Source organism: Sciurus vulgaris, assembly GCF_902686455.1.
Source record: "Sciurus vulgaris genome assembly, chromosome: 8".
Lineage (NCBI taxonomy): Eukaryota > Metazoa > Chordata > Mammalia > Rodentia > Sciuridae > Sciurus > Sciurus vulgaris.
In genome coordinates this window covers 152,548,043-152,689,467 of record NC_136468.1, presented here as the reverse complement: position 1 = coordinate 152,689,467, position 141,425 = coordinate 152,548,043, and the positions used below count along the sequence as shown (strand labels likewise).

At 57.7% G+C, this 141,425-nt stretch overlaps 1 protein-coding gene across 2 annotated transcripts; it reads right to left on the bottom strand.

The window, feature by feature from the left end:
• Nucleotides 1-32,879: 32,879 nt before the first annotated feature.
• On the bottom strand, nt 32,880-135,461 carry ADGRD1 (adhesion G protein-coupled receptor D1). 2 transcript variants are annotated; one of them, XM_079152483.1, is made up of 26 exons: nt 134,959-135,461; nt 134,842-134,878; nt 126,526-126,609; nt 124,373-124,468; nt 122,718-122,840; nt 114,516-114,695; nt 111,573-111,827; nt 108,496-108,557; nt 107,661-107,816; nt 104,394-104,453; nt 101,933-102,050; nt 101,280-101,390; nt 98,113-98,188; nt 95,292-95,433; nt 67,064-67,137; nt 61,033-61,156; nt 54,677-54,780; nt 53,695-53,806; nt 53,252-53,405; nt 47,629-47,695; nt 45,374-45,440; nt 39,438-39,529; nt 35,996-36,122; nt 34,930-34,971; nt 34,555-34,641; nt 32,880-33,852 (listed from the first exon to the last, which is right to left on the bottom strand). In XM_079152483.1, exons 1-26 carry the CDS (start codon nt 135,007-135,009, stop codon nt 33,757-33,759), a joined length of 2,697 nt encoding a protein of 898 aa, XP_079008609.1. In that variant the 5' UTR covers nt 135,010-135,461; the 3' UTR covers nt 32,880-33,756. The 2 variants fall into 2 exon arrangements, with proteins under 2 accessions (XP_079008609.1, XP_079008610.1); XM_079152484.1 differs by lacking the exon at nt 124,373-124,468 and having other exon boundaries at nt 134,959-135,460.
• Nucleotides 135,462-141,425: the final 5,964 nt, after the last annotated feature.

The following is a 141,425-nucleotide window of genomic DNA, read 5'->3' as shown; positions in this document are numbered from 1 at the left end:
ATCCCTCACGCACGGGACGGCAAGCTGCTCCTAAGATGCAGAGGGCACAGTGACAGAGGCTGTGTGCTGTGGTCTAGTGAGACGTCCAGGCACCAACTGGCCTGGTCAGCCTGTGGGGCCCCCTGTCTCTCCTGCTCCTTTGAGGCAGAGTCCACCTGCTCCGTGCCTGACCTCCCCGTCTCCAGGGCTGCTGAGCTCCTTGGCTTGCAGAGCAGATCTGTCCGCAGCTTCTGTCCTGGAACAGCAGCCATGGCGGGCGCCCTGACCCCACGCAGGTGAGTTCCCCACCTGCGCCGCGGGAGGTGGGTGGACCCGGCCTGGGGACCGCCCGAGGGCACAGCATGCCTCCTGCAGGGGACTCTTCCTCAGTGGCGGGAAACCTCTGAAAGGATCACGGGGGAGAGAGTTGGGTGTAAGAAAATCCAGGACAACATGATTACATTTGTTGTTAAAGAGAAACTCGCCTGTCTGCTCTGTGAAGCTCAGTAAGACGTGGTGCGTGGCGAGGGACATTCTCCTCGCTTCTGAGCATCCTGCCAGGAAGGAGCTTTATGTCCAGACTCAGAAGTGCCCTGGAGGTCACTTGAAAAGAAGGGGACCTGCTGCAATCCTGGGTGAGTGGGATTCTGCTGTGGGAGGGCTGGGCGCCCTGCTGGGGCCTCCTGATCCAGAGGGAGGCTGTTGGGTGCTTTGGGGACCGGAGGGACAGAGGGGGGACCTTCCAGAGATGGTTCCCAGGACTGGAATGGACTGAGCAGTTCCTCATGAGGGAGGGGAAGAAAGCAGACTCCCAGGATGCCAGAATCAGGTGCTGGAAATGTGCTGGGGAGGGAGGGAGGGGAAGGGACAGGAGGAGGGGAAGGGAGGAAGGGGGAGGGGGAGAGGGAGGGGAGGGGGAGGGAGGAGGGGAAGGGAGGAAGGGGGAGGGGGAGAGGGAGGGGAGGGGGAGGGAGGAGGGAGGGAGGAGCAGGGTGGACAACTCCACTGGAAGCCACTACTGTCCCTCCCTGGCCACTGCCCCTGCCGCCCTCACTCCCCTGAATGAGACCCTCCTGCTTTCCTCCCACCTACCAGGGCCTCTGGGGCTGCATGGTGGTCCCAAGGACAAGCCTCCGAGTGCCCTCTGTCCCTGCGGAGGTGCCCCTGGCGCCCTCAGCTCATCTGTAGGGGCCCACGTGGGCCACGCAGACCTGCCCTGGCCCTGCCCCAGCCTCTCTGCCCAGCTCTGCCTCGTAGCCCGTCTGCCCACCTTGTGCTTTGGTCGTTTGCTTTGGAAGAAATGATGCTTTAAAAAGAAGACAAAGAACAGGCCCAGTAAGATCAGAATGGCCTGGAATAATGGCCTGGATCGGAATGGCTCAGCCCTGGTAGGAATTGAACCCAGTGCAGGCTGCGGAGAACCCTGCAGGTTCCAGAAGCCCATGGAGAGGTGGGCGAGGCCCTGGCTGCCCAGCACAGAAGCTCAGGGGAGCGACTGGGAGGCTCCCGAGGAAATCTGCAAATCCAGGGGTCAGAACCGCTGGGGCCTCCCGCCTTCCCAGGCCCAGCTGAGGGAGGGACGCAAAGGTGAGCAGTGCCCACCTCAGGCAGGACAAGGACAGACGGGGCACCAGGATGTCTGAAGGTCTCAGGGGAGAGCCAGGTCAGTGGGGCTGGGCTGGGGCTCGAGAGAGGCAGGAGCCGTCCCTGGGGTCTGCAGGTGAGCAAGGTGAAGCAAAGGGTGGATGTCCCCGCGCTGGACCCTGACCAGGCAACGTGCCCTGCTGGGCTGTGACCCTGGCCTGCAGGCATCTGTCCCACCGAGGGGCCAGGAGGTTCTGTGGGGACCACAGAGCCCTGCACAGCCCCCAGGATGCTGGGACACCCCAAGGCCATCCTGGAAATGAAGGTGCTCTCCCTGGTGACCCTGGGCACAGCACTGGGCCACCTCGTCCTCATCGGTCTTCTCATCCACGTCTCTGGGGCGCGAACGCTGGAGGTCTTCCCTGGTCCCTGCGCTGGGATCCTGTCCTGGCCTGGCCACAGGACCTTCAGACGGCTGCCCCTCGGGCTCCAGGGAGGACGGAGGTCCAGCGATAACTGGAGGCCGTGTGGACCTGCAAGCATGTCCCCATTGCCTCCTCCACCAGCCTCCACCCCGCCTGGGCCTGTCGCCCTGGCACCACCAAACCCATGTCCTGACTGCTGCCACTCTGCTGAGTTACAGGCGGGGAGCAGAGCCCTGGGCTGGGCTTCCCAAGACCCTGGGCAGCCGGCCTCAGGCTGGGCTTGGGTGCCAGGCCTGGGAGACATGGGTTGAGGGGGTGAGGACCCCCTCTGTCTCCTGTCTTCCTACGGGAAGGAGGCCTGGCCCCCGGCACAGGAACCGGGCCCTCCGCACCCCTGGGGGAGGCGGGTGCACTGCCTGCCTCGGGGATGCCTGGCCCCGCTCCTTCCTGCAGAGCCCCAGGCCCACAGCTCCTACCCTACTGAGCCTGCGTGTTTCCTGGAATTGACTAAATTATGTTTTCAGCATCAGTCAGAATATTGGGGTGAGACAGGGACTGTGGAGTTATATGAATGCAATTGCTTTTGGCACAGCCAATTCAGGATTCTGAAATGAGGACACTCCACAGCTGGGGAGGAGGCTGCAGGAGGGGGCCGCCCACCCCGGGCTGAGGGACACGGGCCTCTGCCCAGGAGGGCCTGTTCCTGGAGCTGGGGACACGGAGAAAGGGCCTGGGTGGGAGCCAGGTGAGGATGCCTCTCACTGTCCACTGCCCTGCCCATTGATATGGACGCAGATCTCTGCCACCTGTCACGCCCTCCATCCCCTAGGTCACCGCCCCTCTGCTCCAGTGCTGACAGCAGGCGTCATGGACTCCACCCGGACAGGACGCAGGGGCCGCCACCACCACACAGCCACAGGGGCCTCAGAGAGGGAGCAGTGGCAGGCGGACAGAGCTGACCCGTCCTGCTGGACACAAACTCCAGCTCTAAGGACCCGGCTGGTTTTCAAGAGCTGCGTGGTCAGTGCCGGGTGCCCACTTCCCCCCAGGCCCCCGCTCCACACGCTGGCTCCTGCCTCCCTCTGCTGGGGACAGTGGCCCTCCAGTGTATGGGGCCAGGTGAAGCTGCAGTGCACCTGGACACCAGGGTCCAGGGGCCCAAAGGTGAAGAGGACACACGCTGCTCTCAGGAACTCAGAGCCTTTCAAGTCCACAGGAAGGTCCTGTCCCCAGGGTCACTCGGGCCAGGCTGAGCAGCTGTCCATCAGTCAGGTGTCCTTTCTAGGGCCAGTTGGGGCCACACCCCAGTCAGCAGGGGCCCAGGGAGGACAGTTAGGGTCTCTCTGGAGGGTTCAGGGTCCAGCCCTGGGCATGATCCCCACCCCTTCTGTGGCCTCCACTGGACCCTCAAGGTCACAGGCTTGGTCAGCAGCAAGGCAGCCTGGGAAATGGAGCCCAGCCCTGCACCCTGGAGGGAGGATGGACAGGGCAGCCTTGGCCCAGCCCTGGCTCTGCTCAAACTCTGCCGAGTGTCCCTCAGACCTCCCAGGCATCCCTGCTGGCTTCCTGGGAGCCACACACATCCCCTGGGCCAGTGAGTCCTGTGTTCCTGCCTCTGGCAGAAGCCCAGAGTTCAGGGAGCTGCTGGCCAGGAGCCAAGCGCCCAGGCCGTGTGCTGTGGCCCCTGCACAGCTCAGTGCGGACCTCCCAGCTGAGACCTCCATGACAGCGCAGGAGCCCGAGCCCGTTCTCCTGAGCGGCATGGATGGAGGCTCAGGGTCGTCCTCCACATCTGAGTCACGGGGGCTGGGGGTGCTTTGTGGTACAGAGGCCTCGGGGTGAGAATCGGCTGGAGGGAAGCAGTGCCAGGGAGCAGGCAGAATCCTGCTCCGACGTGGAGGGCGGAGGCGAGACACAGGGGCTCCTGGAAGCAGACCTGCAGGAGTCGCCCCTCAAATCAGTTTTTAACACCGCATGTCCTTCCCCAGTGCCCTGGTCAGGGGGAGGCCCGGGCCGGCAACCACGGCTTGGCAAGGTGAGCCCATCTGCAGAGTGCCCACTCGGGCGGAGCCCACTGGGCCTGCAGCTGGTCCAAGCAGGAGGAGAGGCCTGTGCCCGGGTCCAGATGCCGAGGCCTCCCTCGGAGGCCAGGTGAGCAGGGCTTTGTCAGCCCTCCAGTCCCACCGCAGATGCCCCCAGGCCAGGCCTCTGAGTCGGGGCTGTGGAGAGTCGGAACTCTTCCCTGGAGGGGCGACCACCCACACCAGGACTGCTGCCGGCCAGGCAGGCCCCTCCTCCAGGACGATGGCGCCGAGTGCTGCACAGAGAGCTCGGGGTCTGGCTGCCCACCCTGAATGACTGCTGCGGCGTCCCTGGCAGGAGTGGGTGAGCGGCCTCCTTCCTCACCATCTTCTAACGAAGGACTTACGTCCACACTGTGGCCACGGGACACCCACCTGCAGCTAGGCCGTTGATCACGAGTGCGGATCACCTGCTAAGAGCCTCAGGCTGCAGCCCCGGAGCCTGGCTGCTGCAGGGCCCACCCGAGGCCCGTCTCCTGCTCCAGGACCTGCTCTCATGCGACCAGGAGCCTGTGGCTCAGCATCGCCACAGCCTGCTGACCAGGGCCACTCAGGCTCCTCCAACTCAGGAAAGAGGGTGGGGACACAGAGAGGGCAGGACCCGGGAGCTGGTCCACCCAGCCCTCACAGTCACGTGACCCACAAGGAGGCAGGGCCAGACTCCGCAGGGACACAGGAGAGGACAGGGGCTCTGGGTGGCCCCACCTGGCCCTCGAGGATGCAGGTCTAGCCAGGGGCTGCTCAGTGTGGCTCAAGAGGTTCCCGGACATGGAGGAAATGAGGGTGGCGTCACAGGGTGCAGAGCCAGGACTTCCAGGACTTGTGTTTAAGACACAGAGAGACTGAGTCCTGGACCCCTGGCTACCAGGACACCCACAAAGAGGAGCCTATCGCTGGGAAGCAAGCGGAAAGGCGCCGAGCCACCCTGAGTGCAGGAAGGAGGCGCCGGGGCAAAGCTAAGGGGTCCCTGGTACTGACACAGCACCGGGTTTAAAACAGCTCGACATGGGCAGACCCACGGCCTCTCCATATGGGACAAGGACTGGAACCAGTCCCTGTGAGTCAGAGGGAGGGAGCTACCAACTGAGCCACAGGCTGAATGTGCCCGGGGGCGCCCATCGGTGCTGTGTGGCCACTGAAGACACACGCGTGGTCCTGCGAGTGCTGGAAGCATCTCTGGGTCACAAGGAGCAGGGCCCCTGGGAATTCACAGCCGACGGACGACCCTAGAGGGGATGACAGGCGTCAAAGTCTCAGCACATCCTTCCCAGCAAAAGCAAATCCCACTTTAAGGCCATACAATAGTCCCCGGTAGCTGCGAACTGGAGGAGGAACGAAGGACGCGCTGGAGAGAGGATGGCCTGGGGCGGCTGTCCTTCCTGGGTCTGAGTCCAGGAGCACAGAACAGAGGACACTCAGAGAGGGCGGGGCCACCCCTGCAGCTGGGGCCACTCGGGGGTGTCAGGGCGCCCCCTTTATGTCAGTGTCCTTTAAGTATCTCCCTCAGGAAGGGAGGAAAGGACCCAGAGTCCTGGGGTCTGACAGCCTGGAGACACAGACGCAGGGTAGATACGTGGAGATGCAGCTCAGAGGCCCTGACCAGGTGCTCAGGGGGTCCAGGCCATGGTGAGCACAGTCGGGGCCTGAGCACAGGAGGAGAGCGCGTCCTGGGTGGGCGGAGTGTGGACCAGGGGGCCACAGAGCACCCTCCTGTGACGGCAGGGGACTTGGGCAGGGACATCCACTGTGACGGGTCACCTGCTGGTGGAGTTCTTCCTCCCACCCCAGATGGCCCCTTCCAGCCCTGCTCGTCTCCCACCGTCAGGGAAAACCCCTAATGCAGCCAGCAGAGCCCTGGGCTCCCAGCCCGGGGACGCCAGTCAGCTGCTGGAGGTGGTCACAGCGGCTCTCCGCTCCTCCAGACACCCAGAGCAATTCCAGCAGGGAAGGCAGCAGCCACCAGAGGGGACTGGGATGTGACAGGTGTGATTTATAGCTCAGATAATCTACGTAAACAGAGAATCAGACCTGCAGAGCAATTTGGCACCTGTCTCCAAGTCAAAAGTCTCCTGTCACTAGGAATCATCCTTTGCCACCACCTGTCCACAAACAGGTCCCCTTCCACATGGGGACGTCAACTCCCCCAGCCCTCCTCAAGAGCTGGACACAGGGGGCTCTCGGGCTGCTTCCACCCCTCACAGGTCAGACTCTGGTGCCACCTGTGTTGACACTTGGGATCCATGGGCTCTGGTTACCTCTCAGCCACGTGGCCCTTTCAAAGTCACGTGGCACCTTTCAGTGGATGGTGGTGGTAGTGAGCCCCAGGGTGCCAGCCCCTCCCCATGCCCTCAGCCACTGTGGCCACTGGCATCATTCCCCAGTGGACCCAGCATGAAGGCTGAGGCTGGCCTCCCCCAGGCAGCCCTGAGCTCTGCTGTGCTGCAGGCTCACACAGCTGCTCTAGGGACGAGGACACTGACCTGCAGCCTCTATGTCTGGGGAGCCTCTGGTCCAGCAGAAGAGGCAGGGACTTAGGAGGAGCCTGGCAGCAGGGGAGGCTGGTGTGGGTGACCGCAGCATCAGGGCCAGAGCTGCGAGCAGCAGAGAGGGACCAGCCCTTTCACAAAGGGGACTCTCTCTGACCTCTGCTCATAGAACAGTGACCACAGTGCTTGGGCCGGGCTGATTCAGAGACAAATGGCCACAATTGCAAATTGAGATGTGGGGCTCTCGGGACCCCTGGTGTCTGTAAGTGTGGGCCAGAACATGGTGGCCCAGAGACCAGCAGCCAGGCCATAGGACCTACTTGTTCAGCCCCAGTGCTGGCCTGGGACTGCCCCCAGCTGCCCCTTCCGTGGAGTCTCAGTGCTCCTGCTCAAGCCCTGCCTTCCCAGCCATGGTCACCTGTCCAACAGTGTCTGGACCACAGAACCCCATGGGGAGGCCTGGGTGGGATATGGGAAATGGGGACTGCCCCAAGCCACCATGATGGAACCCCCAGGAGCAGACGCCAGCTAAGGACAAACCTCCCTGTGCAGGGCATCAGTGGGAAGCGCAGGTGGGGCAGCGGCCATAGGGGTAGGGGTGGCGGTGAGGATGGGCCCTGTGGACACAGGGCTCCTGGGTGCTGTGCCCCGGCTTCATGCAGGGGCAGCAGGCTTCCTGATGATTGTGGATTAGGGAAAGAATCTCACTCCCCCTGCAGCTCCATGGGGCTGTGAGCGCCAGTCCTCCCAGAGCAGGCCCAGCCTCAGGGGAGGGGAGCAGGAGGGGCAGAGGTGGCCGCCCGAGCACCTCTGGGGCACCCGCCTGTCTGAGCCTGGGAGCTCCTCAGGGTCCCTCCTCAGCTGCTCCCTCCTGTGGAGTGAGGGGTGACAGAGTGGGACACGGTCCAGAGCTGCTGGGTCCACGTGCTTGCAGCTGGGCAGATGCCGAATGGAGAGAACCTTCTGGCAGCCAGCGCTGCAGCGTCCTGAATGGCGGAGGAGAACAAAGTCAAAACAGCAACAGGCACGGTTTCCTCTTGTGCGTCCCGAGGAGCGTGCTCCTACCTCCAGCTCCTCTGCTGGGGCAGGAAGTCACTGCCCGCAAGCCTAGTAGCCTGAGGAGTACTAAGGCCAACCGGGCTCATTGCCACGGTCCAGAGGCTGAGCCAGAGCCTGTCCCAGCCCCCGACCAGCTGCCAGGTCCTCTGGGCACCGTGGCAGGAGCGAGGAGGACAGGAAGGGGATCAGAGGAACAGGACCCTGGCCAGGACCAGGCCTGCAGGGGTGGCCGCACCCTGGGCAGGCGGGGTCTGTGGGCTGGGTTACTGCAGAGCGACTCTACGGGAACTCAGGACACAAGGAGGCGCCTGGAGGAGTCTGGAGGGCCGTCCTCCGGGTTGCAGGCCATGCTGCAGGGCAGGTGGCCCCAGACCTGGGGAGCTTGCTGCTGTGGAGGCTGACTCCTCATCACCTTCACGTTCTGCCATCCCCATGGCAGAGGGAACAGAGGGACGGTGACAAATGACAGCCTGAGTGCCAAGGCTTCTGCCCAGAAGTCCACCCACCACTTCTTCTCACCTTCCCTTGACCCAGGTCGGTGGGTCGTCCCCCCAGAGGGCAGCAGGCGCCCTGAGCAACCCCTCTGCACATGGGCAGTGGCACTGAGGCCTCCTCTCTGGGCAGCCCACCCTGCTGAACTTGAAAAAGACTCCCTGTTCTTCGGGCAAGACCCTGGGTCCCGCCTAAGCCCAGAGGCTTCCTGACTGGTCTGGTGCCTGATTGGCTGGGAGACAGGCATGTGACCTAGTCCCATCCAATGAGATGCAAGGGGGTGCCTGCGGGAACATTGGAACCAGGGCAGGTGAGCTCCCACCAGGCTGGAGGCTGGAGAGGGTGAGGCCTGGGGTGCTGCAGCCAGCAGCCTCCACCAAGCAGGGCTCACCTGAGAAGGAGTCACCTGGAAGAAGAAATGAAACGATGGTACAGTCACTGGGCCTGGAAGTGCTAGAGGGCCCAACTCTGGCCTGCCGCAGCACTCACTAGGCTGAACCAATGTGGCTGTGTGGGTTGGGAGGGGCACAGGCACACAGGCATGGGGGCTGAGCCTGGCTTCCGCCTTGAGGAGTGGGGACCGTTTTCACGTCTGTGCCCTGGGGCGAAGTGACCACTGCCTCAGGAGGTGCACGGCATACTTGGTCAGCATTGCACGCAGGAAGGGCTGCATAAACGGTGCTTGTTTCCTTCCCTCCTGCCGCTGTGCTGTCATTAATACGGGGCTAGGAAGAGTGCAGCCCTCAGGCAGGGCCTCTGCTGGGGCATGCTGTGCATCTGCTCCCTTCCCCCTCTGCCCCTGGAAGAGTGTCCTTGGTTTCCACTCTCCGAGGACAGGCAGAGCAACCAGGATCTGGAGAAATGACCACCCTCTGAGGACAGCTCCACCCCTCTGAAGCCAAGGACGCATCCCCACCAACCTTCAACAGGAGAGGGGCTGTTTTAAGACTGCAAGAGCATGCAGATTATATCATCAATAGGGAGCCGCAATCACAGAGCTGAATGATAAAGAGGCTCTTGACCTCGTTGCGTGGAACACTTTTCCCAGTGGTGTCTGAAGACACCAGATAAAATCATACGACAAACAGCTCACTAGACAAGGGCGTCATTCCTGCAGACAAATGGACGTTAGTTACTTTTCTGTTTCCTTCTTTAATCACCTTTACACTGCGATGCATGAACTCAGTCCTAGCCCACCATCTCGGGGGATTGATTTCAGCTCCTCGTCCCTGTGGGTCCGCTCCCTCACACAGCTGCAGCCTGGCTAGAGGGTCCGAGCACATCCCTGTGGGTCGGCGCCTTGGGTGACCCTTGTCACCTGTAACGCCCGTGGGAACCCTTCACAGGCTTGTGCGGCTGCTCACACAGGTAATGCAGCCACGGGACATGGCACCTGGGAAAGCACAAGCAGAACCTTGCGGTCAGGCACAGGCCTGTCCCCCGGACGAGGCTCAGTGTCGATTCTCTGCCTGCCTTGGTTTCGCCCCGTATCAGCACTGGGGAAACCGGCCGGGTGCAACCCTCACCGCGGCTCAGGACTCGGCAGCTGTCCACATGCACCTTCAGGCGCCTCAACCCAGCAAGTCTGGCTGAGCTCCATGCATACTTGATGAGCCGGCGTGGCGCACGTTTGATCCAGCATTTCCTGTTGAGACGGTGGTGGCTCCGTGTGGTACTGCTGCATGGAACCTCGAGAGCATGCCTCGGCTCCTGGGGCCCTTCCTCAGGCAGTCGGGACGGCAGGGCCCTGGAGCCGCTACCGGGACAGAGGGACATGTGCCCAACTCAGTCTGGGAACTTCAGTGGGAAGGACTGGAGAAGCCAAGCTCTCCCACGTCCAGCAGGGCTCCTGAGAGGCTGAGGCAAGTCTCGCAACTTCTGGAAGACGTCTGGGCACCTCGACAAGGGACGCGTCTGAGAAAGCAGCTGACACAGAGGAAAGCATGTGGGAGGTGGAAAGAGAGCTCTCCTGGATCCAGGCCTGCCTGAAGCTAATGACCCCTGGGTGGTTAAGCTACTCCCATCAATGAACACTTCTGCGTTCCAGCCAGCTCTAGTGTGGATCTGTCACTCATAACTGAAACTGAATTCGCATTACACCGTCGTATCTTCAGCACCTGCATGGGGAGAGTAGAGCCAAGAGTCGGAAGAGATAGCATTCACATGACTCAGTCAATCTCCCAGATCCAGCCATGCCTGAAGCTAACAGACCTAAGATTGTCGTGCTTGAGTCCACAAACTTTCCTTCTTAGGCCAGCTTGAGCTGGGGTTTCTGTGGGCTGAAAAGAGAGTCCTGATCATCTCGCTGTATCTCAGTGGGTGTTAATCACATCCGGTTGTTCAGGTGAAGGGTGACCCATTGCTGGTGAATGGAGGAATGGCTGGAAGTGATGTGGGTGAAGCCCACCATGCCCTCTTGTTCACCTCCCAGGAGGGGACAGACGAGGGCTCTGGGAGGGTCCCGCAAATCCCACCTGCTGGGGAGACTGAGGCCTGGTGACTGCCGAGGGCACAGGTGAGCTGGGACTTCATGGTGGTCTGGTGTGTGGTGAGGACCCCACGCAGCAGGCAGCAGGGTCCAAGGCCCCGGGGCTGGTGCAGAGGATGGGAGGGACTCTGGGTGCTGGGGCAGAGGACCCGCAGGGATGACGGGGAGTTGAGGGGCAGAACCAGAAGCCTGGGAATCAGGGTGAGGAGTAGCGCCACCAGGGTCCACCAGGACGGGCGTCCCTGTAGGGCTTCCAGCAGGAAGGGGCAGCCCAGGGACCCACATGGAAAAGCTGAGATGGCCAATGGGGGCTGGCCAGGGAATAGGAACCTGCACGGCAACCCAGCACTGACCCTGGTGGAGGGTCTGGTGGGAGCCTGGGATCGCAGGCCACAGAGGGATCTCTGCAGAACACACAGCCATGCAGAGCCAGGGTCCAGGCAGAGCAGGGCCTGGGTTCTCCCCCCGCCCTCCCACGACCACTCCAGCAAGTCCAGGCAGAGACCAGCCAGTCAGAGCCTGCAAATGCAGCCCCTCATGGGCTCAGGGACACAGGAAGGGAAAGAAGGGGCCTGGGAGAAACAGGTGAGGACAGGCAGATGCCCTCCTGCCGACCCCCAGGACAAGCCCTGGAGTCCAGGGACCCCAGGAGCCCTGCGTGGGCGGCTCTGAATGCCACTCTCACTGAGTGGCCTCAGCCCAGAGAAAAACAGCGTCCTCAGGAGAGCAACGTGAGGGCAGTAAGTAGCCAAACAGTCTTCGGCCGAGACGTAAGCAATGGATCCCGTGGTAGTATGATTTCAAGTGCAGTTACGGATGCGACTGTCTCTCAATGTGATTTCCTCCCTTGACATGGATGAGTGCACTGGCTTGGCCTGAGCACAGATCAGCATTTGCAGCTGGATCCTGGCAGATGCTGATGTCCCCACTGTCTCCGAGCCCAGTCCCTCTGTTGGGTACAAATGGCACCAACCCAGGGTCAGAACGTGGGGCCTGCCAAGTGTTCTTGGAGGGCACGGGTGCCCACTGCTAAGAACACACTGTCCGGGGGCCCCTGCTGGTCACTAGCAGCCCCGCTAAAAGTCATCAGCCATCGATCCATATTGACCTGAAGCCGTGGGTTGCTGAGCCCAGAGACCCTCCCAGACAGAGGCCAAACGCCTGCGTGTCATCTGCCCTGGGCCCCGACTGTCACTACGGAGTCCATTCCCCTGAACACTGTCATGCCTGTGGCTGTCCAGGGTCAGCAGCATGGTCTGGTGGGGGCTCACAGCTCTGTCCTGCAGCTCTCAGGACAGGAGGAAGGGGAAGCTCTGGGTGCCACGTCCGCCCTCTGTTGGTCTTGGTGGCCGTGCTCGGGTCCTTGGAGCACCTCTGGGTTTCTCTGTGGTGAGTGTGTGCACGTGTGTCCAGGTCTCCCCCACAGGTGGGGGCCTGGTCTTTCTTGGGTGGGCGCGTCTCTGTGCACCTGCCCTGCCCCTCTCCATCCTCCCGAGTCCTGCGCAGGACAGATATTGAAGGGTGAACCAGGCCACGTCGCTCCCTGGTCCAGTCCCTCCTGCAGGGTCTCACCTGTGACCATGACCCCCAGCTGGATCAGAAAGGTGAAGTCACGTGCAGCCACTGCCCGACCACAACATGAGCACGATCGCCAGGCCTGGTCATGTGCAGCTCACTCCTGGCCCTGCGGCCTCGGCCCCAGGAGACCATGCTGCTGGGCTGGGCTCTAAGACTGCACGTCCCACAAGACCCCAGTGGGGCTGACCTGTGGTGGCCATGTGGACACCAGGAAGCAGGCACTGCAAGGCCACTCAGCCTGACCCACAGCTCGTCCCACTAGCCCTGGGAGCTGGACATCAGTCCCCATCCTGGCTCCCTGGACACCAGGGTCTCCTCCAGTGCCACCACCCTGTTCTTCCTGGGCCCTGACCTCGAGTGGAGTCTCAAGGGGGGCTTCTGTCTGCTGGGCCTGGGTCCCATGACCAGGCTTCACGGGGAGACAGGCTGCGAGGGAAGCTGGGAATGGAGGTCTGGCCTCCTCCTCTGAGCAGCGAGACGCACAGGAGGGAAATGTGCAGGTCAGATGGCGTCCTCAAGGACCGCCACGGCCTGGGCACGGCCAAGAGGCCCCGCAGGCCCTGCCCTGCACCTCGTTGCTGCCCCTCCTGCCCTGGCCACATGGCCAGCTTCTGTCCACACCAGCCCCACCCCACTTTGATTCTAGAACTTCCTCCCACATGTCCATCTAGGATTGGCCCAAGAACCACCTCCTCCCTCTGACCACAGGGAGTTGGCACTCCCAGCCCGTCCCTCCAGAGCATCCACCCAAGTCTGAGCCCCTGAGTGCTGAGCCTGCAAGGGGCCACCACTGCCCTGGCCTCCCGCGAGATCCTCCAGGTCTTCCTGCTCGGCTGACCCAACAGGCGCCTTTGTCACAGACGCTGGGCTCCCCAGAAGCCACGTCTGGGAGGAAGCTGGCCCTCTCTGTCTTGTGGCCACGCATGGCTCCTGAGCAGTCTGGCCCCAGGCCCTCCTCTGCCAGCCGGGCAGAGTCCCCCAGGCCCGCCTCTCCCACCCACGCTGTCAAGGGGCCCTGCTGAGCCCTCTCAGCCCTGGCTCCTCTGGCTCTTGCCTCTCCTGCTGGGATGCTGGACTCACTGCCGATGCCCAGGGTGGGAGGCGGCCCAGGACTGGGACCATCTGCCCGTCTGCCTGCAGCAGGGCGAGGGACCCCCGTTCTGTCTTCACAGACCTCACTTCCCCAGGCTCAAGAAACAAGCCCAGCAGTTCAGGGAAGGGACGTGGATCTGACCGTCCAGCGGGGCCTGGGCCTCTGGGCTGTAGCCAGTCCTCAGGGCAGCTGTGATCACTGTCCATGGTCACTGTCCCTGGGTACAGCAAGTGGCCCTCTGATACCTCCTGCCTGACCTGGAGAGGTTAGCTGGCTGGTCTCAGGAAGGACACCGTGGTCAGGCAAGTGGGGTCCAGGGGTGGAGCCTCCTCCTGGGATAAGTGCACCAGGCGTGAGGAGGGTCACCAGATGTGAGGAGGGTGGGGTCTGGGAGGAGGAGACGCCTGGGCCCAGGGCCACTATGGACCCCAGGGGAGCCTGGCACAAGGGGCATCCCGAGTGCCCCTCTCACCTGCCCAGTGGCCTCTTGGCCCCTCACTAGGCATAACCAAGGTGGACAGGGTCTCAAGAATTCAGGGGAGGTCAAGTCAAGCAACCTTTAAAGGGGCCAAATTAAACCCAGTCCCTGCCCCACGTCGGGACTACTGTTACCCACTATTTATTTCTGCATCCTGGCTGTCAAGAACCCAGGCTGGGTTGGGCGACTAGGGGATCCTGGACCCAGCCTGGCCGACGTGTGGCCAGTGGTGCCTCGTTTCCTCACCACTGACACAGATGGCCGTGGTGCCCACCTTCCTGGGTGAGGCAGAAGCACATCCATCAAAGCCCTGGCCACCGGCAGGTGGGAATGGCGTCCACTGCCCACGGTCAACTGCCTGCGCGTGTGAGGCGGGGCGGGATGATGCGATGCAGGTCACATGCTGGTCACGGGGCTGTGGCCAGGCTGTCTCCTGGGCGGGGCAAGGCCAAGTCTTCATGGAGCCCGAGAGTCTCTCCTAACGGACACGACGCTCACGGGCGTTTCTGCTCCTCATCCCGCGCCCTGGGCTGGGCCCTGCTCTGCAGAGGAGCCACAGGCCCAGGCTACTGTCCCTGTCGAGGCCGCTGCGGACTCCGGCTTCCTGCCCACCTTACCCGCGGGTCTCCAGCACTTGGTCAGAGCGTCCGTCCCCGCCTCCTCTTGTTTCCCTGCTCGCCCCGGGAGTCTCCGGAGTCTCCAATGCTGTGGGTCGTTCTGGACTCACACCTGGCAGAAGGCTGAGACCGCAGGACTCCACGCCCCTCGGGCGTCTCCCAGGGCTCTGCTGCTGTTTCCTGGGGAGGAGCAGCGTCAGTGAGCGACTCTGCCCTTCCGCGTGCGCCTGGCTTTTCCAGCGGTGGGTGAGGCTGTCAGCGTCAGGGGTCTCTCGCCTGCGCGTCAGGCTCATCCCGAGTGTGCCATCCTCTCTCCTGCCACGAGTCGCTTCCTTCCTTTCTTTTTGGATTGGGCTTTGCTGATCGATTCGATCAGGACGTACCCTCACACCTGGCAGCTTCACTGAGTTTATGGACTGTTGCAGCGTGTGTGTGCGCATGAAAGTGTGTATGCCGGTGTGTGCGTGTGCATGAGAGTGTGCTGGTGTGTGTGCAGGGGTGTGTGCTCTTGTGTGTGCATGAGAGTGTGCATGCTTGTGTGTGTGCTGATGTGTGTGCATGAATGTGTGTATGCATGAGTGTGTGTGCCCACGTGTGTATGCATGAGAGTGCATGAGAGTGTGTGCTGGTGTTCTGTGCATGAGAGTGCATGTGCCCGTGAGTGTGCGTGAGAGTGTGTATATTCAGTGTGTGCATGAGTGTGTGCAGGGGTGTATGCTCTTGTGTGTGCATGAGAGTGTGCATGCTTGTGTGTGTGCTGGTGTTGTGTGTGCTGGTGTTGTGTGTGAGAGAGTGTGTGTGCATGCATGAGTGTGTCCGCCCATGTGTGTCCATGAGAGTGTGTGTGTGTGCACGAGCATGTATGCTTGTGTGTGTGCTGATGTGTGTGCATGAGTGTGTGTATGCATGAGTGTGTGTGCACACGTGTGTATGCGTGAGAGTGTGCATGAGAGTGTGTATATTCATGTGTGTGCTGGTGTGTGTGCATGAGAGTGTGTACATTCATGTGTGTGCATGAGTGCATGAGTGTGTGTGCATGCGTGAGAGTGTGTGTGCCAGTGTGTGTTCATGCGTGTGTGTGTTCTCTATGGTTTTTGCAGACAGGGCCAGGTCATCTCTGAGCAGAGCCGGTTTGGCTCCGTCCTTTCTCACGGGGTTTCTTTACCTCTCTCTGCTTGCCGACCTGCTGTGGCCGGAACTTCCGGAACAGGGTTGAAGAGGCGTGCTGACAGGGAGCTGACCTGCTTTGCTCCAGATCTTGGAGGAAGCTGCTGCGGGGGCGGGTTTTTCTCAAGTGCCCTTCATTATGTCGAGGACACTCCCCTCTGCTCCTGCTTCCGAGTGTCTCGTCAGGAAAGGGTGCCGGCTTTGTGCAGTGCTCCTTGGGCACCGCCGAGGCCACCCCGCGGTGCCCACTCTGTCATGCGAGGTCGGGTGGACTGCTCTCTCGTGTGGCCCCTCCTCCCGTCTTGGGGTGGCGTGCCTCGTCGTGGCGTCTGGTCTATTCACCCTGTTCTGGGGTTTTGTCAGCCAGGGCTTCATTGAAGGGCTTTGGTCTGCGGTGTCCCTTCCTCTGGTGTGGTTTGTTGAGATCTGGTGTCACAGTGACGCTTCTATTCAGTCCCCCTCTGAGCTACAGGTCTGCTTGTCAGGGGACGGAGGAGCGGCGTCTCTGGAGAAGGTCTGAGCGGCCCCAGAGGGCAGGGGAGTCACACCAGGCCCTGCAGCTTCTCTGCACACGTGAGGGAAAAGGACTTCAGCAGGAGCTGCACAAAGGCACAGGCAGAGCTTCCCCAGGAAGCAGACGCAGGATCAGGGAGCCCGTGGCCTCCTGGAGAGTGGGACGCCCGGGCTGAGGTCCACTGCGCAGAAGGGCTGCAGGTAGGGGCGGGGCGGGGCGGGGGCCCGGCGACTTCCGCCAGCTCTCCCTGCCTGTGCCCCTCAGTTTTCAAGAGCAGGGCCGAGGGTGTCCCTCAGGCTTCCCCGCTGTGCCCTCTGCTCTCAGGGCTCCTGGGCGTTTCCTGTAGGGTGCAGGGTCTCTCTGTGTCCTACATCCCGTCCCGTCTTCTGCAGTCAGTCTTGGTCTTTAACTGTTTCTAGGAACAGCCATTCTGTGACTACCTAAAATTACTGGCATGTACTCATTCAGTTTTCTCTTAAAGCCCTTTTTATTTCCCTAACTTCCATATTAACAGCCCCACCTTCATTTGTTATTTACTTGCATTTTCTCTCTTTATTTCTCCATCTGGCTAACATCTTTCAATTTCGGGGGCTACTTTATAGAACCCGTTTCTGGGCACCGCCATTCTGTGGCTCTTGGGTGGCCTTGGTTGCTGTCCCCTGACTGAGGTCACGTGGCTCTTTCCTGTTGCTCGGGTGTGGAGGTGGACCGGCCTGCACGCGTCCTTCTGCTTTAACGTGGGTGCTTTCTGGCGAGCTCCGGCCTGTTGGGGCTTCTCTCACCGCGGGCCATGAGCTCTGTGCGCTGTCCCTCCATTTTGGATGGTTTCATGATCTTCCCTGTGGCTTCCTCTTCCCCTGGTTGTTGAAGGCATGGGCTGCGATTTCCACACGCTGGTGACATTCGGGTTTCTGTCTCCGATGTCTGTCTGCCTTCATTCCACTGTGGTCAGAGCAGACTGCACGACTGGTCTTCTCAGCTCCCGGGGACTTGTCCTGTGGCCTAACATCAGGTCGTCCTGGCTGCCCACACCCTCGAGAGGGGCCAGTGTGAAGCGTCCGCGCCCAGCATCAGGCCTGCGGGCGTGAGTTGTCTGTCCTCCGCTGCCTCCTTCACTGGTGCTGGTAAAGGTGGGCTCCTCGACTATTTCTGTCCTTTCTCTCGCTTTCGTATAAAGTTGCTACGGTAGCCCAACCTACAATGGAGTGCCCCTCTAGAGGACCACCAGCTGACCACACCAGCCCACACTCCTCTCCTGCCTCCCACCACGCAGCCCCCTGCCCTCTGCGGCCCCTGCTGTCCCTGAAGGCCAGTCTTCTCCAGCCTGGGCTCTCCAGGAAGGCCTGTCTTCTGCAGCTGGCAGCAGGGGCTGCTGCTTCCCTCGACGGATGCCTCCCCGGCTCCAGAGAAGCCAGGGTGGGCTGGACTTGATGAGGTTTGTCACACTTTGGTGAGAGAGCATCAATTACCTCAAAATACACCCCCAAATATTTTTAAGTCAAAATAAACCCCCTCTCTGCCCCCAGGTACAGCCTGGGCAGAGTCCATCTCGCGCCATCTCCATCTCTGCCTGCCTGAATCTCTGGAGCAAGACTCGTGGGCAGAGCACCACCTTCCCCCTGCGCTCTTGCCCAGCACCAGGAGGGCCCAGCCACACGCGTGGTCAGCCAAGATCACCCTGAGAAGGAACCCAGGGAAGACAGGGCGGGACCGAGGCCGGGCCCCTGGGCCAAGCCTCCTCTGCAGACTGGGACCCAGGCTCAGCACTGTGGTGGGAATCCTCGTGGGCTTTGTGGAGGAAGCCGCCCGCCACAGGGTACAGACGGCCTCAGAGCCACACCCGAGCCGTGACACCATGAGGACAGGGAAGCTGGGAAACCCGACTCCTCCAGGACCTCCCGTGGCCCAGACCTGCCAGTGCGAGAGACGACCCAGGCCCAGGGACGGGGGACATGCAGGGCACGTCAAGAGCCGCTTCTTAACAAATCCGTCTGCAGACGCATCATTGCACAGCCAGGACCCCAAAGCACACACGGGACGTCTCCACAGGAAATGCAGACCCTCTGGCGGGTCAGAACCGGCCCTCCAGGAGGCGGCGCTGCTGGCCTGCTCTGCTCAGCCAAGGGCAGTGCCGCCCTCTGGCAGCTCTGGGCAGGCAGCCTGGGCCTGCTGGCCTGCTCTCCCCACCAGGGTGCTGCCCGCTCAGCGGTGCCCCTGGGCGGCAGGACGCTCCTCCGCACAGCAGTCAGTCTGACCTGCATCTCCCAGGCTCAAGTCCAGGGGTCCCAGCTGCGTCCTTCCTGCAGACTCCTGGGGGACACGGCCCTTGCTGACGGGCACGGGCACGGGCACATTGGCAGGAGTCGGCTCCTTGAGGCCATAGGACTGAGATCCCCGTCTGCCCCCGGCCATCAGCTGGGGCCTTTCCCACCTCCAGGGCCATGTGGATGCCCTGGCTCAGCCCCCTGCCCTCGAAGCCAGCAATGGGGCGTCCGCTCTCTGACCCCCTTTCCTCCTCCTGGCGCATCCCCTGGGCCAGCGGGGACAGGCATTCCACTCTCAGGACCACGTGGCTCCTGGGCCAGCCAGCTCCCCAGGCTGCCTCCCTACCTCCAGGCCCCTTTCCCAGGAAGGTGGCACGGTCACAGCCTCTGGTACTGGGGCTGGCGTCCTTGGGGCCATCACTCTGCCAACCCCATGGTCAGGACTCGAGCTGAGGCTCTCCTGACCCTGTTCCCACAGGAGACATGGTCCTGTGACGTTCTGAGGGCCCGTCTGTCCCCCTCCTGTGACGTGAAGGTATCCTCCCCAGGCCAAGGACAGTCCCTCAATTCCCCAAGGTCCATTCAGTGGCCATGAGCGGATGTGAAGTGGCGTCCTCAGGACCCCCTCGTGAGGTTCCAGGACACAGGGGCCTGGCTGGGCTGGGAGACGGCGCCCCTTGAGGGCTGCCCACGGCTTGGCACCAGGCGAAGGCTGCCATGTGGGAAGGGGCCAGTTAGGTCCTGACGGTCCGAGAAAACCAGGAGCCGGGATTTCAGGCAAAGGCTCTCGCGTTTTCAGCATTGGACCTGATCCAGATGTTCTCGGCCCTGGTGAGGTCAAGCAGACCGAGGGGTCCTCCCGGCCTGTGTCCCTGTGTGCAGTCTGTGTCCTGGGAAGCTTCCTATTCACCACACCAGGCCCCTGGGTCCTGACGGGCTGCCCGGTCAGATCGGATCTTGTCCCCTCTCACTTTAAGTGGTTGGAAATTATATGAATAAATACACTAGAACTGAAGAAGTGGGTGTTCCAGATGTGAATGAGGAACAGGCCTAACCCTGCAGAAGAGCTGGGTGCCGGCACGTGGGTTCCAGCTCAGGGCCCTGGAATGCAAGCCAGGGCAACATCCAAGCGGAGCATAACCATGAGGGTAGGTCAGTCCTGATGGCCACAGCTCCTGTTCCAGTGCAGGAGCTGTCCCTGGCTAATGCCACCAGAAAAAAAAAAAAAAAAAAAAGCAAACCATTCCCAACCTCCCTGGTCACAGCCCCATCGGTCTGGCAGCATGCCAACTGCCTGGCATGCACCTTGGGCGACTCTCTGCTCACAGCTGCTGCCACCTCTGTGGCAGGGAGGAGGGACTCTGCAGGAACTCCCCTGGGAAGTCAGACACTCGGATGGAAGTGGCCACGGGGCCTCCACTCAGCAACCCTGTTCCCCCAGGTGAGAGAGGCTGACTCCAGCCACGGGCTGAAACAAGTCCCCGGGGCCACAGCTGGGCAGAGTGGCAGAGCAAGAGCCCCAGGGCTCAGGTGAACGTGAAGGTGAAGGGTGTCCTGAGGGAGGCCGGGGCTCAGATGTTCCCCGGGCACATGGAGGTCGGCGTGCTCCACACTTGAGTGACATGCAGCCAGTGCACACGGACACACTCACGCGGTGCACGTGAGTGACCCCACTGGCATCAGAGCAGGGACACTAAACACACCAGGTGGACACAGGCCCTCTGAGCAAAGGCAGGGGAGCAGCACACACCAGCAGCACACAGGCACAGGTGACACGGGAAGGACACAGACACACAGAGACAGACAGTGGCATAGACAGCAACGTTTGGTCCAGTGACACAGATGTTACACAGTGACATCAGTGCAGCACAGGTGGACAGGGGTCACGTAGTAGGACATGGCCGCACTCAGGTCACGTGGTCACAGTAGAGCACAGAACACAGGTACACGTGGGTGACTGACACAGCATCACACATGGGACACACAGCACCTGTGGGCAGTTCACACAGGAGCCACACAGGTGAAGCCCAGTTGCTCACACAGGTACCGAAACCACCCACAGGAACCTCACCCCTGGACCCCCAACCTGGGTCCCCCACCCGTGCCTCGTCCACCCCAGACCCAGATCCTAGAAGGAGTGGCCATGGGCAGGTGTTCCCCTCTGTTCTCAAGGTCAGATGCTCTGGGAAGCACCACAGTTCTGGAGACCAGGGTGGGTGGGGAGGGCAGTGGGCTCAGCCTGGGGGCTTCAGGTCAGGGCCCTCGGTCTGCCACCTCTCAGCCACCATCCAGGGGTCAGAGTGCCCAGGTTCAGGTGAGGGACCCTCCGCAGGCAACTTCCCCTCCAGTGTCCCTGGCACAGTGAGACTCCGCAGCGAAGTGTTCACTTCTTGGTTTAATACAAAGGAAGTGCTTAAGTGGACGTCCCTCCTGCAGGTGCCTGACCAACCACCCACCGTGTGTCCTGCTGCCGGAGCTGCCATGGGGCCCCCCTTATTGGAAGGGTTTAACTGCGGCGTGGTGACTGATGAGTGAGACGTAAGAGACCCCAGGCCCTGGGAGGCCGCAGGATCCTGTGTGCTGCCGTTGGCCATGGTCTGTCTGCCGCCGCTTCTGTGTTTGACCCCACAGGGGCAGGACGAGGGGGGCCACTCAGGGGATCCTAAAGAAGCCACTCAAGATGACGCCGCTCCTGGGGGCAGTTCAGGTCTGCACCTGGGAGGCGCAGTGGCAGGTTCGCTCCCAGTCGGGAGCCGGGCATCCAGGAGGCCTCGGCACTCACCAAGGGGCCCAGGGGAGCAGCTGCCCCGGGAGGGATGCCCAGGTCCCGGGGGGAACAGCTCCCAGACGTGCCATGGCTGCTGGCCGGAACCCTGCCCTTCCTCCTCCATCAGGCACCAGATCGGGGATGGAGACCGGCGGCCAGGGGAGCCATTTAGTTTCAGGGCTCCAGCTTCCCGGTGCCTGGCACCATGCAGAGGAACATGGAGTCGTTGGCTTGGAGGTATGTAAGCCTGGCCAAGCTCCTCATCTAAAAACCCTGTGGTTGTGAGGATGAAAGGGTATCAAGGGAATGGGGTCCTTCAGGGAAAGCTTTTCATCTGAATTGGCCAGAGTCCGGGTCTGCGGCTCAGGTGGCTTGGACCCAGGAGCCATGGCATCTTCTCAGCAGAGCTGATGGCCTGCGAATGCACCACGGTCTTGGACTCTGGTCCTGGAGGTGAAGTCCCTCCTGCAGATGCCCTGACTGTCCCAGCCCAGCCACAACAGGACTGGCTCCCCTCACCCTTTGCATGTGGACCCCAGACGCCCCATGGCTGCCTGCAAGGGCTGGCTGGGGAGCTGCCACCCACCATGGCAGCTCTGCCTGAGCTCATCCTTGCTCCGCTCCCAGCCTGTCACCTGTCCCCAGTGCTCTCTGCAGAGAACTGAGGGAAAAGACTGTGAAATAAAAATGCATTAAAGCTCAAAAGACATCAAAGTCAACCTCAGCCTTGGAGAACAAAGCACATGTCAGGGAACAGGCTGCAGTCACCTTCATCAGCAGCACCTACCCCTTCAGCACCGTCTCCGAGGCCGCGCCTGCTATGCACGATCCTAATGAAGAGGGACGTCCGCCTGAGCCTGATTACCAGCTCAGAGTGCACCAGCGTGTCTAGAAGGAAGGGACACAGCTCCCCCTGAGGACAGCCCTGTGCTCCTTACAGCTCATTTGCCACGTCTTCCACTACAGCAGGACCTGGGTGGAACTGCGGCACCTGTCGCGTGTTTCCTGAGAGCTGGCCATGAGGAGCAGGGATGGACTGAGAAATCCCCGCTGCCTAGAAGTCAGACCAGTGGCTACTGCCAGGTCCCACAGACAGCAGGAACTGGGAACGTAGGCTGAGGGTTCCGCAGGAAAGTCCCAGGAAGCCCCCTGGGAGCTGAGGATTCCGAACAGCCTATGTTTGCCTGAGCTCACAGACTGTCGGGTGGAAGCGGCATCCCTGGGAAACGGACCTGGCGGCCCCAGCCCCCACCAGACCCCTTGCAGCCTCCCCAGCAGGGGAGCCACTCTTGGCACCCATGTGCTGCCAATCAAGGGCCCAGCAGAGGACACAGTCAGAAATGATAGGCAAGCCAGAGAAAACCACGGCTCTGCAGAAAGCCACCAATCTAGGGACACCATCGTGTGCTTCGTCACCAAGGGTTTGGAGGCACAGCTTGCCCCAGAACTTCTGCCACTTCCACAAATAATACCACTCCTGGCCCAAAATCCCTCCTGGGGAAATGACCACAAGACCCATTGCAAAATGAAAATGCAGAGCCCCTCATTCAAAAGCAAATGGTCAGATGGCCACAGCCTCCCACTGAGCATGCCTGTCTCCCAAGTGCAGCCACCTGAGTGGATGTGTACGCTGTGTACCCCTCACTGCCCTGTCCTCACAAGCAGTTCTGGGATGGCACTGTTGAGAATAGCGTGTGCAAAGGCCCTGCAGGTTCCAACAGTATGGACAGAGCAGGATAAATGAGGAGAAGGGAGACAGGGCCACCAGGAAACAGGAGCAGGGCTGCTTGGCCCTGCAGGCGGTTCCCAGGAGCAGACTGCACTCTGAAGGCAGGAAGCCCTGGGCCTCTGAGCTGTCCGTCAGCTTGTCTGCAGCTCGCATCCAGGTCAGCTATCTACGTGTGCACGAGCAGATCCAGGTCCTTGCAGTCTCTACCCGTGTTCTCCCTGGGCAGCCCGTGTGTTCCTTCCTCTTCCTCCTCCCCGTCTGCTTCTGATTTGCAGACTCTCCTGGGGATGTCAGTCAACAGTACCGTACTGTGCATTTGACTAGAGGGCAGATCTCACGTGTTCTCACAGGAGAGAGAGGAGGGGAGAAGCGAGGGAGGGGGGAGAGAAACAGGTCACCATACCTGGCGGCAGATGTGTAGACCCCTGTGATGGTCGCAGGATGCATACTGACCTCCGTGGGGCTCCCTGAACATGCCAACGCCACGTCTCGGCTGTGTCTCCTAAAGCTGGCGAGCGCCCAGGAAGGAGGGCCACAGGACCGTGTGCACCCACACGCCTGCCCAGGACCACCATGAAGCATCTGCCCACTCCAAGGCCACGACCACAGGGGGTCTTTCTGTCTTGTTGGTTATGAATAATCAACATTTTCCACAGTAGCTGTGTCTTTAATAATAAAAGGAATAAACTCCCAAACACAGTTCTTGGCAGCTGGGGACTTGGGAATGGATGGAAGGTAATACCACTAGAGGAACCAAACCCAGAGGAAGGTTCCAGAACCCGTGGGAGCAACTTCATAGGCTGGTGGGAATTGAGAGTCAGAAATGAGCATGAATTTGTATCCTTGGAGTCTAACAATCACTGACTCTTTTTTTCTTTCTTTTATGATTCTGGGGATAGAAAAACAGTTAAGCCCTTGTCTAATATTTTCCCCAGTAAAGTTGCTTAAGAAACTGCTCTTCAAAAATTAACCAATGCACACTTAAATAAAGAGATGAGCTCCTGGAACACCCCAAAAATTTGATTCCCCATCTGAAACCAAGCTCACCTGGGAAGCAGAAGGCCTTGGGGGTGGGCAGCTTCCTAGAAGAGGTGAGGATCTGAGGTTCTCCATGTGGCCAGGTGCCCAGCTGGCTGCCTGCAGAGCTGCCTAGGATGACACTGAGGATCCCTGGCCAACAGAGTTGCCAGCCTCCAGTCCAGACCTGACGGCCAGGGTCTGAGCAGGATGGAGTTGGGTGGCGGTGGAGGACCCCTTCTGCTTCTGCTCCCACCTGCCGTCTCACAGGGAGCTAAATGTCTGCAGGTGAGACAGGGTTGCTGTTGGCAGCCCCAGTTCCCAACCAGCCTTCAGGAGGCAGAAGGGAGTCAGTCTCAAAGCCCAGCAAGTGGCTGATGGAAGCTACTTCACAGAAAGAAAAGTCTGAGTAGAAACTATGAGCTGGTGCTCGGTATCCTTCCTCGGTATCATCGCAACACCACAGTCTGCTGCTGTGGAGGGAAGCTCACAGGGCAGCCAGGTGAGGACAGGTGAAGGACCAGCTGTCACTCCAGGCCGAAGAGACTGGAGTGGCCCCAGGACCCCATCACACACAGCCCTCGCTCCCCCAGGCCCTCCACTTAAAATTCCAATGCCCGTGGCTTTCCTCGCAGGCTGCTCTTGCAGGCAGGGGCTGGACACGCGTCCTGGGTGGGCGGGTGAGAGGGAGGCCTGTGCACGCCCCTGCCTCCCCCACACACGGAAAGAGCCTGGCCAGTGTCCATCCGGGCACTCAGCAGGCAGAGAGGGACAGTCCCTCCACTTAATGAGGAGACATCCACAGGAACCCAGGAGGTCTGAAGCCAGGAGTAGAGCAGTGACAGGCATTTGCAGGGCAGGTGACAGGGACAGCTTGTTACCTGATGGAAGCAGGAGTCTCCAGCACTGCCAGTCACGGAGCAGGCTGCCCCACACAGGAACCACCATTAGCTCGTTCCCGACAGACGCCCTCTGGCCACTGCTCTTCCCTGATTAGATCTCTGAGTACGTGTCCCAGGAGAGGGCCAGGAAAGTCGCACAGTAGCCCAAGGAGATGCGAGAGCAGCAGGTGGTAGACCTTCAGGACCCTCCCCCAGCTGTAAGCTGGAGGTCGCAGGCACACAGGGTGGGGCCTTCCTACCACGTGTGGGGCCCACCCGAGACTCTGGGAGCCCTGTTGTGGCACAGGAGAGCTGTCAGGCCACCGCTGACCTCTGAGGATGGCGACAGAGTGGAGAGTCAGGGCCCTGCCTGGGCACAGAGCTGCCCACGACCCAGCCCTGGAGCCACCTTGGGGCCATGGCTTGTCCCTTCACTCACGTACCTCCTTCTCAGTCTGTTGTTAATTGCCCTATTTTCTAGTTGCCAGTGACCCTCCTGTGCCTGATTTAGAAAGTGACTGTTACCCTGGACGCACCCAGGTGGGACCAAGTGGAGTCTGGGTTGGACCCACAGAGTCACAGATGCAGGTGTCCCTGGAGGCCTTGGAAAGCATGTCCTAAAGACAAGGTGACCACTGCATCCCATGGACAAGTAAAAGGAAGGGCAGGGACAGAGGGCCGAGAGGGAGGCGCTGGGGGATGTCACAGGGACCTAGGTGCCATGCCACGCTCTGAATGTGGGCAGAGGCACAATCACTAAAAACAGAAACAGGGATTCTTTTCTAAAATATACATTGACTCCGAGTCTGAATTCCACCAGACATTCAACGAAGGAACCACTCAGACCTGGGGTGCACGCCTCCACTGCCAGCTACTCGGGGACGAGGCAGGAGGTCCTGAGCTCAGGCCAGCCTGGGCGACACAGGGCGCCTCACTTCAAAGAGGAGGGCAGGGTGGCGAAGACATGGAGGGCTCATCCCAACCCAAGACCTACGGATGGAGACTCGGTACTGCCAGGAAAGAGCTGCCGCTGCAGGAGGCCCTTCCACTCACCTGCCCGAGAATGCCGCCACGCGTCCTTGCTGAGCACCCGCTCAGCCACCCTGCGCTCTCTGAGGCATCGAGAACAGGGATTCCACTTTACATTTATCACGGATTAACTCAGTCACAGCGATGGCGGGAGGGACAGCGACAGAGCCCGTCGGGAGAAGGCGAGGGGAGGGGCTGGGGTGAGACCCGCAGATCCTGCGCATGCCAGTAACACGGACTCACGAGTCCCACCAGTGTTGGGATTCATGGTTATGATGCACCAAAAACTAAACAAAAACCATAAGGAGGGGGGGATCCAAGATGGCGGACTAGAGGGAGGCTGCATTCCATAACTCGGGTTTCAAGGAGGATATCTGTTTCTTGGTGAGGCAGTCTTTGCTGCTTATCGATCCCCTGTTGTTTACCCCATTTGTCTGCTGTGATCACCTGCAGTCTGCCAGCATATCGATGCATTTTTTGAGTGCAGATTGCTCACTCTCAGGCACCTATCACCCGCCATTTGCCTGCCCCTGGCCAGTCCATCGCCTCCCTTACTCCTATCCATCACCCAACGCACGAGGTTCACCTCTGGATCATCCGACAACAGTCAGCAAACTGATCGCCGACCCCCAGTGGAGCACCAGCCGCCTGCCATTGCCTGGAAGTTCATTGTGACAGTACCTGCAGGTTTGATTACACGTGGCTGCCGCCATTTTGAGACAACAGCCAGGCCCCGTAGGCCCCCTGACCGGACTGACTGAGCCCCGTCTCCAGGAGCCGTCAGCCTGACCGATCACTCCCTGCCTCTGGGGCCCTCACATCGACTAACTGCTCCCTGCCGCCAGGACCCCCAGACCAACTGACTGCACCCTATCACCAGGACCCCAGACTGACTGATTGCAACCGGCCTCCAGGATCCCACAACCACACCAAACACACAGGACCTCCAAGACCCCTGCCTGACCAACCGCAACCCACCTCCAGGACCTCCAGCTGACCACGTCCACCCTGAGCTGCAGCTCCCCATCTGCCAACACGTTTCGAAGCCAGAGCGGCCATCTTGGATAATCCTGGAAGCCATATCTCCCATCTTTAGGTGGGGCAAATCCCATCCTGAGATGCCTGCTGGAGACTTGAAGCTCATTGTCAGGTACAGCTCATGCATCAGGCTACTGAACACTGGGAGGTTTGAATACTATATGACTGCTATAGTGTACAGTTTCTTTTTTCTCCTATTGAAAAATTTTAAGTTTTTATTTCTTTACTTTTCTTGCTCTCTTTTCCTTTTGTTTACCTGTTCCCTCACAGTCTCTTTCTCCCTTTCTTGCATGCTAACATCCTATTTCTTTTGATTACACTCTCACCCTTTCTATTTTCTAGAACTTCTGTATATTCTTTTCTTATCCCATTAACAGCCACATTCTACATCCCTCTGCATCCTCCTTGTCCTCCATTTGAAACTGCAGACCTTATTGCAAATCTGTTTGTTTTACTGAAGATAATATTTGAACTCATTCTGTTTATTATGACAATTTTGTTATTGTCCTCATAGGGGTTATTTGGTCTAGGATTGCATAGTGTCTGAATTGGGCACTGCTAATATTGATCTCCCCTTAAAGAAAAGGTTTTGGAAACCTATAGGGCCACTATAAGCCTATAGGGAGAAATCTGTAATACCCCAGACCTGCAGCTAGAGGGGAAGACACATAAACAACATGAAAAAACAAGGGAAGAAAATGATCCAAACAAATCTAGATTCTATATTAATAAAATCCAATGACAGTATGTTAGAAGAAATGTCAGAAAAGGACTTCAGATTATACATGATTAAGATGATTCACGAAGCAAAGGATGAGATACGAGAGCAATGCAGGCAATGAATGATAATACCAATAAGCTGAAAGAGCACCTGCAGGAAGCAAAAGATCATTTCAACAAAGAGAGAGAGATTCTCAAAAAAAACCACACGGAAATCCTTGAAATGAAGGACAATAAACCAGATAAAAAACTCAATGGAAAGCATCACCAACAGACTAGACCACTTGGAAGACAGAACCTCAGACAATGAAGACAAAATATTTAATCTTGAAAATAAAGTTGCCCAAACAGAGAAGATGGTAAGAAATCATCAACAGAATCTCCAAGAACTATAGGACATCATGAAAAGATCAAATTTAAGAATTATTGGGATTGAGAAAGGCACAGAGATACAAACCAAAGGAATGAACAACCTATTCAATGAAATAATATCAGTAAATTTCCCAAACCTGAAGAATGAAATGGAAAATCAAATACAAGAGGCTTACAGAACACCAAGTGCACAGAATCGCAACAGATCGACACCAAGGCACATTATAATGAAAATGCCTAACATTCAAAATAAAGAAAGGATTTTGAAGGCCGCGAGAGAAAAGCATCAGATTACATATAGGGGGAGACCAATACGGATAGCAGCCGACTTCTCAACCCAGACTCTAAAAGCTAGAAGGGCCTGGAACAACATATTTCAAGCTCTGAAAGAACATGGTTGCCAACCAAGAATCCTATACCCAGCAAAACTAACCTTCAGATTTGAAGATGAAATAAAATCCTTCCATGATAAACAAAAGTTAAAAGAATTTACAAATAGAAAGCCTGCGCTACAGAATGTTCTCAGCAAAATATTTCATGAGGAGGAAATGAAAAACAACAATGTAGGTCAGCAAAGGGAGGAACTACCTTAGAGAAAAACCACTCAAAGGAGAAACCAAGCCAACTTAAAAACCAAAAATAAGCCCAAATGACTGGGAATACAAATCATTTCTCAATAATAACCCTGAACGTTAATGGCCTAAACTCCTCAATCAAAAGACATAGACTGGCAGATTTGATAAAAAAGAAAGACCCAACAGTATGCTGCCTGCAAGAGACTCATCTCATAGAAAAATACATCCACAGACTAAAGGTGAAAGGATGGGAAAAAACCTACCATGCACATGGACTCAGTAAGAAAGCAGGGGTTTCCATCCTTATATCAGATAAAGTGGACTTCAAGCCAAAGTTGGTCAGAAGTGATAAAGAAGGACATTTCATACTGCTTAAGGGAACCATAAATCAGGAAGACATAACAATAGTAAATATTTATGTCCCAAACAATGGTGCATCCCTGTACATCAAACAAATCCTTCTCAATTTAGGAATCACATAGACCACAACACAATAATTCTGGGTGACTCTAACACACCGCTGTCACCACTAGATAGATCTTCCAAACAAAAACCAACCAAAGAAACCATAGAACTCAATAACACAATCAATAACCTAGACTTAATTGACATATATAGAATATTCCATCCATCAACAGCGGATTCACTTTCTTCTCAGCAGCACATGGAACCTTCTCGAAAATAGACCATATGTTATGCCACAAAGCGTCCCTTAGGAAATGCAAAAAAATAGATACTGCCTTGTGTTCTATCAGATCATAATGGACTGAGAATAGAAATCAATGACAATCCTTGGCCTATACCCAAAGGACTTAAAATCAGCATACTACAGAGATACAGCCACATCAATGTTCATAGCTGCTCAATTCACAATAGCCAGACTGTGGAACCAACCTAGATGCCCTTCAATTGATGAATGGATAAAGAAACTGTGGTGTATATATATATATATATATATATATATATATATACATACAGTGGAATATTACTCAGCTATAAAGAATAATAAAATTATGGCATTTGCAAGCAAATGGATGAAATTGGAGAATATCATGCTAAGTGAGATAAGCCAATCTCAAAAATCCAAATGACAAATGATCTCACTGATAAGCAGATGATGACACATAATGGGGGATTGTAGGGGGGCAAGAATGGAGAAAGGAGGGACTGTATAGAGGGAAAAGAGGGGTGGGAGGGGTGGGGGGGAAGGAAAAAAATAACAGAATGAATCAAACCTCATTACCCTATGTGAATGTATGATTTCGCAAATGGTATGCTGTTACTCCATGTACAAACAGAAACATGTATCCCATTTGTTTACAGTAAAAATAAATTAAAAAAACCATAAGGAGCGTCTCAGGACCTGCCCCAGCCCAGAGGGACATAAGACGTGACCACATGCCACAGAGTGGCCGCAACAGGATGCCTTCAAAGAAAACCAACAGTAATGAAGCCCCATCTTTAGTGCCAGATAGAAACCACTGCGTCAGCCAGCAGCATGAGACAAACCCAGGTGGCCTGTGTCATGGTGCAAGGGAGGCACAAGGGGCACTGGGGGCTCAGGCAGCACCAAGGAGACCACCACAGACAGCAACCAGACCTCCCCGAGGGAGCCAGACACAGTGCAGCACACCGCGGAGCCCCAAGGAGGAGCAGAGCCTCAGACAGCCTTTGAAATGACCTAGTGACCCGTGTTCGAGAAGGGAACATCCTGGCACAAAGTGGCACAGAGGCTGAAAACAGAGGGTGGGCGGGAAGAGATCCAATGCAAATTAGCAGGAGCGGGGGAGCAACAGAGACAGATGCACCCTCCACCTCCACTCACGTCCTACCTCCCAGGGCCACACGTGGTGCAGCTCAGACACCCAGGCCTCCGCGGGCCACCCTGGGTACTAGGATTGTGAAGGACAGCGTGAGATGCTGCCAGGGAGGTGCCGGGGTATGGGACCAAGCATGGGTCAGCCTGAGGTCCCCTTCACCTCTGCTCTCCCCATGCATGCCTGGGGCCGTGAAGGAAGAGGCAGACCCAGGATGGGGCCTGGGGGATATGGGGACAGGAGGAGGGCGTGCCCTGGACAGGGGATGGGAGCACGGCCGCAGGGCTGGAGGGGAGCCTGGGCCCAACCCCTGGTCCAACAGGCCGCCTTCCTCCAGCCTTGCAGGCGACAGAGGACAGCGGCAGTGCCAAGGGACGGGCTGGGTCTCCAGGTCAGAGCGGAACCAACCATCGAGGCAGACCCAGATGAGGTCCAGCTGACCTACTGTGCTAGAGGCAAGGGTGCCACTCGCCCCCTCATACCACCAGGTGGTCCTTGGCACTCCCACCCGCTCCCACTGCACACCAACCCAAGAAGAAGACCCAGGCAGACTTGGCTCCGAGTGAGAAAGCACCTCTGGTAAAGGGGAGCCCCACACATTCGGAATCACCAGTTACTCAGCGGGAGCCCACAAGGGACCTCTCACACAGGACAGGGTCACAAAAGCACTGGTGATGCTCTTTGCTGACAAGACCTTTGAGGAAAGGGTCTCCTCCACGGTGAGAATGACCCCAGGGCCCGTCGGCAAACAACACGAAAGCAGCTTCAAGACTCACTGAACGATTCATATAGAGTAGTCCAGTTATATGATTAGGAGCTTATTGTTAAGTGTGGAATTAGGTTATATATGTTTGTTAGGTTAATCCTTCTGATGCAAAAACTCACGTTTTATATTTTGACCTGGAGAATTGATATGCAAAAAAAAAAAAAGGTATAAGAAGAAAAGCCACAAGCACACAGTCACTGAAAACAGCAACGTCTATCCATCCATCACCCGTCCACTATCGTCGACGGCATGAAACGTATTAAAGTACATGTGTGACTTATAAATATGCATCATAACTCTATTTACACAAGCATCTTGCACTCATGCTCCAAGTGTGTAATGCTGACGCACACTAGGAGCCCAGACACTACCTGGTGCAAACAGCACCGGGCATTCCACTCGCCCAGGACGAGCAGTGTGGTCAGCTGGAAACGCCATGAGTGCTGGGTCCTAGAGCAGAGCTGGCATGGTGAGCAACACAGGGCAGTGCCATGGCCCCGTAGCACTCGGCCTGCGTGGGCACAGCCGGTGCCTCTGCTGCTCGCGTCCTTCCCACATCCGCTGCTTGGGGGCATCCAGTCCCGGCCCCTGGACTGAGGCTGTGAGAGCCCTGGGCACCCAGAGGCGCTGAATGCAGGTGAGCGAGCCCCAGGCTGGCATCCCGCCCCTATGCTTCCAGTAGCAGAGACCCCGCTGCCAACAGATCTCCAAGGCCACGCTCCACTTAAGGACACGACGGTTTTATTGCATGAAAATCACAACACATTTCAGTACTGAGAGGCAGCCATCCTCTTCCCTGGGTTAGAACTGCTTTAGATACACCGTGCTTCCCGATGTCTTGAGTGGACCAAACAGAGTACAGATGGCAAGGTGGGTGGAGGCCAAGGCGCCCAGCCCATAAGTGAGGGCCAGAAGCTGCCTGGAAACAAAGACTCACAGGCACAGAGCATGGCGGAGAGCTGGGAGCCGAGAAGCAAGGAGCAGGGAGCAAGCACCCCGTGGACGCCACCGCTCGTCGCTCTATCTGCTACACGGAACCCGATCTGAGTGTGCGCTGAGGGACGCGTTCTCACCGTGGGTGCTCACGGCAGGACATGGTCTGGCCAGGCGTCACCACTGGTCTGGTTGCAGAACTCACAAGAGGCCTGAGCAGTGGCCCCACACACAGGGTCTCATGGTGGCTTCAGCCTGCGTGACCTGGGTTCATGCCATGGCACAGCCAGAGGGTGCGGTCACTATGGGCTCAGCTGGCGGAGGCACCGGGGACTGGCCTGGACAGAACAGAGGCTGGCCCTTGACACACCACTCATGCCTGTCAGGGACTGGTGCCTGCCCCCCAAGAGCAGGCCAGCTGTGTGCAGCTCAGGAGGAGCACTAGCCCAGCGTGTGCGAGGCCGCCAGACAGATCCCCAGTGCCAGGCAAAAACAGTGATCTGTTGTCAAAAACAAGACTCCAGATGGAGACTCCAGACGAAGGTGGAGAAGTCCACAGCACCGCATCAAGACCGACAGCGCGGAGCCTGGGCGTGGGAGAGGGCTAAGGACGCCTGGGTCACAGTTTAAAGTGGAGTATTCCAGTATCAAAACCAGGTCTGACTCGGCTGGACTTCACGCCACGCTCAGGCCTGGGCCACAGTGCGGCCGCTCCCGGCCCGAGTCACGTGTCCTTGGTGTTCACACGGAGTTGCCACCGTGGCCCCGCTCCCCAGGGGCCAAGTCTGAGTCCGCCATTAGTGCTGGGCAGAGGACCGTCAGGTCCGCCAGCCCCCACGGGAGCAGACGGCCTCCAGGCAGCGTGGCTGCTCTTGCAGGGCAGGAGCCAGTGTCTGTGCTGCTGGCGCCAGGCTGCTCCTTAGACGGAGGAAGAAGCATGGATCCTTGCCTTGGGGCAGAGACAGGGACACAGGAGACAGTCGGCTCTGTCAGAGCCATGGCCGGAAAGAAGGCTCCTGCCAGGAAAGGGGCGTTTGAAGGCTGACCTGGGTCCAGAGAGGAAGAACCCACAGGGAGTGGGCTGAGGGGCTCCCTGGGCAATGGTGTCTGACAGCCCAAAGCCCAGGCCTCTGGACTGTGCCTTTTTACAAGGGTTAAGAACCAGTGTAGGCACCTGCCAGGGACAGTCAGCGACTCCATTCTCAAGTCCCCAGCATGAGTGGAGGCCCCAGAACTGGCTACGTGGCAGGGGGTGAGGTGGCATAACCCTGAAGGAGGCCATGCACCCTGGCTGGGGCTGGGGCTGGCTCCGAGCTGCTGTGGGTGGAGTCGCCAGACTGGGAACTCCCACCTGCTCCCCACACTCCACAGCCACCTCGGCTGACCCTCGGGGTGCATGGGGACCTTAGCCACACCGCAGGACTCCCCTGCAGGGGGTCCTAAGCCCCCATGGAGGCAGAGGCGACCTCCTCCTGGAGCTACAGCTGTGCCCCACGTGCCATGGCCTGGCTGGGTCTGATGCTCTGTGCACGTGGAGATGGGAGAGGCTTATCTGGGTTTCCCAGCGAGTCACCATGCCCTGCAGTGTCCTTAGAGGGCAGCCAGCCCTCAGGTGCACCAGGCAGGAGGGCCATGTGGTCTCTGGCCATGCCACCCAGGGTGTCCGGCTGCAGGAGCTGGCAGGTGCTCTTCTGCAGAGTCACAGGTGGGGGCTGTGATCCCAGGTCCAGACAGAAGGGGAGAGTCCCACGGTGGGCAGGGTGCTCCTTTGCTCTGCTCTGGGGAGGCACTCGTCAGCTGCTGCTGCTCACACAGCAGACAGGTCCACGCGGGGGACAGAGTGGCTGCTGTTTTCCCAGGGGCTGAGCTTGGTGGAGCCCGTGCCAGGCCTGGTCCCATTTATCTGCAGACCACAAGCAGTTGCAGAGTGAGGGCTGGGCCCCAGGGCAAATCCAGACCCCACAGAACACAGACACCTTGAGGCAGGGAGCTGCGGAGCCCACTTGTCAGGGGCAGACACCAGGGCCCCTCTTCTCCCGAGAAATGAGGAACTGAACAACAAGAGCACCCAGTCCAGGTGTGTCCGCCCCTCGGCTCCTGTCTGTTCACTCTGTTTTCGTTTGCCCTTTCTCCATGGAGCCCCAGAAACCAGGTCCTGTGGTCAGCGTGGGGTTGAGTGGCCAACAGGAGCAGCTGGCTCCTTACTCTTATAGGGTCTGCATTCCACAGGGGGGCAGACCACAGGCAGAAGGGCCAGCCATCGCCGCAGAGGCAGCAGCATGGAGATGGGGTGGGCAGCCCCCACTCCTGTGCCATCCAGAAAAGAGGCACCTCAGCCAGGATCCACACAGCAGGTGGGAGGAACCCATCCCAGCACCTGCTCCGGGCAGCCCAGAGCACCTAGAGCAGAGTCGGGAAGACAGGATGGGAGGGCTCCGGACTTAGAGGCATCTCTGGTGGGCAGCGTCTGCGTGCCGCTTGGCAAGCTGGCAAGGTAACACCATAAGATCAAGAGCCCAGGTCAGCGAGGGTGACAGGGCCACCATCAGAGCAGGCTTGGTCAGCAGGGAGAGGGGACCCAAGGCAAGGGACCACACGCACTTACGAGGTCTGAGCTGAGGGGCTTTGTGCTGCGGGCGGAGCTGCTGGCAAGGGACCAGACCTTGGTTTTGTGCTTGAAGGCGGCTCTCACCTTGGAGAGAAGAGGGAGAGGCCATTAGGAGCAACTTCAGAGGCTGGAAAAGCAAAGCCAGAGGTGGCCGTCAACAGTGCCCAGACATTTCCCATATGCCCAGCTGGGCGGAGGACAGGACATGGACAGGCAGGCTCAGTTGGTACCAGTGTCAACATCAGTGAGCTGGTCACCAGCTGGCTGGCTCAGGCAGCGTGTCCAGGCTCCAGCCAGCAGGACAAACTGTCCCGTTCTCTGGGCTCCTTCGGAAGGAGACCACCGCGTCGTCAGGAGGAAGGGCAGACGTACCTCTGAGTTCAGCAGGCAGTGAAAGAGGAAGATGAAGAGGCCCTGGAAGGAAGCAGGAGGAGCAGGGTCAGCGCTGCCTGTCCCTCACCCACACTCTCCCAGGGTCCTTCCCTCACACAAGCCCCGGAGCGGCACTACACCTCACCTGGGAACTTGCTGCCACATGACCCCACCCAGAGGAGGCTCCCAGACCCCTCCTGTGACCCAGCCTAGAGCCCAGCAACTGCCGTAGCAGAATCCGGCGGGGGCTGTCCTGCTTGGCAAAGGTGCAGAGACAGGTGGATGCCCAGGAAGTCTTGACTCGGGGACGGCGACGATCCTGGACTTTGCCCTGGCACCCTGACTCCAGACTCCTGTCTCAACTGAGCCTGGGTGCTCGCCCACAGAGCAGGGAGGGCGATAACAGTGCCCGCGAAGGAGGTCGCCAGGCACCTAGGGACTGCTGGCCCGCGCTGCGGAGCTTCACAGGAGAGCCCGCTTGGTGCAGAGGCACCTAAGGCGGTCCTGCTGTGGCCCTGCTTCTCGGGAGGAAACTGAGAGGCCGCAGAGGTGAATGAGCCCCAGTGGGCACGTGGGCTGGCGGGGGACCACCTGCCACCCTGTCCTGGAGCCCAGTAGGAAAACTGCTTAGACACTTGCTGCAGGAAGGAGCCCGAGGCCAGCTGCTGCTGCTGCCCGGCAGGGACGGGAGGAGCTGGGCTGTGTGTGGTGAGGTGAACCTGCAGGCGAGCTTGGGGGCTTAGACTCTGAGCACCCACGTCGTTTTCGAGGATGGGACCCCTCCCTTCCCTTCCCACAGAGGACATAACACTGTCAGCCTCCTCCTGGGAGCTGCCCGCAAACTGACCCTCTTCCCTTCCGGGCCAGACATGACTCCACAGGTGCTGCAGAGGCACAGGCGCCCCACCTTGGGTGGGGTCCCAGCCCTGTGGCTCCGTCTTCTCAGAGCCCAGACTCGCCTCTGTCCTCAGGCCTTGAGGACACCCTACACTGTCGGCTCAGGGGTGTGTGGAGGGACGGAGGACCCTGCTCCCCGCACACCAGCTGGTGGCCCAGAGGCCTTTACCTGCAAGGAGTTGAGTATGGCAAACGTGTACTGGAAGACCAGGGCCCGGTCATTGACGGCAAGCACACCAAACACCCACGAGGTCCCCAGGATGGGCAGTAGAACGGCCACAGCCTTCACGGTCAGCCTGGAAGAGAGCCTCGGTGGAGCGGGCGTGGGCGGGACCTTGGGGACAGGCCTCGGGAGGTGAGGTCCTGCGGGGTGGGAGGACCTGTTCACCTGCTTAGGAGGAACGTGTCCCTGACCTTGTGCCCCAAGAGCTGGTGGGCAGGCGAGAGCGCCGAGTATCGCCCTTGGTGGCCCAGTGGCCCTCCAGGCCTGGCGGATTGACCTCAGGCCGTGAGCAAAGGCAGGAGAGAAACCGGGCAGGAGGGAGGGGATTCGGGACCAGGCGGCAGGGAGGCCTTCGGCAGCACAGCCCCGACTTTGGGGCCTGGAGGTGCGGGCGGGAGCACGAGGCCCCGCCTCCTGACATCCAAGAGCGCGTGACCGAGAGGAGCAGCTTGGGTACGACGTCTCTCCAGGCTCCTCCGTCCGTGGCCACGGGCACTTCTGTGGCACAGACCTTGTGCTCGGAGGGGACGGGGACGGGGCTGCCTGGCCACGCCACGGTTCCCAGATGTGGCTGGAGGAGCCACTAAACTAGAGCTTGCTGAACTGCACTGCTGGTGGACCCGTCCCCTCCCACACAGGGTCCGCTGACGCCCATTTCTGTCTCCTTGGCGCACACAGGCCCCGTGCACAGGTGAGGCAGGGTGTATATTAACCCCAGAGGCCCCACAGCCCTCAGCGATGGCCAAGACGGCACAGGTTTCATCACTGGCAGAACCAGAGGGTATGTAGACGTCCCCACCCCACCCTTACCCCACCCCGCCCAAGACTTAGGAGTAGCTCCGGGCAGCTTTCTACTCCCAGACTCTGCCCTCCCTAAGGGGCAGAGCACCTGATCACCCCTCCTGGCTCAACTCTGCCCTTTCCTCATTGGCTGAAATCTCACCAAGATAGCCAATCATGTTGTCCCACTGTCCTGTATAGGAAGGAACATTCGACTCAGGCCAGCCAACAAAAGCAAGTCTCTGGGTGAAGGCCACAGGGCTCTTGCACAAGCCAGCATCTGACCCTGTCATGGCTGCTTCCTCTCAGCCCTCTCCACCTGTCCAGGTCTGTGGCCTTTCCACAACAGGTCCCACATTCTGTTCTGGGAGCCAGCGGCAATCTCCCAAGACAGGATTTTCTGCTATAGTTAGAGCAGCCCTGTAAAGAAGACCCCTCCCCATGAAGTGACATATGGGGGAGAGGGTGGAGGTCAAGGCACAGACCACACGGGCACAGAGGCCCCCAAGGCCAGCTCTGGTCTGGCTCACAGCACTGTGCCACAGGTTGGCACGGAGCCAGGTGTAATCTGGGCGTGCTCAGAGCGACCACCCACCCAGCCTGTGGTGGTACTGGGTGCAAGCACCAGTCCCAGCCGCTGCACAGGCATGCAGAGAAAGGAGCTGAGCAGAGCGGGACACACACTGGGCCCACAACACTGGCCTCGCCAGGGTACCACAGAATGAAAGTCCCAGGAGCCCGGGTCTTAGTCCCCATGGTGTCTCAGAGCCCAGGACAGAGGTGGCGCTGAGTTGGCTCTCAGCACACACCAGGTGGCTGCGTGAGTCAGTGGCCTGTCTGTGTGGCTCAGAGCCACTTCTGACGTGCTATGGGCCCTTGATACACTAGTGCTGTCTGTCCTGACCTCCAAGATGGCTGGGCTTTCCACAGCGGGGACCTTCTGCATTCCAGCATGGAGAAAAACCCAGAGAATAATGGGGAACAGCTGCCCAGCACAGCAACTGCCACGTGCCTCAGTTTACCCCTCATTCCCATCACAGGGACAGTACTGGTCTCCCTGTCCACACTGCAAGCTCCCTCGAGGCCAACTCTGCCCTTTCAACTCTGCAGCCCGAATGTGCAGCGCTGCAGCAGGACTCAGGGCTCTCAGGAGGTGACCAGTAGGCCATGAGGGAAGGACAGACAGCCCAGCAGGCAGAAGGGCCGCGGGGTGCAGCAGCCCAAGGGGAGGGGACTCACCTGACGAGCACCTATCACCACCCGGGACCCCCGCACCGACAGCTCCCGCGGCGGATCCCCACCATCCAAGGACTCGCCCACACGTCCCATCCCAGGGAAGCCGCAGCCCTGTTCTCATGACGTTGGCACAATAAAAGTAAAGCCCTGTCCCCGAGGACCAGGCACCGGGCACTGTCCAGCTGGGTGGCTGGACCCTGGAAACCGTGGGAGCCAGCAGCCACGAGGAGCAGGCTCAGACGTGCTGCTTCTCCAGGGACAGTCCTTTGCTCCCGAAAGTGGAGCCATTGCAGAAGGGCCCTAGGACAGGCACCGACCTGGGGCTCTTAGCGTGGCCAGGCTGCTGGCGCCACCTCGTGGGTAGGCAGGGCAGGGGCTGCTGGCCGGGAGGGGCCGTGGGGGCCGGAGGCAGCGGATGGCTCTCCTCCCCGTGCCACCCCTCACAGCTGGCCCAGGGCAGCGGCCCGGCATGGGGGCTCAGGCCCCGGCGAGTGTCCACTCCCACGCTGCCTGCCACGGTGTGCCCACGGGCTTGGCCCTCGCCCCACCCAGGGTCCTGGGTCTCACTTGTAAATCAACGCGCTCTGCTCCTTTCCCAAGTTTGGAATTGCAATCCGTCTACGCAGATCTGTGAAAAGCGGAAGCCAGCCCCGTGAAGGGCCCCCAACGAAGCGTCTCAGGCTCCGTCAGAGCGGGAGGGAGGGATCTTCCCCTGGATTGAACTGCTGCAGCCATTCTGCCACCAGGAGCCCAGAGTCACTCTGGGAGGGACACTAGCAGGAGGAGCAAGGCTGCAGGGAGGAGCTGGTCTGGAGACCCTGGCTCGGCAGCTGGCTCTGCACCTTGCCGCCTCCCAGGTCCATACACCCTGGGCCAGCTGGCGTGGGGCCTTCTGGCACTTGCCATCAGCAGGGCCCTCGGGATGTGGCCAGAAGGCCAGGTGGCAGCACGAGGTGTGGACAGTAGCCTCCCAGGAGCCGCTCCTGCTCCAGGTGGCCAGCTCTTCCTCCCGACAGCAGACCATGAGGAGGGTCCTGCTGCCATCCACAGGTCACAGAGGAAAGCCAGGCGCAGAGGCCGAGGGACTTGCTGGTCCAGCAAACTGTGGCCACCTGGTCTAGAAGTGCCCCGCCCCCTCAGCTGCCTCTCACCCTGGTGGGCAGTCCCGGCAACATCTACTCCATCCCTCTGTTCACGTGGGGGCTGCCAGCCAGGGTTAGGACCCTGCCTTGGGTCCCTGCCCGAGGACAGGGACCTGAATGAGGACAGGGGCCAGGACCTGAGGACACTGAGCAAGGTGAGGACTTGGGTGAATGCCATGGCAGCAGTGTGGCTGTCCCCCTGCAGCCTGTGGGCAGCCCGGTCAACTTACTTGGAGGCACTGGGGTCCCCGTGTATTTTGTAGCTGTCGGCACTGATCTGGGAGATGACCCTGGTCACAGCAACGAGGATGCCAAGGTTGACCTGTGTGGGAGGAGTGCCAGGAGGGACGTGAGCCAGCTGCAGCACGCACGGGGCCTCAGCGTCCAGCCCGCAGCCAGCTCTCCCAGGCAAGAAGGCTCTGTCACTGGGACAGGTGTGACCCAAGCCTCTGGGCGTTCCCCAGCAGACAACATGTGGACCTGCCCAGGTGAGCTCGGGAGCATCCAAAGAGGGTAGAGACAGGCTCCAGAATCTAGAGCACAGGGTGGACGGGTGAGTGTGGCCTTCGGCATGGACCCAAGCTCCCACTCGCCTCCTACCTGCCCAGACCTGAGACCCAGCGATGGACCAACGTCCTCAGAACCTCGCTTCCACGAGGTAAGCGAGTAACCCGTCACGGTGCCAACTGACCCGCGAGGGTGAGCAGGCCCCCTGACTAGCCACATGGGGCCTGGCCCGCGCTTCCTGCCCCTCAGCCTGGGCCTGTGGCTGCGTGGTGATTGGAAGCCGTGGCAGTGGGGGCTCCATCTGCCCAGCACCCTGGACCTGCAGGGAGTCCCTCCTGACCCTGGCAGAGGCTGCAGCACACCTCTCCCCTCACCCAGGCAGCTCTCTGGGGTCCAGAGCAGGAGGGGCCAGGCTGGGACAGCAGGGGGAGGAGGCCCCCAATTTATGTCTGCGACAGGACACACAGCTGGGTGGTGGGGCTACCTGTGGCCAGGTCCTGCCCCTCAACTTTGAACATTCCTGAGAGCATGGACAGAGTGAGGGTCAGCTCCAGGCCAAGTCCTCTGTGGGAGCACGCTGCTGCCTGTGGCAAGGACACCTGGCAGTCTTCCCCCCTGGCCCACGTGGAGGCTGCTGGCCTGTGCCAGCCTCCGTGCATGGCCACAGCAGCAGTCCCTGGGGGCTGTGGTCAGGTCACCCCTGACCTAGCCATAAGATACCGCGCATCTCTAGCCCAGGTGGCCACATTCCAGGCCTTTCTAAGCTCCTCCACTGGGCGCATCCTGGGGCCTTGGGGACGCTTTCCTTCTAACTTGGCACACAGTACTTTTGCGTTCCAGTCCCTACCACCTCCTCGGGCTCCAACAAATCAGCAGGAGCCTCGGCTGAGAGCTCTCTTCACAGCAAGAGACAATTCCCAGTATGTGCAGGGTCCCAGGGAAAACAGGACCCTGTCCCTGTCCCATACAGCAACTCTTGTTTATCTCACGGCAGGAAGTAGACAAAGGCTTAACAGTGTCCTTCTGCCAGGCACCCTGTCTTCCTGGGCCACCTCAGTGTGGGCGGCTCAGCTCTCCCCAGCTCAGCCTCCCACAGTCGCACCCCTATTCCCTGATCTTCTCATCTGCAGAATGAGCACAGAAGTCTCCCACAGTCGGGGAGATGGAGGGACCCAGCACGTAACCACCCAGAATGGCACAAAGAGCGTTCCGGCAACACGGCTGCCCAGCCGCCTCCCCACTGGCTGGCTCTTATGATGACAAGAAAGCCACCTACAGCTGGTCATGGAGGGGCAGCATGGGACACAGGCTGCTCTCAGGGCAGTTTCAGCCCATTCAACTGGGACATAGCCAAGTGAGGGCAGCAGGGTTCTAGCTCCAGATGGCCCTGGCCTTGAAGCCAGAGCACCACAGTCTTCTGCAGGTGGTGGGTCCATGTCCACGCTCGGGAAGCCCACAGTGCCTCCAGACTGGACACCATGTGATGGAGGGAGGAGGGAAAGGGAGCCGCCCCCGTCAGAATGCCTCAGCCTGCCGTCCTGAGATTCAGTTTTTCTTGAAGGAAAAATGCTTTTCAGTTCGTATGGCTTTGGTTCATTTCTAGAATTCTTTTTTTTTTTTTTTTTTTTTTTCTTTTCCCAAAATAACTCTTCCAGCAGTTTCCTTATGTGGGGGGATTTTGCAGAGTCCTCACTGCCATCCTGGAAGCCTGCCCGGGCCACTTCAGGCATTCATCCCCTGACATCACACTCACCGGCAAAGGCTGGGGCCTTATTTGTATTCATAAAGATTGGGACAACCTGAATACACCCAGCAGGTTTGGGCTCCTGTGCACGTCCACACTGTGGACTTGGTGTGACTCGGTGAGCCTACAGCCAGAGGCTGTCCACTCCCTGTGAATAACAGGCACGTCGGTCCTTACCTACAGAGACCCCAGGGGTGCACCAGAGAAGGGCTCAGGGTCTCACTGCTACTCTGGACTCCTAAACACGACTCTGCCGCAGCCCTCTCAGGTTGAAGCTGAGGGATGTGCACACAGCCATTCCCGGTGTTCTGAGATAGGGCCACCAAAGATGAGGAACTTGTGGCCTGGTATGTGGCTAACATGAAGATGCCGCAGGCCCAAGCCCTGGGCCTCGTGCTGTTCATGGGCTGCACAAGACCGAGCCTCACACCCCACGCGAAGAGGCTGCAGCCATCAGCTGTTCGGCCAGCTTCCCACTTCTGCAAAGGCTGGGTCAGATCTGATTTCTGCTCCTCTCTCTGACAGCCTGTCAGGCTTCATCAGCAGGCACAGGTCCCCCTCACTATATCATGACAGCCCCACCTCAGGACTTCCCCGGGGCCTCTGATTCCGCCACCATACAGTCAAGGGGAGCCAGCGGCTGCAGGGACATGAGTCTGGTGTCCCCTGGGAACCTGGACCACAGCAGGTCTGGCCCTTCACTCCAGCTGCTTGCTGCAGCCCGTGCCTGGCCTGCAGTTGACATGCCCTGCTGGAAACTAGAAGGCCTGGGAGCAAGGACATGCAATGTGGTCACCAGGAGCACTTCTCAGCTGGAACACTTCAGAGCATGACGCGCTGCTAATGCAGACATTAAGACAATTCACAGCCACCTTCCAGAAGAACTAAAGGAGATGCACCCTTGGGCACACCCGAGAAGAGCAGGCGGAGATCACCAGGGATGATCAGCAGCAGGGCCTCCAGATGGGGTCTGGCCGTTTCTCTGCCGGGCTGGGGGTCACCCGGGAGCTTGAGCTTGTGAAAAACCACTGGGATGTGCACCAGCATTTCATCAGGAATAGGTCACACATGCATGCACTCAAGCACACACACACACAGACACATGCACACACGTGCACACGCACACACGCACACACACAGAGACACATGCACACACATGCACACATGCATACACGTGCACACACATGCATACACATGCACACACACACATGCAATGTCCACAATAGTAAGCTCCTGTGTTTGTAGCTGTATCTGTGTTCTAGCTCGCGTCTGTGCATCTGCAACTGTAACCCTGCCTGTCTCCGTGTGTCTCTGCTGTCTACATCTGTGTCTGTGTCTGTAGCCGTCTCTACGTATCTCCATCTATAGCCACCATCTTGATCTGTACCCACATCAGTAACTGTGTCTACACCCACACATCTACATAGTGTGTATGTGTGCCTGTATATTCCTGCATCCGACTGTCTGTCTCTGTGCCTGTGTCTGAATCTGTATCTATAGCCAACCTGGACTCTTCTCAGGAGAGGAGAGAATTTTGAGTCAAAGAGACTCTTACTGGACACAGGGCTACTCACCCTTTGCTCCTGAGTGCCAGCAGAGCAAGCCACTGTGGGGCACAGCTGAGGTGCCCCTGCTACCCACAGGGGCCCTGCTCTTTCAGGGATGGAGGGTGGTGGCTTCATTAGAATCAGGAGCTATGGACCGAGTTGTGTTCTCCTCAAAGTTCATATGTTAGAGCCCCAGTCTCCAGGACCTCAGAAAGTAACTGCATTTGGAGGTGGGCTCTTTAAAATGAGGTCATCAGGGTGGGCCCTACTCAAATAGGGCTAGTGGTTCCACATGGGATGTTTAGTGAGGACTCAGGGAGAAGATGTCTAGATCTCTTCTGTGGTCATCAACAGGTCAAGGACAGAGGCCTCCAGAGAAGCAACCCACTAGGACATCGACCTTGGACTTGGCTTCCAAAACAGTGAAAGTATTTCACCAATTTAAGCCCTGGTAGGGGCACTTTGTCACGAAGCCTGAGCAAACACCAGGAGCTGCTGGCCCACAGGTATGCCTGCTCTCGAGTCACGTCACTGAACTGCCCAGGGAGAACCCATTCTCCTTCCTCCCATTCATGTTGGGGTAGCTGCCTTGTGTCTGGCAGTGAGATGGTGGCCAATGTCACTGCCAGGGCTCAGCTGTGCCCTCTTCCCCTTGACATGAGGCACAGCAGGCCCACGATGACCCTTTCTTGTCCCCAGCTCCTGGCTCCTTCAGGATGAAACTCACCAGGACACAGGAGGCCTTATGTCCCAACCCGAGTGCACTGCTTTCCAAAGCAGTGTTATTCTAAATCATGCACACAGACACAGACATTGAAGCACACATGCCCCATGCCTGGGCTCGCTAGGGAACCTCTCTCACCAGCAGCATAAACCCATCCTCACTTCCATTACACACTTGCGGGAGAGTGCCCACACACAGCACTGCACACTCACCTTAGAGTACCCACATAGAGCACTGCACACTCGCCTTAGAGTGCCCACACACAGCACTGCACACTCACCTTAGAGTGCCCACACAGAGCACTGCACCCTCGCCTTCGAGTGCCCACACAGAGCACTGCACCCTCGCCTTCGAGTGCCCACACACAGCACTGCACATCACCTTAGAGTGCCCACACACAGCACTGCACACTCACCTTAGAGTGCCCACACACAGCACTGCACACTCACCTTAGAGTACCCACATAGAGCACTGCACACTCGCCTTAGAGTGCCCACACACAGCACTGCACACTCACCTTAGAGTGCCCACACAGAGCACTGCACCCTCGCCTTCGAGTGCCCACACAGAGCACTGCACACTCGCCTTCGAGTGCCCACACAGAGCACTGCACCCTCGCCTTAGAGTGCCCACACAGAGCACTGCACACTCGCCTTAGAGTGCCCACACACAGCACTGCACCCTCGCCTTAGAGTGCCCACACACAGCACTGCACATCACCTTAGAGTGCCCACACACAGCACTGCACACTCACCTTAGAGTGCCCACACACAGCACTGCACACTCACCTTAGAGAGCCCACAGAGAGTACTGCACACTTGCCTTAGAGTGCGCACACACAGCACTGCACACTCGCCTTAGAGTGCACACACAGAGCACTGCACACTCACCTTAGAGTGCCCACACACAGCACTGCACCCTCGCCTTAGAGTGCCCACACAGAGTACTGCACACTCGCCTTAGAGTGCCCACACAGAGCACTGCATACTCGCCTTAGAGTGCCCACACACAGCACTGCACTCTCGCCTTAGAGTGCCCACACACAGCACTGCACATCACATTAGAGTGCCCACATAGAGCACTGCACACTCACCTTAGAGTGCCCACACAGAGCACTGCACACTTGCCTTAGAGTGCCCACACAGAGCACTGCACACTCACCTTAGAGTGCCCACACAGAGCACTGCACACTCACCTTAGAGTGCCCACACAGAGCACTGCACACTCGCCTTACAGTCCCCTCTTCTGGCTTTGGTAAGGGCTGACCAATCATACCTCTCCACCTCAGTGAGGAGTCCATGGTGGGTGAGATCCAAGCTGGACCCTCAGAAAGGATGCCACTCAATCCCAAGCCTCTTGGGGGAATTCAGAACAGCAGCACAGGCACCCCCCATCGATTGTCACAACACTCTCTGTGGGCTTGCTGCTGGAGCACCCCACAGCCTTGGGATGCTGGGCTCTCCGAGTGCAGTGCAGAGCTGTGGCTCACTCTAAGGCCTGGGCAGCCTGCTGGGGAACCCAGGGCCTTCCCAGGGAGAGGTGGGGGACAGAGATGCTGTGCCCTTGGGATGTGTCCTCGGGGAGCCCATCCACAGCCCCTGCTCCCACCACAGCCCAGCTCTGAACCCTTGCGTGGGAACCTACCACAATGACCAGCAGGGCAGGGGCCACGAAGGCCCAGATAGCACCACTCCCCAGGGACAGCCAGCAGCTATGGAGGGAAGCAGAGCAGTTACTTCAGCAGCTGGGCCACCGCCCTGCCATGTACCTCATCCCTGTGGCTCTTGGCCACAGCTCCTGGGCCACAGCCCTAAGTCTTGATTCCCACAATTACTTTTTAATCCACAATGACCTCATGTCTCATTCTTGGAGAGGACTTTCCAGACTGCAGACTGGGTCAGCAACCTCTGAGGAGTCTAGCCACAGCCCAGAGTGGGTTTCCATTTCATCAAGATAGACAAACCTCTGCCAGGGACTGGCCTCCTCCAGAGCACTCCAAACCCCGGCCCAGCAGGCGCCCTCCTGAGGGCTAAGAGAAGGATGGCCACCATGGGGCACCTTTCTCTGCCCGCTTGCTGGGGGCTGCCCGTCAGCTACACTCTCCAGGCCACTGCTCTATTGTCCTGGGAGGTAGGTCCAGTTTGAGGATGTGAAATTCCTCCTTGCCTCCACGATGTGACCCCGGGGCTCAGGCAAGAAAGCCAGCTTCCTTAGAGTCCCAAGTCTTTGCAGACCCTGTGGAGTATCCAGAACCTCAGACTCCTGGGAAGTGTCATCTTTCTGGTCCCCAGAAGCTAGTGTTCCCAGGACACTGAGCACACTGACAGGGGCCTAGCCAGGTGTGTGGCCCAGTCCTCGCTGGCCCATGGTGTGAACGTCTCGGGCTGCCTTTAGTTCACAGCAGGTCCAGCCCACCCACAGCAAAGCCCAGCAACCACATGGTCTGATTCAAGCCTATGGCCCCTTGGCTGGGGCTGTGATCACTGCTATCCCACAGATGAGGAAACTGAGGCCCAGAAAGCCCAGGTGACCCTCAAGACTCAGGGGTGCCCTGTCCCTAGCCGCCCCTGGGACACTAAATCCCCAAACAGCTGAGAGCCCTGTGCGAGGCCCAGGCATGTCTGGACACAGCCTGGGGAGGACAGGCCTTGTCTGGACGCGCCAGTCCCTAGTATTCGAGGCAGTTCCCAGCTCCTGAGAGGGACGGCACCACCCAGGAATTCTGCCCTTTCCAACATTCCACCCAGAATGGTGCATTTGTAGGACCTCCTGACCTCCCCCAACTTGTCCCATCCAGGAACCCAGGGAGACCTGAACCTTGCCGGGCTGCCTCCTGGCTCAGGGTGGGAGAGAGGCCGACGTCAGAGCCGGGTGGGTGAGTGGTCAGCACCTGCGAACTGTAGGCAGCTCAGAGCAGTTCGAGTGCTCGAGGTGGCTGGACAAGGTTGCTCTTCTGCCATTAGTGCCTCTAGAGGCAGCGGATGGAGGCGGGCACCCGTAGCCTGCTGCCTCCTCTAGTCCTCTCCTCTGGCCTCCTCCAAGGCCTTGGAGGCACAGGCTGCACTGGAGCAGAGGCTTCCCGTCCCCACTCACTGACGCTCTGCCTCCCGGGCCCTGGGAACCTTCCCCTGCCTTCTCTCCCCACACGCTCAGGCTGCCTCCAGCCACCTGACCCACTGGCAGCTGGGCCTGGCTGGACAGGCTCAGCCCTGGGACCCTCGAGCCCCAGCCCTCCTCCTCCGAGGAAGGGAAACCCTGTTGCTGGAAGGTGAGTACCTGCCGCCTGGCTCCTCGCTCCTCCTCCTGGCTCAGCTGGACCCAGCAGCAGCAGGGCCGGATGGCCACACAGGCCTGGGCCCAGAGTCCCTCCCTCCTGCTGAGCAGGGGGTGCTCGGACCTCCTGTGCACATCAGCAGGCGCACGCTGCACACGCGTGTATTCACCGTGAATTACTGGGCACTCACTGTATACTGTGGGCTTGCTAACCACCTAAGGGCTCCAGGGCCACAAACTCGGGCCCATGGGGGACCAGAACTGGTAAGACCGCAGTGGTAAAAAAATTCCATCATAACTTCCACTAGCTGTCATCCCACCCAGAGGGCTGGCTGCGACCCCCTGGGGGCTGCTGTGACTCCAGTGGGACTGTGACCCCCCGTCCTACCACAGGGTACTACCCCATCCCACCCCTGAGGTGCTGTGACACTCCCAATCCCACCCCAGGGCACTGTGACACTCAGCACTACTTGTGTCCAGGCCTCTTGCACTGCCAGGGCCTGGGGCCAGCAGACAGTGTGCACCCTAGAGCCAGGCCAGCAGGGCACTGAGGCCCAGGATGCTGGCCAGGCCCTCACCACGGAGGGCCCTCCAACTCAGACACTCCAGGACGGCACCACACTTACTTGTCACGCGTCCCGTAACTGTCCATGGCGGATGCTATGGTGATGATGCAGATGAGAAGCGGGGACCCTGTGAAGAGGCAGAGTGCCTGTCGGCCCGAGTGGCCTCTGTGCTCAGTCACACCCAGGGACTTCAGCTGATGCTGGGCACAGAGCCCCTGCCCTCAAGGGAGGCACGTGCACGTGGAGGCCAGGCACAGTGCTCCCCTTACTCCATTGTGCAGCCTCTAGCCAGAAAGCCCAGGAGGCTGTGCAGGGACAGGTGAGGCCTGGCACTGACAGGAAGGGAAGCCCCACAGGTCTCCTGATCTGAGGCTCTCAGCCCAGGTGCAGCTAGCCCAGAGGGACACGTGGCACTTTTGTTACAACAGGGTGAGCCACTTGGCATCAGGCAGGAAGAAGCCAGAACTTCTGCCCAACCAAACAATGCACTGGTGTCCCCTGGAAGACATTGGCAGAACCCCCACAGTGTACTGCACCTCAGGAGGATCACAGGAAAGACCTCATTATAGTCCACTGCAGCTCAGGAGGATGACGGACAGACACCCTTACAGTGCACTGCAGCTCCAGGGGGATGACGGACACACACCCTTACAGTGCACTGCAGCTCAGGAGGATGACGGACAGACACCCTTTCAGTGCACTGCAGCTCCAGGGGGATGACAGGCACACGCCCTTACAGTGCACTGCAGCTCCAGGGGGATGACGGGCACACGCCCTTACAGTGCACTGGAGCTCCAGGGGGATGACGGGCACACGCCCTTACAGTGCACTGGAGCTCCAGGGGGATGACGGACACACACCCTTATAGTGCACTGCACCTCAGGAGCATCATGGACAGAGCACCTTACAGTGTATAGGATCCTGGGACAGAATCATGGTGCCAGCTGAGACCTGGTGAGGATCCACAGGGTGTGGGGGAGGGAGCAAGCTCAACTGGCCCTGGGAGTCCTGGGTGGCCAACTGCATGTGGCGGGCACAGTGCCCAAGCAGCCAATGTTCCAGTCAGCACTGCTCAGGAAGCCATCCATGTGGCCCAGGGGACTGCTGCTCCCTGGTTCTAGAAGCAGGTGACCCACAAGGGGCCGGCAGGAACATCCAATGCCTGGATCACAGTGACTGGTTCAGGGCATGTGACCCTGATGGACCTATGAGACTCAGCTAGGGACTTCCTTGATACCACCGTGAAAGCTCCCACTGGCTACTGGGAGGCCAAGGACATCAGTGGGACCTGCATCCACCCAGCCACCTTGGCACCACAAGGGTAGAGCTGAGGCACCCACTAGAGAAAGTCAAGGAGGGCAAACCTTTTTTTTTTTTTTTTGTACTGGGCATTTAACCCAGGGGTCCTCTGCCCCTGAGCTATATCCCTAGCCTCCCACCCTTTTAGTTTTGAGGCAGGGCCTCACTAAGTTGCTGAGGCTGACTTGGAACTTGTGATCCTCCTGTCTCAGACTCCTGAGTCACTGGGATTATAGGCGTGTGCCACCATACCTGGCAAGGAGGGCAAATCTTGACTGGATCAAGCCATGCCTGAGGTTCACCACGTTGGACCTCTTTCATTATGTAAGCCATTAGATTCCCCATTTGCCTAAGTCAGTCGAGATTGACTAAGTGTGACTAATTAATTGCTTTTAGTGATTTACAGAGCTATCAGGGTGTTCAGGAAAGGTGGAGGTAGCAGGAAACCTAAGGAAAAACACCTGGATGGGCAATCCCTATAGCTCTCAGTGTTGGACTGCTTTTAGCGGCTCACCCTAAGCCCGGGGGAGTTGGCCTCCCACCTCCCTCGGAAGCTGGGCAGAGTCCCAGGTGAGCATGCCCTATGACTCTCTGGAGAGAACACACGTGGCAGCACTGGCCAAGCTAAGCTGTGGTGCATCTGCTCTGGCAGCCACTTCTGCACTCGGCTAAGCTCTGAGCAGAACCCTCATGTACCTGTTTGAACCGACATAGCTTGGATCTCAGAGCAGAGCGCCGGCCACAGGAGCTGGGCCTGGGATCAGGTGCAGCGGCCCCATCAGGGTGTCCTCTGTCCACCCTCTGTAGGGACCAGCTCCCTGCCCACCTGGGCCTCCCCCAGAGGGTGTGCAAGGTTTCTGATGAGGAAATCACATCTCTCTAGTTCCTGGAGTAAGGAGGGGATGGGACATGGGGGTGTGGCCCCTGGCTGCCTCCTGGCAGGTTCTATGCTGGAGAAGCGGGACAGGCCCTCCGTGTCTCCAGGCTGCAGCAATCCAGCGCCCTCCAGTGGCGAGGGCTCCATGCCCCCTTTTGGGATACAAGGGTTTGGTTTGTTTTTAAATTAAACACCTTGGAAAGAAGTCTTGCCCCTGAAACACTTTGTTTCAAATATCGAATAAATGCATTACTGAATGGCTCAGTCTCACAAGAGAGACTGAGCTGCAATAAAGGAAAATAAGACAGGTGACATTCTTCCCCTGCTGAGCCTGTGATCAGATCCTCTCTTGCTCTAAGGTGCAAACGCTTCGCTGCTCACCCTCACCTCCTCTCCTGGCTTCCCCCAGACTCCCTGGGGACAATTCTATTTCACTCACCTCTGTGCCCCTCACAGTCCCTGCGAGCACCTGGCCCCAGCAAGCCTCAAGGACGGTGGTCGACTTGACAACCCTGTGCCCTGCTTCAGCTCTAGGCTTAGAGCATGGTGCTGCCCCCGGGTTGGCACAGGGCCAGGAACAGTGTGCAGGAAGAAGCCTCTGTCTCCAAGGACTCCGCCTGCAGTGTGGCCTCTCCTGCTCTGGGTCAGCCTCCAGCTCCTTAATTAATGCAGAGGCTGGGAGAGCCCCGCTGCCTGGAGACTGCCTTTACTTAGGCCCAAAGCCAAGGAGCTGGAGTGGGATGAAGGACACAGCTCACGGGCTCCTGATGAAATTAACGAAGGGGAAGTCGACAGGAAGATAGATGGAGGCTGCGGGACCGGGGGAGCACCCGCGCTGTTTGCACACAGCCTGCATCGGGCCACAGACTCACCCTGCAGGGATCGCAGGCGCCAGCGTTAGAAGACGCACAGCTGCAGCCCATGTTGCCTAGCAGGAAGGCAAACTCCGTGTGCGTGGACCTCCTCCTTCCTCAAAAGAAGGTGGTGATTTTATGCAAAGTCCCTCAGTTTTTAAGTATTGGCAAATAACTCACTTTTCTCCAACGGCTTGATAAAACCAAGCACCCCTCTAGGCTGGATTGACTGGATTCTCACACACTCCCACACCCAACACTGGAGCCCCACTCACTGGGCCCCTCTCTCGGGACACATTCTGCAACCCTTCCCTTCCACCCCTCTGTCTTTGATGGGGCTTATGCACATGCGTGCACACGCGTGTGCCTCTAAATGGCATGACTCTGTCCCGAGAGAACCTAGAACACTGCAGATGGTTAGCCAATCACCTTCTGAATCCTTGCTAAGGAGTCAGAGAAGTGATTCTCTCCTGGGGAGTCAGGAAGGACTGCAGGAGCTGGTCACCCTGGAACTGGACTCACTGAGGGTGGAGAGTGCCAGACATTTGGACTTGGGGCCAGTGTGGGCAAACTGCAACCCTTCAGTGGGAGCAGCAAGGTGGGCCTGGGACTCCACACACACCTCAGGGATTCCCTGCAGGGCCGGCAGCTGTCGGGAGGCGGTGCCCGCGTCCCTGCTCCATGTTCCCAGGGGAGGGCATGAGGGATGCATAATTTAACTCCATTTCATCCTCAAATAAATTACATTTGCCAATTCAAAGCACAAAGTAAACAAGCTTAATCTCCTCTTTGCATGATGAGGGCTGCGAAAATTAAATCTATTTGGAGAAAACCAAAATCAGGCACCAGGTCCCCAGTGCTGGGTCCATGCCTCACGGCAACGGCAAGAATGCCAGGCACCAACCCGACCCTCACAGGAAGCAGGCCCTGTGCTTGCCAGGACGCCCCAGGACAGGCAAGTCCAACCCACCGGCTGCATCTGTGATAAGAGGACTCCCAGACCCAGGCACGGACGCTCTGCAGACACACGACCAGCAACACAGCGAGAACTGACTGAGTAGCTTAAACACCTCAGGCTGTGTCTTCTGCTAAGGCACAGGGCACATGAAGGCAAGTTCATCAGGAAAACCCTGCTCTGGGTAAGAAGCACCAGCACCTGCGTCCCCACCAGACCTGCGGGAGGAAGGCACGGCTCCAGAGGTGAGGACACCACAGGCCATAGCCCAGGCCCTGCCCAGGGCAAGACCCCATCTCCTGCTCCCCCAACTCCATGCCTTAGAAGTTCTGAGCTAGGGAGCAGCAGCTTCGGGGGGCTTCCTAGCCTCCAATCAGCTTGCAGCGTGCAGGACCCCAGGTAGGCTGGCTGGGAACACAGGCCCTCGCCCTTCCCACCTCAGCCGGCTCACAGGACAGAGGCGAGCTCTGCAGATCAGAAGCTAAGTCCCCTGCCCCTGGCCCAGAGCAATGCCTCGGGGATTTTTCCAGGAGAGAAGCAGGTGATTAGGGTACAAAATCCTGAGTGCTCTGTGTGGGTTTCAGCTTGTTGGAAGAGTGAGGGGAGTTGGGGCTCAAGGGCACACTCTGGACAGGGATGGGGCCTGTGGGGCACACGAGAAAGAGGAAGCAGGCAGGTCCAAGAGCACCACGCTGAGCCACACTGGGGAGGAGAGGGAGGGACAGTCAGGCAAGGGACACCACTGAGCCTGTGCCTCCAAGACTGGCCTCAGAGCCACCCTGCAAAGGTGGCTTAGTCAGATCTGGCTGTGGAGCGAGGCGTGCCCTAGGCCTTTGCTGGGAATGGCAGAGCCACCTGCTGGCACTTAGGGCAGCCTTGCGATGTCCACACCCACACAGGCAGGGGCTTGGCGGGACCATCGAGGGCAGCCTCCGTTGCCCTGGGGCTGCCGTCCTGCCAAGGCTGTGCCCCTGACCCAGAGCAGAGCCCCAGACATGTGAAGTGAAACCCAACAGAACTGAAGGGAGAAGTTCCAACGCAGCAGGTGGAAACTCCAGTAGCCGCTTTCCCTGGTCAGCGAGGAGACAGACAGGCCTGCGGGGCGTGGAGACCCTCCAACCCCAGCACGTCTCTCACGCCCAGCAGAGGTCATTACCAGCTGCACAACACACTCCCCACGCTCCAAAGTCACACACCATTCCAGGGCAAGAAGAGTAGAAATCCCAGGAAAAGGCGGGAGATTCCCAAGTCTGTGGAGGTCAAACAGCAAGGGGTCAAAGAAGAAATGTTTGAGAATCAGAAAGGACTCAGACGAAAGGAAACAGGACAGGCAGACATGGGTGCAGCCAAAGCAGTGCCCAGAGGGAAAGGCCCTCGGACGCCTGTGGTAGAGGGGCTGGGCCGATGCCCCTCCACTGCACCAGCAAACAGGACGTAGCAGGAGGGAGGAAGGGTGAGGTCAGAGCAGAAATTAACACGAATGACAAAAGAAAACAGCGCAGAAAGGCAGTAAAACCAAACGTGGATTCTCTCAAAGACCTCCAAGCCGACAGCACGCTGGGAACGCTGGGAGTGTTTCAGGAGATGTGGGAGCTCCGCTTTGACCAGCGGGGCTCTTTCCGCCTGGCCGCAGGAGGCACCAGGGAGGAAGTCCCCCCGACCTCCCTCTGGGTCCCCCACACACCCCAGCCCACCTACCCCAACCCAGCCCATAGTAGTAGAGGTGCTTGCTGTCCTCCGAGCCGAAGACCTTGACCACCATGCTGTAGAGGTGCAGCCCTTCCACCAGCATCCACGCAAAGGCGCTCAGGAAGAAGTAGTGCAGGAGCGTGGCCAGCACTTGGCAGGGGATCTGGGGGCAGCGGAGACAGGTGAGACTCGCAGGCGAGTGTGGGCTCTGCTCTCGGCTCGGCCTCCAGCAGCCGCCTCGGGCGCCTTTCCTCCCCGGGGGACCCTTTTCTAGTCCCTGTGGTTTGGCTGTAGTGTGTACCTGGGGCTGCCAATCAGCCTTGAGTCCCTCCCAGGTGCAGGACCTCCCATTTCCCTGCAGAGCCCAGCCCTACTGCCAGGAAGATCCCATGTGCCTACCCAGGAGGTCAGGGCAGCAGGATGCCCCACCATGAGGGCTGCTGCCCACTCACCGTGCCCGGCTCAGCGTGGAAGCTGATGAGCAGCAGGACTTGGGCCACCAGGACAGCAAAGGACAGGTTGGCATGGATGTGGTAGCGCTGGTTCCTGATGGTGCTGACAGAGCTGGGGCAGAGGTGGGGCATGAGGTCCCAGCACCAGCTCACACTCTGCCACCCGTTCCCCAGGTAGGGCTCCCCCTGCTCCCACAGTGGTCCCAGTGTCCATCCTCTGAGAAGACTCGGAGGTCTTTACAAAGTTCAGCCCAGTGTTGTCACTCCCTGCTCCGACACTTAATGTCTGCCTATTGCTCTTAGTTGGGATCCTGGCCCCTTTCACAGCCCATATGGCCCTGTACCATCTGACCCCAGCCTGCCACTGCAAGGGCTCAGTACCCCTTCTCTGTTTATACCCCTCCCTCCAGTCTCAGGGCCTTTGCACCTGCTGTTCCCAAGTAGGGCTCTGCATGGTGGCCCAGATGCCTCCTCTTAGAGTTCCCTGACCACCTATCCTGAGCTGCTTACCTTTCCCGTGTGCCTGACGCAACTGCCTTGTGGGAATGTCTGGTTTCCTCTGCTGTTGACCTCTGCTAATATCCACCCACAATGTGTTCCTGTCTGTCTTGGCACAGTCAGGCCCTCAGAAGCTGACCACATGCCTGGTGTGGCCTGCCGAGGAGCAGGCAGTCCACACAGATGCCCAAGCCTGCTCTTGCCTGGTGGGGATCTCAGTGGCTCTTGCCCGGGTCTGGGCTGGGGGGTCTTTGCCTTCCTGCGTGGCTGAAGCCTGGGATCCCCACTCCACAGCACCCCCTGCACTGCAGATCCAACGGCGCAAGGCATTGGGTAAGGGTCATCAGCCCAGGAAGAGCTGGGCCCCAGCGGGGCCGGGCTGTCCTGTGTGACTGCAAACGCCAGGAGGAAATGCAGTGGGGCTGGGAAATTGGCGCGTCTGTGAAGCTGCCGACCTCCCGTAACTGGGTAAAGGGTGACTCACGACAGTGCAGCGAAGGTGACCAGCGTGGCAGCCAGGCAGAGCACGGACAGAGAGCAGCCGATGTAGCTGATGGACGACAGCGCCACCTGGTGTCCGCGCGTGAGCTGTGGGAACAGAGGCATGGGCAGAGGGCCAAGTCCCAGGAGCCCAACCTGTGAACAGGGTGCTGGCCACGAGTCCTGGTTCCCACCCAGAGCCTGTCCTTGCCCCCATGGGCAGTCTAAAGCGGCAACCCCGGCTGCCCAGCACTTGGGGTGCCACAGGCTGCTCAGCTGCCACTCAGAACCCTGGGCCCCGGGACCTGCAGAACTCCCGCCCTCCTGCCCTGACCTGCACCGCCTGCCTGGGCTGGGACACCCACAGAGGTGAAGAGCAGGTCAGGAGCCAGACCGCCAGGGCTGAAGCCCAGCTCGGCCTGTCCCGGGACCACGCGGGCTGCAGGCCTCTGGCTGTGAAATGAGACAGCCACGCCCCCCTCAGGGCACCAGGGGCTCCAGGGGCACCAGCGGCAGAATGGATTCACATACACTATGGCGCCAAGGGAGCAGACTCACGCCCGGCCAGGTGGGTTTGCTATGACCCCGTCGCGGGCTGGCGCCCACTCTGCACCCTACCCTGACCCCATGAAGAGAGCCAGCTCTGGGCAGTGGCCTGCGTGTTCCTCCTGCTCTGGCACCAGCAGGAGGCACCTGCTTCCTCAGTGGACATCACACCCACCTCCAGGGCACCTGACACCTTTCAGACAACAGGCCGAGCGCAAGTGAAGACAGCACAGGTCACCCCACAGCGCAGCCTCAGGGCAAATGGCCCCGGGCTCTAGGAAGCCCAAGGTCCCTCGGCAGCAGGCCCATCCTGGCTACCCAGCTGCTCCTGAGGCTCCAGGCCAAGACTGCTGCCTGTGGCCTGAACGCCTCATGGATGTCACTTCCAGAGGCCATAGACCGCACACCAAGATCCCTCCCACCCTGGGGCCAGGACACCGGGGGTCCCCACCTCCATCTCCCACCTGTGACATTGCTGGGGGCTCTGGAGGCCTTCCCCCGACCATGGCTCATGATGAGGGCAAGGGGACCTCACGGAGGGCCGCGTTGCTAGCCATGGGAGGAAAGTGCTGCGGGCCCCAAGGCCCAACTCCAGGGGCAGGTCAGGCAATGACATGGGTCACAAGGAACATGTGGGAGGCAGCAGAATAGTGCCAGAGGACTGGACCCCACGAGATTCACAACCTTAAAGTGTGCGATTCACAACTGAGCCATCAGGAAGCAGGGTACACACCTGGCCTCCCCAGGGTCCAGTCCGTGAGTGCTGCGGGGTGCGTCCCCAGGGCACCTGCAGGCTGAGCGGGGTGCATTTAAACTCACAGCTGTGCAGAGCTGCCAGTCACAGGTCCCAGCCATGGATGAGGGGCGGCTCTATGTGCCCTGCCTCAGGGCCTCAGCGGCCCAGCCAGGGCAGGGTCCTCCTCTCCCAGCTGGTACATGGGGGCACTTTGTCCTGAGCACCCGTCATGTCCTGGACCTTGAGTTCTTGGGTCCAACCCCTGCCCAGTTCTGCACCATAGGCTGACCACTGCTGGCTGGGTGCCAGGTCCCTGTCAGCCGGGACGGGCATCATGGTGATGAGGTCAATGGCTCTTTTCTCACTGGGCTGTAGGTGGCTTTGGGGCAGTGGTCACGTGTGTTAAGGCTCCACCTCCTGCTGGATTCGCAGCCCCCACGCAGAGCTGCAGCTTTCCACCAGGAGCCCTGACCCTGGGCTCTGCCCTCCGGCGGGGCCCGCGGCTCCAGCTGTAGCTGTCCCGGCGCCCCTGCGCCCACAGAGCTTCAGGGGCTTCTCCCTTGAAGCAGCTCCTGATTTACCTCTCCACTCCGAGAGGCCAGCTTCCCAGCTTCCCCTGGCTGAACTGCACACAGGGCGGCTGAGGGGAGACTGAGAGATGCCCAAGTGCAGGTGGGCAGCAGGGGTGAAGTGGTCAGTCCTGGGTCCCTCCATGGCCCTGTAGAGAGGCCACTGTCTCTGAGGAGGGCAAGTGGCCAAGGGAAGAGTCTCCCCCAGATACCCAGCCTGCCCCGCGGCACCCCAGGCTGCAGGTAGTTTGTTGTCCCTGTCCTGGGGCATCAGTCCACCTCCTCAGGAGACACACCGGGAGGCTCTGTTGGAGCTGGAAATGCTTTTGCTCTTAAGACCCAGGATGGTCACCAAGCCAAGGCTACCCAGGGGCAGCAGAAGCAGCTTGTTAAGAAGTGGAGGGGAGAGAAGGGCAGCACAGGGCAGGGCAGGCCAGGAAGGGGATGGGCGTGCCCTGCCTGCCGGGACTGCTCTCTGGCCTTTGTCCACTGGTCCTGCCCTCTGCTCCATGCTTAGGGTCCCTGCACAGCCTGTGGGAGATGGACAGTGAGGGATGGGGCCAGACTCCCTGCCAGGTGCTCTTGCTGGCCGGCATGTCCCTCTGTGGTCCCAGCTCACAAGGCCCCCGTGGAGGCACACATGGTGGCTCTCCTGGGCCTGGTGGGTCTGTGCCATCAAGACGCCTGGACACATTTTTAAGAAGCGAGCCATCTTCATGCTGCACTATGCTTTGTTCAAAGAACAGAGGGGCTGTGGAACAAGCCCCAGGCCCCTGAGGGACCTACGCCGGTGGCCCAGAGGTGGCCCCACTGCTGCCGTCCAGCTTCTGAGACAAGGCAGGCTGCTGGTGCTCACCCAGCACAGGTGTCTCCAGAGCCAGTCAGCACTTCCAGCCTCTCAGCCTCCCAGCCCTGAGCGACCCACCCTGCCGAGGCCTGGCCCTTGGCCTGCTTTGGGCCCTCCAGGACGGGGATACCCCTCCCAGCCTGGCCTGTCTCCACACCTGGCCACCAAGCCTTGCGGAGTGAGACCCTGATTCTGAGGGCAGCTCCTTCCTGAGATGGATGCCCAGGTGGGGTCATCCTGGAGGAGGTGGTGACTCTCCTCTGCAGAAGGCTCAAGCCCCCACAGCTCCAGAGCACTCTTGTTTCTGAAGGTTCTAGAATAAACCAAGCAATGGTTGCCTTTCCCCCAACAGTAGCAGCAGGAGGGGGCTGGTTTGGAGCCCCAGAGGTTGGGAGATGGGTGCTTGGGCTGGGTACTCAGTCTGGGCTGTGCCCACTCCTCCTGCCTGGGAGACCCGAGATAGCCCACAGGGAAAGCCCTGCTGCCCTATGGACGGGGAAACCGAGGCTCAGCAGGCCCCTGCCAGGGCCTCAGCCCAGGGTGGGACGGAACCCAGGTCTGTGGCTGGCTAGCAGTGGAGGGGGCGGCTGTTGCTTCAGCCCCAGAGGGGACAGAGCAGCAGCAGAGGGGCTCACCAGAGTCCTGACACAGGCTGAGACACCCCACCCCGAGCGCCAGGGCACACTGCCGTGGACCTGGGCAGTCGCCGTGCAGCCCGGCCGCGCTGGACGAGAGTGGCTCTCATAGTGGCCCCAGCCCCAGCACCACTTTGCAGCCTGGCACACTCCCAGGTCACTGCCCACCCTGCAGGCCGAGCGCTCCCAGTCAGCACCTGCTGGTGACCCTGAGTACAGCTCCCCCGCCCGCCGGGGTGTGGACGGGCCTGACTGGAGGGCTCTGTGGCGCTGTCCCACCCCAATGCCCAGCTGCCCTTCCTCTCCCACCCGCAGGCAGATTTAGAAATGCCAAGAAAAGCCTGGGGTTTGTTTGAGGACGCAGATCCCTCTGAGTCAGAGACCACAAACCCAGGGCCTCCAGAGAGGCTCTAGATAAAATCCCACTGCAAAGGGAGCTCTGTCTCCTGTTCCACCCCAGCCCTGGGAGCATGCAGGTCCCCAGGTGGAAGCCGGCGTGTCACTGTCTCTGACGAGCAGGTGATGAGGCAAACCACTGATGGGCCGGGGCTCGCCCACATGCACCTGCAGGGCTGTGGCTGGGTGGCTCCAGCTGTTCCCATCGGAGCAGAAGCTCAGGGCGACCAGGCCTTCTGTCCTTTAAAATCAGAAGTCCAAACTTCTAGATAACATATCTGGGTTTTGAAATATTGACAAACAATTTTTTAAATTTTAATTAGGGACTAAAGGAAACCTGTCCCCTAGTGGAAGTCAGCCTGTGGACTGGCCAGACTGTCCTGGTGAGGCACGCTTTCTGTGGCTGCCCTTGGGGGGCTTGCTGGGACAGCTTCCCAGGTGACCCTGTGCTGGTGCAGGGCCACAGAGCAGCTGCCTGTGCCCACATGGTTCCTAAGGAAACTGGGGGGGAGCCCAGGGTGAGACTGGGGCTGGGGCTGCCTGAGAGAACGGGCACTGGGCATTGGCCTCTGGGGCTCCTGCAACCCAGGGGTGGGCCAGATAACCTGGGGGACTTCTGTTCTGTGAACCCTGGGGGCACACGGGGCAACGCAGACTGGGCTGTCATTCCCTGAGGTGAGCCAGTGGTTTCCAGGGGTCAACGCCAGCCCCCCACCCTCCGGCCTCCTTCCCTCTCCTTCCCACAGAGTCCTTCTCTAAGTTAGCTGCAGCCCCTGCTTCCAACTGGAGCACTGGGCGGTGTACCCCCCGGGCCCTGTGGGGGGTCCCTCCCTGCTGGCCCCTCTCGGGACAGGGCAAACGCAGCTCAACATGCCTGCCTGTGCCCAGCAGATGTGACGGGCATAGTCAGCTGTTCAGGCCATGCCAGTGTGTGGGGGCATACCAGCCCCTCCTGGTGGTGCTGACTTGCTCACACCTGGCTCACAAAGCAGATGGGGCAGGTGCCGTGCACCAGGCAAGAAGGAGCAGTGGGCACCAGGTGCTCTCAACCGCCACACCTGGGAGCTGATCCTGGGGACAGCTCACAGTGCTGCGGATTTGCTCTTCCAGGCCTATCATGGGCTCCTCACAGACACACAGGAGACCCAGGTCCCAAGTCTGCCTGCACTGCCAGCCCCTGTGCCCACAGCCCCTGCCCTGTGCTAACAGCCGCAGGCAGCTTCCTTATCTTTCTTGCAATCATACGGCAGGATTCACCTTCACATATTTCACACACCCAAACCCGGGGAGCTCCCGGGGCACCATCCCGGGTCTCCTTCTAGACAGCAGCCTGGAGCACCACTCCCAGCCCCAGCCCCCCGTCTAAGGAACCACGCAGGTGAACCTGCTGTCTGCCAGGATTGCTCAAAGGGGCTCAAGAAGCCTCTGAAACAAGCTGAGGGAGGAAAGTGGCTGTGGAGAGGCCCCGGAGAGCCCGGGAGAGGGAGGCCGCGAGATGGGACACGGGCCCCTGCATGGGACCCGCACCATGAACCCGGAAGCCGACAGAGCGCGCTGGGGCACAGAGGAAGACGTGGCTCAGCACGGAGGAGGCAGGGCCACGTAGGCTGCTGTGTGACTTCTGTCAGCGAGCCTTGCGTTTGCTATCTGCTCATGACGTCTGCCTTGATTTCTTCAATGTTGGAGGGAGTGTTCATCTTTAGCAAGGATAATTTTAAACCATTTTCAAGTCAACCCTTCCTGGCAATGAATAGATGGATTTGCTCCCACAAAGACACCCACAGACTCTAAACCTGCTGTCACTGATATTGAGAAGTGGCAGATCCATGACCATAAATGCACTGGATTCCAGGCCGCTGCTTCTTGAACTGAGCCCCTCCCTCCCTCTGGACGAGCCGGGCATCACAGCACAGGGCCTTGCTGGCCGTGCCCTCTCACACTGCTACCACCCAGCAGACCCTGACAGCCCCAGAGAAGGCACACTCTTCTTGGTTTGCAGTGTGAGGACCTGGAGGAGGAGGCTCTGCCTGGTTAGGAGGGACTTGGGAAGTCCCCAAACCCTCCCCTTTGATAGCCAGGATGACGGCTCCTCACCAGGGGCCATAGGACCAAAAGGAGGGTAGCCCCTGATGCACTGCCCCCTACAGGCTTTGCCTCCACTGCCAGTGGCCTGTGTGACACTGCGGTTCCCAGCCGGTGCTCCGCCAGTGCCTCCCAGCAGCCAGTGAGCTCAGCACCCACCCACAGGACTGCCACTCAGACAGGCGCCCGGAAGCAGTGCCTGCTGGCAGAATGCCTGCCGGCTGGTTGGCTCTGGCCCCTTGCGAGCCAGGGCTCATGTCCTCATCCCAGGAACATCTCCCTGGAGGCAGCCCCTGGGCTCCCACAGCACTCACCTCCAGGCAGGTGACCCGTCTCTCCATGTCCCTTTTAGCCCCCGACACAGTGAATTTTCCACTTATGAGGGGCTCAGCCTGGAAACGTGCAGTGTGTGCGCCGTTTCACAGGACGGGGACTAGGACCTCACAGGCTGGTCTGTTGGCAGGGCGCCTGCGGCCTGCAGTACCTGGTGACCAATAGGAGGGAGGCCCTGTGTTTGCAGGACCCCAGGGTTCCTGAGCCAGCTCTTACCTGCAGCGGAACCACCTGCATAAGGATGGCGAAGTTGGTGAGGTGTGTGCAGTGGCAGACTGAGTAGGTGAGGTTCCCCTCCGTGCGCACACAGCCCTGGCTCGACCAGACGCCTTCGCCGGAGCTGAGGAGGACACAGCAGCTGTGGTCAGTGGAGGCAGCACTGCACCCTCATCAGGGCCCAGAGGGCAACAGCACTCTGCACACTGGCCTGTGGTCTTGCTGCACTCGCCCTGCCCACCAGGAATGCAGAGCACAAAGCACGTATCAGTGGGCTCCCAGGGCCAGGCCGCAGGGCTTGGAGCGCTGGGCTGCCAAGGTCGCGGGGAGCACGGGCCTCTCCCAGGATGGGAGGGGAGCACTGTGCCTGACCATGCCCGGGGCAAAATGGAATGTGCACAGCCTACCATCCAAATGCAGGAGATGGCCGAACTATCTGCAGAGGGCATGTGCCCAGCTGCCAATCAGGATGACACCACACACGTGGACAGGAACTTCAGCATGGATATCAAATGAGCACATGAGGATGGGACACCGTACAGCGTGAGCAGGAATGTCGGCGTGGCTCACTGCAGACACCTGTGCCACAGCCGCACAGGCAGCATGGAAGCAGACAGTGCGGCTGCTCCCACAGACCAGGTAATACCCACGGACAAATCACAGAGGGCGGACTCAGCACCTCCACAGCCCAGGATGAGAGGCAAAGGGCAGGCGGGACATCTGCATTTCCACAATGACTCAGCATGGGACACAGTACAGTCCAGTCAGAAGCTCCTAGACCAAAGCCTCTTGAAGCGAATGTGCTCCCAGGTCAGCTGGTTCCTTCTCAGGTGACAGTACTGATGATCTGATGATCTCTCTGCACTGGTTTTCAGATTCCAAGCAGGACTCTGAAATGGTTCTCTTGGTAGTTGTGACCTCGTAACCAGCAGAGACCAACCTGCAGCCAAGGCAGGGGCTCAAGCCTGGCTCTGTGTCCCACTCAGCTGCAACTGCAGTGCCACCGTGGTTGCAGCAGGGCATGTGGCAGCAGAGTGGGGCAGCGGGAGCTGTGCCCACCTCCCCTGCCATGTTCCCGCACAAGGCACACGCCAACAGCATCGACACTTCCCAAAGAAGCCTGTGGTCGCTGCACTTGTGACCCGTGTGTGGAACCTGAGAGGTGGGAAAGGGCGTTCAAGGTGGCTCAGAGGTGGTACTGAGGCTGGCGACTGAGAGGCAGGGACGGTGGCTTCTGATTAGTGAGCTGCCCTCCTGAGGAGTGGGAGGTACTGAGCAGAGAGCAGGGACAGAGCTCCCCCCGCCAGTGAGAGGAGCCAAACCCCGTTGACGTTTGGGAAGCAGGGACGGAAGAGGGCCCTGTGCCCCTCCGCTCAGGCTGGGTCTGATTTTCCCAGTGCCCACTGTGTTCTGCGAGGCCCTCTGTCTGTCTATGGGAGATGGGAGGTGGCCCGACCACCCGACCATGAACAAGCACTGAGCGGGCGGCCAGGCATGGCCAGGGGTGAACACTGGCCTCTGCGGAGGGAAGCAGACCACAAAAGCTGCCCCTCCCAAACGAAGCCGAAAATGCACGACGTGACTTCATCAGCCCAAGCGACCTCGCCTCCGCACGGGGTGAGGACCCACTCCCGAGGGAGGCGTGGGAACAGGAAGACGGCTCTGGTTGGGCAGAAGTAAATCTGCCACGGAAGCGGGCAAGCAATCCTGGAGCCCACTAAGAACATGCCAGACCCTGCGGCCCAGGAAGGCGGCACCCAGGCAGAGCGCACTCACGTAGGTGCATGAATAAAATGTGACGCATATAAAGACAGAGAAAGAAATACGAGCCAACAGAGGCAGGACCCAAGCCAAGACGAGGCGGGGCGAGGCGCGGAATGTCAGGCTGAACCACCCCACTAAGTCCTATGAACACAAAGAAGGCACACCCCAAAACTTCCCCAGTCGTAACCACTGCAGGGAGAGGCAGTCGGGACCAGACGTGAAGGTAAAGGGGACGTTGCTTTTTTAAAATAATGTTTCACTTTTTTAAGGAATAATGTATTCATATATTACTTATAAATTTCTTAGAGTACAAGTCTAAAAAACGTGGCTCAGAATTCTAAGCCCAGTGAAAATATCTTTCAAAAATAAAAGAGAATAGTTTCCCAGACAAATAATCCCCAAACGCACTGCCAGCAGCCCTGTGCTACAAGAGAGGCTTAGGTAACACGCTGCTGGACAGAGCCTGGGTCTGCAGGAGACACAGCGGCTGGACGCTGAGGCCCGCGCTGTCACCACGGTCTCATCTGTACTTGCTGTGCAGAAGAAGATTGTCTGGGGTGGAAATGCCTGCCGTGCTCGGTGCCCTCAGGACACCTGTAGGATGCCATGAGGAGGAGGAGCGCTCAGGCCCAGCAGGAGGGACTGAGGGACTGTCCCAACACCTTAGGAGGCATCTGAATGCTGGGACTCGACACGATCGTTCTCCGTGCCAGCCGAAGCGCAGGGCATCAAAGGAGATGTGAGAGAAGTGCAGAGAGGAAGTAAAATGCACCTCAGAGCCCATGCACGTCAGGTCAGAAAGAGATGCGGAAGGCAGACAGGAGACGGGGAAGGCCCCGGGAAGTGGCAGCTCATGCTACAAGCACATGGGTGATCACAGGGAAATGGCAGCTCGGGATACAACCACATGGGTGATCACAGTAAATGCAAACCATCTAAATACACCACTGGAAAGAGAATGTGGACTGGATTAAAAAGCAAGACCCAGTGATGTGCAATCTAAACACCCATGTTAAGTCTACTACATGAATAGCATAAAGGTAAAAGGGCAGATATGGGAGAGATGTGACTCGGCACCCTTAGGACACGTGTGACACAGCACATAGGAGAAACATGACACAGCACCCATAGGACACTAATCAAAAAGTCGGAACAGCTGTCTGGACCAGCCTGAGTAGCCTTCAGTACAGCACATGTCCTAGGAGGAAGAAAGACCCTGGGTTGGGATGGGACTCAGGGCAGAGCACTTGCCTAGCATGTGAGAGGCCCTGGGTCCCATCTCCAAATCAAGGACATTACATAACGACAAGAGGTCAGTACCAAGATGTAACAATACCAAACTTGTGTTCCTACCAACAGAGCTTCGAAATATAACAAAGGAAATTGCACAAATCTAACAGAAATGGTACCTTGAGCCATAACATTGAAGATCCACACCCCCTTCACTCCTCTGCACCCCCTCCTGGATCAGGAGACCAGTGTCTGGATGCTCAAGAACCTTGTACAAAGTGGTGTTGTATCTGCAGGTGGCCTAGACACATCTCCTGAGTCATTTAAACAGTCTCTTGATTACTTCTCCAGTCTTACATGTAAACACGATGTGAATTATTTTTATACTGCATTGTTCAGGAAATAATAACAAGGAAAAATCTGTATATATTTGATACAGATGCAATTTTTCCCAAATATTTTTGATCCACAGTAGGTTGATTGCACAGATCCAGAGCCGACGGGCACAGAGGGCCACCTGTGACTGACAGAATGAGCTGACGGTAGCATAACAAGGGTTAGAAGAACCGCATGCGAACATTCATCGGCCTGACCTAATTAACATGCAAGGAATGCTCAACAGAGAAGAGTACCTTTTTTCAATCATGGTATATTCACCAAGATTTAACAGATCATGGTCGTATAACAGCTTTTAGTGAATTTTAAAAATTGAAGTCATAGAAAATACATTTTTCAGTCATAAAAAATAAGAAATCAGTAGCAGAAAGGTAACTGGAAAATCCCCAACTATTTGGAAACTAAGCAACACATTTCAAAATAATATGTAGGTAGAGGAGCAAGTCACAGGAAAATTTCAAAATGTTTTAAATTTAATAAAAATAAAAACAACATGTCAAAATCTGTGGGATGCCGATAAGTGAGGGCTTCCAGGAAAACCTATAGCATCATGTGTTTCTACTAGAAAATACTAAAGATCTCCTATCATTTACTTAAACCTTCATGTTTACAAATTTTAAAATGAAAAGCAAAGTAACTAGAGGTAAATCACTTATCTGGAAGTAAGTTAAAGAGAAGGAATCATAGAAATGGACAACAGAAACATAATAGGGAAAAAAATCAATGAAATTGACAAGCCTCTGGTAAGAGTGAATGAGAGAAGAAGACACAGATTATAGGCATAAGAAGGAGGGAGGGCCTCAGGACCCAGGCAGGAGGAAGTCCCCAGAGAACACCGCAGGCCACCAGGGCCACAAATCCAACAGCTCCAAGGAAATGGACGCATCCTTCACAAGCGCTAACTGCTAAAACGCATTTAAAAAGAAGCAGATGGCCTAAGTAGTTCTGTATCCATAAAATAAATTGAATATATAGTTAAAAACCTGTCAACAATGAAAACTGAGGCTTCGATGACAGCATCAGTGAATTCCACTGACCTATCAACGAGAGAAATGTGGATTCTACACAAGCTACTCCAACACGTGCCCCTTACAAAGACATCATCACTTCTCTACTAAAACCAAAGCCCTCTTAAAACAAAAAAACTGCAGAACAATTTCCTTCATGAGCAGAGATACAAAAATCATCATTAATCCAAGCAAATTCAATTCAGCAATATGCAAAAAGAGCAACACATCACAGCCAAGTGGAGCTGGCACCAGGACACAAACCTGGGAAGAGGTTCGGCTTTACCCAGGATCACCCCAGCTGGACAGCAGATGAGAAAGCATGATGCACGGTCCAGGGAGCACCAGACAGCAGCACCAGCCCGGCCCGACCTGCAGCAGTGTGCACGTCTATGTGACAGCAGACTGAACCGCGCTAACGCACCCCGAGGTTGCCTGCACTAGCCCACCACACGGCAATCTTTCAGAGACCGAACCTCGGGACAGAGGATGGGCCAGGGTCACAAGGACTTGGGGAGGATGTGGGGATCTTTGAGGGTGTGGCATTGTTCTAGATCTCAGCTACGGTCCTGGTACAACCATTTGTCAAAGCAGAACAGGACCTTAAAAGGTGCATATCTCTCTGAGTATCTGTCATATAGTAATGAACAACAATGGGAAAATGCACAGGAAGGACAGGTGCAATGTGCTTAACACAGCGGCTCCTGTGTGTCCTTCCCCTGCATGGGTGTGCATCCCACATTGTCTCGATCCGTGCATTCTTTAGTCGATCGGTGTGTGGGTGGCTGTGCTTCCTGGCTATTTGAATGGTGCTGCAGTGAACTTGGGATGCTGGCTGGCTTTCCTTTGCATCTGTGCAGGGAGGTGGGGAGCTGGGTCACACAGCAGGTCTGTTTCTAATTTCCTGAGGAAGCGCCATGCTGATTTTCACCAGGACCACAGGAATTCACATTTCTGTAGGCAGGTGTGAGGCTCCCTGCTCTGCACACCCTCTGGCATGCTTGCTGGGGTGCAGTGGTCTCTCCTCGCAGTCTGGGTGGGCACTCCCTGATGGTTAGTGGTGTGGAGCGCTTTTTCATACACCTGTTGGCCATCTGCTTCTCTTCGTTTGGAAAATGTCTGTTTAGATCTGTTGCCCATTTTTAAATCAAGTTATTTGCTGTTTTGGTTTGTTTGCTTTGCTTTTTTGCTATTGAGTTCCTTCAGTTTCTACACTGAAATTAAAACCCTAAAATTGCATCATCAGCCAGTGAAGATCTGCACCCCAATTTCCTCTCCCCGGCCCCTTTGTTGACACTCTGTGGAAGGGGACAATGTTTCCTCCATCTGGGTCCATGGCCTCTCTGATGAACTGGTTTAAAGGTCACTGTGGGTTCTAAGAGTCTTTGTCCTGGGAAATCCACGCACAGCAAGCCCTGTGCTCGGAGGGCTCGGAGGGGCACACTGCCCTGCCCTGTCTGGGTCTCGCCCAGGTCTTGAGTGCTTCCAGTGTGTGCCACCGTGCAGCCATGTCAGCTCCAGACCCATGCCATGGACAGCGTGCCCACTTGGCACCATGCCCCGTCCAGGCTCCCCATAGCCCTCCCTCCCCCCTCCTGCCCGCTCTCCACCGTGGCATCCCCTGCAGACAGTACCTGAAGTTCAGGAAGGCACAGTACAGGAAGACGCGGTTGCTGGCATTGGTGGCATCGATGTGCTGCTTCTGAGTCTGAAATGAAAGAAAATGGGCGTCCTGTGACATGGCTGGGGGAGGGGCGAGCCCTCGAGCCAAAGCACCTGGGCTGGGGCGGAGGATGGCCACCGACGCCCCACCGCCTCCCTGTGGTGGTTACAGCGGCCAGCCCCGGCCCAACCCACGCCGCCTCTGCCCACACCAGCCCAAGTCAGCACTCCCAGTGGGGGGCTGGGACCGCCCCCAAATGCTTTTCTCCAAATCCACCATGCTTCCCTCCTGCCAGGCCTCCGCTCAAACGAGAGTCCCTGCCCCCTCGAAGCAATGCCACCCACCTGTGCCCATTCCTCCCATTTCCTGTTTGCAGCATTGGTCCCATGTGGCATGTTTCAGTCATCCACTTGATTGCATATCCCCGATATGCCCTTGAGTCTGTCCTCACACTCTGCCCAGGGGCTGGAGTGCCTGGCACACAGCAGGTGCCTACTAACTGTTTGCTGGGTGAATGGATGAAGGAAGAGGTGGCCAGATGGGTGGGACCACTTGTTCTGGGGAGTGTGTCCTTTCTGGGACTCCCCTGGGGGCAGCTCGGGGTGTTCTGCAGCAGCCTGGCCCTAACTCAATTTATGCTTCTCCAGGGAAACCCCCTCAGTGGGAAAAGCCAGGCTGCTTGTAGGTGGTCTGGCTCCAAGGACTCAAGGTGTCAGATCGATTCCGAATCAGGTCGAGCACCTTTCCTCTCCTTGGGTTGCCTGGCACCTCAGGCTCTGACCCATAGGTACCACCAACCATGAGCCTTCACTGCTTCCTGAGACCCTTCCCTCTGCGGGCTGACCAGCCACTCTGCCCCGTGTGGACCAGGCAGCAGGTGCCTTCTCCCTCACGGGCGCGTGGTCACCTAACCTTGTGGCCATCAGGAGAGCCCCAGCAGGATGGATGGCCCCCCCAGGCAGCGCCTCCAACTACTGCAAAGCCAGACGCCAGGCCGTGGTCCCCTTCAGAAGGCTGCCTGGCGGCCCCAGGGAGAGCCAGTGGTGTCAGCCCTGCTCTCCCTGGTGCTCTGGCAAAGTCCCCCTGCTTCCCCCTACTTCCCAGGGTTCTTTTAATAAGATGGCAGGATCCCTCAAAACTGCCGGTGCCCGGGAACTCTGCAGGCCCCAGCCAGAATGTTCCTCCGAAGACTGAGGCGACGCTCCCAAGCCTCCCTTCACCTTCTCACATGGGCACTTCCTGCCCCAGCCCGCTCTCCTCTTGGCCCCTGGGACCTGTTTCCTCCCATGGCATCGACCCTGTCCCGGTCCCATACCTTATATGTCCCTAGGTCATGTTCTGCCACCCTCCACTAGAACAGCTTCCAGGGCAGGGCTATGTTCCTGATGTCCTCGCACTACAGGGACACCCAGGAAACCTTGTCACACGGATTGCTGTGAAAATCAAGCTCCCGGGCAGGTGAACTGACCGCTAAGGGACGTTCATTCACACCACGCTAACCGCGTGCCACACTGCAGAGAACTGAGGGGTCAGGAGTGAACAACTGGACTCTTGCTGGCACCGCCTTGTTCCAGAGGAAGAGCCTGCGCTCTGAGAAATGGCTCTGCTGACCCACCCACCACGAAACTGGGTGGCCGAGCAGCTGCCCTCAGGTCTGCAGGTCAGTGGGAACCCCAAAAAGCCAAGCCTTCCTTCATCCCGGCCACAGGGCTCTCCACACGTCTGAGGCACCTGCCCACCGAAGGCCACCTGGGGGATCACCCAGCCTCCCTCCTGGCTCGGAGGAGGTGGCTTCAGAGCACGGCTCTGACCCTGGGAACGTGAGATTGCAAGTGCCAGGTGCTCTGGTGGGCCAACCACCTGGTTCCCAGCCCTCAGCTAACTCCACGGCTTTGGGGAGCCAGAGACACACGGTCCTCTGCCTTCCCAGGGTTCCACACTGTGGGCTCCACACTCAGGCAGGACGGCCTGTGTCCTGCAGCACCCCAGCCACAGGGAAACGGAGCCCCGTCCCACATAGTGGGAGCAAAACCTGGAGGCGGCTCCAGACTCAAATCTCCACGTAGCTGCGTGACAGGGGAGCCCTCCTGTGTGACCTGGGCCATGGAGAAGGTTCTACGGCAAGCCGGTGGCTGGGGAAGCCAGGACCAGACCTGGCATGTCTCCGCGGGCGGGCGCCTCCCTCTCCTCCTGTGTGGCTCAGCCCTGCGGAGCAGCCTGTTCCTGTAAACAGGGAGAGGCCTCTGGAAGTCCTGCGCCCCTCCAGCTTAATCACTCTTCAAAGGAGAGCTACGCCTGCCAGCAGGCAAGCCATCGTGTGAGGTCTGAAGGGGGCCGGCAGCCTCCCTCAGGTCCGGAGCCAAGGTCCCAGGGCGCAGCAGGAACGCCCCTGCTCTCTGGTCCGCAGTTCTATACCAGGCCCAGCTCCTGGGCCAAGGTGTCCAGCTGAGCAGAAGCAAAGACTCTCAGCTAGCCTCCAAAAGAGGAGGCACTGGGGCTCCCAGCAGATGGGGCAGCATGTTTTTAACATGGGAATGCAGCGGCCGCGACAGAGAAGCAGGGGAGTCCGCTGGCCACTGCCCACGCTTCCCTCCACAGAGCATTTCAACAGCATGTCCCCTCCGAACGCCTGGGTGAGGGAGAAGACCCTGGTCACCCTGGGAGCTGGACAACGGGACATTGTCCCTCCCCTGCGGAGTCTTCTTGGAGGCTGGAGGGAGGTAACACTCGCCTGAGCCCCTCCTGAGAGCCACACCTGCGGCCCTGCTGAGCTCTGCACAGAACAGGCTGCTGACCTGGGACATCCTGAGGGCGGGGGCTACAAGGTTAGGGCAGACGAGACCCTAGGACCAGGGGTCTCTGCTCCACAACCCCTGCCCGCATGCAGTGTCCTCCCTCTCCTCCTCCATCCTGGATCCGGGAAAATCCTGGGGAGCTGAGGATGTTCACACACTGGGCCCACTTCTAGTATGTGACCAAGTCATCTACGGACAACCCCAGGGCCCCAGAACATGGCACCCCATGCCCTTCCACCTGTCCAGGAGCCGCCCAGTGGCCCTCCACAGCCTCCTGGGCCCCTCTGCTGAGGGACTCTCCTAGTCTCGAGACAAGTCCCAGCCACAGGATGCACAGAAGGCCTCCTGAGGGGCTGACCTGCTCTGTCCTCATCTTCAGAATCCAGGCTGGCTGCAGTGCCAGCGAGCAGCCTCCTAGTTCCTGACTGCCTTCCCTCCCTGGTGCAGCCCAAGATGCGGGCACGGAGGAGGCTCGAGCTGAGGTCAGCTGAGGCCACAGCCACCAGGGACGCGCCAGGGTGATGCCACACAGGCCGAGGTGGTGAGCGGGTTCTGAGAGCCTGGACCCAATCAGCACACCAGTCCACAGGGGAGGCCTAGCTGGGTGGCGGCTGTGGCAGGTGGGGTGCTGCAGAGGCTGGCACTGTGGCCGAGCCTTGGGGCATGTGCACTGGCCTGAGTGGCTGTGAGCCACCTTCCTCCGCCACGCTCTTCTCCATGACGTTCTGTCACATCTCAGGCGCAAAGCAACGGAGCCACTGTCCACGGCTGAGACCGCTGAAGCTGTGAGCCTCAACGCAAACTTGCCCTCCTCTAACATTATTCCTGTCAGGTCTCTTGGTCACAGCGATGAAAAGCTGACTCAGGGCTCAGGCCTCTGACTGATTGTGACCCATGTGGGCTCTGGGGTCTGGGGAGAGACCCACCCTCCCGCGTGAATGCGATTCTAAACTGTGTTCCTCGGGGCTTCCCAGGGTTGGCACCTGCTGGCTCCTGATTCTTGAATCAGTTCATATACATCTTGTAAACCTGAGACCAGGTGAGCAAAATATGGGGAAATGGCTTTGATGCTTTGAGACACTGACCCTGGGAGAGCCGTGAAATTACTGGGGTGTGGAATCAGAACATCTTGCCTGGGAACAGAACAGAACAGCCTGCCCCAGGTGACACCCAGCTACGAGGCACTCAGGAAGGCATGCCACACAAGGGAGCCAGGTCCCACACCCTGGCTCTGCACATGGCATTGAGCTGCAGAGATGGAGCCTGCAGAGGGAGTTGAGGTGAAGGAAGCCAGGAGAAGCAGAAACTGGCGGGAGGGCCAGGAGGATGAGGTGGCACCAGCCAGAGGCTGGGGCAGTACTGCCCAGGTGAGAGTGTGACCCAGGGGATGTTCCTGGGCAGGCCACAGGCCCTGTCCTCAAGGCCCCCAACCTCCTTCCCTGGCCCCAAACCAACCATCCACCATCCTGAGCAAGTTCCACCTGCCACTTCTGGCAGTAGCCACAGTGCCCTGGGTTCACCAGTGCTGTGGTCTAGGACACTGGGCAGGGTCCCATCAACAGGAGAAACACTCTGAAGCAGCCCCAAGTCACAGGTAGCATCCCGCCGGACCCCAGGACAGGGTGGTAACAGTGGTGGCCTCGCCCACCAACTTGATCCCACCTCCTTCCCCGGCCCCGTCCATCTCACTTGGCTCCTCTTCTTGGGGTCTTTAAGGGGACAGGGCCCAAGGCAGGTGGCCTATGGGAGAAGCTGCCTATGGTCACGTGTGCCCACCGTCCAGTCCACTGCTGGGGCAGAGATACAGGCACCTGCCCGCCCAGCAGTCTGCTCGGCTGGCCTCCGGCCCCTGCCCCCTGCACCTTCACAGGTTTCTAGTCTCCTCTCAGCACGGGTCCAGGAGTATCATATGGGCACTTCAAACCCTGGGAGCAGGGTCCAGCCCAGACTCCCTGGGGCCAGGGGCCCAGCCCTCTGCAGAGCCGTCCTCTGCCCCGGGCTTCTTGCTTTGTCCACCTGCCCCGCCCACCTCACACACACCCCTTGCTGAGCACCCACTACTGCCAGCCTGGGGGACTCTGCCCACATTCTGGTAGCCGCTCTCCTGCAGGGCTCTGCCATGTCCCCGCAGATGCCCACGTCTTCCAGCTGGGCACCCCACACAAGCTGAACCTCTCGTCTCCACTCCCTGCGCTCCTCGCGCACTCAGCGTCCCACCCCACCTGGGGCGGCGCCCTTACTCGATGGCTGAGTTGCGTGGCAGAGCCTCGTGGGTATGATTCTCACGCGCTCCCACCCGGGCCCCCACGTGTGCCTCCATGGGTCTACCCGCAGATGGCGGCAGAGCAGGCCTTGGGGGATGGCTCCTCTGTGGCACGCTGCCTGGCCCCTCCAGCCCACTCCGCCCACCCTCCGGAATCCAGCCCACAGCCCCACAGAGGCACATCAGCTCCAGTTTTCTACCAGTTTTGACCTTTCCTTCATCTGTGCGTCCAAAACTTTTGCTCTAACAGGAAATGACTTAACTTACCAAACTTACTAAAAACCAACTATATTCCCTCAAAAGAGAAAAGAAGGCTGGTCGAGAGATTGACCAGGCGGTGCCAGCTGAGCTGCACAGGAAGTGATGGGCCATGTGAGCGGTGGGCAGACCCTCCCGGAACGCCGTGAGCCGCCCAGAGTGATCTTGATGGGGTGTGGCTCCCACAGATGACTCTGTGCCCTGGAGTCTGCTGGTGTGAGCAGCTGGGCACCAAGGCCACCTCTAAGCTGCTTCAGGGAGCATGGCAGTCCCCAGTTCTGTGTCCACAAGGCTGGCACCGTCTCCTCCACCCCCTCAGCAGGGATGCCCGAGCACAGACCCCTGAGCAGGAGAGAAGCGGTAACATTGTGCACCACCCCAGGGCAGCCTTGGCTCATGGCGCTGGGCGAGGTTTGGCATCCAGGGAAAGCCCCTGCCCTCGGGACCTTAAGATCCAAGCACGTTTCTGGGAATGATGAGCCCTGACCCCAGAGCAGGGTCTGTGGCTGGGGCAAAAACTTCACCAACCCCCAGGCAGGAGGGCCATCGGAAGCCTCCACTGAGCTCCGTGGCCCCTAGTGAAGGCGACAGTCCACCTTTGCCACCCATTCCCTCTGTGCCGACTCTGTCCCGGGCGCTTGGCGTGGATGCAGTCTTTTGGTCCTGGGCACCTGTGAGCTGTCTCTGCGGCCACATCTTGGGCACAGGGACTCTCCTCGAGCCACACAGCAGGCAAGGGGCGTCCTGGGCCTGGATCCCCACCGGGACCCCACGCTCACCGCGGAGGTGAGCTGGCCTGCCTTACCTCCTTCCCTGCCTGCAGACAAGCTCCCCAGACAGGCCGTCGGCTCCCCCACCTCCGGGGGCTCGATGCCACTCGGGCCGGGACTTCAGAGCCACCCCTGGTCCTGCCAGCTCCAGGAGACCCAGCGAAGGTGAGTGACTGGGCAGGAAAGCTCGCAGCTGCCAGAACACAGGAGTCGTGGGCACAGCGACGTGTTTCGGGAGCAGAGAGAGCAGAACAGAAGCCCCCAGGGTGCTGGACCCCCAGGAACAGAGGTGCCTGCAGGGCAGCCCCCGCCTCAGGGATGACGTCAGCAAGGGACCCAGACCCTGCCGCCTCCTAAGAGCTCCCTGCTCTGCGTCTGCTCAGGGCTGCGGCTGGCGGGAACCGCACCTGGGTCCAGGCCAGGTTTTCCGCCCCTGTTCTTTTGTCATGAAATTCACCCAAGGGTTCGAGTCCAAAGGCCTTAGTCTTTTGCTTATTTGGTGGCCCCGGCCTCTGTGTGAGCATTACCGGGACCTCTCAGAGGCAGGCAGGAGGAGCACTCACGCCAGGTCTTTGGATATTAAGAGAAGCAGACATGCTGAGGCCCCAGTGTGAGGACAACCGGGGGTGGACCTGGCCAAGTCGCGTCAACATGTGCAGAGCCAGAGATGCCTTGCTTCCTGCTAGGCAGGGACCGGCTCAGAGAGTCCCCAGGACCCAAGGTCCTGAGGGCCAAGCCCCTCCCACTCCAAGCCTGCCCCACGCCCCTGCCAGGCGGGTAGGGCCAAGCTTCTCTCATCCAATGCACCTCCCGAAGCCCTCTCTGATGCCAGGCCAGACGACCCTGAGGCAGGGGAGGACCCTCACCCAGCTGCAGGCCCAGCTGCTCTCTGCCCTCCCCTGTGGCCCGTGTGACCCTTGACCTCAGCAAACAGCTCTCCTGGAGCAGAGTGGACTCCAACGCATCCAGAGTGTCTGGGCCTCGCAGGGACCACCAGCCCCTCCGCCTCCCTGGCTCAGTCTCCCTGGGATTCTGGAACCAGCCCAGGTGTGAGGGTGACTTAACTGGCGGCTTTGGGAATGTGGCTGCAGTGTGTGGGGCTGGGTGGACCTCCCCAATTCCAAATCTCCCCTAGTCGAATGGTGTGCACAGGGACCTGAACCAGGACGGAGGTCAATTTGGATCTCCACCAGGAAGACAGCCTCAACTGTTCGGGCAGCCTCTGCTCAGAGGCTGGACTGAAGGCCCCAGAGAATCCCACAGGACGGGACCCCTGTGTTGGGGCTCCAGCAGCCCAGATGGTGCCTAATAACATTGGTGTCCTGTTCCCACTAACAGAAGTGGTTCTGCTGGTCAGTGATATGCCCAGCTGAGAAAGGCCACCACCTGAATCTCAAGTGCACAGCCCTCCCCTGGACTCCAGGTGCGTTGACCCAGCTGTGTGCTCCACACTCTGCCTTGCCATTCCCAAGCCTTCTGAGCCTGGCACAGGCGACACCCATCTCCTGGCCTCACTCCCCAAACGGGCACACTCCGCCTTGCCCGACCCAGCCACATGGCCCCAAGTCTGTCAGCATACCTGGTAATGGATCCTGACCTAATGGCTTTCAGCTGGGCCCCTTGTGGCTGCCCTGTCCACCTAGCTCACCCAGCCCTGCCACTCACCAGATGCCAGAAAGCCAAGTTGGGCCACCTTGTCCCTCTGCGCAGCCACTGTGGCAGCTTCCACCACATCAGGGGAAAGCTGAAGCTTCTAGAGCTGCCCCAGGCCTGAGGGGATCTGCAGGGCCTCTGTGACCTGCCTCCCTGGACCCCTAGCCTCCCGACTGCTCCTCACACATGGTGTGCTCCCCAGGTCTCCGCTGCTCCCCAATGGCCCTGTACTCCACCCTCGTCCTCCTGGTCCACGCAGGGCTCCCCCCTGTACCCCTGCTGCCTCCCCAGGCCCCAGCCCTGGAATGGAGCTGCTCTGTTGTACTAATCAGAGGAGGCGGCACAGAGATCTCGGGGATGGGAGAACAGGAGGCCAGGGGCTAGGCCCAGCCCTATCGGAAGCCAGCAGACCTCTTGCCCTCTCGGGGACAGATGTCTTTCACGAAGCCACCCACGTGGCAGGGAGCACAAGTCAACCAAAGCCCAGTGCTATTTTGGAATGGCAGGATCACCCAGAAGTGACTTATGACATCAAGGTGGGTCGCAGGACAGACACTTGGCTTCTGCGAGAGACAGGGAAGACGTGACCAGAAAGGACTTCTGACTGACCGCCTGGGGCAGGGGACAGATGCACTCAGACAGGTGATGGATGGACGGGTGGTAGGTTATATGAGGGCCAGAGAGACAGATGACAGATAGACAAGTAGGTGACAGGTGATAGGTGGATTGATAGATGACTAGGTGATAGATGGATTGATAGATGGTAAGTATGTAAGAGGACATACGACAGATGACACATGACCGGTGGGCTGAGAGGTGACAGAAGAGCAGTGATGGCTTGGTAGGTGGCAGCTGGGTGTGGGTGGGTGGACGGATGTAGCAGATGACACATGGACAGACAGATGACAGGTAAATACAGACGACACTTGAGGCCGAGATGGTGTCCAGCCTGGGACTGTCCTTTTGGTCACTCATTCTATTGTCAGAATGACAGCACCACAGTGAGGGGGACAGACGGCCGCTGGCCAGGAAGGGCAGCCAGAGGGACCTGCTCCTGGCTGATTTGGGAGGCAGCCCCCCGAGCTCACGCCTGTGTGAAAATGTCGGGGGCTGCACACATGCTGTGCCAGTGTCGGGGTCCGGGATCTCACCCTGCCCCGTGGTCCTGGACCTGTCACCGTGGGAGGAGCTGGGAGAGGGCCCGTGGCCCCCATCACTGTCCTTGCCACTTCCTGTGCATTCATCACTTTCCACAGAGAATTCGTGAGAAGAGTGAAGTCAGCACCATCCAGGCGCCCACGTGAGGTCTGAGGGAGACGCAGCTCAGGGAGGGACCTGCCCTGCTCCCAGCCAGGGACTGCGACATGCCTGCTGCACGGAGCGTAGAGTCAGCTCATGGTTAAGGGCGCACAGCCTTCACACGCTAGGGGGCCAGACTTGAACCCTGAGCTCTACACCCTGGGGAAAGAGGAGGGAAGAAGGGCAGACAAGGGAAGACGGAGGAGGGGTGCCAGCAGACCTGCCTGACGGCGTCTACGGAACAGGAAGGAAGACGAAACAAAGACTCAGAAGCGCCAGGTACGAAGGGAGATGAACATCAAGAGGAAGCGTGGCCCCCGCCCTCGGTGAGCCCCGGACGCCTGGCGAGACGTCCTGGGAGGACGCCTGGCGAGGCCACAGCCAAGGCTGGCCTGGGATCGCCCGGGCCACCCCGGGAGCCCTGCTCTCCCAGGGCCAGCCTCCTCCCTGCAGCAAAGACCCACGGGCAGGGACTGGCACCTGAGCGCTGCAGAGGGACGCGGGATGGGAGACCTGGAGCTACAGTCAGGATGACCAGCCATGAGTCCCTGAAAATGAAGAGCTGAAGGACCCTAGGCCCTAGGAAGCCGCCGGCTACTCTTGGCCGTCCTTGTTCTTCATCAGGTTGTGAAGGCTGAACCAGCAGAGGCTGGGTGTGGAAGCGCACAGAGGACAGCAGATGGACAACAGAGGAGAGCAAGGTCGGCACGCCAGGCCACAGCTGACTGCGCACCTGGCTCGGGAGACGCCGTGGAGGGGGAGGAACGTGCCCGTGTCCTGTTTCAGACCAGCTCTACCAGTGTGGTGGGAAACAGCACCCCAGGTGCACACCCAGACCCTCAGGGTGTGGCCTCACCTGGAAGAGGGTCTTTTCAGATGTGATCAAAGTAAGGCTCCAGGAGACAGTGCACAGGTTCAGAGGAGCCCGACTCCAACCAGAGCCCTTACGAGGGGCAGGAGGGACCCAGGCATCGAGAACCTGTGCAGAGGCAGGGACAGCGCCTGCAGCCCCCAGCTGCAGGACAGTCAGGTTCCCTGGACAATGCAGGCAGGACAGAGCCTGTTGCCCCCAGCTGTGATACAGTCAGGGACAGAGCCTGCTGCCCCCAGCTGCAGGACAGTCAGGTTCCTTGGACAATGTAGGCAGGGACAGAGCCTGCTGCCCTCAGCTGCGGGACAGCCAGGTCTCCTGGACACTGGGAACAGGCCAGGATAGGGCTCAGAAATAACCAGTTCTGCCTACTTTCTGCCTGTCTTTAGACTCTGGCCTCCAGGCTATAAGAAAAAGAGTCTCTCGTGTAAAGCCACCGGTCAGTGTCATTTGTCACAGCAGCCCCACGACGTGTCGACAGTAGCAGGGACCTGGCCTTCGTTGCCCTCCAGCTGTTCTCCCCACTGTTTCCCAGCTCTGTGGCCAGTCATCCTCCAGGCTGCCTTGCCTTAGCAACCTGTGCTGTGGCCAGCCCAGCCTCCTGGAAGCTCTGGAGCAGCAGCAAGGGCTGGTGGGTGGAGCAGGCTGGCCTTCAGACCTGTCCCCACAGTGCAGCATGTGACCTCCACCTGGCTTCCTCCGTGCCAGACACACCCAGCACGCTGCACCATCCGGCTTCCCTCCCAGGGCTGCAGACCTTAGCGCCCGTTCATGGCTGGGTGGGGAGCCTCAGCCTCAAGGAGAATCACACGGGCTGCTGATCACTGGAGCCTCTAGGTCTCTGGGGACAAGGTTTCCTTGCACTCCCCCCAGAGCAGCCTGGCCATCTCTGTCTGCATCCTGAGGCACGAGGCACAGCTCTGAGATATGAAGTCAGGCGTCCCCTGTGTGGTCTGGGCCAGGCCCAAGGGAAGGCACTGTCCCCGAGTGCCTTCAGTTCTGCGTCACCCACCCAGGCTTTGTGTGGCTGCCTCCCGACTATCCTTCCTGCAGACGCCGCCCCCACGGAATGCTGGTGCCATGGCACTCTCCTAGCACCTGGGCGAGCGTCTGCAAGACGCTCAGAACCTCATCTCGGGGTTACTGTGCTGCAGCAGGAAAGAAAAGAGGGGCAGCTCAGGCCTCGGCCCGGCACCTGCCACCCAGCCTCTGCCTCACTGGGCCTCTGCCTCCACTTACCCTGTGTTCTGAGCCAGGGCTCTGCTGTGACTGGTCCCAGCCAAAGGACCCTGTCTCTGACACCCTGTTCCTGGCTGCGCCTGTTTCCAGTGCCACAGCTCAGGGATGTTTCCTCAAGCCAGAAGACCTTGTCCTGGGCTATGCAAAGTGTCCCCTAATATCTGCAAAGTGCCTGTCTGCCGTCACCGCAGAGCAACGAAGGCTGCCTGCGGCATGTGCCACTGGCCCCTGGCAAAGGGACAACACTGCAGCTGACGGTCCTCAAAACAGCAGCCGGAATGCAAGCTCCACAGTCAGGAAGCTCCGGCATGGGTGTGCCTAGGGGACCCTGCCAGCCTCCAGGAGGGTGCTCCTCCCGGGCCCAGGCAGCACTGTGTGGTGTAAGGGCTGTGCCACTTGGCTGGCCTTGCGGCCTGGTCCTGCGCTGTGGGAAACACCAGCGTCATGCCCACCCTCTGTGTGCCATGCTAAGGATGATCGATTCCCCCCCTGAGGCGGGTGGCTCGCCCCTGTCTGCATTCCAGAGTCCACCCAGAGCAGGACCTACAGAACCTGCGGCAGGACCCTCCTCTGTCCCATCCACTGAGCTGCTTCCGGCACACAGACAGCCAGCCCCGAGCCCCCAGGCCTGCACACACACATACACGATGAGCACACACACACACACACCACTACCATACGCACAAATTCTACAACACTACACACCAAACACACACCACACACACATATACCAAACACACACATCAAACATGCACACCCCATGCACGCACACACACACATTAAACACACACATATCACACACACCACACACCACACACACCAACACACACACCAACCATACACAGCACACACACCACACACAGCACGCACACCATGCAGCTTTTCTCAAGTCAGTGGAGAGGATGCACAGCTTGCCCCTGGGACTCTCCCACTCACTGAAGGATGTCGTAAAGGGTGAGCCAGGACTCAGGTGCCTGAGATGCCACTTAGCTCATGAACTAGCAAGGGAGCCAGCCGGGTTTCACATGCCTTCAGAGAAAAGCCCAAGAACACAGGCGTGAACGCAGGAAGGACTCTGCCCGGCAGATGCAGAGCTAGTCCAGGTCCACGGGGAGGGACACGGACTCCGCCAAGCAGAATTTCCATTTCAGTGGGAAGACGATCCAATCCGTGTTGCCAAGTCTCAGCTGGAGGCGACACAAAGACGCAGGAAGAGCAAGAGCCCCCAGCGGGCAGCAGGCAGCCAGCGAGGCACAGCTTCCCCCTGGAATGGCTCGGCTGTCTTCCTGGTCTGGTTCAAAGTCCTCCACAACGTCCCTCCACAAATTAATTAAAACCAAAAAAAAAAGAACTAACCTCTGAAACAAGACAGCCCTGTTTGAAAATAAATCGAATCACCATGCACACAAGTGGAGAACAAACCCTTGTGCAGGCCCTGAGACTTGTGTCCCTGGTAGGGGGACAGTGAGCGCCCTGCAGAACCAGCAGCATGAGGCCAGGTTTGTAACCAGCTCCCAGGGCCTGAGCCGAGGAGCACAGCCAGGCCAGGGCCCGGCCCAGGAGAGGGCGGGTGCTGGGAGGAGGTGAGCCGCAGAAGGCAGGAGCTGCCATGCCCCATCAGTGCTGGCAAAGTCCCTGGGCTTCTCAGAGGAAGGTGACAGAAGGCTGGACGCAGTGTGGGAGGTCTCCTCACACACCTGACAGCACAGGGCCCTGTGCAGAGGAGGGACGTCAGCCTCAGGGGGTTCCAAGACCTCACATCCTAGACCCTGGGGTGGAAGGTCCCTGGAGGGCAGGTCCCCTGGGCCTGGGAGCCGGCCCCTGAGGACGCTCCAGATGGGTTCTTCCCCAGGTCCTTACCTTCAGAGCCACCAGGTTCCTAGTCCTCCTGCCAATTCTGTGACGCCCTCAGGAAGGAACAGTGTGTGGAACGTCCACTGCTCTGGCTACCCAGAGCCTGCTGGCACTTCTGTCCATTCAGCCTCCTGAACTGCAGTTCAGGCGGCAGGGCTTGAGCCCCGTCCCAGACACGGCCACAGCACCTGGGTCTGAGCCGACCACAGCGCTACCCTGCCCCCACTGTGCCTTGCCAGGGGAAGCCCAGCCACCCAGTGGAGGGAAATGCCTGATCCTTGTGTTCTGAGAAGCCCTGGACCTCACCCCCTAACTCCCTAATGGCCAAGCAGCAATGACCTGCCCCTAGGGGCAGTGCACCTGCCTGTTGGAATTGTCTGGTCACACAAGAGCTCGCATTCAGGGCAGGTTCAGAGATGGAGCAGACGAGGATGAGTGTGAAGTGACCACATGGTCAGTGGCACCAGACCCCAGCCTGGAACGGTGGAGATTGCCACCATGCTGGCCCCAGAATGCTGGTGCTGGCTACAGCTGCACTCAGGGGCAGGGTCTCAGGCCCCTCTGGCTGCTGCAACCCAACCCACACCCTGGACATCAGAGCCCACCCCGCCTAAACACAGCCAGAAAGGAGGCCGTTGGCCCAGAGGTAGAGCCTTGCTGTGCAGTGCAGGTGACCCCTCCCCTGTCCCTCTGTCCCACGATGCCCTCCTTTGTCTTTTCCTGGTCTAGTGGGGTGGTGCCCATGTAGACAGACCCGGGAGGAGCTGGGAAGCTCGTGGGGGGAGCCCTGCTGCAGGGTTATAGGAGATGAGGTGCCCCAGCAAGAGGAGACCTTGACACAGCCGCAGAATGGAAGGGAGACGGGCCAGGCTCCTCCAGAATCCTGCTTCAGCTCAACCAAGTCACCAACACTCGGCTGTCCACCAGGACACCCTGACAGATGTGCCCGAGGAAAAGACAGGGAGGCCTGCTAACGGGCCACCAAGGGGCAGCATGCCAAGTGGTATCCCAGAGGGATCACACTCAATGCCCAGCTATCTGCACGGACTCCTGGAACCCTGTGTCTCCAATTTCTCCCCACACATTGCAAATGAAGTGCTTCTGCCCATTTTCACAGGGACGGGACTCAGCCACAGAGGAGGAGAGAGCGTCCTGGGCCACCTGGCATGACCTTGGCAAGCTCCAAGCTGTTGTCCTGCTGGCTCAGACTCTTAGCACTTAGTTCAGATCTTCTCCTGCCATCTCTCCAGCACCCTCCTCCAGCCAGAGGCCCTGCTCTGCGTGGCTGTGGGTCTCCCACCAGCCCGGGCAGCAGCGTGGCCAGTCCCTGTGGTGGCCTGGCCCCATCTCTCTCCCATCCCCAGGCCCAGGATGGCCTTTTCCTGCAACTGTCTGGGACCCTCTGTCATGGCCAGGCCAGAGCTAATGTCAGGGTGCTGAATGTGATCTGGACTGTGTGGTGAGGGCAGCCAGGGAGGCTGCCAGTCGGCTGACCAGTGCTCACCACGAGACAGTTCCTTGACTACCTCGGGTCTACAGGGTCCTTTGGTGCAGTTCCTGGGCCAACACTTCATTTTAGCTTTCACCAGACAAGGACATAGACTTGCCCCTAGAATTCCCGGCTACAACTGTTCCTGGCCAGACAAAGCAGGCTTGCAGGTCGCAAAGAGGTTCATGCACACCGGGAAGCGGCGGGGGGCGTGAAGGTGCAGACACCACGTGGGCGCAGGCAGGATGAGTGAGTAGACCTGGACTGGTGCTAGGGCCACAGCAGGCAGTGCCAGGCCCGTGGTCTGCTCCCACAGGACAGCTGGAGACACCACCTGGTCCTGCTGCAGGTGCTTCACTGGCTCTCATACAGCACAAGGCCCTTCCTGACAAGGCAGGAGCTGGGGCCAGAGCCCAGGGACCAGGACTTGGGCACAGGGTGACACTGCGAAGCAGGCAAGGTTGAAGGTGCTGAGGCTCGGGCCCACTCTGCCACCCCAACACCCGTCCCCCTGTACCCTGCTCCTCTCTTCCTCTGCTTTCCCCTCTGCCTCTTCCCTGCATGGCAGGAGAAGCCACAGCCTGTGAGCAGGCTGACTCTGGAGCTGCTGAGCAGTGACCAACAGTCTCAGAGGAGAGGCCTGTCCCTCACCGGAGAGGGGAGAGGGCAGGGTCTGCCCAGCCCTGCAGGCCAGTGCTGCTTCCAGACACAAGGCCCCTGGAGCAGGGGCCTGTCCCAGGGTGCATGGGGTTCCCGCCAGCATCTAACGACAATCCCTGCCTGCCCACAAATGAGGGCTGGTTTCTCAGGAGGCAAGAGCCTTTTATGTGAGCTATAAAAAGCTGCTGGATCGACAACCCATGATCATCTGAATGTCAGTGGGATGGTGCTGGCTGGGCCCCCACCCTGCACATCCAAGGACTCCCAGATCACAAGGACCCCCTCTGTGGCCATGCCTCAAATATGCCCACACAGTTAACTCTTCTTGGGGCTGTGGGGTCAAAGCCAGGGGGCCAGACAAGCCCCTCCTCACACTTGGCGGCATCACGGCTGCGGCTGCGGCTGCAGAGGGCGCTGGGAGACACCAGAGGCTGGACCAGGGCTTCCAGCTCCACCACCCGCTGTGCACTCCCAGCTGCTGCAGGGTGGGCTGGAAGGAGCCGTGCTCCCTGGACACTCAGAGGTGACCCGGGGCTTCCACCCACCACATCGTCTACTGACCAGCCCTGTGTGCGGAGCGACACGCGGACATGTCTTCTCATGTTCCAGAGCAAGAGAGCCCTGATGGCCACCTACAAAGACCCCCTGCAGCTGGTCAATGCTGTGACCAGAATGCCTGGTGGGAGGTCCCGGCCTGAGCCTCCTTCAGAGGAGCTGGCTGGGCTGCTCTCTGCCACTTCCCTCCCAAGACGCGGGACGTGCAGGCACAGGTGGAGCCGGGGGTCTAGGGGCTGAAGGCAGAGGGGCTGGCTCTCCGGGCCGGTCCTGCTGGTCCCAGAGCCTCCCCTCCGTGATCCCACTTGAGGGAGACAGGCCTCTGTTGTGTGCTGTTCTTGGGGAGGTCGTTGGAGATGACGATGGCTGACATGGAGCCACGCCCCCACGGTCTTCCAAGAAGCACGGAGCCACGGTGCTGTGGAGCACCCCCAGGGCCATGGGTGAGGAGCAATGCCCCTCTGAGGAGGTCCCACCCGATGGGCCTGGGGCGGCAGGCAGGGCGGGGCGGGTGCCTGTTCCTGGGCACTCCCACCTGCAGCTGAGCAGTGCTCCTGGGGAACCACCCCGACCACACGTACCGTGGGGCCCAGGTCTTCCCAGGAGTCTAACTTGTACCCCACCTCTCCAGGGAACCCCAGGTTCACTCGTTCGGTTCCTCACCTCTGAACGCCTGCACCCCTGCTCCTTCTCCCTACTGAGGTCACAGGGGTCCCTGTGGCCAGGCCCTCCTCCTGGACAGGAGGGCAGGTGGTGGTTCGTCTCGTCCTGCGGCTTTCTGTCTGGACAGGGGAGGCACTGGCGGCCCCTCTCCGTGCCCAGGAGCTCTCAGGCTGGGCAGACCCTTCCCAGACTGTGAATGACAACATACTTCCTGGCAGTCCACTGTCCCCCACAGTGTTCCTGGGGCAGTGGCTTCCTGTTGTCCTGGTGCCCCACAGCGCTTCTCTGCCCTGACTACTCCACAGGAATGCCAGCCCTAGAGGGTCTCGAAGCACCCAGGGTCAGTTCCTCCGCTGGTCCCGGCCCTTCCCGCGTGCGTCCTGGTGCCCAGGGAGGGCCCTGCCCCTTCCTGGAACACAGAATGCCTGCCCAGGCGAGGGCATCCAAGAAACGGACACACCCCTGCCACAGCTCCAAGCTCAGACAGCCCTGGGACCCACTGCATAAGGATGACAAATCCCTTGGGCAGTCACCACTCTGCCCCACCACTGGGCATGTAGAGGTCAGACAAGCACAGCCAGAAACTCAGGTTTCAGGGCAGAAATGAGGAATTAAGACAGGAAGGTAAGAATCCTTCTGATTTCGAAATTGGCAACTGTTTCAACACTAAAGCACCATCCAGGTCACCTGCAGGCCACAAGTGGTGCTGGGGCCACACACAGCAACCTCTGACCAGAAGGCAAGCTCTAAAGTTCACAAAGGACCTTCCTGCCAGCAGCCACGAGGCTGGAACACACCAGATTGTCACTGCCCTTGTCGGAGAACCAGAGGCCTCCAAAGGTGGGCGGTTATCCCAAAGCCCCTGGGTCATCTGGCATTCCCAGGGTTTGCCTGGGCCACTGCACGGCATTGACTCCCAAGGGCAGGATGCCCCCTAGCCTCCATAAGGTGATCTCAGGTCCCCAAGAGCTCTTTCTATTGCATAGCCAGGCATCTCTCCTATGCACATTTGAAACATGTGCCAAGCACCTGCTTTCAGGGACACTCTCAGGGCTGCAGAATTTGCCCTGACGTTGAAGAACAAGTGTATGCAGGTGTGTGATCTAAAACATAACCACACAGCACAACCGTGATCCACGATCCTTCCTTTTCTTGGGAGTGGGTCAGCTCCCTCTGAATAAGGAAGAGGAGAAGGAAAAGAAAAAGGAGGGGAAGGGGGACAATAAAAAGGAGGAGGGGGAGGAGGGAGAAGGTGCCAGGAAGCGGGGAGACCAGAGGAGGGGAGGTGACCATGGCCTACTCTAGGAGAACGTGCCAGTCCCTGATCTGTTGGTCACAACCCCCTCTCTCGGGCTGCTGCAGGAGCAGCACAGACAGGATAAGGCCCCGGCCCCCTGCCCATGGAGAGCCTCCACTCAGGCTCCTAGAGACTGGGGAGGTGACTCAGCTGTCCCCAGCTGTGCTGGGCTCTTGAAAGGGGCAGCCATGTCCCCTGAGAGGCCAGAAACGCATGTATGGAACATGGTGGCCTGAGGTCCTCCATTTCCCAGGGGAAGATGGGAATCCAGACTTATGTGAAATATCCCAATTTAAAATGCCTGCAAGTAATTCTTCCTTAAAGTATCTAGAAAGGCCTTTCCAGGCCTCGCTGCCCCCCTAACTGCCTTAGGAAGACAAACCAACTTCCCCTGAGCGGAGGTGAGCCCGGCCAACAGCCTCCCCACGGACACCGTCCACGCCAAGTCGCTGACTGGCCAGTTGGCTTGGGCTGGTGCACTCTGGGTTAGGAACCGTGGAGCTCTTGGAGAGAGAAACCTCAAGGAGAAAGACGCCCTCGTAAGGAGCAGTTGTCTCCCAGGGCCAGATGTTCTGAGCCATCCCATCTGCAGCCTCTGCTGGGAAGAAACCCACTTGTGTCCATTCTGATTTCTTTTTCCATCTGTGGCGTGCTAACATGGACTCAGAATGACTTTTTACAGGTGGCCAGATGGTGACCCAAGTCAGTCAAGACCAGAACCTATTTTTATGCAAACCCTGCTCTGGGAGTGAGCTAAGTTCCTCCTACCTCCTTGGCCCTGGGCAGGCCAAAGCTAGCCCTGCTTCCCATGAGCATCCTGGAGGCTGGGGGCAGGGATGGAGCCTCTGGAAAGAGCCCCACGGGGCTGGTCCCACCTGCCACAGCCCCGGCCTGGCCTCTTAGTCTCCCACAGCAAGCAGCGCAGGCACCCAGGGAACCACATGAGTGTCCTCAGCTCCTGGTGCCCCTCCTCGGGGACTGGACTAAGGGGAGAGGGTCTGGCCCAAGGGATCAAGGCACAGGGCAGGAGACCCTGGCCACCTGGTTTCTGAGTGTCTTGCATTCATGCAAGTCCTTCTGAACTTTCCCAGAGTCTGAGAAGCTAAGGGACTGCCTCTTTTGGAGGGACAATCTGTGCTCCTACACCTCATGAGGTGGCAATCACCCCCCAGGCTGCGTTGAAAACATCTGAGAATCAGGAGATGTCACATAGAAGCAGCTTCCCTGGAAAAATCAGCAAGACAGGATGGGCATGCCCCTGGGCTGCCCCTTCAGCGGGTGGCCCCCGGGCTTCCCAATTTTCCTTTGGAAAGTCAGTCCCACCTGCCACCTCATCCCCCAACTGTGCTCTTGTCACAGGAAGGTAGCCCCTCCAGTCACCTCTGCTCCAGCCAAGAGGGTGAAAATCACAGGGCCGAGCAGCGTCCAAGTGTCCCATGCCCATTGGGCCATTCCAGAGGCTGACCCTTGGGCATTCCACATCTGCTCCAGAATTTCAGTGCCCCCTTCATGTCCAGTGCCAGTCAGGGAACAGAAAGAACAGTGGCCTGTTGCTGTGAGGTCTAAGTCATGCACTGCCCAGACTGCAGGTCACGTGAGTCAACAAGGGCTCAGTGACTTCTCACAGGTTCTAACCGTCACATCAAAACCACAGCAGAAAGGGTAAGAGCGCCACTGACAGAGTCGGCAGGCGCCGTCACCGTGGTGCCAGGGCCGACGGTGGTCGCTAGAGATCCAGGCGCGTCCTGGAGTCTGGCATCGGGGGGCCGCCCCCAGGCTGGAGCCTCACTGACACCTCCCCATAGAACCCGGGCTCTTGGCTTATTTCCAGGCGGGTGACTGAAGGACCGCAGAGCTGAGCTGCCCGACTTGACTCTGTGCTGCTTTCCATGTGAATGAACCTCCCAGCAAGCATCCTGCCTGTTACAGACACATTAAAAATGATCATCTAGAGACTACAAACTTCACCTGCATTCTAATGCCCACCATGTGAAGCGCTGGCGTGTGCACAAGGTATCAGTGGGCCTATAACCAGGAAATGAGTTGATTTTTCTCCTTTTTCTCTGACTTCTATTAGCGTTGTTATAATGTAGTTTCTTCAAGAAATAACAACATCCCACGATTTAAATAACAAACAAGAACCTTGCACCATCTAAGCGATTGCTTGCTGCAGCCCTTCTCTCTCCCAGTCCCAAAGCAAGCAACCAAACGTGCTGCTGCGGCCAGCCATTAAGCCCACGCCACTGGCTGGGCACAGAGGAGACAACCCCCGCCCCCGCCCCGGCGCACTTGGCCTCCAGAGCGAAACGTGCAGAGTGAGTGCAGCCTGCAGCCTGGGTGCGCCCTACAGAGAGCATAGGAAGCCTGCACCCTGGCCCAGAGCGCCGGCCCCTGCGGGCTGCTATCCACTCCTGCAGGCACAGCTCTGCAGCAGGGCAGCTGGCGCGGGGCATTCCGCTTCACAAGCTCAGTCTCCTGTCAGTCAAAAGCCCCTACTGTGTGCCACACACTGGGCACCACATAACACACATGGAGCTGGTGATGGGAAGGACAAGTGCACACCAGTGACCTCATAAGGAGCATAGGTCCCCAGGAGCAGGACATAGCACGGTGAACACTTCCTGGCTCAGATGGTGGGGAAGGCATAGGAGGACCAGGAGGGGAGGGGAGATCCTGGCAGAGGGACTGGCAGGCTCGAAGGTCCTGTTGCCAGGCAGGGAGAGAGAAGGGGAGTGGACGAGAGTCGACCATGCCAATTCCCTTCCAGGCTGAGGATGCGTCATTGAGCAGGAGCATCCTCCTCCTCTCTCTCCTGTCCCTGACCCACCCAGCCCTGATGTGCAGTGCAGGAAACACCTCACTGGCCTCGTTCCCCAGGAGAGGGCCAAAGCACCGTCAGTGTGTGTCTGAGCTGCACACACAGCTCTGGAGTAGAAAGGTGCAGACACACTTGGCTTTTATAGACTCCTCATTTACCATGTGGATAAAATGCTATGCTCTGCCTTCTGCCAAAGAGGTCTACACCTGATCCCCAGAACCTGTAAGTGTTACTTTACATGCATGGAGGGCTATTCCAGTGCAAATAAAGATCCAGTGCAAATAAGGATCCTGAGACAAGAGGCAGGATGGCGAGAACCAGAGGAAGAGGAGTCACTAAAGCAGAGGTCAGAGACGTAGGGAAGACAGACAGACAGACGCTGATGGGTAGATGTGTGGACAGATGGTTGGGTGGATGGGTAGATGGATGGGTGGGTAGAAGGATGGGGGGTGGGGGGGTAGATCAATGGGTACATGGATTTTTTTTTATGTTTAACAGCAACGTGCCTGTTAACATTTGCATGAAGTCTACTCGAAAAACCACATACTTGACATAAGGTATATGGATATTTGATGGACTGATTTGAAGACATTAGAGGAGAGGAGCAGAGGATAAGGGTCTTCAGAAGCCGGGAGGCAAGGAAACAGATTCTCTTCTGAGCATCCAAAGGGAATGCAGCCCTGTGTCATCTGAGTTCTAGCCCAGAAAGACTGATTCTGTGCATCTGGCCTCTAAGATAATAAACCCACAGTTTTGAGCACTGAGCACTGAGCGTGTGGGACTGGTTACCGCAGCTCTAAGAAGCCAGGACATTTTTTCTAGAGAAAACATCTAAGGATTTGACAATATAAAAATGTTCAACTATACAAAAAGTAGTCGAAATAAAAAATAAGAGGGGTGGATTGCATCCAGCAATGAGTTGGCATCTGTAATGTGCAGAGAGGGCTTGAAGTCAATAACAAACATGCCATCCAGAAAGTCAAGAGGCGTACAGGACATAAAAGAAAAATGCAGATGGCCAATTCACCCAGAGAAGCCGTCCAGCCTCGGCTACAGGTGAGGGAGCAGAGACAGACACCACCTCCAGGTGCTCTTGGCCTGCAGTCTGCAGTTATGGGCAAATGGTGCCGAGAAGCCCCCCAGGGGCAACACCAACTGCTACATCTCTCCGAGCAGCAGCGTGCACTAAACTTTAAGAGGTGCATCCCCCTGAGGGAGCCGAGGCCGCCTGGACGGGGGAGCTGGCGGACCTCCACAGCAGCTCTCAGGCCTTGGCATAGAGCCACGGCAGCTGTGGTACAAATAGCACCCGGGGGCAGAGCAGAGCCAGAAACCCGAGAGGGCCAGAGCCGGCAGGGGGGCACTTGATTCATGGTGCCAGTGGCGCCGCAGGGAGGGGGAGCTTTGGCCTCGCGGGAGCCGGGTAAGCTGACTTCCACGGGGCAGAAGACGAGCCTGACCCCTCGTCCATCGCATGCAGGACGCAACCCGACAGGCGGGGATCTGAGCAGAGAACAACAACTGTTTCAGGTAACACAGAGGGTCTTCGTGACCTTGGGTTAGGCGAGGTGCCCTGACCAGGACAGAAAAGCACACGCAGAAGAGAAGGGCTTGACAGGTTGGCTCACTAAACTTTAAAACTGCTGCTCAGGGGGCTGGGGAGATAGCTCAGTCGGTCGAGTGCTTGCCTTGTAAGCACAAGGCCCTGGGTTCGATCCCCAGCTGCCCATCAGTAGACATCATAGAGCCAGAAGGCGAGACCCAGCCACAGAAGACTCCGCAACGCGTAACTAACAGGTGACTCGTGTCCAGAATGCACAAAGCACTCCCGAAAACCAACAGGAAAACAGCAGACAACCCAGCAGGAAAACGGGGTGGGACATGTGTTTTTAAAGAGCATTAGCATGTACGGTAAGCACAAAGAAAGGCCACCATGTCATGGAAAAAGAAAATGGCCATCAGAAAGAGGCAACAGTAGCTGTAAGAATGACCACTGGGGAAGACAGGCCACTCCAGACCCACGACTGGGAGGCTCATACTACAGGGGGTCCCACCTTTGGAGAGCCGCTTCTCGTCGTCGGTCACCGAGGGACACAAGCACACCCAGGGTCTAGTCACTCTGCTCTGAGCTGCCAAACAGAAGCACACGCACGTTCACCGGAAGAGATCCTGGGACCTCTGGGGCTGCTGGGCAGGGCCCATGAGGCACCTGGATGCTGGCCCAGCTCTGCTACTGGATCTGGGGCACCCCCCAGTATGTCCCCTTGGTCACCCTGCAGCCTAGCATGTGCTTCCTGCACCTGTGCTGTGCTGCAATCACACACTTTCTCTGAACCCAGGGCCGGGGGAGGCTGGCTCCGAACAACCCGAACCCAGCTCCAACTCAGTCTGTAAGTCACAGGGCTCCAGTTCCCTCAGCAAGTAAATATAGATCTGATATAAACATCCAGAACAAAGTTAAAGATGAGCAAAAAGTGTAGGCATTGAACCAGGCAGTTCTATTCCTAAGAAGTCATGCTAAATAGGGCCGAGCACGGTGATGCATGCCTGTAATTCCAGTGACTAGAGAGGCTGAGGCAGGAGGATCGCAAGTTCAAGGCCAGCCCGTGCAACTTAGGGAGACCTTGCCTCAAAATGAAGAATAAGAAAAAAGGGATGCGATATGGCTCTGTGGTAGACAGTCCCTGAGTTCAATTCCAGTATCAAGAAGAAGAATGTTCTGCTATAGAAAGAGATGAGCAGAGCACTTGGAGGTTCATTAGCGTGCTGTGTGTAATAGCAAGAACACAAAAGAAACCAGTTGCACAGCCACAGTAGGCTGACAGAGGCTGACAGAGGCGGACTACGACGCAGGCACAAAAATGGGTGCAGTCTACAGCTATTGGTCTGGAAACAATATACCAAAACGCCAGAGCTGACTTGTGAGGAGTAGAAAGGCCAGCAGTCCCTTCTCCGAAGACAGCATTAGCTTCACATGTAACAGGACGGGCGTGAGGAGGGCAGCTGAGGGGCCAGGATGGAAAGTTACAAGCAGGTGACAGGGAGTGTGGGTCCACAGCCCCTCGACAGACAGGAGGGGAGAAGAAGGCCCACCCGACCAGCAGAGGTAAACTGCATGGTGCCCAGAGGCCCCGGACCAGGTCACTCCCCCACTGCAAGAGGACACAGGGTCCCAGGGCAACTAAAGGCACATTTCTGTAGACAGCCCAGTGGTGACAGTAAACCCAGGCAACCTCAGGAGGACAGCACCCCAAACCCTCAGCCAGCCAGGGGTCAGCGGGGAGGGCCTTGCATCTGGAGAGGAGGCCGGAGGTGGCTGCTCGGTGCGCCTGCTCCCAACACCTGCCTAGCAAGGCCTTGTTATGGGAAGTCCAGCTGGTGGCGGTTTCCTGTCATCCTGTGGGCTTGGACAGGCGCGTGTTTTCTCGCAGTGGCCATGAAAGGCTGATAAAGGTGGTCTATGACCCCAGCATGAAAATGAGTAGTCTACAGCTATTGGTCTGGAAAAGTCACACCAAAAGCCAGAATAGCAGACGGTATGGCTGGCAGGACCCCATACAGAACTCTGCATGCCCACCTCCCAAGGGAAACCCCTGGAGGAGGCCTGTCACAACAAAGCAGCACACTGCAGGGACACGGCCACAGGATGTCCATGAAGCACGGTTCCCAGTAGCTACGTCGTGGAGCCAGCCCAGGGCCCCGTCAACAGATGAATGGCTAAAGAAAGCAGGGTCTAAACACAATGGGGTTTTACTCAGCCATAAAAAAGAACAAAATGATGGCTTTTGCTGGTAAATGGATGGAATCGGAGAATGTCATGCTGAGTGAGGTAAGCCAGACTCACCAAGGGTCAAATGTTGTCTCTCATATGAGGTAGCTAGAGCAGAATAAGGTGGGGCAGAGAGAATCCCATGGAAATAGAAGGGAGACCAGTGGAGCAGAGGATGGGGTCCAGCGGGAGGAGGAGGAGGGGCCGGAAAAGGGAGGGACGGTGGAGTGGAATCGACCCCCTTAAGCCACGTGCACCTGTGGAAATGACACAGAGACCCCTCCTCGTGCACATCTCAATGCGCTGATTTAAAAACCACGAGTAGAAAGAACGTCACCGTGTATCCTGTCCGAATGGAGGGTTCCGAGTGACACTTAGCCAGGCGTTTCATAAGTGTGTGTACAAGTGTAAGCAGCAGCGATGCCCTGGGCCCTAGTGCACCCAAGAATGGCCACAGGCAGGGAAGAAGCATCTCCTCTCCTTCGCCACAGATCCTGAGGACAGTTGCCCTGTCTCCCTTAACTCTGGCTTGGAATACTACCATTTAAAAGGCACGGGAAAGTGACAGTGTTTAATAGTAGAAAACTGAGCAACCCAATTACAAGTCACAGAGAGACGCGGGAGTTCGGATGGCGGACGTGGGGTGCAAGGAGCATATTCGCAGCTGGGCATGGCAGGGACAGGCCAGGGCTCCCCTGGCAATCTGCAGGACACATTGGGTCTTGGCCATGGCAGCTGCGGGGAGGGACAGGAATGCTGCTCAGCACCCTGTGGGGCTCAGGCCAGCCCCACAGTAGAGCCCTGGCATCCCTCAGTCTCGCCAGAAAAACCCTGAGCACGGAAGCGTGGAGCCAGTCCAGCAGGCACTGGAGAGCAGACAGAGCTCGGAGGTCACGTCTGGATCTGCCCCATGCCTGGGCACCATGGGCATGTCGGTTTGCTCCTGGTGTACCTGGCACGCAGCTCTTGGCACCGTGCAGAAGCCTCTGCACCCTACTTCCCCTAGACTTATCCCTTCTGCCCCAGGAGACCGAACATGGTTTGCTGACTTCAGTGACAAACGACACCAAGGCACCAAAATAGGCCCTAAAAGGAGGCCTCTGTCTGCCCAGAGGGGAGTGTGTGAAGAAGCATCCTGCCCTGGGGGCACAGGAAAGGGGAGCAGTGGCCCAGCATGGGACAAACTAAATCCGACACCCGGAGCCAGGCCAGAACACGTGCCGGCTCAGAAACTTCCTGCCCATTAGCCCTCAGCAGCCTGAAGGACCAGGTGGGGAGAGGATCCAGCACACTCAGAAAGGGCCTGGGAAAGCAACATGGTCACACGTCCAGGGCCTTGGCAAGTCCCGGTCCTGCAATGTGTCCACCTTCATCCCCGGGTTTGGCTAGAAGCCCCATGGATTGGGCTGGAGCTCGTCCCGCAAGAGCTGGGGTTTGCACCCCGTCTGTGCAGGACTAGCAGGCCCCTCAGCCGTGGGCTGAGACCCAGGCTCACAGGTCTCGTGGAAGAAAGTGCTGCCCCATGTGCCCTGCTCCCTCAAAGAACAGGGAAAACAAGGGTGCCCAGCCACCTCCCGAGCATCCTCCCTTCCACAGGCCCTCAGAACTGTGACCCAGGCCCTGGAAGACGCTTGGCTAAGACAGCTTCAATTACTGTCCTCTGGACAAAAACCTCTCTTCAAGACAAGATTCCAATTCAAGCATTTTCTTTGTTAAAAATAGCTATAGTGACTGGCCATTAAGGCAGGGACTGTGCTTCAGTCTGCCTGCCCTTCTCTGGTTTTCAAATTGGCACCTCACTTCACAAGGACAAAGATGTAAAGACCTCCACCACCAGTCTTGAGGCCCCAGAGCCTGCAGTTCCCGGCAGGGGTCTGGCGGCCCTGGCTTCCCCGGGCTCTCACTGTTAAGGAGCCCCAGGACCAGGAGGGAATACGCCCAAGCCCCACCAGAGCCTGGTCAGGCAGTGGTGCCTCAAGACACTCCCAGTTCCTGTGTCTGGAAGGTTCCATGGCGTCACTCAAGAGAAGAACATGCATGTTTCCCAAGTGTGCAGCTCTGCCCTGTTTAGTCTGGTCTGCTTCTCCAGCCACATGGAAGCCTGGGGCTCTGAGTCCCCCAGAAGCCGTCATTAACCTCCTCCCATCAGGACTCAGCACACTAGCAAGGTGAACAGGCCCCCAGCCCTCTCTGTCGGCCTCTCTGCCCCAGAGAGTTCCTGGAGCACCTGCGGCCTGGCCCTGTTCCCTGCCCTCTGCTTCCTGGGTGTGCTCTGCTAGGGCAGGGTGCACACCTGGGGCTGCTAACCTCAGGCTGTGCTGCTCCCAGAGCCACTGCTCAATCACCCGGGGAGCACCCACCAGGGCACCCTCAGGACCAGCCTGCATCAGTCTGTACCTGGCCGTTCAGGGTGCACCTTTAGAAGTGAGTCACACATGTGTGTGGTCCCAGGAGAGGGGGAGGGGGCGTCTGACTGCTGGCCTTCATTTTCACTACCCCACCATGCAGCCTGAGGGTCTCTGCCTCTCTGCTCTTTGTCAGTTGGCTGTGACATGACCACGGTTCAAAATAAGGGGAGCAGAAAGGAGGAGGGTCCCCCGGTGAACAGATGCCAACCTTCTAGAGCACTAGCATGCAGCTGCCACAAAGGCCAGTACCATTCACTGAGACCAACAGCTTAGCAATCCAAATGCTGGGGGGCCATATACCCCACGCACAGCCAGCCCAGCTGCGGGATGCCTGGGCTGGTTTGGAGCCATTTCCAGGTACAGACTGAGGGTAAGTGTGTCTTCTTTAGTACAACACCCTGTACAGGAGCAGCCACAAGAAAACAACTGGGGAGTGGGAGTCGGGGGACACGGAGGGCTGTGACCTCATGAGCTCACCAGCACCTCAGCCTCCATGGCTCACACCAGCCTGAAACTACAGGAGGAGGGGTGCATATGAGTGTGTGCCAGATGTGTGCATGTGTGTGTTGGGTGTGTGTGTGTCTATGTGTGTGCTGGGCATGTGCCTATGTGTGTGTCCATGTGTGCTGGGTGTTCATGTATGTGCTGGGTGTGTGCATGTGAGTGTGTCCACTGCATGTGTGTGCATGTGTGAGTGCTGGGTGTGTGCATGGGTGCGAGTGCTTGGGAACATCCCTGGCACTTGGCTGTGGCACAGCCTTGGCCCTGTGCCAGGCCGTCCATCTCTGACCCTGGGATTCCTCCTCGCCTGCCTGCTCTGTCTCCTGCTGTCCTCTGGGTTCTGACTCCAGGTTTTTCACGGTTCCTCTGGGCGGATCTACGCTGGCCCCTTCACGAGGACAGCCCCACCTGGAAACCTGCGGCCTCCCCACGTCCTTCGGGGCAGCATAGATGACGTGCCTGGTGTTTGGCTGGTTCTCACGCTCCACGCGGGGCACACAGCGGTGCTACCTTGCGCAGCATCAGTGCCACATTTCAAACGAAGGGCGTGTGGGAGGAACGTGGGTGTCTCGGGGATGGCAGCCCTGGTACCACACCTGTGCCACTCTCGCCCGTTGACAGATGGAGTAAGCCCGGAGGGACCCGAGGTCGCGGCAGGGCAAACTCGTCACACGAACCTGAGGCTCCAGACACTGGACCTGACCTCGAGGAGTTCCTCTCAGACAAGTTCTGGACCTTGCTTATGACGTCAAATGTGACACTGAGGGACACATCTGTCCCTGTCCTCCAAAGAAGACACCGGTCCTGACCAGAGGCACGTCTGTGATTGCCGCACACGACTCTGTGCTCAGAGGCTTTGGGCCCAGCCTCAACTCAGGCGACCCTGAGCACCTTCCTGAACTTCCTGCTGCAGCTCAGACACAGGAGCAGGGACTCTGCACCAGCACCACAGGGTCCTTCGTATAATCACCCCAATAGCCAAAGTTCCTCGGCACGAACCAGAGGCAGGACCGGATGAGGGGAAGTTGGCAACTCACCAGCCTGTGCCTGAGATGAACAGTGATGAGAGGAGCCCCTGAGAGGTTCTGGGAGACGGTGGGTGGTGGGGACACCTCCAGGGAAATCAGGTAGCTGGCAGCTGACAGCACGCAGGCTCTGTAGTTGGCTGCCTCGGCAATCCTGGGAGACAAATGGGAGATCATAAGGAAGCGGCAGTGGAAGGGCGGACGGCAGTCAGAGCCGAGGACCAGCCGGCAGCCTCAGAGGTGCTGGCCCTGCTGGGTGGGACGCCAGCAGCACCACTCAGGGCTGCTGCACCCACAGGTCCTGGTGCTTACCTTCTGAACCTGTCTGCTGACTTTGATCCTTCAGCACCTGCTCTGTTGGAGGTGTGCACCAGTGCCAGGAGGGGGGAGGGGCCCTGCCTCACAACACCCAGGGGTGTGCAAGAACAGCAAGACCCAGACCACAACGGGGAAGCCCAGCAGCTGGGCTCGTGACCTTGGGCAGGTCGCCCGTTTGCCTGGGCTCGCCCTTCCCTGGTTAGGAAGCAGGGTGGTAAATGACCTGGCTGGGCTCTGCTGTTTTGCTCCCAGCATCCACCGTTCCTCTCCCAGGAAAGCCACCTCAGTTTCCCTCCAGGCGCCACCCCCTGCAGTGCATGCACTTGGACTTGATACTATCACTGGCTCAGGAGAAATCCCTCCACCCAGGGCCGAGGCAGGCCTGTGCCTCAGTCCTCAGGCTATGGTGCCCCGTCAGGGGTGAGCCACGACCAGAAAGATGCAAGGAGACGCAGCAGGACTCAGGTGGAGATGTTGGGTCAGTGTCACTTCACTAGACATCAGCTCCGAGGGATGGGGGCCAGGGAGGGCTTAAAACCAGAAAGGGAGGGGCTGAGAAGGGAGCCCACCCTAAGAAGGGCCTAGAGATGGAGCCTAGTAACACCAACTGGCTGCTGGATCAAGCTGATCCTGAAGCCAATGTCTGTGGAACTTTCAGCTCACATCACCCAACAAATTCCCCTTTTGCTTAAGGCCATTTAAGCTGTGTTCACTGTCACTTATAACCCAATCTACAGAAGCCTGACTAGCACTGATGGTACTGGCCTCATGGAGTAACAAGGCTGAAATGATATTCAGGGCCAGGAGCCTGGCGTGTAAGTTAAGGAGGTGCTTGTGTCCAGGTGTGGGAGTGCAGCCGTGGGAGACCCTTGGAGTGCACCTTTTCAACTCGTGTGTCCGAGGTTCCTGTTCACCTTGCCCCAACTCTGGCCCTAGCCGGAGATCAACAAGGATCTACTGCCGGAATCTGAACTTCAGACAATTACACTAGAATGGAGGCTGGTCACCTGGCCACCTCTGGACCCTGAGAGCACCCTGCATCAGCCCCGGGCACTGGCTGAGGATTCTGCAGGTCCCACGGGCATGCGCCCACAGAACTATCTGTGGGGCAGGGACATGGTCCTGGGAGCTGTGGGCGCTCGGCCCTCCCCTCCCTCAACTGGCTTTCCTAGTAACTAGATCAGGGTGCTGTGTCTGGTGACCCTGCTGGGACAGAACTGGTGAAGTGCCTCCATGCACCCTGTACCCACCCCAGGTCCTGCAAAACATGTCTCACTTGACTCCCTGAGGAGTAGCCTCCAGGAAGCACACGGATGATTCCTGGAATCGTGGACATGGAGCTTACGAAGATGACGCCCTGCAGAACCAACAGCCTCTCTGTCCTGAAGGAAATGGCTCCAGGGGACTCATCCGGACAGTCTGCCGCCAGGAGAGTCCTTGACTTCCTGTTCCAGCAAATGACAACGGACTGGGTCCTCGGTCTAACAATCCCACGTGAAAACGTCACTGACCCAAGCGAACCATCCACAGGACCACAGAAGAAAACACAAAGAAAAAGCACGGAAGGAAAGCCTGCCTCCCACCACGCCTCCATGCCAGCCCCAGGGGCCTCTGTGACCTGGCCTCCCCATCGGGGCAAGGCCCTGCCCTGCCCTGTGCCTCTTGCAGGGCCTCTGGACACCATGATTCTCAGATCTGTGACCCCCAAATAGTCTCTGCCCTTGAGGAATTTTGCCCTTGGGAATACACGGGGTGTGGCCCCAGTACAGGCAGGTCAGTGGGGTGTCACAGGTGAATCAGAGCAAGGACAGAGACCTGGCGCCCCAGTGCCAGTCCTGTCCTGCAAGGCAGGTCCCACCTGCCTGGGCCCAGGTGCCAGGCAGCTTCTTCCTGAACAACTGCACCAACTCATCAGAAACCAGGGAGGAGCACCCCTCCAGCAGGGCTAGGCCCACGACGCAAGCCGCAGGGAGCAAGGCTGTGAGCAGGTCCCGGACAGCCCCTCTCACCAGCACCTGCCTCATGCTCAGCACTGGTGGCCATCGCCATGGGACTGAGCCCACCAGGGCTCGGCGCTTATCTGATTTTCTCCCTGCTCCCCGGCTCCTCAGTACAGAGTAGGCACTCAGTACACAGTGAACCAGGGAAGGATCTGCCCAGGGCAATGACGGGACAGGTCTGCTGTCCTCCTGCTGCAGATGTGCAGACAGGCCCAGAGAGGCTGGGTCACTCATCTAAGGCCACACGGCCAGTCCCAGGTGGGGCTGGCGGCCTCCAGCCCATGCTCCTGAGCACTGCTCTGTCATCCTGTCCTGCGGGACTGCCAGGCCCCAGGCAGGAGTCCCTGAGCTGACCACAGGCCCATGGCTGGACCTGACTGATAGTGAACCAGCAGGCGCTGGCGCCTGGGGCACTCTGACTAGATGGTGGTCGTCAGGCGACGGCTTGGGGGTGTTGCCCGGATTCACCACCCAGCAAACGAGCACCGGCCTCTGCTGTGGCTCCCGAGACTCACTCTGTGCTGGCTGGCTGGATGTTGTTCAAGTAGTAGTGCACGGAGTGGTAGAGCAGGCCCACGATGGTGGTCCAGGCTGGGGACAGAGCACAGGTCAGACAGTGTCAACGTTCCAGGTGTGGAGAGAAGCACAAAGCCCCTGCCCAGTCACAATGCAGCCCCTCATGCCCTGGGACCTGGACAGCTCCTGGGGGACAACGGGCAGAATTTTCCAAGGCCAGGAAGCTGCAGCCGTGCAACTGAGTGCTTGGCTGGGACAGGGACTCCGGTTATGTCCCCAGACAACCCCAGAAACGTAGGTGCTGAGCTCCCAGGGAGGCCACAGACCCTTTAGGGGTACGTCCCTGGACAGACCCTCCCCTGGAAGGCCCCGAGGGGAGGGGTGGTGAGATGGCCCTCACCATTGACACTTGGCTAACCAGGCCTGAGCAGAGCTGGGAACAGGAGAGTCCCACAGGGAGGAACAGACTCACTTGAAGGCAGAATCCCAGCTTCCCCCACCTATTCCAGTTGTCAGTGGCTGGCATGGGATTAGCGCTTGAGGGACACCGCAAAGCTTGCACTGAGGGTGCCCGAGTACACCCCTTGGGCACACACTTGGCACACCCCTTAGGCACACGCTCTTAGAACACCCCATGAGCACATCCCTTGGGCACATCCCATGAGCACACCCCTTGGGCACATCCCATGAGCACACCCCAGGAGCACACTCCATGAGCACATCCCTTGGGCACATCCCTTGGGCACACTCCATTAGCACACCCCTTGAACACATCCCATGAGCACACCCCATGAGCACATCCCTTGGGGACATACCTTGGGCACATCCCTTAGGCATATCCCATGAGCACACCCCTTGGGCACACCCCTTGGGCACATCCCTTTGGCCCACCCCTTGGGCATATCACTTGGGGACATCCCTTGGGCACATCTCTTGACACACCCCTTGGGCACATCCCTTGGACACATCCCATGAGCACACCCCATGAGCACATCCCTTGAGCACACCCCATTAGCACACCCCTTGAGCACATCCCTTGAGCACACCGCATGAGCACATCCCAGGAGAACACTCCATGAGCACACCCCATGAGCACATCCCTTGGGGACATCCCTTGGGCACATCCCTTAGGCATATCCCATGAGCACACTCCTTGGGCATACCCCTTGGGCACATCACTTGGGGACATCCCTTGGGCCCATCTCTTGACACACCCCTTCGGCACATCCCTTGGGCACACCCCATGAGCACACCCCATGAGCACACCCCTTGGGCACACCCCTTGGGCACATCCCTTGGGCACATCCCTTGAGCACACCCCATGGGCACACCCCTTGGGCACATCTCTTGACACACCCCTTGGGCACATCCCTTGGGCACACCCCATGAGCACACCCCTTGAGCACATCCCTTGGGCACACCCCATGAGCACATCCCTTGGGCACATCCCTTGGGCACACCCCATGAGCACACCCCTTGGGCACACCCCATGAGCACATCCCTTGGGCACATCCCTTGGGCACACCCCATGAGCACACCCCTTGGGCACATCCCTTGGGCACACCCCATGAGCACACCCCTTGGGCACACCCCATGAGCACATCCCTTGGGCACATCCCTTGGGCACACCCCATGAGCACACCCCTTGGGCACATCCCTTGGGCACACCCCATGAGCACACCCCTTGGGCACAACCCATGAGCACATCCCTTGGGCATATCCCTTGGGCACACCCCATGAGCACACCCCTTGAGCACATCCCTTGGGCACACCCCATGGACTTACACTCTGAGCACACCCCTTGGGCACACCCCATGAGCACACGCCTTGAGCACACCCCTTGGGCACACCCCATGTACTTACGCTCTGAGCACACCCCTTGGGCACACCCCATGTACTTACGCTCTGAGCACACCCCTTGGGCACACCCCATGAGCACACGCCTTGAGCACACCCCTTGGGCACATCCCTTGGGCACACCCCATGAGCACACCCCTTGGGCACACCCCATGGACTTACGCTCTGAGCACACCCCTTGGGCACACCCCATGTACTTATGCTCTGAGCACACCCCTTGGGCACATCCCTTGGGCACACCCCATGAGCACACCCCTTGGGCACACCCCATGAGCACATCCCTTGGGCATATCCCTTGGGCACACCCCATGAGCACACCCCTTGGGCACACCCCATGGACTTACACTCTGAGCACACCCCTTGGGCACACCCCATGGACTTACACTCTGAGCACACCCCTTGGGCACACCCCATGAGCACACCCCTTGGTCACACCCCATGTACTTACGCTCTGAGCACACCCCTTGGGCACATCCCTTGGGCACACCCCATGAGCACACCCCTTGGGCACATCCCTTGAGCACATCCCTTGGGCACATCCCTTGGGCACACCCCATGTACTTACGCTCTGAGCACACCCCTTGGGCACACCCCATGTACTTACGCTCTGAGCACACCCCTTGGGCACACCCCATGAGCACACGCCTTGAGCACACCCCTTGGGCACATCCCTTGGGCACACCCCATGAGCACACCCCTTGGGCACACCCCATGGACTTACGCTCTGAGCACACCCCTTGGGCACACCCCATGTACTTATGCTCTGAGCACACCCCTTGGGCACATCCCTTGGGCACACCCCATGAGCACACCCCTTGGGCACACCCCATGAGCACATCCCTTGGGCATATCCCTTGGGCACACCCCATGAGCACACCCCTTGGGCACACCCCATGGACTTACGCTCTGAGCACACCCCTTGGGCACACCCCATGGACTTACACTCTGAGCACACCCCTTGGGCACACCCCATGAGCACACCCCTTGGTCACACCCCATGTACTTACGCTCTGAGCACACCCCTTGGGCACACCCCATGAGCACACCCCTTGGGCACATCCCTTGGGCACACCCCATGAGCACACCCCTTGGGCACACCCCATGAGCACACCCCTTGGGCACATCCCTTGGGCACATCCCTTGGGCACACCCCATGAGCACACCCCTTGGGCACGCCCCATGTACTTACGCTCTGAGCACACCAAAGCTCTTCCCACAGGGCACTCAGGAGCCCTGGGCCCATCAGCAGCCCCCACAGGACTCTAGATCACCCCTTGGGCTGCCCAGAGGGCCTAAGCACTGCACCCACCTGAGCTGCAAAGGGCCTCGCGGGGAATCTGGATGTAGCTCTGCCCATGGGCAGGGAAGCGGTAGTGAGGGGCACTCAGCATCCTGGGGAGGACCTTGGCCACAGAGAAGTCTGTGAAGAAGAGGGAGAGGAGGCGGGAGCTGAGCAGTGGGCTCGCAGCCTGAAGAGGGGGACATGCCACCTGCCTTTCCCTTCTAACCCAGCGATTTCCCTTGGGAGTGTCACTGCCCTTAGGAGACATGGCCTCAAAACACAAGGGCCAGAGCAGCTGCACAGGCGGAGTGCTCCAACCCAGGGGCAGGACAGACCTTATGCTGGGGCGACTCTCACCCCAAAGCCCTTCCTCTCTGTGCCTCAGCAAACTCGCAAGGATGCGAGACCACCCCACCGCTGGGTTGCTGACCTTATGCAAGCCCTGAGGTCCCATGGCTGGCATCAGGCTAGCACATCACTCACGTTGTGCACATGGGCTGAGGCCCACCTCCACCCTGCCTCTAACCTCACACTTCCCTTCAAGACACAATCTGGCAACAGAAGTGCAGTGTAGGCAAAGGCGAGTTCGCCACAGCTCCCGGTGGGCATGAGGCTGAGCACCAGCCCTGCGTCTCCCACCTCCACTCACACGCCCACCTGGCCCCTAGGACCCCAGCTACCTGCCATGGAGGAAGATCCCACGATGGAGACCTGGGGCTCACTGGCATGCAGGTTGGAGGACACGTGGCCCATGACAGCATCGATGGTGTCAATCAGGCCCAGCACCAGGACCTTGTCCTGTGAACAACACAGACATGAAGAAGCAGCAGGAGACAGGCAGACTGAGGACAGACACTCGTGCTTCCAGCTTAGTCAGCCGAGTGGCCACACCTGTCACCCCCACGACTAGGGAGGCTGAAGTGGGAGGGTGGCAAGTTCTAGGACGGCCTCAGCATCTCAGCAAAGCCCCATTTTGGAAAGCTGACCATGCTGCCTCACCATGCTGTGAAGAGGGATGAGCCACCTGACTCTGCCCCCTTCAGACTGGACAGTGGCTGCATCCCCGGCCTCCAGGGCCACAGAGCAGGAACATGGCACCAAGCTGGCCCAACACTGAGCATCAGCTCCTGGGGACTGGGAGGCTCAGACCCCTGGTCCTGGCTCCACTCTGAACCCTCCAAGGGATGCAGCAAGTCCCAGATCTGCCCCTTCCACTCCAGAGGGAGGGGTTGACACCCCAAGTCCCCTCTGGCATGAGGACACCAGCAGTTCTGGCCCACTCTCCATGGGGGCAGATGGCCGGAGAAGCCAGCTCCCCGAATCACATCTGGCCTCCTGAACTTGCCCTCCAAGAGCCCTCTGCGCTCACTGGTTTCACAAGGCAGGGAAGAACCTGTGGACACTGCCCCCAGCAAGGTGAGGCTCTCCTGGTCACGTGTATCTGCTCCAGCTCAGGGCACGTGAACACCTGGTACGGCTGCCGGTCCTCAGGCACAGGGCAAGGAGGAGGGCCTGCCTCGCCCTCCCTCGCCTGGCAGCTGCTCTGCCCCCCACCCGCCTCCCCCTCTTTCTGAGAAGCATCTGTCTGCAGCTAAGCTCAGCATTCTCAAACACACGCTCCAGGAGACCCTAATGAGCTGGAAATGGAACGCTGAGGCCAATTTTAGACAATTTCTCTTAGGCTCGTGGCCCAGTTACAATCAGTCGAGCACAGTTAGGCACGTGAGAGTCCGTGTCCCTGGCACCAGCCCTGGTGGGGCGCGGCCGATGCGTTTGCTCTCTGATGCACGTTGCTGCCTGCCTGAATCCAGGACGTTCATAACTATTCATGGTCTGCAGCAGATTCACATATCTTGCGGCACATTTTGCATTCCAAAAGAGCTAATTTAAATTGATACAGAAACTCCAACTGTCTGAGTCCTCCATGGGCTCCTCTCTGGATTCCCAGGGTGCAGTCTCATACACCAAGTCCCCTTGAAATCGCCAACCCCACAGGGCTGTGCTCTTTAAAAAAAAATCTGCTTCCGGTAAGATGGCATTGGTCTTCCATTCCTGACCTTTTCCCTCCCTTTGCCAATATTAAACACAATCTTATTCCATCTGAAATTGTTCAAATGAAGAGCCCATGAAATGCAGCCCTGGTGCAATCTCATTAATAAGCAGAGAATGAGATGTCACTCTGCCTCCTCTGGAAAATGCTTCCCAACGTTTCTAATGATGAGGCTTCAGGAGAAGGAGCACTTCAACCTACTGGTGTGGCCGGGCCCGGGCCTCCTCCCTCCTCCACCACACTGATAGCATCGGAAGCCCTGTGCTGCAGATAGCAGCGGACAGGCAGAGGCAGGGTCCAGAGTCACTGTGTGGGCTGGAGGCTCCTCAGAGCCCCCTGACTCCGTGTGCCACGCCGCTGCAATGTGGGCTCTATCGTTACTGTAGCTCAGCTTGTCCCACCCTGACTAGCATGATGCTGCAGAAGAATTCTCAGTGCCTTGGAACACATTCTTGACAGGATATGGAAAAAAGCAGGTGAAACCGGATATACGCTGCCTGTGGAATGTGTACGGAACGCGGGCGTGGAAACCAGTCTGCAAGGACACCTGCGGGACCAACGCCTCCCTCGTGGCATTGGGACCATCTGCACGTTCCGACTTCTCCACGACTACCTGTTGACTTATTTTATTTTAGAATAAATAAAGTCAGTAGGTCTTTTGGAAGCAAAATAAAAATGGCTCTACCTCCTCTATTGGATTCATGCCGAGAATGAGAGCTTCTCATTTGACGCTTTTACCCTGAGGTGCGAGCTGCTGCGAGCGGCTGCTCCCCTCAGTCCAAAGGTCTTTCAACATCAGACATGACTCCTTTCGCTATTCCCGATGCAAAAGTGTTGCCAAAAAGCATGTCCGGTCCAATACCAGCAAGGGACAGCCCTCGAGAAGAAACTGGCTGCTTCCTTCCTCAGAGCACAGGACCTGCACACGGCAGCCCCTGGGCCTCAACGATGCGTCCAGGCAAGATGAGCTCACGTGGCCCAGATGTAGGGACTACACGCTGCCCCACCCCTGGTGGACATGAACTGGTCGTTTGAGGAAGATAGAACCTCCCCAGGTGTGTGTTTGAAGATCAGATGTTCTTTGCCCTTACCTCTGACACGTCGGTCCAACTAGGCAGTAGGAACAGCTGGCCCACGGTGTTCAAGAAGGTCTAAAGGGAACAAGAGGACACTGCTCAGCACGGACCCCAGCCTCAAGTCAAGACCGTGACTCCCCCGTGGCCCCTGTGCATCTCCGATGACCACTGGCTGGGTTTGCACGCAGCAGGGAACAATCCGAGCTCACATTAGTGTATTAAAGCATCAGGCTCTTCTGACTTGCTTGGTATCATGGCCCTGTAAAGTCAGTGGCCAGCTTGGGGATGTCAGATTGGACACTGCTCAGTGTGGCCCAATGCCCTCTGCAGATGCCAGTTAAATTAGTGAATTAATTAAAAATCAGGACCTGGATTATGCTTTTCTTAGGGTGAGAAGCCAAACAGATGCTAACCCACTTGTGTTAATTGGAAATAACCTCTCCACAAAGCAGAGGGTACTCGGGATCTGTGGGGAAACCGACCTAAGGACACGTTTGGTCTGGCTCACTATTGTTCTAAATTAATGAAATTAGTTTCTAACGTTTCCAAATCGAGAGACTTAAGTGAAAATATGTGGCTTTCCTTCCTCCTTTGAAAAATGCAGAAGTTTGGACACTGCTCAGCCAAGTTCCCACTTAACCACAATCACCAAAGCTGAGCAGAGGTGCCGCTTAGCTGGGCAGGGGTCCCAGTTCCCCAGTCTCCGCCTCCCGCGCTACCTCGCACCTGTTTATTTCACCTGCCTCCCAGTGTAGACACCAGGATTATACTTAGAGCCTGAGCTAAGTGTCCCAACTTTCCTGCAAATGTCATTTCCAAAATAGCCACCCTGCTCCTATTCAGGGGACACAGCATCAAAACCCCACTCTTCCATACTGTCGGACAGATGTTTATTAAGACCCTGCAGCGCAAGCCTGCAGAGTTAACGACACACAGCATGGCCTGCCCTCGCTGGGCTGGAGCAGGGTCTAGACCTGCCTCGAGGGGCCAGGTAGGAAGGAGTTCCAGCTTCACAGGCACACATCTGGGCTGGCCTCGGAGCACAAGCAGCCGAGACATCAGTAAGTGGGTGAGCGTCTGTGCCAACAAAACTTTACGCTTAGAAACTGTCAACGGCCAGATATGGCCTGGGTGGGTAGGCACAGTGGGCTGGTTCCTGACCTAGAGCATCTATCTCCCCTGGATAGAAATATACAAACCACGTTTGTCCTTTTCAGGTTACCAAAAGCCACATTTTTAAAAAAAGAACATGGGAACTAATCGTGTATCTGACTTGGCTCAATCTCCGCACAACTCCTTTTTCTCAGCATGCAGTACCCTCAGGACTGCTAACCACACACTTCACAGCTGCGTGGGGCCCCAGGTTCCTGTGTGGCCTGCAGTCACCACACCTCCAGTTCACAGGAACCACAGCTCAAATGCCGCTTAAAAGCTCGACAGCACGTGTGACGGGCGGCCCCCTCCCGCACAGCACAGGAAGTGACCCCTCACCATCCTGTGTGATTGACAGGCCATAAGCCAGGACCCTACAGGACAATGTGGCCACCAAGCACTTACACCTGTCACTCCATCTGAGACTGGTGGCGTCTGGGGTAAATCTGTGTGATCTGTCTCCAGGGCACCAGAGACAGGCAACTTGTCCCTGATCCACACAGGGATCTCCACCCAGGCATCTCCACCCGGGCCCCAAGGCAGCATCCATCTTGGAGGCAGTTTTCATTCGGTCTACACATGATTTTTGTTTTGATGTTTCAGTTAGCTGCACACTTGTTCACATTGTGAGAATTCTCATTGTAAAACTCCAGGCAGGGGCTTCCCTTGCAAAACCAGAAGAGGTGACTGCAGATGAGCTGCATTTGACGAGCTGTCCCGCCCACCCTACTGCATCCTCGACTTTAATTGTCTGGTCCTTGAAGCCACTTGAGCTTCTCTGGCTTGTGAGGTTTAGCCAGGGGGAGAAGGAAGCAGAGCAGACAGGAAGTCGAGAAGCTGGAAATGGAAGCGCTCCCTAAGCAGACCTGCACTGAATTCCACCTTCCAAATGCACCTGTGAAAGGCACGGAGCCACCACACTGCATGTACCCTGTCCCCACCAGGCGTCCCCAGCCCCACACTGGGCTTGGCCTGGCCCTGGTCCTGGCTGGCTCTGCTGTCCCTCGTCACTCCTGCCAGCCACATGGCAGCTCCTCTGGCAGCTCTGAGGCCCTGCCGTGGTGGCTCACCTGCCAGTCACCCATCCGCCTGCTGTCACCGCAGTGCCTTGCAATTAGCAGCAAGAAGGTCACAGGGCTGGGTTCTGTGTTCCAGACCCGCCTGGAAAGCGCACAGACTGCCGGAAGGTTCTGAGGAGGGACTCTTAAACCAGCTCCCCGTACAGTTCTCAGGACTGGACACACCCAGGCTGCAAGCCCCATGGAGGCAGGACAAAGCCGAGTTCAGCCCTCAGGAATCCCAGGCCAGGTGGAGATGGGGCTACCCAAAGGCACCTACTAACTGGCCAGCCTGCTCATGGGTAGGCAGTGGAGGCTAATTCATCAACTGGTTCATGATTGGTGTTAACTCAACCAGCACAGCAGGGCTGGGGAGATAGCTCAGTTGGTAGAGCGCTTGCCTCGCAAGCACAAGGCCCTGGGTTCAATCCCCAGCACCACAAAAACAAACAAACAAACAAAAAAACAACAACACAAAAACCCAGCACAGCAGGTGCTGAGCAAGCCGGAGTCTAAGTGATGGAAGCACTGTGGAGTTCCTCCCGCCCTGGACGCCCCGAGCAGGACCCCAGCTGAGCGCCTACTGCACACCTCCGAGGACCCTTTGTGGGAACCACCACCACAGGAAGGCAGGGCAGACGCACCACGAGCGAACGCACACTCGGCACCAGCTGCATACGAGGCACCAGCTGCCACAGTGACCCCTTGTAGCCCAGCTCGGTACACAGGAGAGGGGTCAGTACTTATGAAGTGCTTCCTGCATCCTGAGGACTTCACTGAGCGCTGTAGGTGACCCTGGGATGCCCACTGCAGACCGTGGCCTGCAGCCCCAGCTGATTCAGCAGTTGACAGGCGTTCAGACCCAAATGTCTCCAAGGGCCAGGCGGGTTCAGGAAATGAAAGGCAGAGCCCTGGGGCTGCCCACAGCTGGCCAGAGCGGCACGCCACCTGCTCATGGTAGGAAGCGTGGCATCCAGCACTGACTTCCTGTGAAAGCGCCTGGTCTCTGCGGCCGGCTGTGGTGTGGCCGCGCGCTGGCCCAGGTCCACCACACACGGCCTAGAGTGCTTACCTCTGTGAGGTTCAGTGCTGTGTCCTCCGAAAGGGACTTGTTGGGCAAGCCACAGGACACATTGTGAAGGTAATTCAGCACGATTCCGGGTCGTTGGAAGTTCTTCCTCTCCTCTGTCAGGTTGGTTATGATGGGATGGTAGGCGTCAGTGGGCATCTGAAAGAAATTGGCCACATGAGCTTCTGCTGAGAACGGAAGCCACACGGTCTGTTGGAAGCCCAGGGGCCCAACTCTGGGCCACAGGCTTTCTGTTCCACAATGCCCATGGCGCAGTCCTCCCACAGGCCAGGCCCCTTCGTGAACTGTTGGCATGTGTGAGCATTTCACCCACGCAGCCTCCTTCTGAAACAGGACCCTTGACGGACGAAGCTAAGCACAGAGAGGCAATGGTGGCCCAGAGACCAGACCTGGGTGCATGCTCCAGAGTCAGCACTCTGTTAGGGACGTCTGCGAGCAAGGGAAGTTCTTTGGTGACAGAGGCTGGTTCCAGAGGGGAGCGCTCAATACCAGCTGAGCTTCCCTCGGACAGCAAAGGCACAGAGGAAGCTGAGCACGGCACAGAGGCGTCTCCCACTGCCCAGTAGAGGACCTTGGGGCCGTTGTCTCTGAGAGTCTCCATCACCATCTTCAGCACCTCAGTGACCGTCTTGCCCTCCATCACCATGAGCACCGAGAGCAAGGCCCAAAGTTGGCTTTCCCTGTGTCTAGCATTTCCTCCCAGACACTACACTGCCACTAAGGAAGAGCCCACGTCATCTAAGGGAACTCAGCCCTCCCGGCATCTGGCCCACCCAGATACATCACCCAAAGGGCCAAAGAAAGTGCACCTGCTCACCATGGTGTCTGCTGTGGGCGTCATGGAGAAACCTGGTGTGGAAGTCGACCAAACATGTTTTCCTAGAAAAAATAAGTAGCGCTTATTAAGGACCAAGACTGTGTCCCTTTTCCCCAAGGAAGGTCTGCCTTGGTTCCCGAGTTTAGCAGCTTGAGACACAGGGGACAGGCAGGGGGCTTCCAGGGGAAATGGCTGGGAAGGTGACGTCCATCTGCTTAACAGCTCACGCTGTCTTTCTGTTTGTATTCTAAATTGCTTTTGATCCCTTCATGCAAGTCTTCATCTGAAAGGACAATTTTATGCAAGGCGTCACTGATTTCAAAGACACAAAGAATGAAAAACAGACTTTGACTGCACCCACTAGACAGACAGGACCCTGGTGCTTCATCGGAGGAACGGGCGAACCAGGACCTCAGGGGCGGGGAGGCGGCTGCCCCAGGCCCGTGCTCCAGCCTTGACTTACTGAGGACCTTCAAGACTCAGGTGACCAGGCTTCCTCCATTCCCCCACTGACTTCCAACCCAGCACCTCCTGCTGGGTTGGAGCGTACACGTTTAACTTCACTGCTAGAAAACACCTCGAGGTGGCTGCAGGTGACCTGAGGAAGTGGGGTCGTCGCCCTTGTTGGCTTGTGTGAACTCTTGGATTTGGGTGGGGCCAGTGACTGGTGAAGGCAGGTGGCCACTCACAGGAGACCCAGGCCCCAGAACCAACCATATTGTTCTCCAAGCAAAGTGACGTTCATGGCTCAGGTGCCAAGGAGCCCCAGAGTGGCCACATTGAAGTCCCATTGTACCCAGGTGAGGTTACAAAATGAAGGGCAATTAGTCAGTCTGTCAGAGCTGGGGGTGGGCACACACCTGTCACCGGGCTACTCAGTTTATAGGCAGGAGGATGGCAAGTTCCAAGCCAGGGACAGAGAGACCCTAGCTCAGCATAAAGAAGGCTGCATGCGGCTCAGTGGCAGAGCCATTGCATAGCATGCACCAGGCCCTCGTCCCATCCCCGTACTGAAAAAGAAAACCAAAGTCTGCAGACCTGCCCACACCCCTCAGAGGCAAGCACCTGAGGCAGAGGAGAAGTGGGGCTCAGCCTTGTCCTCAGCCTGGCTTGGCCCCAGTGGCCCTCACCCTGTGAGTACACAGCCTTCTGTTTCCTCTGCTCCTCTCCAGAGGAGCTGCCACCCATTCTGGTGGCAGGGGTGGGGGACCCATCCAGGGTGACAATGCTCTGCCTTTGTGTGAATGAGAAAAGAGTGCCCCATCTGGACTGATCAGTCAGAAAACAGTACCTGCTCCAGCTAAAGGGATTGGAAGAGGCCACTTCCTCTGGACGGGCACTCAGAGAAACGTACGCCCCAGCACCTGCAGCCCAGCAGAGCTGCACGTGCACCCAGATCCTCATGCAGAGAGCAGCTGCCCCTGCTCCTATGACCCTGGTGCCATCGGGCTGGGTCTCAGTTCACATCAGTCTGGCACAGCATCCCGACCCAACAGTGCTGGACCAAGCCATGGCATGTCAGTCCCCACGGAGGGCCTCCAGGGGCTGCTAGGGTCCTTCTTCCCATTCATGCTTTACAGAACCAGATGGCCAGGTGGAATGGGACCTGGACAGCTCCAGGTCTGGTTCAGCTGGGCACAGGGTGTGTGCTCCAGGAGGCCTGCTAGCTGAGCCCCTCCTGCACCCCTGGAAGATGGAACATCATCTACTCCAAGTGCAGAGGACTAGGGAGGCCGAGACGGGACACGACCTGGCGCCCAGGGCTTGCTGCCACCACGAGAAGGGTGACCTGCAGCTCTCAGAGTGACAACTCCGCATCCTGGCAGCAGGCGGCAGGCCAACAGGGCTCTCTTCCGCTGGACACTCTGCGGGGCCTCACACCTCTCCTGTGCAAGGGAGGGCAGGCCCTTTCCTTGGTGGAAGCGGAAGGCAGGCTGTGAGGCTGCCGTGGACGCCGTCGGTGCCTGGGTGGCATCCGATTCCTCTTCCAAAACCAGCACCTTGACTGTCCCTTGGGGTCCCCTCTCCTGTGCTTTGGACGAGGCTGTCCGTGTTGCCATATCAAGGGTGGGCTCTGCCCAGTCAGCGTTTCCCACAGCCCCACCACAGTCCTGCTCACAGATGGCACACGGACCAATGTGGCCACTGAGTCAGGCCCAGCCTCGCTGCAGGAGGGGTCAAGAGCGGGCAGCCCCCTCCTCTGCTGAGGTTGCTGGAGGGAGACAGGCCCACGTGGTGACTGGTCTTTCTAAGTGGAAATAAGCGGCATGTTGCTTGTGGGCGCCATGAAACTGGAACTGTGAGGGATGGGAGAGCTGATTGTGGCCAGAGCAGAGGCATGGAAGCTCTGCCACTGCCAGCTGCCTTTCACAGCCCATCCTGCTGTGTCGCTGCGGCATCCCGGCGGGTGGGCATTCTCCTCACCCACGGTACAGAAGAGGCAGTGGTGACCTGCGAGATTAGGCCTAAGCCAGGCGGACTGCTGCTGCAGAGGCTGGTCGGGGAGGAGGCTGCCTAGGGGCCAGAAGGTCCCTACAGGGGGGACACAGACATCTGGACACTCCATGGAGGTGGTGGCTGCATCTTACCAAATGCCACAGGATTGTCCACTTACAAACGGTTAGTTGATACTATGTGAATCTCACCTCAGTGTTTTAAAAGGGACTTCCAGGTGTTCATGGCTCATCATGGCAGAGAAAAGAGCTGAGCCCAGGTACACACAGGCCATTGCTCTGAATGACTACTCTGTGCCAGGCAGGAAGAGGGCATCTTTGGGGCTCAAGGAGCCCAGCAAAGAAGGCAACATGTGGGAGGCATTGATGGGACAGACACACTGACGTACGGAATATGTGCCCTCCAAAGCCTGCCACGGTCACCCGCCCGCGCGCCCTGTGATCCCAGGAGAGCTTCAGTCTCTGCGTGCCTCTGGTAAATGCTTGTCTGTATCTTAGGGAGCAGGTGCTCTAGCAAGTGCTGTGCTGCAAAGGCTCACTGAACACCTCACACCCGCGACAGAAGCCGGGCACAGGGCACCCAGGAGCAGCACTGGGCCTGCCCGCGCCATGGCACTCACTGACCTGTGGCTGCCGTGAAGTACATCTCGACCTCATCTGGAGTCAAGGCACGTTCCCAGATGATGAACTCATCAAAAGCCCCGCTCTCATAGCGCTTGCTCTGGTCCTGCTCAGACCCAATCACCAGGTTGGCACTGGGCTCGCCGTAGGCGTGGGACACCTTCCCCCTCGGGTCAGAGGTGCTCAGCGTCCCGTTGACATAGACTTTTAGGCCCTCCTGGGATTTCCACGTAAACAGGACATGCGTCCAGTAGGGACCTGGAAAGGCACAGAGACAGCCATCCTGAGTGCCGTGCAGACGTGCCCGCACACGCGGCCTCCTCATGGCTGAGCGCACCCTGGGCCCACGACGTCACTGCTCCTCCTGGTAGGTCCTGACAGAGGCCGCCACACAGACCTGACCCTCCTCAGCCCTTTAGGGCGCAGGAGAGGAGCCGCCTTGCTGCCTCCCTCCCCCAATTCCAAAAGCAGTTCCAGAAGACTGATTGTTTTAACACAGGAGTCACAGATTAAATGCCCACAGACGAAAGTGATAAAATAGCTCTAAAGGCAGGACTTGAGCACCAGCCAATCAGACCTTGAGCCCACTTGAAAACCCACCCTGGTCAGGAACGAGGCCAGGTGTCATCCCTGCTCACAGCGTCTTCAACACCATGGGCAGTGCTGACCACGTAGCAGACAAAGAAAGAGATAAAAGATACACACGCACACACACAAACATGCACATGCACAAATACACACAGAAACACATGAACACATGCATACATAGACACACAAACACAAATACACACACATGCACACAAACACAAACACAAACACACATGCATAAATACACACCCAAACACACACACATGCACACACACATAAACATGCACATGCACAAATACACACAGAAACACACGAACACATGCACACGTAGACACGCAAACACAAACACACACACATGCACACACACATACATGCATAAATACACACCCAAACACACACACATGCACACACAGACACAAACACACATGGGTTAAGAGGGTATGATAAAGTTATCTTTGCAGATGGCTTAACTATATGAAGAAAACCCAAAAGAATAAGAATAAAGAAATAACCTTCTGAAACCGATATGTGATTATAGCAAGATCAATGAATACGAGGTTAACATACAAAATCAGTTCCCTTTCTATATGCCAGAAAAGGACAAATGGGATTTAAAATTTAAAAATACCGTATCATTAACATTGGTACTTAAAAAAAAAAAAAAAAGAGAGAGAAAGAAAAGAACAAGAAATACTTCAGTATAAGTCTACCAAAAGCTGCATAAGATCCGCGGAAAACCACAAAAGGCCAATGAAAGAAACTAAATAAGAATTAGAACAAATTAAAAAAAAATACTTTTTCTAAAAAAGAACTAAATAAATAGAAAGATATCCCATGTCCATGGATAGGTGGACTCAATAATGTCAAGATGTCGTTTCTCTCTGTGTTGATCTATAGATTAAATGCAATTCCAATAAAAACCCCAGCAAATTACTTCATGGACAGCAACAAACTGATTATAGAGGTTTACATAGGAAGGCCAATGCCAAAAGAGTCACGCACTATCAGGGAGGAAAACAGAAGCAGGATGGGCTCTTCCTGCCTTGGAGACTCAGTAAAAGCCACAGCACTCAAGGCCAGGTCATGCAGAATTATGCGGGCAAGGTAGAGAGATGCACCAGTGGATAGGGTGGATGACTCAGAGCCAGACCAGCACTGACTGTCCACTGACACTCGACATGAGGGCAAAGTCAATACCCTGGAGCAAAGCTGGCCCTTCCAACCAGTGATGCCAGGCCACTGGACTCTCAGTGCAAAAGTAAAAATAAATAAACCTAGACACATCTCTCACCATGGCAAAATCAATCCAAGAGGCATGGCAGGCCTAAAAGGAGAACGCTAAGCCCTGGCACTCCTGGAAGTTGACAGGCTGGATGAGCTCGGGCTGGCGATGGCTGTCTAGCTATGGAACCAAAGGCACGATCCACTGAAGAAGCGACCAACAGGCTGGACTTCACTGAAACTTTAAAACCTCTTTCTGCAAGATAGGGTTAAGAGAAGGCCAGCCACAGATGGAGAAAATATTTGCAAAAGACGTAACAGACACTGCCATCCAAAATACACAGCTGTACCTCAACAAGAAGAAAACAAACAGGCCCAAGGTCTGGGCAGATGCCCCCCGGACCCCAAGGGTGTACGGCACCAGGAGTGGACCCAGGTGAACGCCGGGCCTCTCCCTGCCCCCTGCTCTCTGAATCTACAGCCTCCACACCCAAAACACTTTCCCCAGGGGGCTGGGGGGATGGACCCCTGCCCTCCGCACGCAGCTTTCCATCCACAGCCACAGGTGAGCACCTGCTGTGTCACCCTGCCCTGGCCGGAAACCCAGGTTCTCAGAGCCACGTGACCGTGACCACCACGAGGCCCGCTCGGGCGGCAGGGCCCAGGTCTGACCTGGCAGCAAGCCACATGTCAGAGGCACACCCTGCCCTCCCCGTCGCGGGCCCAGGAAGCCCTCGAAGAAGGAGCTCCTGTGGAGAAAGTGTGGTCACTATGCACAACAGGGTTTTGGTCAGCCCTACAGAAGAACAAAAAAAAAAAAAAGAACAAAATTATGCAAGAAAATGGGTGGAACTTGAGAGCGTCACATTAAGCGAAATAAGTGCTTTCTCTCCTGTGGAAGCTGGAGAGGGGACAGGAGAAGACAGGTGGGGAGGGGGCTCAGGGAAACGGGAGGGAGGTCAGTAGAGTGGAGGGGACCAGGGGAGGGAACGGGAGGTGGGGGAAGTGCTGGGAGCCGGGCTGCCGGGTTACCCTGCAGTGTGTGTGCGTGTGGGAACATGTAACAGCACATCCCGTCACTGTGCGCAACCACGAGGCACCAGCCGAGGAGTGTGGGGAGCGGCGTGTGGCACTCACCTGGGGGGCTGAAGGTGGCCTCCCACGTCATGGAATTCTCCCGTGTGTACAATTCCACGGAGCCTCTGCCGCCTGTGGAGCAGACTTTGAACCCGTCAGAGATGACCTGTCCCCCGTATGCAGAAGGGATGGGTCTAGACTGTTCTCCTTGTATCTTCCAGAAGAAGGAGAATGTGACCCCTGAGAGAGACAGATGGGTCAGTAGAAGGACGAGGAAAGAGCTACAAAGAGCCAAAAAAGCACCTGGCACTCTTAGACACCATCTGTTAGGGCTCACAGGATGCCGGGCACGTTTCTAAGGGTTTTATGTGAATTGTCTCTTTTTCTTTTTCTGGTTTTAATGAAACCTAGGGGTGTTCTACCACTGAGCTACACTCCCAGCCCTTTTTATTTTTTTATTTTCAGATAGATTCTAAGTTTTTGAGGCTGGCCTTAAACTCATGATCCTCCTGCCTCAGCCTCCCAAGTCACTGGGGTTACAGACGTGCATCACCAAGCCCAGCTGAATTGACTCTTTTTAGAGTGCAGTAACCCTGCTGGTACCCCCTTGGCACAGAGGAAGCCACGGAGGCCAGTTTGTCCAAGACCACCAGTCCAGTGGCCAATGGAGATCGAAAGTGGCCCAACCGGAACAGAAGCACACACCAGCCTGGGCTCCTCCCCTTTGTCCAGACACATTGTGTGGCACTCCCCCCAAAATCTCCTCCAGAAGTGTATTTTCAGAGGAAGGAACTATTCCATGCACACACTTACCAGCAACATTTTTAACAAGTCAACCACCTGTGAGCTTCCTCCCGTGTCCGTAGAATTTTCCACCCCGTCATTTTTGTTTCTGAGCTGCGCTACATCCTAAACAGGACTCACAGCTTTTTTAAACAACCCCATTGTCGAGCCTTAGGGCTTTCTTCAAACCTCAGAAGGAATACTCCAAACAGAACTGGAAGCTAATTCTTTTGCATACCTCAGACCGTATTCCTTTAGGATAAACCCCGGTGGCTACACCGGAGCTGGCGGCCTCTCTGCTGCTTCTCTGCATCCAGGTTCCTCGCCCGCCTGCCTTCCCGGGTGTGCGGGAACGCGGCTCTGTGGCACGTGCGTGTGTGCCAAGCTGGCCACCTGCTGCACTCCACGGCGGGGAAACTGAGCTGCCTGCCTGGTCCTTCCTTCCCTGGACGGCACCGTGGTGACAGACAGTGACCTGCCCAGAGTTCATCCAGCAGGCCAGGCTGGGCAGAGGGTGCATTTGCCCGAGGCCTTATTTACATAAATGGCAACAAAGTCACTTTAGGTCTGACCTCAGACGAGGTTGCAGACCGGGTTCTGGAAGCCTCTGAAGGCACGTGACCTTGGTCACCCGTGTGGAACAGCAGCCTTGGCTGCCACCCTTGGGCAATGCCTCGTGAATTAATGTGTCATGTCCAGGCCTCTAAAGGCCTGGGAGGGTGGCCTGCACTGTAAACGTGGGGGTTCAAGCTGATGCTATTAACAGAAACATGGAAAACAGCACAATTTTTATCACCCCGGCTTGGAATTTCTCCACTGAATTTTTTCACAGAAGAGGTTTTGATTTAGTGTTCCCAACCAAAGAAATGATAAGCCTGCGGGGGACAGACACGCCCATTATCCTGATCTGCTCAGCGTCCGTTGTACACATGCATGGAATGTCGCACTGTGCCCGTAAATACGTACTGCTGTGGTTGGTCAAAAACAAAAAATTTGTTTAGCAATGAAGAATCTCAAGAGCTGGAGAGGACCCAGGCTTCCTGGACCTATGGGAGGCTCTGCATGGAGTGTGAGCCACAGAGGGTCCTAGAGAGCAGAGCCCCAGAAGAACACGTGACCCGTCCCCACCAAAGGAGGTGCCACTTCAGGAGTAGGCCGTGGCATCCAGACAGGGCCACACGTCACACTCGCCCCTGCCCCCTTGGCGTGGAGGAAGAAGGGATGTGGGGCCGGACCAGCTCCTTCCTCTCCAGTCTGCCTTGCGCTGTGGCAGCACAGAGGCCAGAACAAACCCCAGCCTTCCTGCATCTCCACACTCAGAACAACCAATTTCACAGGGAAATGAGCACAGTGCATTATGAAATTTTGTTATGAAACGTATTCCCAGTAGAATTCATAGAAGTCAATTTTTTTTCAAAACTTCGCTGCATTTAAAAATTCCTTTCACTCAATTAAAAATAATCCTGTCTTGGCCTAATGTCTCTCTGTCCAGGAAGAAAAATAAAAATAAAACATTCAATACAGCATCAGGTAAGGGTCAGGTAATAAAAATTAAAGTGAAAAGTGGGGCTGGTGCCGTGCCAGGGCTCACAGGGCAGGCGGCCCTGGTGAAGGCCGTGCCTTTCATGTTGGCAGGACTGGGCTTCCAGCGACCTCAGGTTGCGTCTCCTGAAAAGATGTGCAGGGCTTGCGAGTGCCACATGGGGCCAAGTCTTGAACGTGGTCCTCAACACAGAGGAGAGAAAAGAGAAGGGAACAGGGAGGAGCACGGTGCCAACCAGGTAGGGCCACACTCCGCCTGGGCACTGAATCCCAAGTCACCCAAACACTAAGGAAAGGCCTTGGACAGCGGATGGGGAAGCAAGCCCAGGAATCAGACGTGGCAGGCGGCAGAAAGGTTGGCCACGGGCGGCCAACACAGAAGACGATGAGGGGCAGGTTTGCAGCACCTGGAGCAGATGAAAAGTCCCTTCCCTCCACGTGGACACACGCTGCGCCGAAGGCCTGACCTCCAGGATCCAGTGAGAGCTTGCCAGCAGCAGGCGGGCTCTGCCTTGACCTTCACAAGGGCCACTCTTCCTCCTCCCAGCATCTCTAGTCCCAGGTCGAGGGCACGAGGACTGGGCCTTGGAGGGGCTGCCTGCCAGCCTCCCGCAGCATCCAGGCAGGGAAGGGCTGGACTGCCCTGGACACAGACTGAGTCACTCGCCTCTTGAGAACAGAGGCCTGTGGATGTTCCCTGCCCTGGGCCCGCAGCTGTGAGTGACCGGCCCAAACCTAGCCTGGAGGGGCAGGAGGCCTTCAGGGGCCAAGTGTCGCAGGCCCCCTGGCTGCCAGCCTGGCCTCCCATCAGAAGCCATAGGACGCAGGTAGAGGGCAGATGCCCAGAGAGCTCCGTGTACTTCCAACAAGATGGCTGGGAGTGGACAGGAGGGCTGGCAAGAAATGCACAGACCAGAGTCCACTCAGACACACGGAGTGTGAGACTCAGGATGAAATGACCAAAAGAGACACTGTTGAGACCTCAGGCTGCCACAGTGGCCACGGGTGATCCCAGCAGCTCAGGAGGCTGAGGCAAGAGGATGGCAAGGTCAAAGCCAGTCTCAGCAACTTAGTGAGGCCCTCAGCAACTCAGTGGGACCCTGTCTCCAAGTAAAAAATAAAAAGGACTGGGGATGTGGATTAGTGGTTGTGCACCCCTGCGGTCAGTTTCCAGAACGAGAGAGAGAGAGAGAGAGAGAGAGAGCACGTGTGCTCAGAACTCCAAAAGCTTGGACAAAGAAGCAATAAGGAGTTCTGAAATGTCTAAGAAACCCAGAATCCTTCCAAGTCTGCCATTTGTAAAGACCTATGGACCCTCACAAGAGCACGTGAAGCTGGTATGTTCTGAATGAGGTGAGTTTTGTATGTGGTTGTGCAAGATGCTGATGTTCAGGGACATGGGTAAAGGACACATCAGAGCACCTCATTATTTTTTATAACCATCTAGTGATTCACAATTATCTCCAAAACAGTTTTTTAAATACTTTAAGAAACAAAAGACTTTTCTGGGCCAGATAGGCCTGCAGTCTGGCCTGGCTGGTTCGGCACCCAGGGGTACAGTGCATCTTGGAAATCTGCAGAGGTTTGGTTGAGCAAGCTTCCTAGAACCAAGCCTCAGTTTATCCTTTGTAAAATGAACAGGTGATGTCAAGGGACCCTCTGGACTCTGGGGTTCTGTCCAGTGTGCCCTCCGTGCAGCACAGAAGCAAATGAGCAGTGTCCCAGAACTAGGCCTCTCCACCAGTCTGTGTGGGCAGCAGAGACTGGAGGGTACTGAGCCTTCTGGCCAACCCAGGAGCACCAGCGACCTTGCAGCTACTGGCCACCAAGGCTGCAGCCTCAGGCCCCAGGCTGTGCCTCTCTGGGCCCAGTTACCGAATCTGAAAGGCAGGCACACTTGAGGAAAGCTTCTCTGAGGACTGCCTCCTCCAAGCGGCCCCCTGGCCCAGAGATCCAAGGGAGATAACAGCTGGGTCTACTCTAGGCCAGGGATTTCAGGCTATCCTCGGTCTCCACACAGCAAATAGTGTAGCATTGTGTTGACAGCTTTTTAAATAAGCTCGTGCAAAGAGCAAAGAGTCAACTCAAGGCCCGGAGAGGGAAAGTGCACGGTGAGATGCGCCAGCCCCTGGGAGCCTCAGCAGCCCCCATGCTCTTGATAAGCAGAGGAGGCTCTGCACTTCCTCAGGGAAAAGAACAGGAAGACTTCACAGAGGGAGGAAGGGAGAGGCGAGGGGGCCAGCGGGGACAGGCCTTCTGGGAGCAGCCGAAGCTCCTCGAGATGAGTCAATCTAAAGGCACTCGGGACAGCGGAGCACCACGTCAGAAGCCAAGGCGGGTCCTCCTTCGTCCTCTTCGTCGACCTCCTCCTCCTCGTATTCTTCCTCCTCTTCTTCTCCTGGCCATCATCCGTGTTTTGGTTCATTTGTTGAGTCGAACGGCATCATCGTAACACACAGCCGTGCATCCGAGGGAGAAATGAAAATGAGCAAGTGAAGCAATTCTATGGTGGGTCCTCCCGTGCCGGGAACAACTGCCTGTCTTTGCTGTCATTTGACCTTTTACTGTGGCAGGGACGCCTCACACGAGCAGTGGAGCCAGCTTGTCAACAGACAACCCAGCGGTGCTGCCGGTGCAAGAGACCCTGTGCGACCCAAGGCCATCACTGCACACCCAGGGCAGCCACGGGCCTGGACGGGACGCCTTGAAAAGACTCAGGCACCAGCAAGGCTGCAAGTTCAGGCGCTGGAATGAGTGGTGGCCGGGACACAGCCCTCACAGAGCCCTGGGCCACGTATGGGAGAGCTGAGCAACCAGTCGCTGCAGACTGCACAAGTCCTGGTGAGGACAGGCCCATGGACCTGCTCACCTGACCAGGAGCAGATCCCTGCAGGACCGTTGAGCTGCAGGGCCAGCGTGGGTGAAGGGATCTGCTAGAACTGCCCATGGAGGGGCCTTCCCAGCTCGAGCTGCTGACGGAGACCCTGGCAGGAAGGAGGCAGGCTGTCCCTGGTGTCAGCCAGTGTCCCTGGTCTTTCTCTCCCAGGTCCCCACAGCTCCCCCACTTACAGCTGGTGGCCATGAAAGCCTCCCCCAGAAAAGGCCTGTTTGCCAAGGGCTCACCCACCATTGGCTCAGGGGAGGCAGGAAGCAGACGCTGGAGGAGCAGGCGTGGGTGGGAGCAGAGGGAGAGTGGCCGCCCCCTGAGAGCAGGGGGACAACCAGGCTTCTCAGATGGCCTCTCTTCTGGAGCACTCGTGCCTCCAGCCCTCCCAAGACATTCTTTTAAAGAAGAATCATTTGAAAACACAGGAAGAGAGGACATGAGGATCTGGAAATGAGAAATGCCAAGCAGCAGGCCTATCGGGGGAGACGTCCTCTCTTTCAGTGTTGATTTTGTTACGGGAACAATGGGTTGTCGTTTTGTGCCCCCACCAGGTGTGGTGGGAGTGGCCGGACAGAGCCACGTCCTCTGAGTCCTAACTGCACGACCTCCACCGCATCTGACACTACCCGTATCATTACGAGAGATTGTTAAATCAACCTGCTTTTAAAGCGTGCTCCCTCCTGATGCTCTCACCCTGAATAAGACGCATCAAAACGCATTTCCAATGAGATGATCATGTTAAAGTGAAGACTGGACGTGGATTTCCTCTTTCCACGTTTTGGCGTCTCCTGACGCTGCCTTCATACCTCCCCACCGCCGGACTTGGATTTGAACAACGCTGGGCAGATCTTCCTGTTCCACGAGGCCGCAGTGATGAGTGGCTCCGCACAGCCACGTCCAGGGTAGGCAGAGCAGCCCAGCGCTGCCCGGCCAGTGTCCGGCTCAGGCCAGCATCATCCCCAGCCATGGCTGCCATAGGCTTCCTGGCTTCGCTCTGGATCTGGCCACAGCGCCAAGTGGACATGTAAGAAACACCTCCAGGTGCAGAAGGCTGCCACAGGGAGGACGCAAAGCAAGGCTGCCGCTCTCTCTACCCCCAGCTCTTGCCACCTCACTTCTTTAGGGATGAAACCAGCGAAAGCTAAGTGCAGGTACCAGGACAGGCACATCCCAGGCTTCACGGTGGTGTGGGAGGCCAACCGTGGTAGCCATGGCAGAGGGACCCCAGGCAGGGGGACTGCCATCCTGTTAGAAAGAAGCAGGGGCCACAAGTGGAGGGCTGCGAACGCCAGCAGCCCTCCACAGCTGACCTCGTCCACAGGTCTGCCCCTCGGCTTCTCACACCCGGGGGGCACCCAGGGCGAAGCTCATTGACCTGTTTACCAGCGAAGAGATTTACTCAAAGCTGTGCGACGGCCCAGGTCACCACAGAGGGGATCAGTCCTGGGCGAGAGCCCAGACCCCCAGGCACACCAGGCTGCCAACCCGGCCCAGGTCAATGTAGGATGCCGAGGACAGTGGAGTCTCATGGGAGCCACGAGGGTCTGGAGACAGAGGCAGGACACGAAGGGGTTTCTCCAGAAAACGGGAAGTCCTTGACCCTTCCTAGTCTGCTTTTTTAAATTATTGTTTTTATTTGTTTGTTTTTGAGAGTCTTGCCAGGTTGCTTAAGCCGGCCTCAAACTGTTGATCCTCCTATCTCAGACTCCCAAGCAGCTGGGATTGCAGGTATACCATGCCTAGTAAAAATTTCCTTTTTTTTCAATGTTGGCAGCCGATTACAATGTTAACCCTATGCCTGCCAAGCTGCATATGGACACAGGCACGTTCACTGCAAGGCCTTTGGTTCTTGGCCTTGGAGTCTGGGGACCGTCAGGACTCCGTCTTCCAGAGCCGTCCTGCCCTCGGTGCCACCACCTCCCTCCCGTGTGGGTCACCTAGAACGGTGGCCGTCACAACGCCCACAACACAGCCCTTTCCTCCCCGGTCCAGAGAAACTCCAGAGCTGCAGAGGGCTCCTTCCCCCAGGAGAGGCTGCTCCCTGGAATGTCAGCCACGGCCGGGCAGACCTGGCCTTCCCAAGCCTGGGGCAGGGACGTTCTGCTTTCCTGTCTGCTAGCTGCTGTCACTGAGCCCAGGCTTGTTTTGGGTTTGGAGAAACAAACAACCCTGACATGTTTGAGGGCTGAACTCAGGACCAGCTCAAACCATCTGTGCGCCCAGCTGAGCTCCTCAGAGCTGCTCCCTCAAAGTCCAAACGCAACCTCCTGTGGTTCGGCTCATGAAGCACGTGTTTATTTTCATTGGAATTGAGTGGTCTTCTCTCAGAACCATGCACAACCAACCCGTCACCTAAGCACATCTGTCCCGAAAGTCTCATGGCCTCATACAGGCCGCATCAGACTTTCCTCCCCTAGAACAAACATTTTCACTCTGCCTCAAGGAAAAACCCTGAAGGCCCCAGGCTGGCGGACGGCAGCCGCTCTCGAGTGTGGCCCAGATGAGCTGTGCAGCCTGGGCTGCATGCAGCAGGCTGCCTTCCTCCAGGAAGCAGAGAGAGGAGAGGCTCCTGGTTTCCCTCTTGCACGCGTGGCACTGCTTTGGCCACAGGCCTGGGACCACAGGCTGGGACAGTTCCACCCAGCATCCAGCCACCCTCGATGGGCCTGAAAGAGGCAAACCTGGATGAGGGTTAACAGGCATGCCCTGCCCAGTCCATCATCCACATCCCAGAGCCAGAAATAACGCGGCGGCAGACACACCATCTGTTTCCTGCCCACAGACGCCACGGCGTGTGACGTCAGGGGCCTGTGTCTCAGGGAGGGACTCCTCTCCCTCCTCTTCAAGACGAGATGCTTTGGTCTCACAGCTCGGGCCCTCCAGCCTCCAGCACCAGCCTTCAGTCAGGACTCGAGTCCCCTGCGTCCCCCGCCACCAGCCCACTTTGACATCTCATGCGTTCTGCAGTTAGAGGGGTCTTCACACTCCCGTTCAGAGGGGCAGGGGCCACCTGGCAGGGAGACAGGATGGCGCAAAGGCCTGGCACTCACCCTCGGGGCCGCACTGTGCGGGGCTGCTGATGCAGGAGGTGCTGAGCCTGCCGTAGTACAGCAGCGTCACGCCTCTCTCCTCCTTGAGGTAGATGCCTTTGTTGACCTTCCCTTCCACGATGTCTAGGGGACAAAAGGGACAGCATCACACAGAGCCAGTCCTGGTGTCTGCAAGTCCAGTGATGCCTGTCAAGTTGAACGCCGCCACCTGTGCACGTAGGTCACGTCTGCCTTTGGGAGACCTTCGCAGCATCGCGCGTTATTCCAGGACGCAGCGGCATTGGTTAGGACTTATTGATAATTGAACTATGAGTAATTCATAAGCCTAAATGTTAGAAAGTCGCTGCATCCTATCAGAGGGTGCTCTGTTGGCATCTGCTATAATCATGGCATCACGATATTGTCAACGCTGGGCCACCCGAGCAGGAGGGTGGTGGCGCCCACATGCGCCTGGGGTCATCCCCCCACCTGCACTCTGACTCCGCCGTGAAACGTGCTCCTAACGGGTTTGTGAAGCTACCACTGAGCCCTAATCTCACACGTGTGAAGCTACGGCCTGTGGGACTCCAGGGGGCCCGGGGTGGTGTCTGCACAGTCCCAGAGGCGTCTGCACAAGTCCCAGGAGGCGCTGCTCCACCCAGACACACTTCACTGGCTCCCATGGCGAAGGTGCCCATGGCACAGGGGCTCACGGAGCAGACGGCGAGGACCCCGTGTGCGGGGCAGTGCTCAGGTGTGGGGAGCTGGCACGTTCCCTGTTGTGCCTCCTGCTGCACCTGGAGCCCGGCCAGCTCTCCAGGGGTCACTGACACGAGAACTCCTCGTCCTCAGAGCTTCCTGACTGCTTTTAAACTGATCATTCTCCTCGTCCCACTTACTGCCAGTGGACATAACCAGCAGCTGCATTACCAAGTCAGGCATGGAAAGCCCTAAACCAGACTGTCTGCTTGGCAGAATTAATTTTGGAAGCCAAACACTCCCAAATCAGGTGACGTGTTGAAAGAGATAAAGGTGAGACCCCCATTGGCCCTGGCCCTCTGCGGCCACCAAGCAGTGCCAGTCACTGTCCCTCTCACTGTGAGCTGCACAGGGAGATGCGAGCATGTGGCTCTGGAGGTCAGCAGACAAGACAGCGAGGGGATCGTGACTGGGGTCACGATTAGGTGACTTAGGTCCAGCTGCGGAAGAAATGCTGATTTTAAGGTTTGTAAGAGAGCACACGTGGAATGAGGTGTTCTTAAATTAGCTTTAATTTTCCATGAAGAGTATGATTTTCCTTCCTCCAAAAAAATACGATTCATTTTAAAAGCCAATTTCTGTGTTTAGAAAAATCTCATGTTCATTTTGTTCCGAGAACAAGCAGCAAACTGGAGAGCCTGGTCCACTTCCTTCAGACTCAACCCCACTGGTTAAGCCTGGTTAACCCCTGGCTCCTGACTAACCCCTGGCTAGCCCCTGGTAACTCCTGGCTAACACCTAGCTAGCCCCTGGTAGCCCCTGGTAACTCCTGGCTCCTGGCTAACCCCTGGCCATCTGCAGCTTGTACTCAGCTATCCGCTCCTTTGCTGGCCAGGAGAGCCGAGTCCCGCAGGCGGAGGGGATGGGCCTTGAACTCACTGTAGATCCAGACTCACGGGAAGCAGACAGGTGCTCACCTACGGTTGCAGAGAGATTGGAGTAGGCAGAGTCATTGGTATGCACAAAGGCAGAATTGTGGGAAGGAAGCACAGTGAGGTTGTGGGCTTGCAGTGCTGGGTGAGACAACAAAAGAGAAAAGACACAACAAATGAGTGAGAGGACACAAAGGCAGCCCACGTCTCTCAGCCTGCCGCCTGGGCCCAGGGCCTCAGGTCGGCCGCCCTCCCCGCCTCCCTCCAGCCCCTCTGCCCTGTCTGCCCAGTAGCCTCTTGGCCAACACAGTGGCCCCTGGCATCACGGAGTCTGTCCAGTCAGGACCCAGCCACAGAGGTCCCCAGTGCTGACTCCACGCCACACATGGGGACTCAGTTGAGAGATATGGAGTTGAACATGGCCATCGACAGGACGGCTGCGTGGAAAGAGACAGTGCAATGGCACAGGACTGGGAGACAGCACGGCCTGGACACAGCTGCACAAGACGGTGACAAGGGATGAACGGCAGAGGGTCAGCCACAAACAGCCAAGCGCTCGTCCCCATAGCAGGTCTGATGGTGCCCGTTTCCCCTGCTGTCTCTCTGGGGCCTGTGTCGAAGTGAACACATGCACAGCAGGGCCACACAGAGCGGGCCAGAGGGGAGGGACCTGCTGCCACCACCGCATGCCAGGCTGGGCAGACCTGATGTGGACAGAGGCTGTCACAGGCAGACTGGCCCAGGGAGTAGAATCCGCCCACGGCACCCACGTCTGAGTGACCGCCACACAGGAGTGCTCATAGGTGAATGTGCAAAGCGCAGGGCTGCCTGCGTCCCCCACAGGGAGCTGGGGACAGGCAGGAGGAAGTCATTAGTGACTCAGGCTGGAGTTTGAAATGACTCCTGAAATCTGAGTGGCTCATCCTGAACAATCAGCTACTTCCTCATTGTTGAGACGCCTGCTTTTCAGAAGCTTGAGAACAGAGGCCCTGAGGAAGGAAAATTAGATCACAACACCTGCCGGGAACACACCTGCGCAGGGACACGGTCCCTGCAGCACAGGATGGAGGTGGCCCGGGTGGCTGTGTCACCGAGTAGTGGGCAAACCTGCCAGCTGGGGCTGGGGTCCCCACAGCCATGGCACCCTTTGCGGGCCCTCTCCTCAACCTTGCCAACTCCAAGGACACCAGCGGGGCAGACTCCAGCTCTGCTGCTACATGATGCGCAGATTTTGAGGAGACATTTTGGGACCTTTGGCAGCTCATGTGCCACAGCAGCCAGGGAAGCGCCAATGTGCTGGTGCGGGAGGCACGACAGTCAGCCACATGTGGGGTTTAAACAAGATGCAGCGCACCAGAGCCAGCTGGGACACGGCTGGAGCGCGTGCCAGGGTTCACCGTGGACCTGTGCTGTGTGTGTCAGCCGCTCAGTGGAAGCACCGGCAGGGAGTAAAGAAAAATGAACCGGGGCTGGGGCTGCGGCTCAGTGGTGGAGCACTTGCCTGGCATGTGTGAGGCACTGGGTTCCATTCTCAGCACCACAAATAAATAAGTAAAATAAAGGTCCATGGACAACTAGAAAGTATGAAAAAAAAAAAAAAAAAAAGAATGACCTGACACTACCCCAGACTGCTCTGACTTACACCTTGAAAAAGGAATTCTCGCTGGAATGGGAAAACACACTCAGGAATACCTCGGGCTTCTCCTGTAACAGACGCGCGTGCTAAGTGAACCAGAGGCCCTGACGCTCTCCGTGGTCGGCCCGTCCCAAGAGGGAATGGACCCGGGTGAGTTAAGATGTGTCTGGTAGGCAGACACCTCTGCCTGGTGGAACAGTGACCCCCAAACGTGTCAGCCTGTCGGGGTGGCACAGCCCGACACCCACGCCAGACGGTCCTCGGCGCAGGACGACTTCTCCTGCACTGCGGACACGTGCTGGGCTCACACACAGGAGGATCCGCTGTGGAAAATTCTGTATTAAGGTTTGAGTAAATGCACGTCTCAGTCATATTTTGAATTATGAATTCTGTCCTTCAATCATTAGAAGATACCGGAGTTCTAGGAAAATACTTTCCTCAGGAAAGCCAACCAGCGCTGGATCGTGCGCATCACCTGGCTCCAGGCAGGGGCATCCCCTCCCTCCTCCAGGTGCCCCGCCTCCCAGCACCCCTCCCCCCAGGCACTCATCACCAGGTCTACCTCCAGCCGGATCCTGAAGTTCATGGATCCCGTCCACATTTTCCAATGGCCAGTAATGGGAAGCAGAAGCCAGGACTGCAAACCCTGAGGGAAAAACATCAAAATTTCAAATCACCATTGAAACGATGAAAGACCTGGAGATGCAGATCTTCCTGATGTGAGAGTGAAAGTACCAGGGGACCCTGGGCCAGGCTGAAGAGGCATCTGATACAATTCAACACACATACTTGGAAGAAGAAAAACTTAAACTAGAAGTCAATGAACAGCTCCTTAACTGGAAAAAGCAGGGTCCACAGGAATGGACGCCTCTGAACCCGTGGAAACAGCAGCCTCATGCCTGATGGTGGAATGCTAGGACCGTGCCCACTGGGTCAGGAGAAAGGCAAGAAGGTCCATCATCCATCACCAAACATGGTTTCAGAGATAGTCCCTGATGCAACTGGACCACAGAAAGAAACAAGCTTAAAAACAACCTTCAGAGGAGCAAATGGACCCTGTATCTATGCAGACCCCCTGAGGTTCTTCAAAACACCTCAGCTCCTCCTAACAATAATAACCTGTAAGCTAACTGCATTCTCTACCTATTGGGGGGAATCTCTTGCTCCAACGTGCGCTGGCTAGCACACAGCACTCGGGCGCAGGTCTTTGTGAATCCCATCCTGGTCCTCCTCCTATGACTGTGTCCTCCACACTGAGAATGGGTCATTTCAGATGGCCTCCATGAGAACAGTACCGTGAGCAAACAGACCCTAGGTGGATGTGCGATTTTCTATTCTCAAGGCTCTGAGTGAATTGATCCATTCATTGCCACCTGCCCATCAAAACGGAGCTGGGTGACATCCCCTGGAGGGCTGCTCAGCACGTGGGTCGCCATTCTCCTACTGATGAGAAGTCAGGGGCCCGTCTTTGCACCAGCATGGGCAGCCCTGAGCACGTCATCTCAGTCTTCCCTGTGTCCATCCTTGGCAAGGTACTTCCCAGGTGACCACCATAGCAGGTACCCTGGACGTCCACTAGCCCACAGAGAAGTCCAGCTGCCACAGCATCCTTTATGTTCTTCATCACGAATAAACGTCACCAAGAGGAAAGAATGATCACTACTGTCACAGGAGGTACACCTGATAATCAGGGTGGAAAACTACTCCAAATAATTAAAGAATTTAGCAAGGAGGCTCATTCAAATTTAATGTACAAAGCCAATAGCTTTTCTGTATTTCCACAATAGCATAAAAAGTAGAAGTTCTCATTTCTAAATGCAACCAATAAAGAGAAAATATTTTAACAAAAAAATGAAAATCACACAAGATTCTCATGAAGATGTCTTGAGCAAATGAAGGGCCTAACTTTCTCTTGGGAGAGCAGATTCATTAGCATAAAAATACCAACTACCGTTTAATTGATCTATAAATACTGGGGACTTTGCTGTAAAAGGGCTGAGAGTTCCTTGTGAGGGAACTTTGATTATGGAGCTCATATTTTTAAAAAATAAATAAGAACAAGGCCAGGCATGGTGGTGACACTTGTGATCCCAGCTACTTGGCAGGAGGATCACAAGTTCCAGGCCAGCCTCAGTGACTTGAGACCCTGTCTCAAAGTAAAATAGAAAAAGAGCTGGGGAGCAGCTCAGTCTAGCATGTGTGAGGCCCTGGGCTGCTCCCCAGCACCATACAACAAATAAGCAAGTAAGTAAACAAGAATCACCAGGACTGGAGAGGGGCAGCAGGGATGGGCTGGTGCTGGAGAGGACAAGACATGCCACGCTGCGGGGCAGGTGGCATCTGCCACAGTCAGCCCTCCAGTGGAAGGAGAGGTCACGGAGCTCCCAACCCACTCGGGTTTGGTCAGGATAAAGCTGGTGCCTTAAATCAGAGAAGAAATTTCATTCCACAAAAGGCATTGGAACTAGTTAGCCATTTGGAAAGAATCAGCCTCCCTGGCTCAATGCACCCCAGCAACATAGATGGACCAGATTTGAGTGTAATAAAATCAAACATAAAAAGCTTTCTGGGGTTATAAATTTGACTACATTAATTTTTTAAATTTCTGTGCAAAAAAAATCAAACTAAATCCAACTGGGGGCAAGGTTTACATAATTTATATGAAAGAAATTTGCTGATTTCTTTTTATATGTGTTAAAATCATTTTGTTAATAAAACTCTTACAAACTGGGGGCGTAGCTCAGGGGTAGAGTGCAGGGCCCTGGGTTCCATCCCAGCACCACGAACTAATCAACAAAAGCTCCTGCTATCAAGGAAAGCAGACTAACAGAATGTTTGGGTATCAACCGTAATTAGGCAGTTCAAGGATAAAGATGCGAATCGCTGACTCGTTACGTTCAGAGGCATCAAAGCCACAGTGAGCTGTGTGCCTGAACCCACCCACTGCACTGGCCGGAGGAACGGCGGGGGGCTGAGCTGCAGGTCCCCGTCTTGGGGCACGGTCAGCGCATCCCTTCTGGAGGGCCATCTGGCACTGTCTCCAGAGACCCGAGCACACATTTCCGTGCTGCGCTGATCCGTCCTCTCGTGTGTGTGTGTGTGTGTGTGTGTGTGTGTGTGTGTCTGTGTGTGTGTGTGTGTGTGTGTGTGCGCGAGCGCGCGCTAGGGTGCTTGTCACAGAATGTTTCACAGGGTCAAGAGACTGACAACGGCCTCAGCGCTCATCCACCAAGCTGGCTAAATAATCGAGGGACATCCATGCAACGAACAAGTGTGCCTCTGAAGCTGAGGTCCCGGGGCCGCTCCTCAGTGGAAACGGAGGTGAGGAAGCCCCCGTGTGGCAGGTAGACAGGGGTAGGCTTCCTGGTGTGCCACTGCACGGCACTGGGATGCCGACAGAGTTATGCACCTGGTGCCTCAAAGAGCTGCAGAAAGGGACTGAATGTTCTCAGCACAGAGATGGGACGATGGAGGAGACAGGCGTGCTCGGCCTTGTGCTCACACCCCGGCAGGACACCGCACGGCACCCCATCAGTATCACAGTCTTTGTGTTTTTCTGTATCTGTTCAAATAAATTTGATTTTAAAACCCGAGGTGAGAAATGCCCGAGGTAACTGTGAACACGCACGTGCTCACGTGAGGGAGACCACGGTGGAGACTGGACCGCATCTGGGGTGAGAAGAACCAGGTGCCGCCTGCAAGGAGGAGATTCATACCGCACTGTCTTTTATTTTCTGAATCCAGGACCTGCATCCCTTTAAAATCTACCCACTGCACCACTAAGGTGACCGCAGGTGGCGTGGGCCACAGTGCGGAGGCGAGAGCGGGAGGCTCCGCCTAGTACCTGGATTCACTCACAGGGACCACACGACTGCTGGCGTGGGGTCACTGCCTGCATCTGTTCCTTGCATGTGTCCCTCCAGTGTGCACAGGCCCAAAGTGTAAGCCAAGGACACAGTTGGTTCCCTAGCAGCAGTTGTGGGGATGAACTGGGCACAGCCTGACCAGGTATAGAGGAAGCTGTGCCGCCCTCTGCTGCCCGTAGGCACGTGGAGACCCAGAAAGGCAAAACCCAGAAACACATGTTGCCGTTCTTCATCATGAATCCCCCTAAAGCCAGATGGCCACACTGGAGATGGGTGGCTATTTAACACCTGGGGTTAAAGTGGAAAAGGAGAAAAGGAGGTCACGTGTCCACAAAGACCCTGGCCCTAGGGTTCCATCTGTAGCCCTCTCCCCGTCTCCACATGCACAGGACCACAGCAGTGCTGGGCAGGAAGGGGAGGAGGGAAGTGGTGCCTCTTGGAGCCAGCAATGCCCACGGTGGCACAGGGGCCAGATGTGAAGGCTGCCCTCTGCCCCTGCTGCTGAGCAGGCCAGAGCCAAGCTCCTGCCACCATGAGGCCCTGTGGTTTTGGCCATTAGCCCGCGGACAGGAAGCAAGTGTTGGGGAGAGCCACCAGCTGGCCAGTCCTGAGCAGGACTTTGCAGGACACAGGTGAGACACTTGCCGACAGCATGCACCTCCACAGCTGAGCATGGGCAGCAGAGCTGTGGCAAGGTAGGAAGCATGACTGTCCACTGAAGGTGGCTGTCCCCAGGCCAGGCAGCACTGCTCAGCAGGAAGGGTCACACGGAATTGCCATTTTTTTAACAGCAGTCAGAGATCCAGCTGTTTTAAGTTTGGAATCTCTAAATCTCCATGTTGGCAGTTTGCTAAATTGAAGTCAAGTGATGCTAAACAGGTGGGCTAGATTCAGCCCAGAGTTCCCTTTCACAGCCTAAAATGACTCGCAGCCCTCAAAGTGCCATAAGAACAAGAAAGCGTGTTCTTAGTGAAAAAGTTTGCGCTCTTTTCCAGGATGAGGGGGACAGAAGAACGTGGAGTCGGCCACAGGGACCCCGTTCTCAGTGGGCGGTGCCTGCTTAGACAAGATGGCCAGCCACGCAGCGCTGGCTCTCACAGGGACCTCAGACAATCCCAGTCCTGAAAAAATGAGGGGACAGAGAATAGGGGCAAGTGGGAGGAGACTGGAAAAGGAGAGAGAAGAGAAGAGAAAGGAGGAGGACAGAGAAGGAAGAAGCAGGGAGGGAAGAGCAGAGGAAGAGACAGGAGAAGGGAGGGAAGGAGAGAGGGAAGGAGGGAGGGAGGGAGGGAGGGAGGGAGAGAGGGAGGTATGGAGGGAAGGAGGGAGGGAGGGAGGGAGGGAGGGATAGAGGGAGAGAAGGGGAGAGGGAAGGAGGGAGAGAGGGAAGGAGGGAGGGAGGGAGGGAGAGCAGGAGAGAGGGAAGGAGGGAGGGAGGGAGGGAGAGCAGGAGAGAGGGAAGGAGGGAGGGAGGGAGAGAGGGAGGGATGGAGGGAAGGAGGGAGGGAGGGAGGGAGGGAGGGAGGGAGGGATAGAGGGAGAGAAGGGGAGAGGGAAGGAGGGAGAGAGGGAGGGAGAGCAGGAGAGAGGGAAGGAGGGAGGGAGGGAGGAGAAATAGCAAGAAGGGCTGGAGGAAAAGACAAAGGGCAGTCAGGGGAGACAGAGACCGTCAGCGCGTGGCCCGGAGCGCCAGCTGTGACTCAGGTCTTGAGGGTCACATTCAGTGTTTCTCAACCCTGTGTGAAAGAGGGCGAACCCTCTAAAGTCAGGGAAGCCTGCACCCCTCCACTTCCTGTCAATGTTCTTGTCCCTCCAGGGAACCCCCAACCCTCAGGCTGCTTCCGGGGTACCTACCCACACAGGGGAAGCCGTCAAGGTTACTGGGTGGTTCTGGTCCCGTGTCTGTGCCTGCCTCTGTGTGGGACTCTGCCCTCCTTGGTGGCTGCAGCCCCTGGTGAAGCAGGGCCTGGGCGTGCGTGCGTGCACGCGTGCGTGGGTGCATGTGGTGGGGGGGTTCAGGTTTTCGTTTCTGAAATCTTCCAAATTTCTGACGTTAGGGATTTAACAAGTAACGATATAGGCAGAATGAACGCCAAGCTGCCAGGACGAGCCAAAGCGTGGATGACAGAACACAAGGGATTCTGCCCCCCGCGAATCTGTCTGCCACGTTTCCATTTGTTCGACAGGGCGTGAGCACTGGTTTCAAAAACTCCATCATGAACACATTTTCTTTTCACTAGGAAGACGGAGAATGAAGTCTTGCCGTGACCTAGCAGCTAAGGCCATTCTTTCTAAACTACGGTACTGTGTAAATACACAGAGTCATAATCACTGCCATTATCTGGTTTCCTGGGAACAGCCTGGACTCTGCTGCTCCAGGGACCCCAGGACCAGCAGCGACCGGGTCTTTTCCTTACACAAACTTGTCTATAAAAGGGCATGTTTATAAACTTTGCAAAGTGGCTGCCATCTCTGGCCAACGCCATTTATGGGTTTGCCCTAGTCAGCCTCCCTGGCTTCATAGGTTGCCACCAGGAGCAGGCCGCAGGTGGAGCCTGGGGCCCTGGGGGAGGTCTCCTGTGGGCTTGGGGTCCCAACCCTGCCAGCTCCTGCTTCCCCTCTGGGTCTCCCTTCTGTTCCTAGTTTCCCTATAAAATGGGGGGTGGGCTAAACAGACTCAGGTATTCTTTCAACTCCAACCACGTCTACTTCTCTAAGGTGACCAACTAGCCACCGATGAACCGTTACTACAGAGGCTCACGTCTACCTCCAGTTATCGGTAGAGCTAACTGCCTCTCTGCACAGCAGGCATCTGGGCACCAGGGCCCATGTAGACAGGCAAACACTAACATGCTAATGGGAGTTGCAGCCATGTGGGTTGGACAGCCTGCTCATTTGTTTTACCACAGAACCAGCCAATCTTCCTGGGGCGGCACACAGACATGTGGGAAAATATTCACAGAGCACCTGCTGTGCAGGAGGCCTGGTGCCAGGGGCCAGGATGAACCAAGGGAACGCTTCGCACCAGGAGAGGCTTTCCCAAAGGGAGAGCCTGGTGGCGACCAGCTTCCAGGCCTTGTGCCTTCCTGTTCTCAGCCATCTCCAGCATGGCGCCCAGCTCCTCACAGCCATGAGTCCCTGGTCAAGCCCACATGGGATCAGCTCTGTGCCAGAGTGTCCCGCTCTGCCTGAAGGACACACTGTTCCACTGGAGTATGGGAGCGTGGACACTACTGCATGGTTGGCAGGCGCTGCCTGAGCTGACCTGGCACAGGCGTGGCATCTCTCACTGCTTGGTGCTGCCGCATGCCACTCTCTCCTCACCATCCCAATACCAGGTCTAGCTCTTCCTAGCTGAAGGAGCTCCCGGCGTCTGTCCATCAGTGAGCACCCTGAGTGGTTGGCCGGGGCACAGGCACCAGGGGCCACAGGCCTGGGAGTGGGGCAGGAACACAGCGCACCAGGCCGCTAAGGGCCTTCCTGTGGGAAGGGGTGGAGCAGAGCCCAGAAGGCAGGAAGGAAGACATGGTGCCGGGCTGGAGGGGGAGGAGGGAGCAAGGAAATGGTGGGAGGAGGAGGGGGAGAAGGAGGAGGGGGAGGGGGAGGGGGAGGAAGGAAAAGGAGTGGAGGCAGAAACCAGGTGGGAAGGCAGGCGGGACAGGTGCAGGAGGGAGCAGAAGAGCAGGAGACAGACACCTGCTGCCCTGCAGGCGCGTCACTGTCCAAGGCAGAAGGAAGGAAATGAAAGGTGAAATGAAGTTCCAAGGGGGAGGCCGAGGAGGAGTGAGGAGAGGGACTGCAGGGCACTGGGTTGTCCCTAAGGTCGTGCAGGCCCCAGGCCCCTTGCTCTGCTTCTCTCACGGCCCTCCTGGCCCTGCTGCTGTTCCTCAGGTGCTCGGTTGGTTCAGACTTCTCCTTGAAGTTTAGGGTCCAGAATGCAAGCCGTGTGTGGACGCTATGTTAAAGGGCCACCCTCTGGGAAGGACTCACCCTAGGGCCACCTCTTCAACTGCCCTCCCTGGCTGGCGGCACCTAGGTGCCACTCCATGTCTCCAATCCTGGCCTCAGCAGGAGCAAGGTCTCTGTCCATCAGCCTTCCCGCACACAGTGCTGACCTGTCCACCTGCTCCCAGGCCACTGGCCCTGCTTTCTGGCTCAGCACTTGGCCCATGGAGGGGGCATGGCTTCCACACCTTCTTACAAAGGGCTCAGAAGCGTGGCAGGGAGAGAGGGCAGACTTCACCCTGACGTGGGTGAAGGGAGGTCGTGACCAGGACCAGGATGTCCCAGCAGCATCACAGCCAGGGGGAGACAATCGAGTGGACCCCACATCTCAGGGCTTCCTGTGAGGGGCCCTGGGGGACCTGGCTGTGGATTTGGGCAGCCACCCTGGAAGGAGGCAGGACTGCTCGCCATGGGGCGGCCAGGAACCCCACACTGCCTGGCCTGAGTCAGCGTTTCCCGGCAAAGGGTCACTCACAGGTCCTTGGCGTCCTAACTGCCACCCAGAGGCACAAGCGCTAGGCCGCAGGGTGCCTGCCCTACCTGCTGCATCCATGCTTGTACCCCGTTCTCCCTCCCAGGCGCCTTCACCCTCGGTCTCTAGACCGGGGAATGGCAGTGACCAAGACAAGCGGCTCTGACGAGCAGTCCCGTGTCCAGTCCAAGCATGCCCCGCTAAGGCGCTGTGGGGTGGGGGCTCCAGGCTTCTATTCTGAGAGCCTCATGTCGGCCGACGCCTGAAGTGAGCTGAGACAGAAAGCTCAACACTGACACCTTGGTCACAAGGGCTCACGCAGCCCAGCAGGACACAGTGGGACAGAGCCGCTTCCCCACCACAGCCGGGACACCGACACAGACCAGGGCTGCAGGCTGCACAGTAGGGGCGTCCAGGGCAAAGGAGGACAAGAAGGGCCATCGCAGGTGGCCTCAGAGTGAAGCCTGTCACCGTGGGCAGCACCCAGGCTGGTCAGGAGGGAAGGCCCCTCCAGAGCAGGGGATGGGTCTCTTACCTGGATGGTCCTGGGTCCTGGCGTGGGCTCGGCGCACCTGCACAGGGAAGACCACATCGTGAGGCTCAGGGAGCCTGGTACAGAACTCCAGCCGCCCCAGCCAGGCCTGGACGTTACCTGAGCACTGCAGCAAGTGAGAAGCACCCAGAGGGGCCACGACTGCCTCATGGCTCCCAGAGGCTGCAGGGGATCCGAGCGGAACTCCTGAGGGTCAGAGAGCGTGTCCTCTACCTCCAGTTCCTTGGGAAAGGGACATCTTATCAGGTCAGAACCTCAGGCCAGAAAGTCTGTTCCCTCAAAGTCTGTGAAGCACAGGTTCTGGAAGCATGCAGGGTTTCTCTCCTGTCTCAGAACTGGAGATCCTTCAGTGATCCATAAGCACATAGCGACCAGAGCCACGTGGAATGCAGGAGGAGCCTGGTCCAGGTGGCCGCCCCAGAGCTCCACTCTCTCTGTCCAGTTGGGGCTGTGCGTTCCTCTCCTGCCCCAGAGTGGTGGAGTGAGGAGGCTTTCCAAGCCGCGCTCCCTGCAGCTCTGGCTGCTCCCAGGCTGTCCCGCCCGCTGCCTCCTTCTGGTCTGGCTCCACACCTCCGCCAGCCACTCTTGGGTGGAGAAGGAGTGAGGTCAGCTCTCCTCCAACTGTTCTCCTCTTTCTCTATTTATATCCTGCCCTGCTGTGTCCTTCCTGGGTCCTAACACCAGCCTGTTAGGAGCCCTGGGAGCAGCTTCAGGACCTCAGGACCAGACATGGACAGGGTGTGAGTATGGGGTGTATGCACACGTAGGGAATGTAGGCGTGAGTGTGGGTGTGTCTGTGTGTACACGTGCATTCAGCAAAGAGTAATGAGCACAAGATGCACCTGGAGCCCTGCCCACTGCCGGGCCCTGCGGAGCCCTGGTGGGGGGGTTGCCAAGTGGTAGGAGGAGAGCCGCCTGCACCTATGGTTGGGCAGCAGACACCGTCCCACAAGTCCCCACAGCACCCAGGACAGAGTTCTCAATGGGACAGCTGAGTCCAGCCCTAGCTGTGCCTCAGTTTGCCCAGCCCCCTCCGTATCACACTGCTGCCATTGCCACTGTGCCCGCCCAGTGCTGTGACTCAGCTCGCTGCAGCGCCCCAGCTGAGCTCTTGAGCAAGTCTCTGAGCCTCTCTCCCTCGAGTTTCTCATCTGCACAGTGGAGGTGACATGCGTGCTCCACGGGGCACTACAGAGGAGCCGGATGAAAGAATGAGCTCGGGAAGCAGTGCTGGGAAGGGACCCGCGTGCATTCCACGTGCAATAAATGCACCGTGATCACTGTTGGAAAGCAGAAGACAACAGCCAGTAGACGTGGACGTCATTACAATCCCAGCCGTCCCGACTCCAGCATGCTTCCTAAAGAGGACAAGAACTTCACCTCCAGGCTCCACGGGGGAGCAGGCCAGGGGTGTCAAGACCGAAGGTGATTTTAACTAGCTTTGGCACCAGGCTCCCGACCTCCTGCCTCCTGGAGCAGGTTCCAGGTAACTGTGACCAGGCGGCCCTCCTCTTAGCACCAGAAAGACCCTACACTGCAGCAGCGACCTGCCTGGTGCAAGCGGGTTGCTCAGGACATTCTAGCAGTCCCGGCCCTGCTGCCACCTGCCTGGATCTCTCTAGAACTCCAGGGTGCTGAATGCAGACTAAGTGAGGCTTCTATTAACCAAAGTCGTCCTCAGAGAGCGGGAAGCCCCCAGGTCCTTGCAACACTGAAAACCAGACATGAGGCGAATGCAGGGGACCTGCTTGACGGGACTTCCTTTGTTCTCATGTTCTGCAGTGGTGGGGATGGAGCACGGGCCTTCGCATGCTGGGCAAGTGTCTACTGCTGGACCACACCAGCCCTTCTGTTTATGGGGTCTTGCGAAGCTGTGATGCTCCTGCCTCAGCCTCCCGAGTAGCTGGGCACACAGGTGTGGCCTCACACGTGGCCTCACACCCGGCCTGTGCAGCTGCTCCTGACCCCACACCAGGCTGCAGGCCTGGGCCCACTTCTGCACCTGCCTGTCACCACTCTCCTACTCAGGTTGAGACACAGCCCAATTCCCTTCAAAGCAGTGTTTCCTAAATCGTGCTGATTTTAAAAGCTGATTATACTTTTTCACTGACATAAAAATTGCGTATATTTGTAGGATGCAGTTTTTACCATGAACAACTTTCCTCACTTGCCTGGGGACTGTGAGGGGGTGTCAGTGGTGTTTTGATCTGTAAACATCGTAGAAAGGTTTGATTGAGCTGATTAGCGTGTCTACCACCTGTCATTTTTGTGGGGAGAATGTTAGAGTCCATTCTCTTAGTGATTTTGGAGTGTGAGACATCAGGAAGGACCGTGGATCACTGGAGCTTGCTCCTCCAGCTGGGACTTGGCACCCGTTGGCCCCCTCCTCTGCCCCCCCACCCACACTGCTGTGATGTGATCAGCTTCCTGTGTCTCCATGGGGGAATGAGACCCTGCAGCATCTGTCTCTGCATCTGGCTTGCTTCACCTGGCATGATTTGGGAAATGCCACTGGGTGGCACAAGGACCTGGGAACAAATGACAGAACGCTTGTAGGGCCCTCTCCATTGACCCTTTGGGCCATCCCAGGTGCCCTCCTGACCGGGGCTGTCCCCTCGGGATGCCTTCCCACCATACTTCTTCAGGGCCGTCAATCACTGTCTGACGTGCCCACCTGTTCAACGCTTCCCTCCCCTCTCACCAATCTCTCCCACCCAGATGGTGCCCACATGAACTGTCCATTTCCTGCAGGGCACGGCTGGGACTGAGTTTCTAGCCTTTGACATGCAGACCACACCTGTACAGTGAGTGTACCTGGCTTGGCTTCTGGATGTGGCTGAAACCACCCGGTGGGAGCTGGATGAACGGGAGATGCAGGCTTCACTTCCAGGCAGATGCCACCCGGTGTGATTTCACAGGGGTGCTGCAGGGAAGCAGCTGGTAATGAGGCATGACATGGGGCACATTCTGCACGTGGCCAGGGTGTCCTGGTTGCTCAGCGTGAGCTCACACGCCTGCTCCATGTGCAGTAACACAGGCAGAGCAACGTGCCCAGAGGTGTGCAGCACACACAGCTCCTGAAGGGACAGGTGGAGCCAGAAAGGTTGGAGGGGATGGGGGAAATTCCAAGGAAGCATCATGAAGTTATTAGGGAATTCTCCTAATGACCAAGGGAAGAATGTTCCAGAAAGAAGCTGGCAGGGAGCTCATGGACCTGTGTTGCTCTGTAGCCCAGATTCCATCTCCACTATGGTTTTCCACTTGGGCAGCCCACTCACCAGCCCCTGAAGTTTAATGGGAATGTGGGACGGTCCAGCACCTCCATGCCTGGGCACCACAACAGGTCCAGGGATGAACCACGACCTGCTCAGCACCCTTCAGTGCCTCCTGCTAGCCAGCTAAGTTGATTGTCAGTGACCTCCCAGGGCCGACAGAGGGGAGAGACTCAGCTCCCCGCGCCCACCTGCATGGCTAACCCAGATGGTCTTGAATGAAGTCTGGTGATGCCCGTTTCCAGGAAGAGAACTACGTAAGGCAGACAATACAGGGCAGAGAGAGCCCAGCACATCAGCCCTGGGAGAGGGCTTAGTGCCGGCTAAGCCCCTGGACCCTGTCACACTGAAAGCCAGATTTCTCTGATAAGCACCAGCAAATTCACATTTTGGCTTAGGCAAGTTTGAACTTGGTTCTGTCCCTTGCAACTCAAAGTACAGGTCAATAAAGTATGTCTGAGAAATTCCAGTGAAGAGCAGGACGAGGGGGACATGATAGGAGCCACGCCAGCCAAGTCTGGACGGAGGCCACGATCCTGCCACGCAGGGTGGGCGGCAGGAGCACCGCCCTCCCGTAAGCTCCTCCACCTCGCCTCTCGCCCCAGCCATGGTCAGAACAGTTGGCACCACACCAGCTGTGCTCCTGAAGGACCATGAGCTCTCGTGGGCTCTCTGCCTCGGGGGGCCTGCTCTGGCTCCTGGCAGCACCCAGAAACGCAGGGATCCACCCCACGGAGGGTAGGGTCCGTGGGCACACACGCCCACAGACTGCACCATTGACTGCCCTGTTGGCACCTTGGTACACTGCCTCAGGTGGACGGTGCCTGCTCTCTGGTCTTCCTCTTCTGCCCCTCACTCTATCTCAGAGTTGCACTACACAGTTCCAGACACACATTGGTTTTTGCCTCAGGCTCTGCATTTGGAGAACCAGGAGTAACACACTGGTGTTTGTAAGTCCCTCAGATCTTGAAGGCAATCCTGGACTGATTCTGGAAAACCAGCAAATGTTGTGAATCACATGCACATTTTGTGCATACCTGAATCTTTTCAGGAGAGGGTCCATAGCTCTTGTCTGATTTTTAAAGAGATGGGAAAGATAAAACCCCAAGAAACTGTCAACAAGGAGAGTCCCAAGCACGGCTGTGCAGATCTTGCTGTCTGCCTGCCCAGCATCTCTTCCCTCCTTTCTGTGCAGAATTCCAAGGGCATTCAGGTGCCAGTAGGCTCCGTTGGACATGGTCACTTCCCTTTCAAAAAGCAATAGCCACACAGCCTGTGGATGAGGAAATGTGAGCCAAAGCCTCTGAGAGAACATGTTCAAAAGGCAAGCCCCTTTGATTTCTGCTCTCCTGGAAGTCTTCTGATCCGGGTCTTTTTTCCTGGCTACAACACAGAAATGGTAAGTCAGATGGGCAGCCACCCTGCAGACACGAGAATGAAAACACTGTTTTTCTCCTGGGATGTAAAAAAAGCACAAAAGAAATTCAGCTCTTCTTGAACCCACAAAGTTGGGGGTTAGACAATACCTAGGCTGAAGTCATGGAAAGCCAGCCAGGCCAGAAGAGATGGGCCTAAGCACTGGCTCACAGGTGGCAGAGTGCCGAGGAGCAGGCAGGAAGAACCCAGCAAAGTCTTGCAGTGAACTTCGGAAGCCAGCGTGGGCTTGCACAGGAAATGCGGCCCGCCGCTGCGCACCAGGGCTTGCCTCCTCCTAGCCTCCTCTCCAGGCCCTGGGCAGGAGCTCAACAGACAGATGGAGGAGGAAGGGCCCAGAGAAAACCCACCTGAGACACAGGGTCACAGGCCACCTGAGACCTCCCACTGTCCCCCTTCTGTTTGTGGGAGCCAGCAACTGATACTGGGAAAGACAAGAGCAGGAGATGGCCATTGCACAAAGAGACTGCAGCACAGACGTGCACAGGACACCAAGAGAAGAGATACATGTGCACACACACAGACTCACAGGTGCACGCACATTCCTTGCAGAAAGAGGTGTGCCCCTTTTCTGGCACAAATACTGCCCACCATCTTACATGCCATCAGCATTCATCTCAAAATTATGACATGCAAAAAATCAAGAAAAAACAGCCCCCCATCATGAAACAAAGCAAACAGAACTCTAAGACAGAAAATGTTAAATAACTCTACTTAAGGGCTGACACCGCGGCCCATGGCCTATAATCCCAGCAACTCGGGAAACTAAGGCGGGAGGATTGTAAATTCATCGCCCAGCTTCAGCAGTTTAGCAAGACTGTCTCAAAATAAAAGGGACTGGAGATAGAGTTCCTGGATTCGATCCAGGTACTGCAAAAAAAATTATGATTAATATGTTAAATACTGCACCAGAAAATGTAACGCCACTCATGAACAAATGGCAAATGACTACAGAGGTGGAAATCTTATGAGTCATCAAATAGAAATGCTATCCTAAAAAAAGACAGATAACAGATAAGCCCTCCTTCCTGAGCTCATCAGTAGACTGAGCACAGGCAAGGAAAGAATCATCAACCTTACGACAGATCAGTAAAAATGATCAGAACTGAAACGCAAAGTGAAAAACAATAGTTTAAATGGAGCACAAAAAGCAAATGATCTAACCTGTGAGTAATTGAAATTTCAGAAGTAGAAGTGAGAAAATGAGACAAAAGTGTTTGAAGACATACAGGCTAAGAATTAAAAAAAAAAAAATTAACAAGTGAAAGACATTCAACCAGACTCAAGAAGTTCTGATAATCTCAAGCAAGGTAAATACCAAGTGCGCGCGCATGTGCACACACACAGACACACTCAGACACACACAACCTCGGCACGTTCATCAGACTGCTAGAAACCAAGTATAAAGGAGGAATTACTTGGTAGCAGGAAGGACGGCCTGGTGAACAGCGGAGTGTTTCCCAGGGAGGGGTGGAATTCTATACCCAGCAAAGACAGCTCCAAGAACGAAGGTGCCGTCTGGGAACGGTCGTGGCAGGGAGCAGTTGCTAATGGATCCAGGATTTCTCTCTGAGGTGACGGAAACATTCTGAAAGTAGATAGTGGTGGACGATTGTGTAACCTTATAAATATACTAAAACCTCCTGAGTTTTACACTTAAAAAAGTGAATTTCATTTTATGTGAATCATGTCTCAATGAAAAAGAAAAAAAGAAATAAACGATTCTTCAAACAGAAACTGAACTACTTCATTACCAGCAGGCCAGAACTAGAAGAGCTATAGAATGTTATCTTTAGGCAGAACAACGTCACCACTAGACAAAATCTGGAATCTACATGAAGGAATAAGGGATGTCCAGAA

What these genes read in the sequence shown, in the direction of transcription:
- ADGRD1 (XM_079152483.1), bottom strand. Translation starts at nt 135,009, where the DNA reads ATGAGGCAGTCGTGGCCCCTCTGGGTGCTTCTCACTTGCTGCAGTGCT. An exon ending in TTCATCTCAGGCACAGGCTG is followed by an intron (nt 67,138 to 95,291) that starts GTGAGTTGCCAA and finishes CTTTCATTTCAG; the next exon opens with ACTCAGAAGCAGCACATCGA. An exon ending in TGTGCCTTCCTGAACTTCAG is followed by an intron (nt 61,157 to 67,063) that starts GTACTGTCTGCA and finishes TGTCCTCCTCAG; the next exon opens with CTCCGGCGAAGGCGTCTGGT.